This window comes from Eriocheir sinensis, chromosome 33 (genome assembly GCF_024679095.1).
Source record: "Eriocheir sinensis breed Jianghai 21 chromosome 33, ASM2467909v1, whole genome shotgun sequence".
NCBI lineage: Eukaryota > Metazoa > Arthropoda > Malacostraca > Decapoda > Varunidae > Eriocheir > Eriocheir sinensis.
In genome coordinates this window covers 2833011-2973635 of record NC_066541.1, presented here as the reverse complement: position 1 = coordinate 2973635, position 140625 = coordinate 2833011, and the positions used below count along the sequence as shown (strand labels likewise).

The 140625-nt window shown below is 43.5% G+C and overlaps 8 protein-coding genes across 13 annotated transcripts in view; 2 read left to right on the top strand and 6 right to left on the bottom strand.

The window, feature by feature from the left end:
- Positions 1–822, bottom strand: part of LOC127006544 (apolipoprotein D-like) — a 10697-nt gene extending 9875 nt beyond the window's left edge. The window contains exon 1 of the mRNA XM_050876513.1: positions 644–822. Coding sequence (XP_050732470.1) covers positions 644–757 — 114 coding nt within the window. The 5' untranslated portion in view covers positions 758–822. The remainder of the gene's footprint in view (positions 1–643) is intronic.
- A 6398-nt stretch (positions 823–7220) lies between these two features.
- Positions 7221–9185, bottom strand: LOC127006543 (apolipoprotein D-like). The gene is made up of 4 exons (XM_050876512.1): positions 8990–9185; positions 8568–8655; positions 8176–8295; positions 7221–7763 (listed from the first exon to the last, which is right to left on the bottom strand). Exons 1-4 carry the CDS (start codon positions 9101–9103, stop codon positions 7531–7533), a joined length of 555 nt encoding a protein of 184 aa, XP_050732469.1. The 5' UTR covers positions 9104–9185; the 3' UTR covers positions 7221–7530.
- A 9648-nt stretch (positions 9186–18833) lies between these two features.
- LOC127006541 (uncharacterized) lies at positions 18834–21046 on the bottom strand. Its single transcript, XM_050876508.1, has 2 exons — positions 19398–21046; positions 18834–19334 (listed from the first exon to the last, which is right to left on the bottom strand). The coding sequence occupies exons 1-2, from the start codon at positions 20349–20351 to the stop codon at positions 18894–18896; spliced, it is 1395 nt and encodes a 464-aa protein (XP_050732465.1). The 5' UTR covers positions 20352–21046; the 3' UTR covers positions 18834–18893.
- A 131-nt stretch (positions 21047–21177) lies between these two features.
- Positions 21178–64594, bottom strand: LOC127006542 (trafficking protein particle complex subunit 2-like). 2 transcript variants are annotated; one of them, XM_050876510.1, is made up of 5 exons: positions 64433–64594; positions 45361–45469; positions 39141–39259; positions 30869–30983; positions 21178–21968 (listed from the first exon to the last, which is right to left on the bottom strand). In XM_050876510.1, the coding sequence occupies exons 2-5, from the start codon at positions 45454–45456 to the stop codon at positions 21870–21872; spliced, it is 429 nt and encodes a 142-aa protein (XP_050732467.1). In that variant the 5' UTR covers positions 45457–45469; positions 64433–64594; the 3' UTR covers positions 21178–21869. The 2 variants fall into 2 exon arrangements, with proteins under 2 accessions (XP_050732467.1, XP_050732468.1); XM_050876511.1 differs by lacking the exon at positions 64433–64594 and adding an exon at positions 64140–64410.
- LOC127006540 (putative uncharacterized protein DDB_G0277255) lies at positions 48165–64133 on the bottom strand. Its single transcript, XM_050876507.1, has 2 exons — positions 63177–64133; positions 48165–51156 (listed from the first exon to the last, which is right to left on the bottom strand). The coding sequence occupies exons 1-2, from the start codon at positions 63907–63909 to the stop codon at positions 50225–50227; spliced, it is 1665 nt and encodes a 554-aa protein (XP_050732464.1). The 5' UTR covers positions 63910–64133; the 3' UTR covers positions 48165–50224.
- Positions 64595–85039: 20445 nt separating the features above from the next.
- On the bottom strand, positions 85040–107460 carry LOC127006536 (uncharacterized). 4 transcript variants are annotated; one of them, XM_050876502.1, is made up of 10 exons: positions 104879–107460; positions 95429–95561; positions 94725–94880; positions 94438–94559; positions 93936–94063; positions 93719–93840; positions 93353–93460; positions 88118–89026; positions 86658–86758; positions 85040–86455 (listed from the first exon to the last, which is right to left on the bottom strand). In XM_050876502.1, the coding sequence occupies exons 3-10, from the start codon at positions 94861–94863 to the stop codon at positions 86348–86350; spliced, it is 1737 nt and encodes a 578-aa protein (XP_050732459.1). In that variant the 5' UTR covers positions 94864–94880; positions 95429–95561; positions 104879–107460; the 3' UTR covers positions 85040–86347. The 4 variants fall into 4 exon arrangements, with proteins under 4 accessions (XP_050732459.1, XP_050732458.1, XP_050732457.1 ...); XM_050876501.1 differs by lacking the exon at positions 104879–107460 and adding an exon at positions 103305–103442; XM_050876500.1 differs by lacking the exon at positions 104879–107460 and adding an exon at positions 97241–97765.
- Positions 97816–108963, top strand: LOC127006537 (transcription termination factor 3, mitochondrial-like). Its single transcript, XM_050876504.1, has 7 exons — positions 97816–98022; positions 101153–101648; positions 103345–103467; positions 103561–103743; positions 104051–104174; positions 104439–104529; positions 108605–108963. Exons 2-7 carry the CDS (start codon positions 101173–101175, stop codon positions 108880–108882), a joined length of 1275 nt encoding a protein of 424 aa, XP_050732461.1. The 5' UTR covers positions 97816–98022; positions 101153–101172; the 3' UTR covers positions 108883–108963.
- A 6855-nt stretch (positions 108964–115818) lies between these two features.
- Positions 115819–140201, top strand: LOC127006539 (programmed cell death protein 2-like). Of its 2 annotated transcripts, none has more exons than XM_050876505.1 (9): positions 115819–116026; positions 121466–121605; positions 122670–122793; positions 124528–124608; positions 131216–131309; positions 134552–134725; positions 138138–138235; positions 138409–138519; positions 138792–140201. In XM_050876505.1, exons 1-9 carry the CDS (start codon positions 115934–115936, stop codon positions 138969–138971), a joined length of 1095 nt encoding a protein of 364 aa, XP_050732462.1. In that variant the 5' UTR covers positions 115819–115933; the 3' UTR covers positions 138972–140201. The 2 variants fall into 2 exon arrangements, with proteins under 2 accessions (XP_050732462.1, XP_050732463.1); XM_050876506.1 differs by lacking the exon at positions 115819–116026 and adding an exon at positions 121034–121085.
- The last annotated feature ends 424 nt before the right edge of the window (positions 140202–140625 follow it).

Genomic DNA, 140625 nt, shown 5'->3' with positions numbered 1-140625 from the left:
GGTTTGGACAGTATAGGGATGAGCATGAGTAGCAAGTCGTGTGCAGCGGGGCCGCGGGAAGAGGGGAGGCATGCAGTTAGCAAGTTCAAAAGAGCAGTCAGCATGAAAATATAGATAGAAGATAGAAAGAGAGGCAACATGGCTGCGGATTTTAAGAGGTAGAAATTTTCAGTATGAGGAGGAGAGCTGATGAGACGAAGAGCCTTAGACTCCATTCTGTCAAGGAGAGCTGTGTGAGTGTAGCCCCCCCCAACACACGAGATGTATACTCCATACGAGTGCGGATATATATATATATATATATATATATATATATATATATATATATATAGATATAGATATAGATAGATAGATAGATAGATAGATAGATAGATAGATAGATAGATAGATAGATAGATATAGATATAGATATAAATGGTAAATTTGTGTTTCAGGAGGAAGTAGGCAAGAACTGGTTCACTAATAGGGTGTTGGACGAATACAATAAACTGAGCAGATATGTAGTTGAGGCTTACACAACTGAAAGCTTTAAACCGAGGTTATAATATAAATTGGGGAATAATCCAGTTTCAGCAGCTGCTATGTTTGACTTCTTTTAGTCTCTTTGTATCCTAGTCCTAGGGTACCCTTGTGTAGTACTTACTGGCGTCACCTCGAAGTCAGTCTTGGGGGTGAACTCTGGGCAGGCACCGGGTTTGAGCTCTTGGCTGAGGCACAGGCCGAAGCCTGCCATGCAGAGCAGTAGCTTTCGCAGCATCTCTACAAAAGCGTGTGCAGGCACCTTTCAGAGGAGCAGTGATTGATGCAGGGCTGGCTGGTCGAGAATATATAAGGTGCGAGTTGTGGAGTTGTGTAAGGTGGCGCGGCGTTAATACGTAGTAATTCTTAGGGAACTCGACCGTGGGAAACACGATATGTGATATTGTGAATAAGATAGAACGTAACCCATGGTAATACGTAATTCGTGAGATAGACCTGATGTCGATCACAGGTCATACTGAAATCATATCAAATAGGCGAGATTTCATACACTTGCAAGCTATCCATAAAATCGTTAAAAGGGGTCAGTTAAGTCAGTGCTACCTCGCCTGGTTCAGGTCAGTATCTTTTGCTAATATTTCTGTGTCATGACACAATGTAAAGCTCTGTATTGTTCACATACTATGTGTAAGAGAGTTAAGAATAATTAAGCTAGGAATGCAACAATATATATGATTTAGGCTTTGCTTCAAAGAACCATAAAAGATGGGATATGTATTTAGCTGAGGTCATGAATTTTTTCCTCAGTTTCACGATACGCTTGGCATGTACGGCATACAAAATAGAGGACTCTTTGTCCGAAGCCACATCACAGGAATAAAGGAAAACTATAACAACGAAGTTTCCTTGTCCTGCTGGCAGTCCATGCATGTTTGTGTGTCTGTGTAAACCAGCCCCCAAAAGGGTGACTACTCCATGTACGCTTCACATACAGTATTAGTCAGTCAGTATCCGGAAAATATTCCACTGGGAGCTGTGTAAATGGTGGCAAAACATGTCTTTACGTTCGTATTTAATACCATTATGCTAGCTCTCCAGTCACCCCATGCAAGTTACAAATAAAAGAGAATCTTCACCGTAGGAGATACGAATTTCGTATGCACTTAGGGTGTTCATAGCTCCTTATAGTGACGGATTCACAAAGGCACTGAGGAGCAGACTACGATGACTCGGCTGTGTTTTTCGGTATTTCCTAACCTATTTATTGCGCCACTGGAATACCCACCATCATGTCAGGTTCTCATCGCCCTACTAAGAATCATATAACATCAATGAAACAACGTCATGTCTGGCTCGCTGCCTGTTCACATGTCACCCAACGTGTATCATGCTGGCCAAGGAAAGCTGCTATCCTCCCTCCCTCCTCTCCCGAATAATGCACCAACAGGGGGACAAGGAGTGCACGTGGCGGCACCTGCTGGGCCGAAGCAAATGTGGCCACCGTGAATGTGGATGAGAAACATGGCGCTATCTCAGAAGACGTCGTAAAAAAGGTTGTGCCCCGCGAAGTGAATGTCCCCATTTCTTGAGTAACAGCTGTTGGGTACGAAATCGCGAATATGAAAACATAATTATTATTAGTTTTAGCTACATGGCCGAGGGAGCTAGTGGACTCTCACATGACTTCGTCTCCCTGCACATGTACACTGGTGTACGTCTTCCCAGGATTCATTGTTCTTGAAAAAGTATAACAGTAGCTAAGCATCGAATCAAAAGTATACGCATGACTCGTTGTTGTATTAATAGTTTGGTTCAGTTCAGTTCAGTGCAGTTCGGAGGGATTGCCTTTGCAACGGCCCCTCCTCTTGGTTTTCTTAGGGTTGGTTGTTCTGCCTTCTCATGCCTTCAAACGTTTGTCCCAGAATTCTTGAATGTAATATTTAATTTCTTCCTTTCTGTTTATGTTTTCAAATAATAGTTCACTAAGAATATTTTCTTTGTATGGTTGGCTAAATAAATCACATTTGTTTCTATTTTCTTGGTATAAACTGCAATATAATAAGAAATGATGTAGATCTTCTATTTCACCCTCGCATTCCTTGCAAGTTGTGTCACCGTTATGAAATCTGTTTCTATCATTGAGGGCAACTATGTTGGCTCTACACCTAAAAAAATGTCACTGATGGGGGCTGGTTGTCGTAACACTTTTCTTCCTGAATCTCTGGCTTACAATTTCTGTATAGGGCAGCGCTGCTTTTATTTAGAGGTTCTTCTCTCCAATTCTTTGAGTCCCATTCTTTCACCATAGATTTTATTTTTTATTTTCTTAATATTTTCATATTTAATTTTCTTAGACCTGTTTCTCTTGTTGTTTGTTGTAATTCTTGCACCCACTTATCATTTTTTAAAAATTAATTGCCATTTCCTTATAAACTCTCTCCACCAGCAAGCCTTCCGTGTTTAGTAAATAATTTGTAAATGTTTTTTTTTTTTTTTTGGGGGGGGGGGATGGAGGGGTATCTACACCTTTCGGAAAGATGGAGAGAAGCGGCCGTAGAATTTGCGATCCCCTCAAATCGGGTAGAGTATGGGGTAAACCAGTGACATCTCAAGTAATGGACGGCGGTCTTTTGATTTTGCGGCGCCCTTGTCATTAAGCCGCGAATTTTGGAAAATCAACCGCTTTGATGCGAATCGCCATAACTCCCTTATTTCTGGGGCTACAGAAATGTTTTTGGTATCAATCGACGGCAAAATAAAAGGGCTATATTTTTTTTTTATAAGCGACCGGGCTTAAAAACCGACTCGAAAGGGTATAAAATCGAATAAATTCGCAAAAAACAACTCTGAAAAAAACTATTTTTGAGTTCCCAACCTTGAAAGTTGAAACCCACTCATTTTTTAGAATTTAAAAAAACATACTTAACAAATAATTCAGCCCAACCAATGTACTTTCCAATGTGATGCATAACATTTCCCTACTTCCAGTGCTCTTTCGTGTTGTTGCTGTGCTCTTTCTTGTTGTTCTTTGAGTTCTTGCTGTGCTCTTTCTTGTTTCTTCTCCTGTAGTCTCAAGGCTTCCAAGAGTTCAGTCAACACGTCGTCCCTCTGGGCAGCTTGGGAATGAGTCTCCATGGCGAAAAAACAAATGCCTACACTCCTGACGCCAAATGTTATGCCGGACGTGTTACTTGGGTTCCGTGTCGCCGTCAGGAGACTCAGTGGGAGGGAGATTATGTAAAACACCTTGCACAGCTTCTGAAGTTTAATATTCCTCCTTAGTACAATTCACTGACTCGTCACTGACTACTAGCTGACTATGACTTACTATGACTGTGACTAACTCCTCTCGCCCTCTTCTCATATATATATATATATATATATATATATATATATATATATATATATATATATATATATATATATATATATATATATATATATATATATATATATACCGAACAGTACAGTCTACATAGAACGTTGCATTATGTTCGATCATACAAGAATGAACATGTAGCAAAAGCTGGGCGAGTTGGCAACACTTCCCGCCTGGCGCCTGACCGTGCCTCGCTGGGCGCGGGCGGAGCCTTACTCCCCGCACCCTTGCTTGCTCCTTCCGGAGTCATCCAGAGGCCCATAGACCCCGGGGGAAGCTTCCAGCACAACATTAATATTTCCCCGAACTTTAAAATATCAGAAACGATCGAGTAATTATGATGGAAACGGTTACCAGAGTGATGATTAGCAAATACAATCTAAAAATATAATGTGTTAACTTTTAGAGTGAGTTGGGTGTGATTCTAGAGTTTTACCAAGACAGGAATGGCTCACCAAAAGCTAGCTTCTGTTCATCTAAACTCGTGTAACACGTCCAGTCTATTAGACTGTGGCCTTGATGAGACTGTGAAATATCCATTGTGAGTCTGTTATAACAGCTACAGCCCTGTGGGAGAGATCACATCCATTAATTTTGGCTATACTAAGAGCGACAGCTTCCCTCATCAGCTTCGATGTCTGGACATGATGTGAACGATTGTTTCAGTCCTTGTAGCTGTTTCTCTCACAATCATTTCCATAGACAGTACAAACCGATGGTTTCCTCCCAAGACGACTGACTGTTAGCACACCTCTGTCTTCTCAGTGGCCTTGCAGTTGATTTATAAACTTTGTATCTACTCTGTGGCATGTTACTACAGCCGAAGTCTAGGCAGCAAGGCATTGCTACATTAATAAACAGCCGAATCCGCTTCCAAAATAAGTAAAATTAAAGTCGGCGCGGTGCTCGACGGGCCATTAATGGCGCCTAGCAGCCTGATACACAGGGCCGCCTATGTCGGTGCTCTATCAAGGGACTCTAGCTACGAGATGTGAGGTGACGGGGCAAAGGTGGCATGGTGTGGCGCACTGTCGGTACTTCCCATTCCTAAGTTCCCAAGGCCGAGGGGGGACGAATGCTCCAGCAAGTTGTAATAGAATAAGCAGTATGTCACATATAGTTCGTCCTTTCCACATGATGATTCAACGTGTCATCATCCGGTGGGAGGAGTGCCGCACCCTTCTTCTCTTGTTTGTGCCAATGGACCGTATTGGCTATACAGTCAGCGCCACACGTGGCCACTCAACTCCAAGCTGAATTTTCCATAGAGTTCAAGTTATAGACAAGAGTCCGTCGCCCCAAGCCGATGATTGCACACACTTCACTCCTACCCGATTTCAGTTTTTCTCCATGTCAAATAGTAGAGTCAGGAAATCGGGTAGGAGTAAAGTGTGTGCTTGGAGAGGTGGCGGCACCAAGGCCTTGTATCCTGGAGGCAGCCTCAGACGCACTCTAATACATAACTTGAGTTCTATGGAAAGTACTCCTTTGACAGTTCACTGAGTGGCCACGTGTGGCGCTGCCTGTATAGCCAATACGGTTCATTGGAAGCTCTGGCCTGCCCGTAAGTAATATATGAACTCTCACCTTAAACTTTGGAGATGACGAACCGCCAGATCAGCCCCATGTCCACGAGTCTACTGCAGTTCCTTGGTTTCTCAGCAACTGGGTCTAGGTTAAACAACATCAACAATTTGCTCTTAATAGTTTTGCGCATTGACCCATCAACATTGTACATTGATAGGCACTCTTGGGTCACTCGCCCCTCAAGGGCTGGCTCGATCAAGTTGTAGCATACCTGACCCCTCTGCAAGGTCTACCAGGGTCACCAGCCCAGACCTCTTCATCTGGGCCGCCTTCATAGGTGCACCAGATGGGGCAGATATTATTTGCTCACTTGTAAAATTCCCTTTCTTATTATTGTGAATGACAGCAGTAAGAGGTTTGGTCTTGGTGAATACTCGCTCTTGGAGGAATTTTTCAGACTGAGTTTGTCCATCTAGAAGTGCCATCTTGAAGTCGTGGACAAGTTCAGGTGCGGCAACCAAACCAAACTGTAATGGCCTCAGTGTTGATTGGGATTCATCAAATGGCTCAGCTTAAAATTCTGCCATGCATGCCTGTAGGTTTTGAACTGCCTGTTCATCTATTTTCACTCTTGCTGGTTGGCACTCAATGGCTCCCTTTGGTGACGTTGGCACTTTAGACTCCGATTCACAGCAGCTTTTAGCCTTGCGACATTGTTTGCATTCCTGGTCGTTGAAAAGAGTTGCTTTTCATTGTGTAGAAGCTGAAGCCATCCTTGTTTCAATTCATGGTCGTTTCTATCCAAAAATCCAGTGGCTGGCCAGGGTAAGGTAGCCCAGTCATTGATTGTGTAAAGTGATTATTGAAAAAGGTCTTTTGCTCAACTGACAATGAAGACAGCATCACTCAATAATCTTGCGCTATATGAATATACATGTAAATAACAAAGATAATTATGCGAAGTTGATGCGTTATAATAACCACATATCATCAATATTTTCTTGTTTAATTTTTTTTTTTTTTTTGTGACCATGGAGTGGTAATTTTTGCAAGTTTAATCAATAAAATTCTGTAACCTGTTAACTCTTATAATAAAATGTGTGAAGTTTTGTCACCTATGACTCAAGAAAGCATGAAGAGAGCTTTCGTTAGAGTTCATTCGAGAGGAACTGCAACAAGATAAAAAAAAAATTGTGCTGAAAATCAGCTGTTATTGAAGATTTAAAGGTTAAAACTCAGTCATATCATAAAAGTAACTTCAAATATGAATTTCTCAAACTTCAAAAAAAAAAAAAAAAAAACTATATACTCAACAGCAGTGTAGGCCAAACCATTGAGAAAATACTTTTCAAAATGAGAAGCGGCGGCCATTTTGGATTTTAGGCTTTCATGGATTCCCCCCAAACTTTCTCGAGGGACACCCTCGCTTATTCTCTTATTTATTCTTCATAGAAGATAAATCGACCGAGAAACGAACTTTCGCTCTCCACGGTCATGGATCTGTCCAAAATGACCCTACTTCAGGGCCCGTATGACATCTGGGTTACCACAGTTAGCCTATCTGCCCGAGGGTTCCCGGCCCAGGTATACTCATCGATCAGCCCGAATGGGAGAATGAACAGCTGATCCCTCAATGCCTTGAATCATATCACAATATTGAGCGATTCTTTAAAAGTTTGTAAGACCACTCAGTTTAGATGGTCAGGCTATATTGATTGTGTAATGAGTTAACAAATATTAAAAAAAAAATCAAGAGCATTCGAGAGGAACATACGTGTGAAGGATGGATTGCCCCATGCACCTGCATCACCTTGACTGTGTGAAAGGTCTCATATCTACCATCATAGTTCTTTATTTTTTTGTTATACATGTCATTCAAAATAATCGTAAATTTGCCCATCAGTAATGGATTCTTAAAAGTAAGAACTTTCCAACCCTGGCGCATATAACGGGAGGTAGTGGCGATGTATGTTGTTGACATAAAAGATGTTACTTATGACGAGAGAGAGAGAGAGAGAGAGAGAGAGAGAGAGAGAGAGAGAGAGAGAGAGAGAGAAGAGAAGAGAGGAGAGGAGAGGAGAGGAGGTGAAAGGAGGCAATTAAATTAAGGCAGTTCAGGTAGGTGAAATGAGGCAAGGTGATGTTCAAGGTAGGCCGGAGCAGTCGTTTTGTGGCGTGAAGATGAAGCGATCAACCTCGATGCCCCAGCGGCTGAAGGCAGACAGGGCGACTTCGAGCTCCTGGTCAGTGAGGAGGTGACGCGCCAGCACCCACGCCTGGTCCGCGTGGAAGCCGCCGATGACGGTGATGCAGGAGTAGACGGAAGTGTAAGCGACATAGTCTGTCTCCAGCACGTTGTAACTGCCTACCACGGGGACTGCAGAGGAGAGGAAGTCAGTGACTAGGGAACTACGTGAACATAAACTCTATATTTAAAACTTATATTATCAGAGGACTCCTGCCCTTAAACCCAATAAAAAGACTTGCAGAATACACACACACACACACACACACACACACACACACACACACACACACACACACACACACATATATATATATATATATATATATATATATATATATATATATATATATATATATATATATATATATATATATATATATACATAAAAAGCCATCAGCCAAGGTGTAGAGGTGCATGCTGTCCTCAGGAAGCAATCCTCCACAAGCAGACATTGAGGCGAATATCTATATATGAGTGAGAGGCGCGTAGTGTTGTGAAGCCTCCCTCCCCCAAGTCATCCCGAGAGCCTCGCCACACTCACCGCCGTCCAGATGCAGGGCGAGGGCACCGGGCACATCAGTGGTCTCCACATAACCGAAGATCTCTGTGTAGGTCCCGTTTTCCTCCAGCCCCGCGTTGTGCACCCCCACCGTGCCGTCCCCTGCCACGTGGAAACTTATAATTGTAGACGGGAATGTGAAAGTGTGTTTGTCGGTGATATTTATGATGGGCCTTCGGACACCACTGTTTTGAAGTGCGTTCCATAGGTACAGGTTATTATTATTTGATTGTCTGAGTGTGTTGGTGTTCGAATTTACAGAGATTTGAAATATTTGATGATTGGGTACTCTTCTGTGATAATGGATTATTATTGATTCCCATGCTTCCATACTTTCCTGAGTGGGTGATAGATGGTTCACGGTGTAAGCTCACCATTGTCAGAGTACTCGGCGTAGTTGCAGGTCTGGCCCTCTTGGTCTTTGGTGGCGAATCGTGCGATCTCCAGCCATTTGCCGAGATACTGTCGGGGAATGGAATTGCTATTTTTATAGGGGATTTTTTCTGATATAGGTATAATATTATATAATGCATATAGCTGGCTTCACCAAATAGTATTATAAACCATTAGGCATTGATATAGAAAGATGGTCCGCAGTAGATCCAAAGGCATTGATATAAAAAGGTAGTGTCTACGTAAACTATAATTAACCAGAGATGGGTCATGCCTAAAGGATAGAGTATAGTGTGTCTCCTCTGTTCTCTCTAGCTTGATAAGATGAACCCGAGAACTGTATCCTCCCCAATGAAAACAAACAATCTTTTAATTAGGGTAAATAACGTTGGTTGTCACTTACTGGGGGCACCTCGAAGTCAGTCTTGGGAATGAACTCTGGGCAGGCGCCGGGCTTGAGCACCTGGCCGAGGCAGAGGCCGAAACCCGCCACACACAGCAGTAGCATCCGCAACATCTTGAAACGACCGTGTGTAGGCACAGGAGGGTTCAGTGGCACTATTCAGGGTAGGAGTGTTGGATAAGGGGAGAGGTGGGTGAGGGTTTTTAAGGCCGGGCAGTCTCGGAAAGGTCGTGTGTAAGGCAACGTGGCGTCGATACGTAAGCATTATGGAACTCATTGACCCTGGGAAACGCGGCAGGTGGGTGTTGGAATGAGGAAAAAGCAGCAACTTTCAGTACCTGTGCGTAGATTTTGCGTTTTATAGGTCTTTGCAAGCTAAATCGCTTGATCTCAGATCATAATGATTTTTTAGGGTGTATTGCTCTAGGAGTAACTGATCTTGAGCTGAAGGAGAGCAAGCAGCAGCATATGCTGCATATGCTCGCCATGCCCTGTTCAGCAGGTTTAATTTGGCCATCATGACACTTTGGCGTAGCTTACGATGACTCATCGGGTTTTCCGTGGTTTCTTAAGCCTATTATTGCATCATCGGAGTACGCACCTGTCTGTCAGCATCCAATAGACTTTCTAGATTCGTGGCGCCTTGGCTGCTGTCTGCTGACGTAGTACTCGTGGTCGTGTTTTTTCGGTGGAAAAGTAGAAAAAATAATAAAACCACAAATGTTACTTTCTTTAGCAACATTAAATATTTACCTTGCTAAGTCAGTGTTGTATAATAATGCGGTCAAGGTTTTATTTTACTGAATCCCTGCTTGTGTGTCTGTCAGGAGCAATGAAGAAGCAGTGATCGAGTGGATGAGGTGGATAAAAGTAGAATCGTTCCAGCTTCTACTACTACAGGAAGCCAAGTGGGGCGTTGTAGAGGATAATGTGACTAGGGTCCTAACGTTAGATTCATAAAATACATCTTTCAAGGCATAAAATAAGTCAAGTTTGCGATGTATTTCTCTCGCAAAATGTTTCAAACTGATTGATGGAATTGCACACCTCACCAATACCAAACTGAAAGGTTATCTAACCGCTAATCTACAAGCTAAAAGTTAGTTTCGCTAACGCTAAAACCCTAAGAAAATTAACATAAGCTGATGCTAACCGCTATTCCACTACCTTTTATTACATGGCTTTAGCTTCGGTTTGTTTTTTGTTTCAAATCTAAAAACTAAAACAACAGATCAAATGAGTTGATATTTTGATATGTTGTAGCTTACACAAGGAGCTTTCCCAAAAGGCATGGAATACAGAGATTGGATGGTCAAGCCAACACCGGTGTACACAAGCGACTTAATTGAATGAACAAATAAAATAGCACATTAGTTTAAAATACATTTAATTTGCACTTTCCAAAAAAGAGGCAGGTCTACTGGATGAGGAATGCAGCTTCCTCAACCTCCCCGAGCTGTCTTTCTTTTTCTCTCCCTCTTGTTCATGCTTTTTTCTCTGGGTAGCCGCGGGGAATTTATCCTCCCAGGGGTCCTGCCTCCCTGCCCTATAGGGAGCAGTCAGTTTGATCTGGGCTGGTTTGGGGAACGAGTTTGCCCCCCCCCCCCCCCCCTTCAAAACCTTTTTCCCTGCTAAAAGCAAAATAAGATGTAGAGGTTGGGGTCGTGGCGCGAGTCTCGACCCCGCGATCTGGTTTTGCTGGGGGGCCCAACCGCACGGCAGGTTTCCCCGATGCATCCGCATCCCGTAGCCTACGTCCGGAGCCTCTCGGAGGATCATCGACTGCCCTACCTATCATACGAGCTAAAAAGGCTGAGGGTGTACATAGTTGGACTCTTTGAGACGAGAAGGCCTGGCAGAAGCGAGATCAGTAGGAGCCACCCCCCCTCCTACTGATCTCGCTACTGTACACCTACTACTTGTCCAGTATGAGCAATGGTGCCCATCTTAAAGGGGTAGCTATAGGCATTTCCAGCCAATTGCAGCGATTTATGGTTGAGGTTACTCCGTTTGATGAGCGTATAATGCGAGTGAGGCTGCAGCAAACGATGGGGTTCATGTCTTGTTGTAGTGTACGCTCCTACTGAGATATGTGAAACTGAAATGAGGGAGGTGTCCTACGCCAAACTCAACTCCGTATTAGACCAGTGCCTCACTCGGAACACACTCATTGTCTTGGGTGACTTGTATGCTATTAGGTGCACTGACAGAGTTGGCTACGAGTTATGTGTTGGTCCCTATGGTTTTGGTACCAGATACATAACCAGCTCTCTCCTCTTGAATTTTGCAAGATATTAAGAATTGCGGGTTCTTGGTACCAGAGACCGGAGCTGCATCGTTGGAGTTGGTATAGCAGTGCGGGAAGGGTAGCTAAAGAGATTGACCACATCCTCGTAAGTTCTTGTTGGAGGATCCTTCAGAACTGCAATGTTTTCCGGAGGACTGAGTTCTTTGGAACTGATCATAGTCTTCTTGTTGGAACATTCAAGCTTCATGTCAGGTTAAGAAGAATCTCGAGATGCAAAAAATACTGTGTTCCATCTCGAGAAGCTGAAAGACCTGGCATGTGCTCAGGGTCTGGATCTGGATGAGCCATGAGAGCCAACCCTGCACAGCGGCCCTCGGCGGCCCGCATCATCAAGACAGTCAAAGAGTACACGGGACAGACGCCCAGGAAGGCGGCCTTCGTCCGGCGTGTTCGCAAGGTCTCCTGCCTCTTCCCGCGCCGCCGCCATTACTAAGGCGGCAGACAAGCCAGGATTTCTTTTCCCAACGGTTGAAGAGTTTTACCAGTTCAGTTGTTTCTTTTGGAGCAAGTTACTCAACACCCATCAAGGGTTGAGGAATACACTCCCCTGAGTCATTACTAAGGCGGCAGACAAGCCAGGATTTCTTTTCCCAACGGTTGAGGAGTTTTACCAGTCCAGTTGTTCCTTATGGAGCCAGTTACTCAATACCCATCAAGGGTTGAGGAATACACTCCCTAACTGATTTAATTACCTAATATTCTATTATCTACTAATTCATCTATCAATATATTTATATTTCTACCTATTTATTAACCTGTATATCCATCTATATATCTATCTACATATGTATTTAACTATCTATCTATTCAACTCTCTCTCTCTCTCTCTCTCTCTCTCTCTCTCTCTCTCTCTCTCTCTCTCTCTCTCTCATTGCTGGCCAGGCTACATGTACACCATTTCACCGCCTCACTCACCTACATCCGTCATTACCTCACTTCAACAGGCCGTCACCTCGCCTCATTATATTGCAGAGGTATCTCATTTGTCATTCATCCATCTGTCTATCAATCCATCTGTTATTAAATACGTTAAGAGAGACTCATCATTTGCCGCAGCTTTCATTATTTTTTTGTTTTATCCAGAAAATTAGTACGTCTGTGTTGATTGCTGATTACATTACTGACCATTTTATTTCAGTAGCAATCTTTAATACAGGAATTTTTTGTATGGATCAGTGAGGAAGTTGGTAAGGTGATGCAGGTGAGAATTTGTAGATTCATGTCACATCAAATGATTTACACGCCACGTTATTCGACTGCTGGATTATCGCATTAAAACCTCGTTTTTAACACAACAACCAATAAAATTCTTTGTACATGTCGTGCCCGGAAATTCGGGGCACTAAATGATGTTAAAAAAAAGGAAGGAAACTCAACTATGGGTATCTGGGAAAAACAAGGGGGACTCGCCCTGGGGGTAGTTTTGCTGCCACCACCCAGAGATCTACCGATGAACTATGTCACCGGTACTGGAATATTATATATATATATATATATATATATATATATATATATATATATATATATATATATATATATATATATATATATATATATATATATATATATATATATATATATATATATATATATATATATATATATATATATATATATATATATATATATATATATATATATATATATATATATATGTTGTTGTGCTGGAAGCTCTGGCGTCCATAGGCCTCTAGAAGGCTCCAGGAGAAGCGAGCAGGAGGGCGGGGAGCAAGTTGTCGTCCGGGCGCGGCCAGGCGCCAGGCGGGAAGTGTTGCCAACTCGCACATACTTTAGCTACATGTTCTTGTTTGATCTAAAATATACTGTAACATTCTAGACTGTACTGTTCTGGATATATACAGGAGAAGAGGGCGAGAGGAGCCCAGTCCCAGTCATAGTAAGCTAGTGGTCAGTGAAGAGTCAGAGTGAAGTGTATTACTAAGGAAGAATATTAAACTACAGAAGCTGTGCAAAGTGTTTACATATCTCCCTCCCACGGAGTCTCCTGACGGCGACACGGAACCCAAGTAACACGTCCGGCATAACATTGGCGTCAGGAGTGTAGCCATTTGTTTTTCGCCATGGAGACTCGTTCCCAAGCTGCCCAGAGGGACGACATGTTGACTGAACTTTTGGAAGCCTTGAGACTACAGGGGGAGAAACAAGAAAGAGCACAGCAACAACAAGAAAGAGCACTCCAGGAACTCAAAGAACAACAAGAAAAAGCACACCAAGAACTCAAAGAACAACAAGAAAGAGCACAGCAACAACAAGAAAGAACACTCCAAGAACTCAAAGAACAACAAGAAAGAGCACCGCAACAACAAGAAGGAACACTCCAAGAACTCAAAGAACAACAAGAAAGAGCACAGCAACAACAAGAAGGAACGCTCCAAGAACTCAAAGAACAGCTAGAAGATCGCTTCACAGGATTACAGCTACAGCTAAAACCAGTACAAGATGGAAGTGAATCAGTGCGAAGAGAAATGACTGATGTGACCACGAACTTGGGACAACGCCTGATAGAAGGGGAGAAAGAACACACAAATCTTCAACAAGAGATGGAGGTGGTACGAGAGACGACACACAAAGAAATATTAGAAGTGCAGGGAAAGGTGAACCGTACTGAACAGTCAGTTTGTGATGTAAGTGACAGAGTGAAGGCCCTTAAAGACTGCTTGGCTGGAAACGGACAGCCAGTGCCTGCAGGGGCTAGTTGTACCTACCCAAGATGCTTTTCCTACGCAAGTCCGGGGTAGTTTGAGCCCTGTTTCGCCTGAGTTTATCCCCGCAAGAAGTTTCGCCAGCCCCATGAGTCTGCTGGGTTCGCCTGTTAGAAAGAAACCTCAGGAGTTTGATGGCAAGGTCTCCTGGGAGGCTTACCGCGCTCAGTTTGAGCTGTTGGCAGCCCGGAACGAATGGGATGACCAAGAGTGCGCGGTACAGCTGGCCACTAGCCTGAAAGGGGCGGCGCTGGAGGTCCTTGCTCAGCTCGACAATGCGACAAAGGGCAGCTACAGCGGGCTGGCGCAGGCGCTGGAGCAACGATATGGGACCAAGCACCAGAACGAGCTCTTCAGGGTTAGGTTCAGAACCCGCAACAGGAGGCGCGGCGAGTCTCTTCAGGAACTCGCTCAGGACCTTGAGAGCATGGCGCACAAGGCATACCCAGGTGCCACCCCTGACCTGCTAACGGTTTTGCTGCGTGATCAATTCATCGATGCCCTGGACAGCCCTCAGCTGAAGATACAAGTGAAGCAAGCTAAGCCAACATCAATGCAGGAAGCTCTTGCACGTGCCATGGAGTTTGAGTCCTTTGTTAGGTCTAGTTGGTCAAGCTTCAGGGACGACTCGACTTCTGGCTTTAGGGTACGAAAGGGCACTGTCAGCGAGAGAGACAGGTTCCAAGGAATGTGCTGGTACTGCGAGAAGGTTGGGCACAAGGAGAACGAATGCTATAAGAGGAAGAAGGAATATGAAGGTGATGCTATGAAGAAGCCCAGAGAAGGACCCAAGTGCTGGACCTGTGGAGAAAAGGGGCACTTGAAGAATGAGTGTCGGAAAAATGTGCCCCCGGCGAGGGCCACCACTCGGGCGAGGGAAAAAGGAGAACTGGTTCACGGGGGCAACGACCAGTCTGTCCTGTACATGCCCCGAAGATATCAATGTGCAGGAGAAACACCACGACGGGCTGCCAAGTGGAACAGACAGCGGAAGTGCCATGGGAAGACTTGGGAAAACTGCAGCGGGAGGACCGAGATCTGAGACCAATTATGGAGTGCCTGAGTCAATCATCAACGCGACTTGGGTGGGAAGTAATCTCGAGAGAAAGCCCTACCACCAAGAATTACTGGACTCAGTGGGACACTCTTCGGATGGACGACGGGGTGTTGCAGCGACGCTGGGTCTCTCATGATGGTCTTGACCACTACTGGTCCACGGTGCTACCTGTGAAGTCCCGGGAAGGCGTCTTGAAAGAAATGCACGACAGCATCACCAGCGGACACCTTGGGGTAAAGAAGACACTGAGTCGCCTGCGCCAAAGGTTCTACTGGATTGGCATGAGGAAGGACGTGGAAGAATGGTGTCACGCGTGTGAGGTGTGCTGTGCAAAGAAGGGCCCCAAAAAGCGTCACCGTGCCCCATTGCAACTATACCAGGTTGGAGCCCCCATGGAACGGGTGGCAGTGGATATAGCAGGCCTCTGACGACGAACGGAAACAGGTACATCTGCATCACAATGGATTACTTCACCAAGTGGCCGGAAGCCTACGCCATCCCTGACCAGGAAGCCACTACCATCGCCAAGGTTTTGGTGGAGGAGTTCTTCTGTCGCTTCGGTGTGCCTAACGAGCTCCATTCCGACCAGGGAAGGAATTTTGAGTCAACAGTCCTTGCTGCAAGCTTCTGGGTATCAAGAAGATCCGGACCACCCCTCTGCACCCACAGTCAGATGGAATGGTGGAGAGGTTTAATTGGACGTTGGGCCAGGAGTTGGCCAAGCAGTGCAACAATGATCAGTCTTCATGGGATCAGAAGCTGCCTGCGCTTCTCATGGCCTACAGGTCTGCCGCCCACGAGACTACGGGGTATTCGCCGGCAAAGCTGATGTTTGGACGTGAGCTGCGATTGCCGGTGGACCTACTGACAGGAAGGCCTCCTGGGGAAAGCCTTCCAAGGGACGCCTCCAGTTTTGCCCGTCAACTAGAGGAACGGCTGGAAGAGGTGCACCATCAAGTCTGAGGTGCCTTGAAGTTCTCCGGGGAGGCCATGAAGCGCGGTTACAATATGAGGGCAAGCCACGTTGACTTCAAGGAAGGAGACCAAGTCTGGCTTTACAACCCGCAGAGGAAGAAAGGACAGTCTCCGAAGTTACAGAGCCCCCGGGAAGGCCCTTACACTGTGCTAGAACGCCTCTCCGACGTGACTTACCGAATCCGGAGAACGGAAAGGACCAAGCCGAAAGTTGTCCACCTCAACCGCCTATGGAGGTACTACGGTCCGGGAAACTACACCTGGAACAACTACAGACACCCAGCAGCCGACGAAAACGCAAGGGACGTCCAGGACCGAGAGGAGGTCGACGACGACATACGCCTTCTGGACCTTTCAGCCGAGGGAGATAACCTCCCGGCTTCGGCAGATGTTCCAGGGACACCCCAAGAAGCGGACGACGACGAGGCGCACCAGGAGAAAAACGCGCAAGAGGCACCGAGCAGAAGACAGAGACAACGCAGGCGTCCACAGCGATACGACGATTATTATGTTTTTGATTAATTCTCTTATGTTTGTATATAGTTAAGTGTGTGATCGGGACGATCACAATTAAGAGGGGGGGATAGTGTTGTGCTGGAAGCTTCCCCCGGCGTCCATAGGCCTCTAGAAGGCTCCAGGAGAAGCGAGCAGGAGGGCGGGGAGCAAAGCCTCGTCCGCGCCCCGCGGGGCGCGGCCAGGCGCCAGGCGGGAAGTGTTGCCAACTCGCACATACTTTAGCTACATGTTCTTATATGATCTAAAATATACTGTAACATTCTAGACTGTACTGTTCTGGATATATATAGGACAAGAGGGCGAGAGGAGCCCAGTCCCAGTCATAGTAAGCTAGTGGTCAGTGAAGAGTCAGAGTGAAGTGTACTACTAAGGAAGAATATTAAACAACAGAAGCTGTGCAAAGTGTTTACATATCTCCCTCCCACGGAGTCTCCAGACGGCGACACGGAACCCAAGTAACACGTCCGGCATAACAATATATATTGTTACGCCACCCCCCTACACACACCATCCACGGGCAGGCAGGCGGCGTAATCCCCAGAACAGCCACACGGGCGCCGGTCACTCACAGCGGCCCACACCGCACACCGAGGGGAGGAGGGAACGAGGCAGGGCACAAAGGATACACGTTCAACACTAAGTTCTAGTTTAATGACAGGTTCCTCACACAGTACAGCAACTTTCAAGGGCACAGAACAGTTAATCAGGCACAGTACAGGGGCACGGCAGACACGCACACCGGAAGCACACAGCTCGCGAGCGGAGCAGCTCAACACTCTCTAAGCCCAGACATGCGTCTTCTCCACCACCCCTCAGCGCCTTTCGCTCGCCACCCCCACAGCCGACTCAGCACTTCCTGCCCGGCGGCCGGTGGCCCCGGGTTCCCCTCTGTCTCTCCTGTCCCAACAAGTAGAGTTGCACCATGCTGAGCTAACATTGCATCATGCTACAATTTCATCACATTACACATACAATCATTCACATACAGCACATTCATAACACTATCCCCTCCTCCAAAAGGCAGGCGACCCCAACATTCAACAAACAAAACACATGAAATAAATCAAACTAATCAGTCCCCTGGGACATCACTAAAGTCTCTTAACCATCCCGGCCGTCGCCTCTCTCGCCGAGGGCGCCGCTGAGGAGATGCGGGCGGCGGCAGGCAGGCGGTGGCACCCAGAGCGGCGTCGTCGGTCCCAAGTCCTTGCTCAGGGTCGTCACTGACGTCTGCCGCTTCGCTCGCACCGCCCATGTTCTCGTTCGCCCCGTGGTCGACCTCTGACACGTCCTCGATCGTCGCTGCTGCTGGGGCCTACGTCCTCTCCTTCCTCGCCGTGGCCCCAGGAGTAGCGCCCTGGACCGTGGTAACGCCACAGCCGGTCCACGTGGACAACAGACGGGCGCTTTCGTCCCCGTCGAATCCGGTAGGTGACGTCAGAGAGGGCTGCCACCACCGTGTACGGCCCCTCCCAGGGCCTCTGTAGCTTCGGCGAGAGCCCTCGTTTACGGCGGGGGTTATGCAGCCACACTCTGTCACCCACGGAGTACCTCACGTCCCTCATGCGCCGGTCGTATGTCTCCTTCATGGCCTGGCCTGCCACCTTGAGCTTGCCCCGTACGCGTCGGTGCACCTCAGCCAGGCTTTCCTGCAGTGCCGCTGCGAAGCCAGAGGTGACGGTGGGCAAGCTCACGTCGGGGGGCCGCCCCGTGGCCAAATCCACCGGTTGCCTGAGCTCCCGGCCGAACATTGAACACAGAAAAATACATGCAATACACATAAATTAGTCTGTCCTCCACCACGTCCTCCACAGTCTCTTCTCGCGCCCCCAAGGGGCTCCGCCTGTCAGCCACGCCGTCGACCAGCCGCCAGTCCTCAGTGGGCTCTTCCACGCCATGCGCTCCACGAAACGCTCGGGACGGTCGACACCGGCTCCTGGCCTCCACCCTCGGGGCAAGGTGCCCTCGCTCAGCCGTGACTACCTCCCCACGCAGCCATGCTCGAAAACCTCCTGGAAGCAAAGGGCACCACTCCGGTCACCCTCTCCAGCTCCCGTCCGAGGCCACCACGAGCCTTACTGGCCTGCGTCAGGTAGTCGAGGCCCAGCAAGCACGGCTCGTCTCGATCGGCGACGTCCATCGGCCGGCGCTCCACAGCGCTGCCTACGCCGATACGAGCCTCCACTGGCCCCTCCAGCAGCACACACTACCCCGGGTCAGGCCGCGCCGAGCACTCCTCAGCCCCCGGAGTCCACTGCATGTCACGCGTCGTGGCTACAACCGCTAAGCCTCCCACTGGCAACACGCTGGTCGGGCGGCGGCAGCTTACTCAAGGCGGGGCCCGAGGGCGGGAGACGGCTGGAAGTCGGCTCCCTTCTCCAGCCCGTCCGCGCTTCCCGCCCGCGCCGCGTCCCTGGGCCTGGGGCAGGCGCTCGAGCGGTGGCCAGACTGGCCACAGTCCTTGCAGCGAGGCTGGTGGGCATCGGGGCTCGGCCGGTCAAAGGAACGCGTCCTTCGCTCCCCCAGGCACCGACTGCATCTATGCCCCCTCTTGCCACAACCCCCGCACGAACCACGGAGGCCCTCCGGGCTCGTCTTCATCGACGCTGCCTTCATCTTCACCTTCGCCATCCGGCCCCGGAGGTCATGGCAGGGCGGGGCGGCCGCCGCTAGGCCGCTGGTCGTCGTCAATGCCCCGAACTCCAAGGCCCTCGTCAGCGCGTCGTCGGTCCACGGCAGGGGGTGAGAGTCCTCGCCAGTCTCGTCCTTCAGCGCCCGGCAGTCCGCACAGAAGCGCTGCGTGCCGTCCTTCTTCATATCCAGGACGACTGCTGAGGGCCACGGACTGTCTGTCCGCTCCATCACCCCCTGCGCCGCCAGCTCGTTGACGGCGCGCTGCAATTCCTCCCGCCTGGCCGGCACGACACGTCGGGGCGGGCTCCTGGTGGGCGCACCATTTCCCGTGCTGCTGTTGTGCTTCACCAACCCCGTGCAGCCCAGCAGGTCCAATCCACCCCCGCTGAACACGTCCGCGCACCGAGCCAGGGTGTGGCGCACCTTCGTCTGCGCCTCCGTCAGGTGAGCGGCGCTCCGGTGCGCCGAATCCTCCAGGAAGTCGGGCAGCGGCCTCACAGCGGCCGACTCCGCGCTCCCCGACTCCTCCTCTTGTTGCTCCACCTCCTCACAAGTGCCCAGCTTGGCACCAGCGGGTACTTCCCGAGCCTCGTCGGAGGAGTTAGCCACCAGCACCGTGACTGACTCCTCCCCCGCTCCTTCGAGACTCCGTCCGGCTGCCACACCATCAGGCAGCTGCAGGCCCTCCGTGGACTCCACCGTGCCTTCCGCTGGCATCGCGTTCGACCGGCAACACAGGACCCTGGCCTCCGTCCCCGGGGCAAGGTGCAGTCGCTCCGCCGCGACTACCTCTGCACAGCCGACCTTCGGGAGCAAAGGCGCCTGTCCGCGCAGCCACTCCAGCTCCCGTTCAAGGTCGGCACAGGCCTCGCCCTGCGGCAGGTAGTCGAGGCCCAGCACGCACTCCACAGCGCTGCCTACGCCGAAACGAGCCTCCACTGGGCCCTCAGACTGCACGCAGTGCCCCGTGACGCCATACAGCCTCTGTGGCGCGTCCTGGGGTCGTGTAGCGGCCGGCATGTCAGGCCGCCCCAAGGTCCTCTCGGCGTTCCCCACCAAGCGGCCGGGCCCGTCCACTGAGCCCCGTAGCGCTGTTGTCAGCTGCAGCGCCTTCTCATCCTCGCCCCAGCCCTGGGCAGCAGCTGGCATCTTGAACTGGGCCTCCCATACCAACTTCCCGTCGTGCTTCGCTGGCTTAAGCCTCCCTGAGCGCGGGGAGGCCGAGGGGCAGCAGAGAGGAGCGGGCGGACCACGTGGGCTGCAAGCCGGCCGGCATGGCGGAGAGGGAGGCGGTGAGAGAGGCAACAAGGCAGGGTTAATGGGTCCGACTCCAGCAACAGCTTTAGCACTAGCTTTAGAGCTCCTATCAGTGGCAGCCAACTGTAAAGCAGCCGCCTTCAACTGCGGCTTCAAAACAACCCGTTCTCACTTCCCATTTTCTTCCTTTTACCAAGGTACGTATTTTGAGATAACAAGGGAATAAAGTCGAAAAAAAAAGTAATCTTCACGGGTCGGAACAAATAAGTGCTTTTTCAGTGTTTTCAATACCCCGAGTTTCACGATCCTTGAGTTTAGCGCTATACCCTTGGAACGAAGCAAGCACGAAACTTGGGAGAGGACTGTATTATTTTTTTAGCTGTGAAAGTTCCTATTGACAATGAGAGTCCCTGAGTTGCTCATAGTATATGATTTTGCTCTTTTATTGCTTCTAGTACGTTAGGATAGCAGTGATGCTGGCCCAAAGATGCATAATTTTGCATCCTGTGGATTTTTCACAACACTAGTATAGTACATGCATATGTTTACAATCTTATTCCATGTTCCTAGTCACTAGTGCAACTGAAGCTGGGATGAGGTGATACCGGCATGAGTTTCCAAACTTTACATCTAGGGGATGTTCCTGCTGATATAAGGTGAGCTGAAGTGTGTGACAGTATTAGTGGTGGAGGAGGAACTGCATTCAAATCAAAGAACATTTAAATCAAACTGTCTTTATTCTTTGGTTACATGGTTTATGGATCTGTATCAAAAGTAATTAGAAACAATGAGAAAACTAAGAACATTATACAGAGCTAAATCTATTTATTCATTCACTCATTCAAACTTCCCTTATCTATATCACTGTGCCACATGTTTGCATCACCAGTTAGGACAAAACAGAACAGGCAAGAAATTATAGCTTGCCTGATCTCTCTTAAACTCACAGGACTGAGGGAAAACTATGCTCTTAACCCACCAGCATTAGTGTGTCAAAATTAACAACAAATTCATTCATTTTAGTAGTCACCTCTTACAATGGGGAGAAGCAGTGACCTGCAGTACAGCTGCTGTACAGGTAATTCTAATGCAGTAGAAATGTACTGAACTTGATTATTAATATCAATGTGGTCACTAAATCCTCACCCCATTCCTTTATGCAGTTTTCCCATGACATGACTATATACCACAGGAATTATTACTGCATAAATTCTCTTTGCTCACCTGTTCCACACTTCTTGGTGGCATTTTCCCTACATGAGGTAAGTTGAGACTACAGGATTTGTACATTAGCTGAGTCCCTCTTATTCTAACATATCAGATCAATGGAGTCCTTAGACATCACACCATAATCACTTCATCATTTCAACATTCAGAGAATCAATTCACACATAATTCAGTGGCAGTGCATTAGCCAGTCAGATATTTCCTCCCATAAAACAGTGCTTTCTTCTCAAAGGCTGCTGACTTAATGGGGCTGTTTGGCACGTAGAAAGGGTTCATGGAATGCTGAAAAAAAGGGATAATAGTAAGGTTAAATTTCATACTTCAATCATACATCCATTAGCTCTCCAATCGCTACAAGCTGTGCATCACCTGGTAAATCTGTATCACAGTACAGTGGAACCTCAGTTCACAAATTTAATTTGTTCCTAAAGGCCATTCGTCACCCAAAATGTTTGTCAACCGAAGCTATTTTCTCCATAGGAATCAATGTAAAATGATCAATCTGTTCCTGGATCCCAGATGATTGTTTATTTGAACTTTTACAACAGTACTTTGTGCACAAGTTCATAACACAAAACCAATGGAAATCAATAAATCTAACAAATAAAAATAAATACAATACAAAACAGATAAAATAGATGAAAACTTAATTTAATTTTACCATACCTGTATGGAGGAGAGTTGACAGCGCAATAAGTGGTGTCACACTGGTTGTTTTCCTCCAACCCTTGGGGCTACGGGCAACTGCGGTTGCCCGTTCACCCAACTGTTGGTTCTACCCATAGGGATGGAAAACGGTTGTGGGTACGAGCAACCGTGCTGCTGTATGTAAACAGAGAACAGCATTGGCTGAGGAGTGAGGAGCAGTGGAAGATGGCCTACCAAGAGACTCGTAAAGTGGACTGGCAGAGCTGCTTTGTTTACTATTTAATTGACAAGTTAAGAGAACACCCTGTGCTGTGGGACCACCGTTCATAAAAAAAAATTTCTCCATTCTATGAAAATTATAGAAAGACTCCAGGTCTTCACAGCACAGTTCTCTGATGAAGTTTGGATAAACACTCCTGTCCTCCCATCTTTGAAGCCATGATCGTGCCCACAACCACTTCTTCCTTCCATTTAACTACAGCAACAAGTCCATAACTTGGGTAATGGCAGCCAGTACTACAGGAAAACTGCTTTATTTACGTTGTGGATACGGGCAACCGACCTTGGTCATGCGTGTGAGAAAAGTTGGAGTTGCCGGTTGCCCCTACCGCCAACGGGGTTGCAGGAAAAAGGCCCAGTGTGACACCAGTTTTAATAAGTGGACGGTGGTGAGGAAGTAAAAGTGAAGAGATGTCATTGTTTGAAAGGGGAGTCCCCTTCCATATTGTGTATTTAGCAAAAGCAACACAGCAACTGACACACTCCTGGCTTGTCGCCCACAATGTTGCTAACTTGCATATTCTTAGCTTGAGACACCATTTGTCACCCGAGACGTTTTTTGTTCGGAAAATTTGTTCATGAACCGAATTGTTCATGATGAGTGGCGTTCGTGATGTGACCTGAGGTTTCATTGTATTCAGCATAAAAGTCACAGCAATAACTTATATAGAGGTTGCTTAAGACCAAGGAACAAAAAGAGCTGCATTGGGGAGGATAAGGTAGATATATTTTCTGAAGATAATAAACCACAGAAAACAGCTATAAGCCTGTTTTTTATTTGATAGACTACCGTATTTGACGGCTTGTAAGATGCATTCCCCAATTCCGGCAGGCATTTGAAAAAATACAATAAACGGGTTTGTACCACGAGTGTCAGGTGAAGATTTTTCGCCCGACATTGGTATCCCTCCCCACTATCAGGTCATTATTGAAGTTTCACATGTATTCAGATCTTTATCAAATCCCAATACTTTACATTTAAAACCCTTAATATTTGCTGGGACCTACCAGAATTGGTCCTGCGACACTGTCAGAGGGGTAACAGGTATAAAGTTAGTGCATCACATTTCTCTATTATTATTCTACATCATAAGTCTAGTTGTTGTAACATTCTAGTGCATTTTTAAAACATAAGGAAGTGTGAAATTTCAAACTTGAATGTGCTTCAATGTTTGTTGAACATGTATATAAAGTAAGAATGTTAAAAGATAAGCCCAAAATGGAGAAACAGGCACTTATAAATATCGAATAATAACCTATTTTCTCAATATCTCGTCAATATTATCCATATATTGTTTGTGTTTATCAATCAAACAAAGTTAAACAGTTTTATGAAGAAGGTCTGCCTTACCTCAATGATCCCTGTCTACAAAGGAAACGTAGCGTGTCTTGCGCGTGTTGTCAGGTTTGGTGTACAACCGTCCACTAGTTTGTTTAGGTACAAGCATTAAGTCACTTAATTTTCTTCCTGACTGGTGCCATTTTATATGAAGTAGTGGTAAGTACTACTGTTATACATCGTCACTTTAGAAAAGAGTTACCGTTGTTGCTGTAAAAGCGACTGCCACCTTGTCTACATTTGCAGTTTAATTTAAGTGCCATTGCTGCACTAAAACTTCACTAGCCAGTGACCCAAAGCTGAACCTTGACCTTATAAGACAAAGGGTGATTTTCAGGAACATTTTTTTGGAAAAAAAGTATGTCTTATATAAGCCAAATATGGTAATTATTGTATGATGTACGTAAAGATAGATCACTGGATTCAGTCAGTCAATGGGAGCATATGCCAGGGATCGCGTTGCCTCACCCTCCCTACAATGCCAAGCCAAGAACTCTGTGGGCGTCCCCTTGGCCTCCTCCAATCAGGATTGTCTCTTACAGAGACAACCTGATGAGCAGGGTCAGCTTTTGGGTTGTGCGCCACATGCTCCTGTAGCTGGAATTGACACTGACGGACTATGCAGGTAATAAGCCTCGAATCAATTTCACGGAGTAGTCGCCGGTTTTACACAAAGTCATTCCAGTGATATCCCACGATTCTGCGTAGACATTTATTACCAAATGCATTAATCTGCCTCTCCAAGTCCCCATTTAGTGTCCATGTCTCACAGCCATAAAGTAAGACAGGGAGCACAAGGGACTTGAAGATTCAGATCTTTGTCCTTCTACAAAGGTATCAACAACGCCATGTACTTGTGTTGAGCGAGTCCATAACACCATGGGCCAAGCCGATCCATCGTAAGACTTCCTGGTGAGACTCACCGTTATTCTGAACTACGCTACCAAGGTAGGTGAAATTTTCCAAAATCTCAATATCCTCACCACACGCATGTACAGACTGTACTGTTTCATCTAGCAAGACTCCAAACACCTGTACCTTGGTCTTGGCCCAGGAGACCTGAAGTCCCAAGGGCTTCGCCTCCTTGTGCAGTGCCTCGAGAGCCATCACCAGATGGGGCAAGGACACAGCCCTGCCTCACTCCCGCATTCACGGGAAAGAAGCTGGACAAGCTCTCCCCACACTTCACAGTACTCTCAGTCCCAGAATACAGGTCAGTTAGCAAACCAATAGTCATTGCAGGAATCCCACGGAGTCACAGAAGATCCCAGAGTGCCTTGTGATGCACTGCGTCAAGCACTTTCTTGAGATCAACATAGGCTGCAAGCATTCCTTGTCGAAAATCATGTCAGTGCTCCACCAGTAAGTAAAGCACTAGGATACGGTCAGTTGTCAACCTACCAGGCATGAACTGTTCAAATCTCTGTAGCTTCAGCAGCTGGCTGCAAATTTGCATCAGCAATAGATGGGCAAGCACCTTGCCTGGCACACTGAGCAGTGTAATACCACAGTAGTTGTTGCAGTACTGGCAGTCCCCTTACCTTTTCGAGATAGGGATGACCAACCCCCTCTTGCAGTCAGGAGGAATGGTACCAGATTGCCATATGGCAGCCAAGACCGCACGCAACCCGCAGATCATGGCCTCACCTCCAGCTTTGAGCAGCTCCACACTGATACAAAGACACCAGGTGTCTTTCTACCCCTCAACTTTGCCACAGTCTCTCTGATCTCGTCGAGAGGGTGGGCTTTTGTCGATGGGTGGATCAGCATCCACCACCTGCAACCCAGCAACTGGAAGCTGCCCATGTGGAGTGTCTGCTGTGTACAACTGTTTAAAGTACTCAGCCCAACAAGCTCTCTGCCCATCCATGTCCAACACATGGCAGCCATCAGCTGTTGGGATAGTGCTCACCTGAGAGGCTTGGAGCAGAGCTTTTTCAAGGCTCAGTAAGAAGGTTGGAGGTCATTTGCATTTAAATAGCCCTCGTCTTTCTCAGCAAGACCCCTGACATGCCGTATTTTGTGGCGTACACGTGCACCTTTTTCACTTAAAAATGTCAGAAAGTTACCACTGTGCGGTATATGCCGAAGGTATAAATTTTGATTGTTTATTTTTCTTCGGTCTGCCTTTTTCCGCCTTCATTTTGAAGTTTGCATGGGGTTTTATGGGTCAGTGCAACTCCTAGGCTGCCACACAAGTCCTCTGTGCCATTCTCAGAGTTTCCATGACCGTAACAATGGCAGGAGAGTTTTTCATATCTTTCTCTTCTGATTCTGTGCCCGAGTGTCCACAGCCACCTTGACTCTTCATAAGCCTCCCCTTGCTCCCAAAAGAGCTCTCAGTGTGTGTGATCGGTGGAGAGCTGAAACTGACTTTTTCAAACTTCAAAAGTGGTGTTACTGGTGAAGACAGTGACAAGAGCATTGAACTCCAACCCCTCGTCTTATCAGGAAGGCTGAGCCCTGTTATTGTGCAACCTCAGTTTGGTGGCCATCCTGTAGATCAATCTCATTACGGTGATGGTGGAAGTGATACTCAGGTCCCTGAGGATGCATCCCACCACCCTTCAGGGTTATCTTCAAGTTAAGAACATGAGGATAATTAAGGGGGTTTGTAACGGGGTCGAGTGCATGGAGGGGGAGGGTGACTGCCAACCACAACCTACGCAGCGCTGTGTACATAGGCTTACTCCGACCTAATTGTTACCGCGCTTCACCACATCACCACGGAAACACCACGTGACGTAAAGACTTTGGGTTTGAGGCAGACTGAAGAGGAAGGATGGATTAAGCGAATGCTCAAATTTAAAACTACTGGCTTAGATAGAGCTGTGAAATTGATGATGGAAAGTGACCAATTTTCGGGAGAACGTCAGAACATTGCCGTATGGGGAGAACCAATTTCACGGTACACTCCCGCCCTTTAGGGGTTAACAGAAATTTGGGGGAATTGTTCATCATCAGTCTTGCTTAACCCCTTCAATCCGGCGACGCTGACGTCGGCGTCCGAAGGGCATCCGAAACAGAGTCTGAGAGTGCTCCCATGTCTTCTTCAGGTGAGGGAACCTCACACTCACTGTCTATCGCCATATGGTAAAAGGAATGTTCCGCCGCAACATTGTTTACACCTGGTCTTGATCTTGATCTTGATGTCACAGGTGGCTTGAGATTCCTCTCCAGCTTGGGTAGTGTTGCCAATGCTACAAACGCACTCGCACAGTGTTGCCATTGTCTGCAGCAGTATCTGTAGCAAAAATAATCCCACTACATTGACTGTAACAGTGTTTAGCAAGCCTGACATGTATACGCGTCGCTAGTATTTCCTGCAATCATAGGCGCTGGCTGACGCGTATATGCGTCATTAGTACTGTACGGGTTAAGAGGAAGTGGAAGAGGATTAAAAGGAATTTAGAGGAGGATTGAAAGGTTTAAAAGAGGATTAATCCTCTTCCATTTCCTCTTGACCCTTTCCATACTGTGATGCCGACGTCTGCATCACATATGGAAAAGGTTAACCTTAAATATTTCTGAGCATTTTAAGCACTGAATTTTTTTCTTTTTTTTTTACAAAATTGTTGTCTTAAAGTTTAGGGTGCGCGTTATACACCGGAGCGCATTATACGCCGCAAAATACGGTACTTATCCTTGTCTCTCCTCAGGAGAGCTCTAGTCCTCTGCAACAGAGCCCTAAATTGGTCCTGATTCCCAGCAAATCTGGCAGCGGGTAGCACAACTCTCCTCAATATTCTCCATCGTCTCTGCCAAGGCAAAGCCACTCCTAGATCTCGGGCGCTCTGCAATGCACTCCTTGGCAGTTCAAAGAGTCTCACGTTTGAAAGTATCCCACAGTTGTACAGGGTCCTCAAGGGTGCTGAGCACATTGAACCAATTTGAGAATGTCACTGTATACTCCTGTGCACATGCCAGGTCCTTCAGTCTCTTGAGATGAAAATCAGTATTGTTTCATCAAAATTCTTCTTGACCTGATGTGAAGCTTGAGTGTTGCAACAGTTGCAAAGAACTCAGCACTCCAGTAAACCCTACAGTTCCGAAGGATCCTCCAACAAGTACTTGAGAGGATGTGGTCAGTCTCCTTGGCTACTCCTCCGGCATTGCTATACCAAGTCCAGTGGTGTAGCTCTGATCTCTGGTACCAGGAAGCCGCAATTCTCAACCTCATGGATCTTGCAAAATTCAGGAGGAGAGAGCTCATAGCCAACCCCCTATCAGTGCCAGTAGTAGCACTGAAGTAGCCCAAGACAATGTGTGTGTCCTGGGGAGGAGGGGGGAGCATTGGTTTAATACAGAGTCGAGTTTGGCGTAAAACATTTCCTCTTCCGTTTTACACATCTCGGTAGGAGCATACACTATAACAAGAGACATGAAGTCTAGCGTGTGCTTCAGCCTCACTACCATTATATGCTCATCAACCTGAGCAACCTCAACCACAAATGGCTGCAGTTGGCTGGAGATGCCCATAGCTGCCCCCATGAGATGGAAACCACTGCTCATGCCAGACCAGTAGTAGGTGAATCCCCCTCACTGATCTCACCACTCATCATCATCGTCTCAGAGAGTCCCACTATGTCCACCCTCAGCCTTCTGAGCTCATTTGATAGGTAGGGCAGTTGATCATCATCCAAGAGGCTCTGGATGTTCCAGGAGCCCACAGCAGAGCCCTCTGAAGGTTCACCCCAGGCCTGGTTCTGCTGGCGGGTGCAGCCTCTGCACCACTCCAATTGAAGAGTTAATATTTAGCATGGAATTAGGAAATTAATGCATAAATGTCAAAGATTTAATATTGAAAGCAAAAAAGGGTAAATACAGTACCCTCTCGAGTTTCGCGCTATCCGAGTATCGCGATCCTTGAGTTTAGCGCTTAGTCCTAAATTCTTATCATCACGACTTTCGCGCATTACCGCCACAAGTTTCGCGTTCCTTTGCCATGTATGGGTCACATCTACCTACCGTCGGCGTCATGCGTGCTGCCTTAAAAGGCGGTGTCCAACCATTGGGGCTACGGGCAACCACGGTTGCCCGTATGCCCAACCGGGAGTGAGTTGTTGGTTGTCCATATAAATGGAAAATGGTTGTGAGTACAAGCGTGGGTACGTGGGTACCTCATGGTTGTATGTAAACAAACAGATGACAGCAGTGGCTGAAGAGTGAAGAGCAGTGGAAGATGGCCCACCAAGAGACTTGTAAAATGGACTGGCAGAGCTACTTTGCTTACTACTTGATTAACAAGATAAGAGAACACCCCATGCTGGGAAATCAGTCCAAAAAACTTTTTTCTCAAGTCTATGAAAATTGTAGATCTCCCAGTGATGTTTTCCTCCTCCTCTTCTTCTTTTGACCTGTAATGCATGGCAGCGACGGTGAAAAGTAACAGTGAAAAATAGCAAAAGGGCATAGAAAACCAAAATCAGGGAAAGAAAAGAACAGAAAAACATCTAAGTTCAGGGTGAAGTGTATAAGTGCGCACTGTGAAGTAAATAAAGGCCACTTTCACAGTCACTGTTTGTTTTGATCGTTACCAATGGCGGCAATGGATGCCATAGTTTTCCACGTGAAATTGGCCTACGGGGTACTGGTGGCTGCAGAGAAAGCGACAGGTATTGAAAGTGTGTGGTAAGGTGCGGGGCGAGGCTAACCCTGCAGCCGCCACGAGGTGCCGTTGTAAAGACAATACCTCCGACACCATCACATCACATCACTACCCATCGGCCAGTTTCATGCGAAAATACTAGAGCGGCGATCGCCGCCATTGGTAATGATCAATACAAACAAAATGACTGTGAAAGCGGCCCTGAGTGTATGTTGTGAAGTATAAAAGTGTGGAGAAGGAGGACCTAAAAAGCGATAGAAAGCATTACAGGTCAAAAGAAGAAGAAGAAGGTCCACTATACACTGGCCGGTGTTGCAAGAAATATCTTCCCGCTGAAATTAGTCATTCTGCTGTCCACCACACATGCGCGCTGTGGGAATACACAGCATTAAAAGTGTTAATTTGCCTGGATTTGTTCTTTTTTGTCCGCTTGTGGTCTTTGTGAGCGGTAAGGGAAATATGGAAGCAGTAAGCAAGTTGAACCTCTCTGCGAGCTATTTTGCAATTGTGGCGGCAGGTTACGTTCAATAGACATTGAAAAGTCAATCATGATGTTAGTGATTTGATGATATATAACAGAAAGAGTTAGCAGATTATGCCATAACACACAGAAAACTACCAGAAGCTATAGGTTTGTCCAACTGTACCACGGGTGACCGCGAGCAACCACCCTTACATTAGCAGACGACACCACGTGGATCACAAGCGTGTATTCAGAACTGCCAGCCAATTAATTGTAAGGCAGCTGCCTTCAACTGCGGCTTCAAAACGACCTGTTCTTACTTCCCATTTTCTGCCTATTACCAAGGTACATATTTTGAGATAAGAAGAGAGTAAAGTCGAAAAAAATTGTGATAACAGGGAGTGAAGTCGAAAAAAAAGTAATTTTTTTCATGGGCCGGAACCAATAAGCGCTTTTTCATGTATTTCCATACCTCGAGTTTTGCGATCCTCAAGTTTAGCGCTATACCTTCGAAATGAAGCAAGCACAAAACTCGAGAGGGTACTGTATTTTAAAATTTCAAAGAGCAAAATGTTGAGTCACCAACGGTTGAATAATGGGGGTTTCTGTAAATGTATATATGAATAGGAGGCCACTCCTCTGAACTCTTTTTTGGAGGAGCAGTGATTAGTGGCCTTTGCTTTTCATTATTTTTTTTTTTTTTTTTTTTTTTTTTTTTTTTTTTTTGAGCTGTTTCCTTTGCTGTAAAAAAAAAATGGAATCTAAAAATAAACAAATATTAATAATTTTAGTAATGCTTCAGTACAACACAGGTTCAGTCCATGCTGTGGTAGCACAGCTCTCACCTTAATATAAGTCTCATACATCTCCATGAAGAAGTTCTTGATGCCATCATCGTTCTTCACATCATGGAGACAAATTAGGCGTATCCTCCCTGCTGTTACAAAGGCTGACACATACCTGACAAGAAATAAGAATTAGTAGCCATGGTATTTTTTGACTCGTGGTTCATATACAGGTTCAGTTGTTAGTTAATGAGTTGTGTGTTTCCAAACAAGTCAAACCTTTAGTTTTTCATTTCACTTAAACCTTTCATATCTTTAAGCCTATTCACACTCCATTATACTTCACAATAATGATCTTGAGCTTAGACTTTTCTCCAGTGTCATTCTATGGTAAGTAAATAATAATCTATCTATATCTCTGACGTCCTGCTCCCTCATGGGAATTTCCCTCCAGGGGGTGGCCATGGCAGAAGTGTCTCCATCTCTCCCTGTTCTGGCACTCACTCTCAGCACACTCAATCCTGCTACTGCCAACTCTCTTGCTCCAATACTTACTCACCCTATTGATCCACTTCACAGGTGATCTTCCTCTGACACCCCCTCCCTCAATGTTTCCCTCATACATTCTCTTCACAAATTCATTCTCCTTCACATCACGTGCCCAAACCATCTCAGCGTACCACGCTTCACTCATTCAACCGCTCCATAATTCACCCCTGTCACACCCATACCAAATCTCTAATGCACGCTGTCATTACTTTCTCCATCCCATCCTGAAACATCACATGCACATGTAAATAAATTTTGTAAAAGTCCTGCACCATTTTTGATTTTGCTGTAACATTGTTCCCAAATTCCTTTGGATAAAGACCAGTATCATTGACCAGTATAGTTTGTAAAATATGTGAAAAAGTGATAAAGATACAATGGACAAAATTTCTAAAAGAACACAATATAATAGGCATACCTAACAATCACCAAATGGGGGGCAACACACTTGGCAAAGGGACTTTTCTGGCAGCCATAGCCGGTAGCAGGCTAAGCGTAGCCTATCCAGATATTTTGTTTTTATTTATTAATGATCCACGAGACATCCTAAAGTTAAATCAAAGTATGTGCTTATCTTTGTATTCATTCATACAAACACTGGTAATATTTCTGTGGGGTCTGATTCACTTGTTTGAGTGAAATTCTGTTGTGATAAACAGGCACCAATTCGGGTCACTAGTAAAAATGAAACAGGTAATGTAAGTTTTGCCTCCATGAAATATACACAAATATATAAATATGAAAGCTCATGAAGTCACAATAAGTGACATCACCTGCTTTGCGCAGTAAAAATATGTTATTTCAGGTATCTGACACCCGCAAAATGGGGTACGCGCTGCCTAGGGCTTCGGAGCTACAGCCTCAATGTTGCCAGATTGTCATACTCAGCCAATTATATTTCCTGACTTCCTACCCCCAAACTGTCTTCTGGGCTCCAATAAGGAAACTAATTTATAGTTATCGTTAAAAGAGTAAGATTCTGATGTTTCTTGGCAATAGTTAGGCGTCAGAAACAGGTAGCCTAAATACTATGCTCTGAGTACGACAACCTGGTAACGGTGGCAATATGTATTTTCATGTTATTGTTCTGTTGTTTATTCAATGTTGTGTTCAAGAAAAAGAATACTCATAATTTTAGTTAGTTTTTGGTCAAAAGGATTTTTTATGAAATACAATTATAACGCTACCTTCTCTACCTTAGGAAGCGTCCTGAATCCTGGATTGGCTATGGTGATGTTAGGTACGTCAATTACAGAAAAACAGTTTGGCCTTAGACAAGGGCATTCATGTGTAACAAACTTATTGAGCTTTTATTCGAGAGTGACGGACATAACACAGGAGAGGGATGGATGGTTAGATTGTGTGTATTTGGACTTGAAGAAGGCTTTCGACAAAGTTTCACATACAAGACTATTATGGAAGCTGGAAAATAGAGGAGGATTGAAAGGGAAAATGAAAAACTGGATGGAAAGTTACTTAAAGGGAAGAGAAATGAGAACAGTGGTTAAGGACATGAAACTGGAATGGAGAAATGTGGATAGTGGAGTGCCTCAAGGATCACTACTGGCACAAATACTTTTCTCAATACCGGTATATAAAAATGATATGCCGGAGAAAGTAAATAGTTATATGAGCTTGTTTGTGGATGATGCGAAATTGATGAGACACATAAGAAATATTAAAGACTGAAATTCTGCAAGAGGACCTAAATAAGATTTGGGATTGGAGTAAGAAATGGGAGATGGAGTTTAATGTGAAGAAATGTCATGTAATGGAAATGGGAAAGAGTGAAGGGAGACCAAAATGGACATATAGAATGGGAGATGGAGAAATATTAAAAGTTCAAGAAGAGAGAGATCTGGGAGTGATAATACAAGGTAATCAAGTCAGAGTCATGTAAATAAGATTTTTTTTTTTTTTTTTACATCAAAGGAGACGGCTCAAGGGCAACAAAAAGAGCGCAAAAAAAAAAAAAAAGCCCGCTACTCGCCGCTCCCATAATAGACAAAAGTAAAGAGTAGCCAAAAGAGAGGTTAATTTTGGATGGAGAGGTGTCTTGATACACTCTTCTTGAAAGAGGTCAAGTCATAGGCAGGAGGAAATACAGACGAAGGAAGGCTGTTCCAGAGTTTACCAGTGAAGGGGATGAAAGAATGGAGATACTGGTTAACTCTTGCATAAGGGGTTTGGACATCATAGGGATGAGCACGAGTAGAAAGTTGTGTGCAGCGTGGCTGCGGGAAGGGGGGGCATGCAGTTAGCAAGTTCAGAAGAGCAGTCAGCATGAAAATATCGATAGAAGATAGAAAGAGAGGCAACATGGCAGCGAAATTTAAGAGGTAGAAGACTATCAGTAAGAGGAGGAGAGCTGATGAGACGAAGAGCCTTAGACTCCACTCTGTCCAGAAGAGCTGTGTGAGTGGAGCCCCCCCACACATAAGATGCATACTCCATACGAGGGTGGATAAGGCCCTTATAAATGGAAAGCATCTGTGCGTGGGAGAAGAACTGGCGGAGATGATACAGAACGCCCAACCTCGAGGAAGCTGATTTAGTGAGAGAAGAGATGTGAAGTTGCCAGTCGAGATTTTGAGCTAAGGATAGACCGAGAATATTTAGTCTTGAAGAAGGTGACAGCTGAGTGTTATTGAAGAATAGGAGATAGGTGTTTGGAAGACTGTGTCATGTTGATAGGTGGAGAAATTGGGTTTTTGAGGCATTGAAGGACACAAGGTTCCTTTTACCCCAATCGGAAATGACTTCTGCAGCCTCCAGTCTGGAGTCTTGTAATTCCTGTTGAGAAGGTCTTCTGTTGAAAGAAGTTGAATAATGCAGAGTGGAGTCATCAGCATATGAGTGGATAGGACAGTTTGTTATGGAAAGATCATTGATGAATAACAGGAAGAGAGTGGGTGATAGGACAGAACCCTGTGGAACACCACTGTTGATAGGTTTAGAGGAAGAACAGTGACCGTCTACCACCGCAGAGATACAACGGCCGGAAAGGAAACTGGAGATAAAGGAACAGAGAGAGGGATAGAATCTGAAAGAGGGCAGTTTAGAAAGCAAAGACTTGTGCTAGACTATCAAAAGCTTCCGATATGTCTAGCACAACTGCGAAAGTTTCACCGAAACGGCTAAGAGAGGATGACCAAGAGCCAGTTAAGATGGCAAGAAGATCGCCAGTAGAACGCCCCTTGCGGAACCCATACTGGGGATCAGATAGAAGGTCAGAAGTGGAAAGGTGCTTTTGAATCTTCCAGTTAAGGATTGATTCAAAAGCTTTAGATAGACAGGAAAGTAAAACTATAGGGCAGTAGTTTGAGGGATTGGAGCGGTCACCCTTCTAAGGCACAGGCTGTATGAAGGCGTACTTCCAGCAGGAAGGAAAGGAAGATGTTGACAGGCAGAGACGAAAGAGTTTTGACCAGGCAGGGTGTCAGCAAGGAAGCATAGTTTTTAAGGACAATAGGAAGCACTCCATCAGGTCCATAAGCCTTCTGAGAGTTGAGGCCAGAGAGGGCATAGAAAACATCGTCCTTAAGAAACTTAATAACAGGCATAAAGGAGTCAGAGGGGGGATGAGTAGGAGAAATATGCCCAGAATTGTCCAGAGTGGAGTTTTTACAGAAAGTTTGAGCAAAGAGTTCAGCCTTAGAGATAGATGAGACGGCGGTGCTGCCGTCAGGGTTAACCCTTTCATTGCTAAACGCTCGCAGCGAGCATTAGGCGTATTTGCTGGTGGTGCTAAACGCTCGCTGGGAGCTCCACCCGCACTCAAATCTCCCGCGTATGAAAGTGTTCCAACACTAATTCTCACAACACAGGATTGCCAATTGAGTGAGTTCTTCACTAAATTTGGTGGAAAATCATATCAGCCCAGTGCGGCAAATCTATGGACGAGTAACTGGTGGATGTTCTTGCCCAATATAGCGGCATTTTTGCATAGCTTCACCTATCACCTGACTGATTCTTTGACCAAATAATTGCAAATATTGCAGTTGGCAATACTCCCTTGCCAGAACCTGAAGGAGAGATGTCCGCAGTTCCCTCAATATGGCTGATCGTCCCGCATGCACCGACGTAAGTGTTAACATTCAACACTCCCTGAACGTGCATGTTCGTTCGCAAGAGAGGCATTCATAACTGACTCCTATAGATCTGGACCTCCTCTTTCCAATGGTGTTTTTGGTTTTTAGCTGTGATGAATAGCTTTTGAGATACAGAGGTTAAAAGAGACCCCCCAATGGGCTGCCTGACTGCGCCTGAAGGGATAGTCGCGTCCCGTCCCACGCGCAAGGAAAGGGTTAAGGAGAGGAGGGAAAGATGAAGAAGTGAAATTGGAGGAAATGTATTTGGCTAGGTGCCAGAAGTCCTGGGAAGAATTAGAAAAAGCAAGGTTTTGACATTTTCTATTGATGAAAGAGGTTTTGGTAAGTTGAAGAATAGATTTGGCATGATTCTGGGCAGAAATATAAAGATCATGGTTAGCAGGAGTGCGAAGGCTCTGGTACCTTTTGTGAGCTGCCTCTCTATCTTTGATAGCACGAGAACAAGCGTGATTAAACTTAGGCTTTTTAACATGAGAAGTAGAGAAAGTACGTGGAATGTGTGCCTCCATTCCAGATATTCGGAGATATGCATAGAATGGTAAGAAATATAGGAATAGCATTCCACTACATGGATAAAGATATGATGAAAAAGATGATTACCACTATGATTAGACCAAAGATGGAATATGCAGAAACTGTGTGGTTTCCCCATAAGAAGAAACACATGAAAAAACTAGAGAGAATACAAAGGATGGCAACGACAATGGTTCCAGAACTGGAGGGATTGCCATATGAAGAAAGGTTAAAGGAAATGAACCTGCTAACATTGGAACAATGAAGAGAAAGGGGAGACCTAATATTAATTTATAAATTGTGGAATAAAATGGAAGAAGTAGATAACGAGGAGTTGCTACTAAGAGAAGTAAGAAACACCAGCAACACAAGAGGACACAATAAAAAATTGAGAAAAGGAAGATGCTTGAGAGACTAAAAAAAATATAGCTTCCCGCAAAGAAACATTAAGGTTTGGAACAGACTAAGTGAGGATGTAGTATCGGCGAAGAGTGTGCACAACTTTCAGGAACAACTGGACAAATACAGATATGGAAACGGGACCACACGAGCATACCTCAGGCCCTATAAAACTACAATTAGGTAAATACAACTAGGTAAATGCACCTTACATGTAGCCTGACATGATGGAAGCACTTGCTGAGCTAGAGTGCGGTAGAGATAGTGAAGTATTATCATCACTCACTACTGCATCACTGCTCACAATGTATTCACCATTATTATAACTGTACTCAGAATAATCTTCACTCTCTATCCTGTCCTTTCCTCCTAATGCATCACTGTGTTTCTCTGTGTTTTCAGGCTCCATTGCTGCTCAGTGAGGACTAATGACCTTATTTCAAATCCACAAGGGTCAGATATGCTGGCAGACAGCTCAGCAAGTCCTAGAACTGCCAAATTTGAGCTAAACACTCAAATTAGTGGCACGAAAGAGTCTGAATAAATAAATGATGGCCGTCTGTGTGGACCATGCTGGGTTTAAGTAAATAAACGATGGCCGTCGTTTAAGGGTTAATGGAAATGAAATAGTATGCTGAAATCATTTCAGATAAAAATATTTAGTCACCCTTACTAAATTACGTTTTCCCAGTTTACTTTCTCCAAGTCCCATTCATGGCACCACCAATGGCATCCCAGCTTTAACATTCCCCATCCTTATACTCTAGAATCCTTGGTTAGGGTGCAGACACAGTAGAATCCTTGTTTAGGGTGCAGGTACAGTGAAAGAAAACAAAAGTAAACAGCCTTGCAGTGCAGGCACTTCACATCTTACACTGGTTGAGTTTTCATAAGTTTTTATTGTTTTACTTTGATGTTATTATTATTATTATTATTATTATTATTATTATTATTTTTTTTTTTTTTTTGCTGGATACATGAGGTTTCCAGATACTTGGGGTTTCCAGATACCCCAGGGCCAAATAGTTAGGGTTTTACTGTAAAGTACTCATGATTTTTTATATATCATAAAGAGAAGTTTGGTTATCATTCCGCTAAATGACTTCACTTTTTTTTTTTTTTTCCAACAAAGGAGGCAGCAGCTCAAGGGCACACAAAAAAGGAAACAATAATAATAAAAAGCCGGCTACTCGCTGCTCCTAAAAAAGAATCAAAAGAGGTGGCCGAAAGAAAGGTCAGTTTCGGGAGGAGAGGTGTCCTGATACCCTTCTCTTGAAAGAGTTCAAGTCGTAGGCAGGAGGAAATACAAATGAAGGAAGATTGTTCCAGAGCTTACCAGCGTGAGGGATGAAAAAGTGAAGATGCTGGTTAATTCTTGCATAAGGGGTTTGGACAGTATAGGGATGAGCATGAGTAGAAAGTCGTGTGCAGCGGGGCCGTGGGAGGGGGGGGAGGCATGCAGTTAGCAGGTTCAGAAGAGCACTCAGCATGGAAATATCAATAGAAGATAAAAAGAGAGGCAACATCGCAACGGAATTTAAGAGATAGAAGACTATCAGTAGGAGGAGGAGAGCTGATGAGATGAAGAGCCTTAGGCTCCACTCTGTCCAGAAGAGCTGTGTGAGTGGAGCCCCCCCACACGTGAGATGCATACTTCATACGAGGGCGGACAAGGCCCCTGTATATGGATAGCAACTGCGCGGGGGAGAAGAACTGGCGGAGACGATACAGAACGCCCATCCTCAAGGAAGCTGATTTAGCGAGAGAGGAGATGTGAAGTTTCCAGTTGAGATTTTGAGTAAAGGATAGACCGAGGATGTTTAGTGTTGAAGATGGTGATAGCTGAGTGTTGTCAAAGAATAGGGGATAGATGTTTGGAAGATTGTGTCGAGTTGATAGGTGGAGAAATTGAGTTTTTGAGACATTGAAGGACACAAGGTTCCTTCTGCCCCAATCGGAAATGATAGCAAGGTCTGAGGTTAAGCGTTCTGCAGCCTCCAGTCTGGAGTCGTGTACTTCCTGTTGAGAGGGTCTTCTATTGAAAGAAGTTGAATAATGCAGAGTGGGGTCATCGGCATATGAGTGGACAGGACAGTTTGTTATGGAAAGAAGATCATTGATGAATAACAGGAAGAGAGTGGGTGATAGGACAGAGCCCTGTGGAACACCATTGTTGATAGGTTTAGGGGAAGAACAGTGACCATCTACCACAGCAGAGATAAAATGGGCAGAAAGGAAACTGGAGATAAAGGAACAGAGAGAGGGATAGAATCCGAAAGAGGGCAGTTTAGAAAGCAAAGACTTGTGCCAGACTCTACTGAAGGCTTTCGATATGTCTAGCGCAACAGAGAAAGTTTCACCGAAACGGCTAAGAGAGGATGACCAAGAGTCAGTTAAGAGAGCAAGAAGATCACCAGTAGAATGCCCCTTGTGGAACCCATACTGGCGATCAGATAGAAGATTAGAAGTGGAAAGGTGCTTTTGAATCTTCCGGTTAAGGATTGATTCAAAAGCTTTAGATAGACAGGAAAGTAAAGCTATAGGGCAGTAGTTTGAGGGATTGGAATGGTTACCCTTCTTAGGCACAGGCTTTACAAAGGCATACTTCCAGCAGGAAGGCAAAGCCATCACTTTTCATAGTTTTGAAATCTGGCCAAACATTTACCATAATTTTGCAAGGCCTGTCCTGCAAAAAGGCCATAACATACACTAACCTCAAAGACACATTACAAGCAAACCTAAGAATTTGAAGTGCTCACCATTCATTGAACTTGTCAACGAGCCGGAGGTACATGTTGGTGGTGGTCCACATACTTTCATCCACAAGGTCCAGTGCAGCATGGGCGATGAACTGGTTGAGGTGCCGATGGTCCTCTTTCTGTAAAGTGATAAGGTTTAATGTGTGTGTATGGGGGTGGGAGAGTAGGGGGGAAGCTCCAGTCATTCTTGTCCACATTACTACCAGTGGCAAAGTGCAATTGGTTGGATTTTCCCCATGACCCAAATCTGCATACATACATTTCAAGAATATGTATCCAGGCAAGGTCACTCATTGACATGTTCCTGTTCTGCACTTCATTGGGTTTTATTTTGTTTGTGCTTCTGCTATCTAGTTTGCAGGAGCATTGACCTCAAGACAAAAATAGGCCTGATACTGAATGCTTGGTGCAACGTCCATGACTGGTGGATGCTTCCTTGGAAGATTCCTGTCCAATACTGACTACTCTATCCATAACTCCAACTGTCCCATGTCCTTTGATGCAAAAATCCAATCCTTAGCTTTCCCTCATTTATCTCTATTCTCCCCCCCCATCTGTGGCTTCACTGGTCAGTTCTAGAAATTTCTTTTTAGCAATCTTTTTCATATTTTATGCTCACTTCTTATATACTACTGCCTAACCAGCCAGAATGGTGCTTTGAATAGAGATGACTGCCATTCCTTTACCTCCTTTTCTAATCCAACTTTACATCCATCATTCTTGAAAAAATTGTTGGTCTGTTGAGTGCCTATACTCTGGGACTGAATGAGCTATGAAGTGTGGAAGGTGAGACACATCTAGCTCCTTTCTTGTGAACATGGGAGTGAGGCAGGGCTGTGCCCTTGTCCTATCACTTTTCAACACTTGTAAGGACTAGCTATGAAGCAAAGTTGTGAATCAAAATCATTGTGGAGCATCCATTGCCAATGCCATGGTCAGAATGTTGTTGCCAACTATGCAGTAATCCTTGCATAATCACTTGAGGTTCTGGTGATGGCTCTCGAGGCACTGCATGAGGAGGCAAAGCCTTTGGTTCCAGAGCTGGAGGGATTGACATACGAGGAAAGACTAAAGGAAATGGAATTGCCAACACTAGAACAAAGAAGAGAAAGGGGAGACCTAATACAAATCAACAAATTATTGAGCAAAATGGAAGAAGTAGACAACGAGGAGTTACTACTAAAAGAAGAAATTACCACTAGGAACACAAGAGGACATAGTAAAAAATTGAGGAAGGGAAGAAATATAGCTTCCAACAAAGAAATATAGAGGTTTGGAACAGACTAAGTGAGGATGTAGTATCAGCGAGAAGTGTGCAAAGCTTTAAGGAAAAGTTGGATAAATGTAAATACGGAGACGGGACCACACGAGCATAAAGCCCAGGCCCTGTAAAACTACAACTAGGTAAATACAACTAGGTAAATACATGGGCCAGGATAATTTCAAAGCAGCGCGCCAATTCTTTCACGTGGAAATTAAGTGGAAATCGATATGTGGCATCTGCTGCAGTGTTTCCAAACATAAATCATATTTTGTTTGAATTGTAGTCAGTAGCCCTTATAATGTCGAGTAGGGATGTACGACACTTTTGTGCTGAGGCATAGCAGATTTTTTTTTTTTTTTTTCCCATAGAATTACAGAAAATTCAGAATCAAGTGATTGAACATAAATACATAAAGAGAAAACGTTTTGTTAGTGAAAAGATAAGTGCGCTACCTTTTATACCCGAAGTATCTGGCATATCTGTCATCAGCATCTTTAGTCAGACAGCGCAGTACTGCAAAAAGCAGGATGCTGATTACTTAGGTAAGAAATGTTGAAGCCTTGCAATATTTACAGATTTGTGTTCAGGAAGCAGTTTTATTTACTGAGGGACATTTTTATATTCTTTTCTTTTCAAAAATGCTCCATACTGAGGTGTTAATTAATTTTAAATTAGATCGCAGGTAAAGGGTTAAACAAATCTGAATGTGTTTGTACTACTCTTACTATTTCTACTTGATTTTGGAGATATAATTGTAATGAAGAGATTTTCTATTCTCTTTTTCTATTACTCTCTCGGTCTGACACGTCCTCTGCGCGTATGGAAACACAGGAGAAATTAATCACAACAAGGAGAGGGTATTCGCTGGCTGCCTGGGATTGAACCTGCGACCAGCATGACGGGAGAGCCACTCCTTACCGAGTCGGCGAAAGAGGTACCCCATTCGCTGAATGGGTTATGGAGGGCTCGCTCCTCAGGCCGTCGCTGCGCTACATAATGTCATCTGTTGTTGCTTGTGGGGGCAGTGACCTGACAAGTAGGCCAGGTGGTAGCAGAAACAGTGGTATTGGGCGTACACCAGAGAACTTTGGGGTGGAATCAAAGCTAAGGTGTGACTACTGAAAGGGCCTTAATTTAGCCCCTTGGATGCAGACTTCCTACAAGGAGACATCACCAAGCTACAAGAGTGGAGCAACAAGTGGCTGCTCCAGTTCAATGAAGAAAAATGTAAAGTCATGTACCTTGGAAGGGGAAATCCAGCATACCAATACCACAAGGGAAACAGTCCACTATCCACCACAGAGGCAGAGAAAACCTGGGAGTATTTGTTACCTGGCTTCCAGTGAAGGCAAAATCCATGCAAATTGCATCAGAGGGGTTAAGAAGCTCAACTACGACGATGAGGTGAAACTGGAAATTCTTGCTGAAATGTACACAAGTGCTCATACTGCTGTCATCCACCAGCAGTACAATGCACAGATCTACTCGCCCCCACCTCCTCCCCTCCCCTCACCCTTCCCCCCTAGCAGACACAGACACAACTGCTGGACTTCAACACCTAAGAGAATGCAGCCACCACTGCCACCTACCCTGCTAAGTACTGCACCGCCACACTCTCACTGTAGGGTATGAAGAAAGTGCCATAAACAAGACGCAGTGGCCAGCCAGCTGCTACTGCTGCGCTGAGTGTTGAAGCCCATCCTGCTGTACCCCAGGGCAGCCACCACCATCACCACCATGGTGAACCCCTTCCCCTTAGCCCTGGCAGATGGTCTGGCCTGCAGCGGCAGTCCCGCTTCCTATCCCTCAGCTGGCCACGCTGCCACAGGCAGTCAGCACACCACTGCAGCTGCCACCAGCAATTGGCAAACCACCACAGCTGCCACCATGTACTGAGAACTTGTTTCCTCCAGGTAGTTGACCAGCATTTATCACAGTGCTGCTGCTGCCAAGCCAGTGAAGAGTACAAGTCCAGGGCTGGTCGGCAGCTATGTCCACAAGCTTAAGAAGACATGGCCACTGTAGCTGCTGTCCTCCTTGGCTGCCCCAGCCACCTCTAGAATGACAATGCCACCCCCAACCACGGCCACTACCCGCCCCCCTGCCAAAGCCTCCGTGGCTGGTGCCAGTGCTAAGGCCAAGGTCATCAAGTCTAACCAGCACAAGCCAACAAACATCCCCAATGGCCAAACGTAGGAGGCCGCCACTGCTGCCGCCGGCCAGGAAGAGTTCAAGGGCAGCATTGCCCTCAGTCCCGCTGGCCTACAGGCCAAGGAGAGGAGCTCTGGGTACAATTAGCTAATTTCCCATAAAGTCAATGCATGGCACATTTTATTTTCTGATCTGGGCTTCAAGTTTCATGATGAGTTGTGCACCTCATTGTGGAAATCAAGAGTTGCCAACAGGAGAATAACGTCCCTAATGCTCTACACAAGGAATGAAGTATATCTTAAATTTATGGTAGTTACCCTACTGTTGGCAACACTGGTTTCTGCAGTGAGTTTTGCAATACGCTGCACAACTTGGGGCCCAGTGAGGACAGGGCTTTATAATACCTAGCATGCACACCTATATATATATACCTAGCATGCTTAGATATATGGTGTGGGAGGGCATTTGCTGGAGGGAATCAGATCCTTCTATAAAGATGTGAGTGCCTCTGTATGTGAGAATGGTGAGCTGAGTGAGAGTTTTGGTGTGGGTGTGAGACAGGGGTGTGTCACCATGGCTTTTTAATGTATACATGGATGGCTGTATGAGAAAAATGAAAGCCAGAGTGGGGGAGCTAGGTCCAAGGCTGCAAGTGAAAGGTACAGAGGATTCATTGGTGGCATGCCTGTTTGCAGATGATACAGTATTGTTGGCAGAGAATGAGGGGACGCTGCAGAGGATAGTGGATGAGTTTGACAGGGTGTGTAAGAGGAGAAAGCTGAGAGTGGATGCTGGAAAGAGTAGGGTTATGGTATTTGAGAGAGCAAAGGCAGGTCATTGATTTTGCAAACTCATGCAGAGTTAGAGCAGAGAGCACAACAAAGTGTAGGATAAGGCTGGGGGAGGAGAGAATGGAGGAGGTGACTGAGTTTAAATATTTAGGAACAGTTTTATGTAACCATGGATGTATGAAAGGTGAGGTGAGGGAAAGAGTAGTGAAGGGCAGACAGGTAGTAGGTATATTGGAGAGTTATAAAAGGAAGAAATGTGAGCATGGAGGTAAAGAGGGAAATAAGGAACAGTATTATCCCGCCAGCACTGTCGTCTGCACCACAGCAATTGAGAATACGTGCAGTGGAAATGAGCTATATAAGTGCATGTGGTGTGTCAGGATGGGATGGAAAAAGTAATGAAAGCGTGTATGAGACTTGAGAGGTTTGATATGGGTATGACAGTGAAAGGAGTGGATTGTGGAGTGGTCGAGTGGGTGAAGCGTGGTGCACTGAGATGGTTTCGACACGTGATTAAATATTATATTCAAGAATTTTAGAACAAACATTTAGAGGCAGAGAAGAGAAGGCAGCACAACCAACCGTAAGAAAACCAAGAGGAAGGGCCGTTGCAAAGGCAATTCCTCTGAACAGAACTGAACTGAACGTGATGAGAATGGGGGAGGATATATTTGTGAAGAGAGTGCATGAAGGAAAGATTGAGGCCAGGGGTATCGGGGGAAGATCACCTGTGAAGTGGATCAATAGGATGAGCGAGTATTGGAGTGAGAGAGTTGGAAGTAGCAGGACTGAGTGTGCTGAGAGTGAGTGCCAGAACAGGGAGAGATGGAGACACTTCTGCCATGGCCACCCCCTGGAGGGAAGTTCCCGTGAGGGAGCAGGGTGTCGGAGATATAGATAAATAGCATGCACAAACATCAGAACATGCAGTGTGTTACAATTTATGCATATACAGTTGTCCCTCAAATAGTACGGGGGTTAGGGACCCAGGATCCCCGTACTATTTGAAAATCCGTATAAAATTAGTGTCCCTCCGTGAAACACTCCTGGGCTGCGTTTGAGAGGGAATTAGGACTCTCGGAACGTCCCATGTGCTCTCAAACGGGTGACGCAGCAGCACGAGTTGCCAACTCGGTACGTCCACTGGCTCGCGGCTTTGAGAAATTGAGAGGTGGAGCGCCTTCATGCTATGATGACGTCATCAGCAAATATGGCGGTCTAAACAAACACATATAAGTGTTTCCATTGCATTTCACCTCTCTGTGCCACCATAACCACTGCAGCTTCCTTTTCATCTTCTGTTGTAAGGAGTTCGTCAGCCAGGACAGCTAGTAATGCATGTTAAACGTCGCCAGGAAGATCAGCGGATGCCATTTTGCTGTGAATGGGACACCGTTACCATAGCAACGAAAAGGGTTAGTAAAAGGATGGCCTTTATCTTCACTCTTGCAGCACTCTTGGAGCACTGAGTTACTGCGGCAAGAATTTCTTTTACACTATGATAGATACAGCGAACACTGCTCTCATTCACGTGGTATGCTCTCCCTACCGCAATGTAACTCATCCCAAAACGTAACTTCTCCTAAATCTGAATTCTTCTGCAAGGTAAACAGCTTTCTTGAACACTTTAGGGTGCTTTCAGCAGGTCTTTTGGTAGAACAGTGTTGCCACTCACGTCATGACTACTTGGCGCAACGAGCGGGAAATTTAAAAATCCTAAAAAAATTCTTCCATGACAATCCGTATAAAACCGAAACCGTACTATTGGAAACTGTACTATTTGAGGGACGACTGTAAAAACATAAGTGAAGAATCAGTTCATTTACTGGTTTCTATTGTGGGAAAAGTACACAATTGTAGCCAGGAAAAAATAGGATAAATACTAATACTAAAGATAACAACACAAAAGATCTTACTAACATATAGCTAATAAAGAATACAATGACAGGAAAGGGAGCTATTACAAAATCAATCTCAACCCGACTAGTCTAGAGTTGTTTTGTTTACTATTCACCTTGGGCTCCTTGTTGGTTGGGACAAACTCCATCTCAAACATTGGGTTGTCCTGGTGTCCAACAATAGCAAAGTAGTAGTTCCCAGATACTGCCATGTTTGTTCAAGAGCTGCAAGAATAGAACACACTGTGGCATAACGTATGACGGGCAGCTCTGGCTGCTTCAAATAAAGCAAACCTTAGATTTAGAAGCTGCAATTATTAATGCTGGTTTAATTTCATAAGTATATAACAAATTTACTTTTAAAGATTGCCTTTTCACTGCCAGACCAAGCATCAGTTCATGAATCTTTATAAGACCTATAAGGTTTCTAACGTTTATATAAATCAAAATAACATGGTAATCAATGGGGAATGAAAACAAGGTAATGTTTAAGTCATCTTTATTTATGATACTTGTTCAATGTTATTTTGATATTTTGCAGGAACGACTCTTACGAGGTGACAGACAAGGCACCATCAATGCCTTGAGGGACTTGTCTTTCCTTCAACGTAAACAGGAGGGTCTGCCTCGAGCACAGCTTGAGATCTAAAGTGAATTGGAACGATGAAAGACAGAGCCTAATTATCGTAAAAACAAATGGGTCAAATTACACTTGTGAATAATTGTTCCTTCAGCTTTGCAGGGCTGGAATCTTGTATGTTTATAAACTGTCAAACTGACCTGTGCAATAAGAATGTAAACACCACTATGTTATAAAACTATACTTATGAGTGTATCATCTTTCTGGAAATGCTTGGCCACCTCTTGACTTGGACTAATTCCAAGCTGGCAGTATTTTAAAGAGCACCTACTCACTAGGCACAGAGGGTGGAAGTTTCTCCTGCCCACCGTAGTCCACAGGTACCTTCCTTGGGCTGCCTCAAAGTATGACAACTAAAGTAATTCTAATAATCTAAACTGCTTCAAGTGGTGCAGGAAACAGAATGTACATACAGTTCTTATTCATACTTCATAGAAACATTTAAAACACACACACACCTACTGCAAAGATCTTATGCAAGAATAACAAACAAGAATGGTCCGACAAACAAGGATTTAAGTACATGATGCAACATATATTAATTTTGTACTTTTGTAAGATTATCTTTCCTATCAAGCAAAGTCGTGTACTTAAGTGTCCTGTTTCACATGCTTCACTTCGACTTCAGTGTCATTGAAAAGGCAACAGCCAAAAATTTCAGTTACACTTGTGAATCACTGTTGGATAAATTCCCAGTGAATCGCTGGTAAAGCTGTGACATGCCATTAAGCAAGACACTGATGACTGAATAATGAAAGATGTGAAGAGAGCATTGCTACATGATGCAGTAACATCTAGAGCAGCTACAGGTTGTCATGGACCCTGTTATCAAGGCACTGGAGGGTAATGATGCTGGTTATTATTCTATATGCAGCTTTTTTCTATTAGGTTTATCACCACTGACCCATTCCACTGAAGCATTTTTCTGAAATAATCAGTGGTTACTTTTAGTTAAATTGGGGTCACTTCTCTTTCAGCAACAATTATTTCTCTACCAACATATGCACTTGTTAAAAAAAGTCCTGTATTTCTTTAGGAAGTGTGAAGTTTGATAATATTTTGGACACATTGTAATGTGAATTATAACATGCTGGCAGAGACAAAAGACATTTTAAGTATCACAAAAGAGCAAGAGGCAACCCATGGAAAATATGTCTAACACAAGGGTCTCCACAGGGAATGACTACCAGACCCTGGATAACATGAGCACCAAACACTTGGGAGAGGATCACATGTTTGTTCATCAGATATGCCTACAACAGCCATGACCCTAAGACCAACCTGGTAATGTGCACCAATTCATAGGAACTAACTAGTCTCACTCTATTCAAATCTATGATCAAGAAACAAGATTTCCTGACCAAACAGCCAACCAGCTGACTGAGGAGGATGGACTTTCATGACACCTTGCTGGGTAGCACGTTCCCTCTTCAGAGAAAATAAATAACAGAACACTGAATTAAATAAATCTTACCATCTAACCCCAAAATCCCAGACTAGATGACCACCCCTTTCTCCTTCTGTTCTACCCTTAACAGTCACCATTTAACACAGCCCCAGAATCCAAAACAAGAGCTACTGTGGCATATAGAACTATAAATGTAAGTCTTACACTCTGAGGACGAGACAAGAGGCAAAACATAGATACTAGGCAGCAAGTGTTAGTTAAAAAAGACGTGTTCAGCTTTAAAATTAACAAATTTCTTATGCCAAGAAACAGGATCAAGTGTGGTTGAAATATCAATCACACTCAAGTAAAGGAAGTGAGTGAATGTACCAAGAGTGCATGCAAGGGCAGGAAGATTAGCATGGTGGTAGCTTGATCCCCACCACTAGCCTCAGTTATAGACCTAGTGGCTACAAACACCCATACATCCATTAAACTATAGCTTTGTGTAAGAAGCTCATTGACAGCATGGCCCCATGTGGTGCAGAAGCCCAAGGCACCACTATAAATAAAGAACCTGTTGGGCCATAAGCCCATGACATGCAGGCTGCACACATAAATAGTGAAAGTTTAGAAAGATTAACATTATGAAACTAGATCAAACTAGCGATGAGGTCACCAAATCACAAATTACCAAAACATGGTAGCACATGAATATACTATGAAAACACCTTATCAAGGTTTAAAACATTAGCCTCATACTACCACTTCTGTACTTACAAGCCAGTAAATGTAGACATCACAAATCATTACTGCCAGACTGACAGACTTCCTTTGAAAGTCCAGCACTACATTAATTTTGTCTCAATGGAAGTTCAGACCTTTTACTTTGAAGCTCAAAATTAGTAAGGTCCAGAGAGCATTGCCTGGAAACACTATGGTGTAGGAATTTTTTGAAACTCGCTGGCCACTGCTGTGAATGTCTAGCCTGAGTGCCTGGCTGACTGTGAAGGGATCCTGTGTATGATCTTGCCATCCAATCTGACTCCCAATGGTTTTCCATTCTCGCCCTCCAGTAGCTTGCCAAATTATCTCCCATGGATCCTACACCACTTACTGACACAGGATAAGCCCATATTCTGGTCCTGAGGAAGGAAAAAGACACTATTACAAGTACTGTACAGGGTGGGCAAAGTCAACAGTTACGGCACTCCACCTGACCCTTAACAAAATCCCCCAGCAAAAATCTCTTGCCAGACAGAAAAGGAAGACTTTTCCCACTACTGGTCAGTTGCTAATGAAAACAGTGACCATGAATCCACAAGAAGTCTTCCTTTTGTGCCTGGCACAAAGTTTATGCTGGAAAATTTTGTTGGAGGCAGGTGGTGAGCTGCAGCAAGGAGCACCACAACTGTCGACTTTGCCCACCCGGTACATTTGAAAGTCTCTTTATAGTGATTTTTCCTCCCTTAGGGCCAGAATAAAGGCTTATTCTGAGTCAGTAAGGGGCATAGGACCCATCGCAGTTATAATCTTTTAAGCTAGTGGAAGGGATGAAAAACCACTGAGTCAGATCATACTCTCCCATCCTGTCAGCCAGGCACTGAGACTAAACATTCGCAGCAGTGGACAACAAGCTCCCCGAGTTACCAGAAACTGAAAGAAAAAATATCCCAACAGTGCTTGCCATGCAATGATCTTCAGACCCAACTGAATTTGAAGCCTAATGTAGAGGGTCCAGACTTCCATTGTGGTGACTGTAGAGATCATCACTCGGTTTTCAACCATAGACTGACCCTTAAATGTAGGCCTGTCTTTGCTAACTACCAAAGGAATCAAAGGTAATATTTTTTTTTCAATCTTATTTCCCCATTTCATAATGTATAGAATATTTAAACTAAAAACTTTCCAGCAGGAGCAGTAGGTATGCCTGTACACAATCTAATGCAGGGCTACTCAACTGGCGGCCCGCGGTTCGAATCTGGACCTTCTGAGCTGGACCCCAGGCTCCAGGAGAAACATATAATTAAATAACACAAAGGTCCTAGCAATATTCTTGTAAGTATGAAATATTTATCCGGACCTCTGCATACACTGTTTCTTGTCTAACTGGACCTTTGCTCACAATAGTTGAGTAGCCCTTATGAAATACTTATTATATTGACTTTTGGGGTCCACTGGTGTATTAGAAAAGACTATGGTGTGGCAATACCATACATTTATAGAAAATGGGTTGAAGGCAACCTTCAAAAGATGATATTTTATCAGAACTAATCAAAGTAATTTGATTGAAGAGCATGTATCTGTATTCTGGCAATAGTGACACAAGTTAATACTTCTAACCAGCCCAGAAGTCAATTACCAACTTCAATCACGGCTACCACTCACAATCTTATTATGCAATGAAAAAAGTACCGGTAACTTTAAAATAAATTAAAAGCACATATACATACATACATCTTAAATAATACATTTTTAACACAGTCAGCAATGGTCTTTGTCAATGGTGTAAATATAAATAAATTCTTCACGTAGGTATAAGTTAAACTTTTAAAATAGAATGTATCTGACTCCTTATTCAATAATATTATGTATTACCATATATAATATATACATATTACCTTTAAATAGTAACCACAAAATAGCCTCTGTAAAAATAGGTAAACTTGAACACACTAAGCCAAGGAGCCAAGTGGAGGCCAAGACCCACATCAGAACATGAGACACTAAAACATGTTGTACCTGAACACACAACCATCAGGGTCCACGTGACACAACACTGAGAGGGACCAACAACCTTGGTAGTTACACTAAACAACAAGAGCATAGGGGAGGAAGGAAAGGAGGACTGAAGACGAAGGACCAACTGTGCTGCAAGTCCCTGTCAAAAGAAGTAGCCAATCATCACAAACTCACAACCTGTTGTTTTGACCCTGGCCCATCAAAGCACCAGCTAATCAATATCACCGTTAGTAGCACCAGCAAGGTTGAGGGGCCCACCGCTGCCGCTGCTGCCACTCTCCCGACCAGCCCGAAGCAGCTTAAGCCTCAGGGACCAGTACTGGCACTGGAAGGTGTGTGCCTGCAGCTCCTTTTCAAGCACCCGCATCCGCATTTCATGTTCACGTTGCTCCAGACGGTGGCGTTGTGTCACCAAGCGGATGCTAAGCTGCTGCTCCTCACCCATACCCTCAGTTGGAACCAGGGAGAGCGGCTCCTGCTGTACTGGGTAGACAGGGGTACGGTGGCCCCTGCTGGATTTGGAGGACAAACCATTTGACTTTCTGCCTGAGCGCATGCTGGAACCCTTGGTGGTACCATGCTGGTGCTTGGAGGGCACCATCTTCTTGAGGCTGGGCATGGGCTTGAGGGCAACCTGGACGGGTGAGGTGCTTGGCGAGACAGATTCCCGACTGGGGGTTCCTTGTGCTCCTGCTGGGTTTGGGATGTTGGTGATGGAGAGGCAAGAGGCCAAGCCCTTAGGGAGGATAGGAATTTCTTGGGATGGGGCACCAACAAACCCTGTAGTGGCAGTGCCTGAGTGACCTTTCTTCTTGACATGCATCACCTTGGTGCATGATGGGATGCTGTATTGAAAGCTGTTGCTGTTGTTAATGTTACTGCTGTTGTTGATACTGTGGTTGTTACTGCTGCTACTGTTATTGTTGTTACTGCTGTTGCTGCTGTTACTACTGTTCTTGTAGGGTGTACTGTTGCTGCTACCCTTACTGGTTTTCTTGGCAGGGGGTCGCTTGTGAGCTGCTGCGAGCAGTAGACTGGACAGTTTAGGAGATTCCTGCCGAGCCTTTTTGAGGGCAGGTTCCCTTTCCTCCTCCCCACCAGGGTCAGCACACTGCCAGGCGTCCTCTACTGCTGCATCATATTCTGCGAGAAGCACACCAAGGGATGGAAGAGAAGAGGGGTTAATTGTAAAGTGATGAAAGTCAATTACTATAAACCTGGCCAATTTTCATTTTTAATTCATACTTAAAGAAAAGTCAAATGTGTGGCTTATTAAGTTTTGGCAAACCACACTCTAAATGATATAAATCTGTTTATCACAATCAGCAACAACAGCAGTAGCAGCCATTACCAGTTTACCTAAAAAAAAGCCTTTTTCAATGATAACTACTTCTCTGTCTAATATTAATGTAAAGTTGCTGACAGAAATGAACTGACTTCAGAACAGTTCAATCGGCTGGCAAGAACTGACAACTGACAACTGGGACAGCCATACATTTCGTTCAACCCCATAATAGATAGATAGTTAGACAGACATATTTGTTTATTTTTTCTTATTATATATTAAATCAATTTATATATTCACACACACACGAACTATTAGGCTATCGATATAACTCTTGTGAGATCTGTGTGTAGTCTGGCATCGCAAGGTGTTTCCCACAGGGTACCATAATTTCATATGGCATTCGCTGCATTTATCATAAAAGACACACCTTTTTCATTTTGTTCAATCCCACAAATTGTTCATATATACAGTAAACCATCAATATAAGACTAAATGGGGGGAACTTAGTCCGTTAATGCCAAAATTCTGTTATAGGCGACGGAAATTAAAAAGGTACAGTAAACCCTCGATATAACGGACTCGCTTATAACGGATTTCGGATATAACAGACAAGGTCAGAGGGTCATATATACACCGGGGCCAACCAAGAATAGTTTTTGAACCAACGGTACCCGGTAACTACAACAGCGACAGCTAGCCACCTCGCCCTCCTCCTTTTATCTGCTGTCCCATCCTTTGGTTACTGCAGTCTTTTTAACCCACCTGATATAATATTTTTCTCCTTGTGGTTCCCATTCAAATGAAGAATGTATTTACACCACAAGAAAATTTTATGCATCAATCCAGGACGTAAATGTAATGGAAAATAGCTAATTGTTTGTGAATGTCGGTACTGACATTACTTAAGGAGGTAGAGGGGGGGGAAGCTCCCCCGTTAGGTAGGTTAGGTTAGGTTAAGTTAGGTTTGGTTTGTTTAAATTTATTCGGCAGTGCATGACGGGACAGGGCGGTGGTGGGGGTGGTCCACTACGCTTGCCGGTGTTGTGAGAAATACCTCCTAGCAGAAATAAGTTGCTCTGCTGTCCACCACGCATGCGCACCGGGGGAATACACAGCAGGAAAAAAAAAAACATTATTAATTTGCCAGGTTTTGCTCTAGTTTGTCCACTTCTGATCTTGTAAACTGTGAGTAAAATATAGAAACAGTAAGCAAGTTGAACCTCTCTCTGCAAGCTATTTTGAGGTTGCAGAGGTGGGTGTACAACAGGCATTGAAAAGTCAATCATTTAATGATTTGTGACCGAAACAGTTACAAGAATATTTCATAACACATCGAAAACTACCCAAAATAACAGTTTCGTCTGTCAGTGCATGATTGGCACACTTGTAAAATTTTACACATACCCATAACAATACGGCCAATACGGCCTCCCTGCAGGGCCCCACTGCCAACCTGGCACCCTCAGTGCCTAGCAGTCTGTCGCCAAGTGTGCTGTGCGAATATATTCCCTCAGTGCGCATGCGTGGTGGACAGCAGAGCGACTTATTTCTGCAAGGAGGTATTTCTCGCAACACCGGCCCATGTAATAGGCCACCCCGCCGCCACTTTGCCCCATCCTGCGCTTCGTATTTCTGCCACCCCAGACCGTGGGCTGAATAAAATTAAACTAACGAAACCTAACCTACGTAACGGGCAATACCCTAAGCCAGAGGTTCTCAATTATTTTTCAGTGATGGCACCCTGAACTTATATTAACCCTTTTGTGGCACCCCTTTTTCACACACACACCCTCTTCACATGAATTAACTTCTTTTACACAACTGTACCTGTTTAAATTACTTTAATTAATGAATTAAAATTATTTCCCATATTCAAACCAAAATTAACATATGGTACAGTACATGCTCAAACAGAACTCATCAGTCAAATTAGATTAACTTAAGGGTTATAAATGCAGACTAACATAAAAAAGAAAAAAAAGGATGATTAAAAATTCATGATGATCTTGTGGCACCTCTAGGCACTGTCCGTGGCACCCCAGGCATAAGACTTTTTTGAGGTGTATATACATTCTTCATTTGAATGGAAACCACAAGAATCAAGGAAAATATTATCATCAGGTGGGCTGAACAGACTACAGTAACCAAAGGATGGGACAGCAGATAAAGGGAGGAGGGCGAGGTGGCTAGCAGCCGCTGTTGTAGTTACTGGGCGGTTTGTTCAAAAACTTTTCTTGATCGATCCCCATGGATTTCTGACCCTCTGACCTTGTCGGTTATATCTGAAATCCGTTATAAGCGGGTCCATTATATCGGAGGTTTACTGTACTGTGTATGTATATATATATATATATATATATATATATATATATATATATATATATATATATATATATATATATATATATATATATATATATATATATATATATATATATATATATATATATATATATATATATATATATATATATATATATATATATATATATATATCCCAGGAGTAGGTAGGAAGACACCTACCGAAACGGGTGTAAGTCACTCCCGGTGAGGTATATATGGGAAGCAAGAAGGGTGCTGAAGCCCTCCAAAGACCCTTCCCATGTCCTCACTTTCCATTTCCCTATTGTCTCATCAACACTAGAGAGTAGTTCAGCATGCTCTCTAAAGACAGATCCTCTCTCTTACCACACCACACTACATTCACACCATTTCCCCAAATTTTACAAATTCAAAATGGCATATTTTAACATCGCCTCGGAGTCCCCGCCTGGGGGGGGGAACAAAAATTCCCCCGGGGAGGACTCCCCTTCTGGCTGCTGACTTGAGAGGTGTCTTGATAACTCTTTAGACCTCTTTCTTATTAATTTCTGCAATGTTCGCAGTCTTCGTTTCAATTTCCATTCTGTGGAGCACCATCTCTCCTCCTCTAAACCTCACCTTCTTTTCCTCACCGAAACACAGGTCTCGGCAGCAACTGACAGCAATCTCTACTCTGTTCCCTCCTACTATCTCAATCCTAAATTTCAATCCAAAGCTGGATGTTGCGCCTACGTGCGCAACGACATCACTTGCTCTCGTGCCCATGACCTTGACTCTTCAGAATTTTCCACCATCTGGCTAAGACTTCATTGTCATTCTATTACAGGTAACTCTCGATTTATGCGAGTATTGTGTCCTTGAAGAGGTCGCATAAATCAAAAACAATGTAAATCAAACAAGAGGTAGGTTTCTATCGAAAAATAAATATTCACTTCATTCAGTGGAGAGAGAGAGAAAGAGAGAATATCCATATCACCGAGATATCCACTCAGGCACTCAGTCTCAGCCTCACGCGTGTGAGGAAGAAATGAGGGACACCATGAGCGACTGGCTAGCATTGGTACCGGTACCATACCATATAGCTGGTACCGTTAGTACCTGTACTGGTACCGGTACCTGCCCACCCCTATTGTTGAGTAGCGTGGCAGCGTGGGTACTGTATTGTTGTTCAAGTGGCGCGCGGGAAGAACTGAGCTCAGCTGTGTGGCCGCGGCGCTGTGTGAGTCCAGTTGCGTGAGACATCTGGTGGTCACTCCATAAAATATCGCGTATAAGTGAAAAAAACGTGTAAATTAAACATTTATTTGGATTTTGGACCCCACGTTATTTTAAAAATGCGTAAACCAAACTCGCGTAAATCAAGTTACCTGTAATAAATACATCTGCGCTGTTTATCTTTCACCTAACTCTACTAACTATGTAAAATTCTTTGACTACTTGAACTCTGAAGTGGAGCACATCTTGTCCCACTCTCCCTTCGCTGAAATCTCCATCCTAGGAGATGTACGGATGCCAGATGCCTCCACCATTCTTCTGAGTCAAGAACTGGCAGTATATTTGAAACGTAGGGAGTGTAGAGTGTGATGATTATATATATGATCCCCGTACGGGTGGGGCGTGTGGCAGCGCACTTATATAAACGATCGCCATAATGTAAGGGTTAAGAATGATGTTTTCTATGCCCTCTCTGGCCTCAACTCTCAGAAGGCTTATGGACCTAATGGAGTGCCTTGAAAACAGTGCTTCCTGCTGGAAGTACGCCTTCATACAGCCTGTGCCTAAGAAGGGTGACCGTTCCAATCCCTCAAACTACCGCCCTATAGCTTTACTTTCCTGTCTATCTAAAGCAGGGGTTCCCAACCGGTGGGTTGCGACCCCCTGGGGGGTCACGAAGCCTTAGCAAGGGGGTCACAAACCGTGCTATTAGTTGCTTGGGATAATATTGATTTCAACTCCTCAATTAGATTTTTTTTGTGCTCGTACATATATTTTGCTTTTGCTTCAGTGCAAAAAAAAAAGTGTGTTACAGCGGTCCAATGTCATTAGATGACATTGGGGGTGTCTGTATGCGTGGCTGTTAGTGTATGTCCCTGCGTGAATGTGTATGTGTCTGTACTAGCGAGTATATAGTATGTCTAAATGTGAGTTTATACATATGTACCTAAGCTTGAGTGTCTGTTCAGCTATGCTTCAGTATGTGTGTTCAGTCAGTTAGTGCTGTAGCGCGTTCGGGGTGTGTGTGTGTGTGTGTGTGTGTGTGTGTGTGTGTGTGTGTGCACGCTCGCTGTCAACACATGACTCACTGCCCATCACTGATTGGCCGGCGAAGAATCGCGTGACTGGGATGAGGGGCCAGAGGATAATGCGCGGGGCATAAGGCAGCGAGAAGTTGGGGTGATTGTGTCGCGTGTCTCGTCGGTTATTATTGCAGTAGAGGTGAGTTGTGTTTAACAGGCATGTTGTGGTGGTATATGGGGTTTTGTTTGAATGCATATTTTTATTGGTATCTTGTGTCTTTTGTATTCTTATTGTGATTTAGTTTGCCAATAAATAATTACAAAATTATTGAATGATTTTTTTAAAGATACCATTTCTTTCTCTCTCCTTAACAAAAAAATAAAATGAAAATCAAGCTGGTGATAGTAGGGGGTTGCGTGGGTTTCAAGGTTTTGGGTAAGGGGTCGCGAGTGCAAAAACGTTGGGAACCACTGATCTAAAGCTTTTAAATCAATCCTTAACCGGAAGATTCAAAAGCACCTTTCCACTTCTAACCTTCTATCTGATCGCCAGTATGGGGGGGGGGGGGGGGGGGGCATACATACACATGTACATTATAATATACACATTACAAGATTGCTCCCTCGTGCACGAGGGACCACGGGCCTTTGCCAAAGGCGGCCCGTAGCAGGGAGCCGACAGACCGACTCTGTCAGCGATCGAATTCTAGCCAACCAAGTCGGTCCGTCGACGAGGACTGGCGTGTCTCTCGCCAGTATGGGTTCCGCAAGGGGCGTTCTACTGACAATCTTCTTGCTCTTTTAACTGATTCTTGGTCATCCACTCTTAGCCGTTTTGGTGAAACTTTCTCTGCTGCGCTAGACATATCGAAAGCCTTCGATAAAGTCTGGCACAAATCTTTGCTTTCTAAACTGCCCTCTTTTGGATTCTATCCCTCTGTCTGTTCCTTTGACTCCAGTTTCCTTTCTGGCTGTTCTATCTCTGCTGTGGTAGACGGTCACTGTTCTTCCCCTAAACCTATCAACAGTGGTGTTCCACAGGGCTCTGTTCTATCACCCACTCTCTTCCTATTATTCATCATTGATCTTCTTTCCATAACAAACTGTCCTATCCACTCATACGCTGATGACTTCACTCTGCATTATTCAACTTCTTTCAAAAGAAGACTTTCTCAACAGGAATTACATGACTCAAGGCTGGAGGCTGCAGAACGCTTAACCTCAGACCTTACTATCATTTCTGATTGGGGTAAAAGGAACCTTGTGTCCTTTAGTGCCTCAAAAACCCAATTTCTCCACCTATCAACTCGACACAATCTTCCAAACACCTATCCCCTAATCTTCGACAACACTCGAGTGAGACATGTTTCTATATTTTATGCCATAGCTCACCTCATATACGAGATAGCCAGATTTGGTTGACACCATCAGACTCAGCAGTGACTGTAGAATCAAGATGTATTGTAAAAACTCGACAAACAAAAAAGAAAATGGTATTACGATGAGTTGAACTGCGAAGATGTTAAAAAAAGTTTTATAACATATTTTACTTGTGCTTGCTGTCTTCAACAGTTGTTCATTGATTGCTGAAATATATCATTACATTACGTAGGAAAAACTCGTGAACATGAGTGTGATCAGAATGCAGATAAAGCTCCACATATTGAAAACACAGACTTATTTATAGCAACATGTCACTCGCCGCAACCATCACCGCACATGCGAAACGCTGCGTGATGGTTGGTGGTGGGGGAGGGTCATGGATAGGAGGGACGGGGCAGCAGCAACACTGCGGGAACCTTCCAGAAAGATCACATTGCGCTCCCCTTAAATAAATAACTCTGTGTTTCCAATATATTCCAATATGGTAATTTGGGTGAACTGACTAAAGACTCCACATGGGTGACTGAGGCAGTGTTGTCAAATGTGGCCGGCATAAATCAGTTAGAAGACTTCAAGATTACTCAACATACGTCATACATCCGCAGGATTTTTATTGTTGATTCTTAAATGTCATTTGTATTGAATATTATTAATATTATCTTCGTTATTAATCACTTTGGGTGTGAAAGCTCCATTAATGTGACAACACTGTACGAGGAGGCACGTCGCACACTGAGACGAAAACGGTCCGGTTGCGATCCGTCACTCCACTCCTGTGTGAAAGGCCTGACCTGTTTCAAGAGGTTTGTTTTCAAGTGGCATGCCACATACCATGCAACATGCCACTTTGGTGTGAAAGGTGCCTTAGAGGAACTGAGTTAATAATTTGGTAAGGTCTGGTTACTAACTGAGTAAATAAAGGTACAGTAAAGGTGGGTGCATACTGCATACGCTATAGTTGTGCGTGGCTGCGGTGCTAATGTCCGATCCATTGGCCCTTTGAGCCTGTGGTATGTAAGAACCAGTTACCACGGGACACGGGCCAATGTGAAATCTGGGATTGCAACAGTTACCTTCCCCAGGTTTCCCCAGGTACCCATTTATCGATCAGCCCAAGAGGGAAGATGAACAACTGGGTGAGCTGCACGCCGGCTGCCCAGGCCAGGATTCGAATCCAGGCACGCGGAGTAGTAGCCTGGCACGCTGACCACTAGACCACGGAGGCGTTACAAACGAGTAGGGCTAAGTTACTTATTTGGTAGGGTTAGAAGAGGCTGAATGAGGCTAGATTACTTATTTGGCTACAAATTTAAATAGTGTTAGGTTACTTATTTGGTGGAGTTAGATTACAAATTTAAGTGGTGCTTGATTATTTATTTGGTGAGGTTAGAATAGAAACTGAAAGATGCTAGATTATTCGTTTGGTGGGATTAGGTTATAAGTTTAGTAGGACTAATTTACATATTACACAAAACTTCACCTGGAAGAAATACAAAAATTGTGAAGATTGGTGTCACAATAAGGTGGATTTATTATATTATGCACCCTTCCATATTTTGTCTCCTACTTGACCAACTGCTCTGTTGTTGAAATACTGTCTTCTACCAACCTTCAACCCTGCCAGAAAGCCACAGGAAATACAAAGATCAAAATGTTTGAAAAAAGCCATGAAATGTGTGTGGGGACCCACACGGCCACATGCGGTTCAGTAACCCATGACCACATCAAATATTTACTGTCGGTAGACTACAGTACCCTCTCGAGTTTCGCGTTCGCTTCGTTCCGAAGGTATAGCACTAAACTCAAGGATCGCGAAACTCGAAGTATTGAAAACACTGAAAAAGTGCTTATTTGTTCCGACCCGAGGAAATTTTTTTTTCTTCTCTTTTACATGTGGTCTATGGTGTTGGTAGACTATCCATCTGGGCCTGATGGTCAGCCCTGAGCCCGTCATGGCGCAGGCAACTGTTTATAGTGCCGCAATTATAATTGGCTCATGCTGCCCCCCGGAGCTCACTTTTTTCCCTCCTTTACTCCCTTGTTATCTCAAAATACATACCTTGGAAAAAGGAAGAAAACAGGAAGAGAATGGGTCATTCTATAGCCACAGATGAAGCCTTACGATTGGCTGAGCTCTGAAAACACACTTGTGATTCACTGGGAGTTCGATGACGTCATCGCCGGCACTCACCCAATCAGCAGCCTCACTGCCTTCAGGCGGTGTCACACTGGCCATTTTCCTCTAACCGTTGTGACTACTGGCAACGCCTGTACGCCTATCCAGGAGCGAGTTGTCGGTTGTCCATAAGCTGGTGTCACACTGGGCCTTTTTCTTCCCACCTTGTTGGCAGCAGCTTGGGCAACCAGCAAATTTGCAGGTGTGCATCACACACATAAGGGGAAATTAGAAGGGTGTGGGGGGGGCGAGGGGCAGAAGGGAGAGTCAGGTCATGTCATGACACACACACAAAGAAAGGGAAATGAGAAGGGTGGGGGTAGGGAGGGGCAGAAGGGAGAGTCAGGTCATGTCTTGACCTGAGTCAGGTCATATCCTGACCAAAGCCCTGATCTGACTCCTTTCTGACCCTCCCTCCCCACACCTTCTCCTTTCTCCTTGTTTACATCCTCTCTATCTCATCTTTCACGAGAGGGGCTCATAACCAGAGTCAAGCAACACACCTCCTCTCAAGTTGGGGGCTCGCGTGGTATTGAGGCTGCACCGAGTTGAACCAAACGCGACTGGGAGGAGGAGGAGGCGGGAAGTTCAAACGCGGTTAATGTTTTAATAAGTCTCTCTCTCTCTCTCTCTCTTGTCATAGCCACAATGTTCGGAGGAAAACGTCCAGTGTGATACTACCTTTTAAGGTAGAGTGGCTAAGAGTGCATGACACTGATGGTAAGTAGACGTGACCCGTACATGTCAAAGCAGCGCGAAACTCAGGGTGATAATGCACGAAAGTCGGGATGTAAGAATTTAGGACTAACCGCGAAATTCGAGGATCACAAAACTCGGATAGCGCAAAACTCGAGAGGGTACTGTAGGTTAGATACATCAGGTTAACCCCTTAACCCTTTCCATCCGTGACGCAGACATCAGCATCACAGTATGAAAAGGGTCAAGAGGAAATGGAAGAGGATTACAGTAATCCCTCGCCATATCGCAGTTCACTTATCGCAGTCTCGCGGATTTTTAATTTGTAAATATTTAGTTTCGTATCGCATATTTTTCGCTATATCGCGGGATTTTGCAGTATAGAGGTATTCTAAAATATTTATCATTTTACTTATTTTGCATTCAAAGAAGCATTTTGTAGCCTAACAAAATGTAAATATAAAAAAAATTAAGAAAGTATTCATAAGAACATATTAAAGAATATTAATTTGAAATAAAGTGTAGCATACAGCAGATGAGTAGACAAAGACTCGTACATATGTAAAACGCAGCTATGGCCGCTTCCGCTTGAGCTAGTTTGCCCATGTGTGATTGTACACGACCCTTGTTTGACCCCCCCCCCCGTCTTCTTCGTTGTCTGCGTACCGGTAAAACAAGACCACCATCTTGAAGTTCAAGGAATGTACTTCCATATGCTGTTTGGTTTATTGATCTAGGTTACGTATTTTTTTTGGGCAAATATTTTCCCAAGGGCAACTTTTGCCCAATTATTCCAGGCTGCAGCACAAGACCGCTGAAATATGCCAGGGGGTAAGGGGTTAAATAGGTTAGTTTAGATTTTTTTTATGATAAAATGTGAGATTGGCTCTGCAGTGCACCGCTGTTGTTACTGGCAATGGAACAGGCAGGCAGTGATTTATTTATTTATTTATTTATTTTTTTATTTTATTTTTTTTACAGCAAGGGAGGCAGCTCAAGGGCAAAAAGCATAGACTAAAAAAAAAAAAAAAAAAAAAAAAAAAAAAAAAAAGCCAACTAAACACTGCTACAGCAAATAAAAATAAGAGATTTGGATAGAATAGGGATAAGCGAGAGTAGAAAGTCATGTGCAGCAGGACTGTGGGAGGTAGGTAGGCATGCAGTTAGCAGTTAACGCTGCCTATGGTTTTCCAGGAGGTTTGAAGGTTGGCAGGAAACATACAGGGCAATAGAAGAGCAGTTAGTTAAATAGGAAATGAGACAGGCATAAAGTAAATTCTAACCCAGAATTATCATAAGCACTTGTACATTTACTGGAAACATGGTTGAGCCTTCAGTGATATAAAATACAGTGATCCCTCACCATATCACGGTTCACTTATCGCTGTCTCACTGTATCGCGGATTTTTAAATTGTATGTATCGCGGATAATATATTTATTATTTTAAGTATTTTGCAGAAAAAGAAGCATTTTCTAGCCTAAAAAATTAAAAATATAAAAAATATTAATTAGAACATTAAAATATTATATCGAAATACAATACGTAGCGTACAGCAGATGAGTAGACAAAGACTCGCATATAAGGAAAACGCAGCTACGGCCGCTTCCACTTGAACTAGTTTGCCACGTGTGATCGTACACGACACACTATTGGCTGATGTATGTGGGGCGACCAACCAGAGCACAGTGTTCTGTATCCTGGGCGCTGATTGGCTCAGCAACCATAGCATTTATTGGTTCGTGAGTGGTTAGCTTGGAGACAAATGGAGAGTGTGTTACAGCTTGCTACCATTAAATGCTACGAGAACTTGGCAGTGAGGACCCAGACAGTATGAGGCAGTGGCTACACTTGGATAAGACTCAAGTCCTAAACTTGCTCAACATAATTACTCCAAGCTTATCTAGTTTTGTAGAACTCTTTGCGGTAATGGAATAAACACGCAGATAGCTACTGAACCGAACCGCTGATACGCTCTTCTTCTTCTTGTGACCACAACTTACTGACCTCATGAGAAATTATCCGACATGTTGGTGACTGAGCTTCTGACAAGAATTTCGATGAGTTTCCTGTGAAATGCAGCCGACTTTGAATCTCCCTCGAGAAACTAGTGGTTGGGTGACCGTGTTCACACGGGCTGAGGCGAGATTCAGAAATGTGTGTTTATATAAATTATATAAAATATAATATGGTTAAGATTCGTTTTAGGTCCGTGCCAGTATCTCATTACCTACCTTATGAAACATCAGTATCTCTTCATATATCTTTTCTACAAACCTTCAACAGTCATGGAAACGCTTTGAAAATCCAATTCAAGGACTTTTTTTTTACTCTTGAAAATATGGGATAATGTTTACGAAAGCGTGTTGCCTCCTCTAGCGGCGGTGCAGCCGGTGTTGTGAGAAATACCTCCTCGCTGAAAAAGTCACATATACATGTGGGGGGGGGTTCCTGGTTAAAAGGGGGGGGGTCGAGGGGGGCGCAGCCCCCCCCGTTAGTATGTCGTAAAGTTCGGTTGTTGTAGTTTAAATATTATACCCCACCCAAAAACCACAGCGAGCTATTTTACGGCCAAGGGCGGTAGCGTCGTCGCGGCCGCCGCCAGAGGAGGCGACGCGCTTCCGTAAACATTATCCCCTATTTTCAGGAGTAAAAAAAAAAAGTCCTTGAATTGGATTTTCAAAGCGTTTCCATGACTGTTGAAGGTTTGTAGAAAAGATATATGAAGAGATATGTGATGTTTCATAAAGTAGATTAAGCGATACTGGCACGGACCTAATACGAATCTTTACCTATAATATATAAAGTATATAAATGATAAAATAAAAATAAGGTCACTACTTCGTGGATTTTCACCATCGCGGGGGGTTCTGGAACCTAACCTCCACGATAAATGGGGGATCACTGTATCTTTGACTTGGACAATATTCAGCTAAGGTTATAGATATATTTATCTATCTTTAGAAATTGGAATTAGTCAGTCTTTTAGTCAACCATGTTTCATTGTGCCCACATAACCTATCCCAAAGTGCTCACCCTAAGGTATTGATGGGGGTACGCACCTGGTGCAAAGTGGAAGGCGTCATGATCCGGCGGCTCCATCTTGATGTCTACCTCAGCTTCCCCTTCAGCCTTGACCTCTACTTTGAACATCTCCTTCTCGGCCTGCTTGGCACGGTACTTCATGTTGTCCCAACACTTGCGCAGCTCCTTCTCTGTGCGCACCATGATGTTGTCTGTGCTGTTGTACTCCTCCACGATCTGCTGCCACACATTCTGCTTCTCCAGGTAAATCTCACGTGTGCGGCTGCGCGTGTCCACAATGTTACGGTACTTGTTGATGATGCCCACCAGAACTGAGCGCTCCACCTCCGTGAAGATGTTGCGGTGGGTCAGGACACCGTTGGACATGTTCTTGAGCACAGGGTATGCGTAGTTGGTAGGTTCCACAGTAGTGATCACCTCCAGGGGCAGGTCTGCCATAGGATATGCTTCACCCTCTACGGGGTAGCTGCTGCTCCCACCGCCACCACCATCGCCATACTCCTCCCCCTGACTCTCCTCGCCGCCACCACCGCCACTGTCCCTTGCATCCTCCTGGTCAGACTTGGCAGAGTGCTCAGAGTCATCCTCGCCACTGCCATCACTGTCTGAGGAAGAGTCTTCAATCTCCCCCTTGCTGTGCTCCTCCTCAGACTCCCTGCCATTCTCCATAACGTCCCCGTGCTTGCTTTCACCCTCACTGTCCTCACTGCCCGAGGGCGAGGACGACCGTTCGGCCCCGGGCTCCTCCATGCTGGAGACGAGGGGCACCCCACTAGGCAGGCCTCAGACCTCAGGCCTCCACTTCACACACGCCGCACCTCGAGCCACCTCTGGCGCCAGCTGGAGAGGGCCGCGGGCGCTCTTGCCTCATCCTTAGGCAGGACTTTCCTTATCCTTGACCCGAAAGACCTGGCCCTCGAAAGGACCCTAACCAACGCAGGCCAGTCACTGTCCCGCGGCTGGGAGGGATGGCAACTCACTCTAATAGTCACTGAATATCCTTAGTGGTGGGGCAGGAGGGAAAGGGGAAAGAGTGGAGGGCTGCAGGTGTCACTTAATATGGCGCTGGGTGAAAGGAAAGTGTGGCGCCTCGTCCTCATTGGTCGAGGAGCAGCTCGAGGGAGCCGCCAGCCAATCAGCGACAAGGACCTCCCACTCGACCCTCGATCTTACCACCATTTTTTCCGTAGCTATGCTCTAAAATCACCCCTCTTTTCCAAACTGCCAGCTCTATTGGACCATTTCGTCGTCATAAAATGCCTGAACCACCTACCAGGGGCACGAAGGAAGTAATAAGGGCGAAAGATTGGGTCCGTGTCAGCTTTCTCCGATTATTCTTGGCCTTGGCCTGTGACGTCACTGTTGATTACCGAATGTACGGAGTAACAAATGCTGCATCTTCTCAAGGACTTTGATTATTTACATTATTTAACAAAATAATACAACTGAGATGTGTAATTTAGAGCAATCCACAAGAAAATATGATAGATACTGCACTGATTGAGGTGGGGATTATCTTTTCGTATTTACTGCGTTCCAATTTTTTTCCACTTGTTCCCGGTAATTAATGCAGTTTTTTTTTTTTTCTTCTATACAGCCTTCTCCTAATTATGTTCCTTTAATATTGGTGTTTGGTACCAAAGCTGATCAACAGTATTTTCAAACTTTATTGTTTACCTAGTATAGTACCTAGCCTAATTTATGGATCTCTCCAAGAGAATGGGACCACGTACGGCATGATCATCCAGTCCTTTATGCAAATATATTTTGATTGATTGATTGATAGTTTATTGTTGCAGGTAAACAACAAGGGAGAAGGGAGGATTTTTGTCCTTTCACACTCAACATTTGCCTCCCCCTCCTACCTTAATTCTTTCCTCAGTGACTGTAAAACGCTAAGCTCAGTAAAACTCTAAGCCTTATATATACCCATATGCTTTACATACAGTTAATAACACCGCATTTTTGTAACTCATTTTCACATTTTCTGCGTGATAAGACCACCCTGCCCCACTGCATTCAGTCACCACCTTAATTATACCATCCATAATCTGATTGCTTCTATATCATTGATATTGTCCTCACCAGAGACATCCAATTAAATAAATGTCTATTTCATTTGCCCGTTCTCAATCTTTTTTTTTTTTTTTTACTTTTGTGTCCATATCTTATTGCTCCTGTGTGTTGGTGTTGGTACAGTTAGTAAATCATATATAGTATAGGTACTATACTTTCACTTTTTCTCAATGTCCTTTCAGCCTTCATTTGGCCTACGAACTTAATTTCCTCATTGTCACACGAAAAAGGGCAAAACTAATATAATTAATTATCAATTATTTGCTGCCCTAGCCTGATTTCACTGCTTCACAATGTCAAGTCTGCCTTTTTCTTGTCACTGCCACAAGCCCCGTCCGGCCAGTGTGCGGTGTTGTGATATTTGAGATAAGAATGCATATGCCATGGTATCATTATAAAAAGATAGCTGTTCATGGTGAATTCATATTTGATTCTATGTAAAAATAAATGGACTGTATTGGCTATACAGGCAGCGCCACACGTGGCCAGTCGGTGAACTGTCAAAGCAGTACTTTCCGTAGAACTCAAGTTCCTCCAGGATACAGGGCCTTAAATTGGTACCGCCACCGCTCCAAGCCAACGACTGCACACACTTTACTCCAACTCGATTTCCTGACTCTACTATTTGACATGGAGGAAAACTGAAATCGGGTAGGAGTGAAGTGTGTGCAATCATCGGCTTGAAGCGATGGCGGCACCATGGCCTTGTATCCCGGAGACAACCTCACACGCACTCTAGTCTAGAACTTGAACTCTATGGAAAGGACAGCTTGGAGTTTTACATAGAAAATCAGACCACACAGACCCCATGGTCCAGACTTGGTGGTCTGTCCTTAAACCTAAGTGATTTTACATTAATCAGAAGACTCCAAAACGTTGCATTTCTACTCTAGTTGATATTAAGTTGAAGGAAGTGACGGTCGAGCTTATTTTTGAAGGAGTCAATCGTGTTACACTGGATCACTGATGGTGGAAGCTTTCCATTCTCGCACTACAACGTTGGTGAAGAAAAATTTGGTGCAGTCTGAATTTACTTGTCTACATCTGAGTTTTACGCCATTGTTCCTCGTGCGCAAAGTGTCATCGATCATAAACAATGTTGATCTGTCTACATTCGTGAAACCATTAAGTATTTTAAAATATTCGATCAGTTTTCCTCGGAGGCGACGTTTCTCAAGAGAGAACATGTTAAGGGTAGAAAGCCTTTCTTCGTAGGATTTGTTGCGCAAGGAAGGGATCATTTTCGTTGCCCGACGCTGAACACCTTCTAATTTAGCAATATCCTTTGCATGGTGGGGAGACCAAAACTGTACCGCATATTCCAAGTGGGGTCTGACTAAACTGTTGTAGAGCGGGAGTATTACATCTTTATTCTTGAATACAAAGTTTCTTTTAATGAAGCCCAACATTCTGTTCGCTTTATCTGCTGCATCGATGCATTGCTGTGAGAATTTGAGGTTTGACGCGATTTTGACCCTCAAGTCCTTGACGCATTGAACGCTTTTGAGTTTAACGCCGCGCATTTCGTATTCGAACTTCTTATTCCTCGTTCCAACTTGAAGGACCTGGCACTTGTCTACGTTAAAGGGCATCTCCCATCTATCCGACCAGGCTGAAATTTTGTGCAAATCCTCTTGGAGGCTTTGCCTGTCTTCGTCAGTGAGCTGAGTGAGAACCGAGTTACCAATCTTTGTGTCGTCTGCAAATTTACTAATGCGGTTATTGAGTCCAACATCCACGTCGTTGATGTAAATAATGAAGAGCACTGGGCCAAGAACCGAGCCCTGAGGGACGCCACTAGTGACAGGCGCCCACTCTGAGTTAAATCCGTCAATCACTACTCTTTGTTGTCTGTTGCTCAACCAATTCGCGATCCATTGGTTTACTTGACCGTCAATACCTATTTGCTTTAATTTGTAAAGTAATTTATGATGCGGGACTTTATCAAACGCTTTCTGGAAATCAAGATAGACTACGTCCAGTGATTTGGTTACGTCATAAACAGTGAAGAGGTCGTTATGAAAGGTTAATAGGTTTGATAGGCAGGATCTTTTGTTTCGGAAGCCATGTTGTGAGTCCCCAATCAATGAGTGGCTTTCAAGGTAACTCACAATTTTGTCTCTAATTATGCCCTCAAGTAGCTTACCTACAATCGAAGTTAGACTAATGGGCCTGTAATTACCTGGTACTTTTTTGTCTCCTTTCTTAAAAATCGGTGTCACGTTAGCCTTTTTCCAATCTGAAGGGACGATGCCTTGTCGCAAGGACATATTGAATATGGTTGTGAGGGAGGAGAGTATTTCGCTCTTTGTTTCTTTCAGCAGAGTTGGATATACTTTGTCAGGTCCAGGACTTTTATTTGTTTTAAGTGATTTGAGGGCTTTAAGGGGAGCGTCTGCCATGTTCTAAGATATTATCAGAGGATCACCATTTTCTCACAGGTGATGTGTACCTTGAGTAGGAACACCATGTACAGTTTTGGTGAAGATTTGTTGAAAAAAAAAAATTATGAATTTTTTTTCAAAAATTTAAAAATTTTGAAATTGAAAAAAAGCATATTTAGAGTTTAGATAGCTCAAAAATAAAAACACCACTGGAACGGGCATACAAAATAAGTGTATTCCTAGAGATTACTTTTCCATTTTCTTTTTTTTTTTGTTTTTTTTTTGTTTCTTCAAAGTTTAAATTTAGAAAATTTATATAAAAATTTTGATGATGTTTATCCAGATTCTGATCACTAGCATTTATAGCTAATTTTTTTCTCTTTCCAACGCTATCTTTATGTTTGTGCTAGGTCCATAAATAACTTAGAAATATCAAATAAATGCGCGTGTGACCCTGTTTTGAGAAAACGAAGGAAAACTAAATTTATCGATCGCCCATCGATTCTGCTCTCCGATGACAATGTATTGGTAATGAATGTCAATGTAACTCTAACCCTGTGTAAAAAAATATCCTCTATTGCAAAAATTACGGACATAAAAGCACTGATTCATGTATGCATATTTTGGCGCGTAAAGCGCTCTGTATGGCAACACTACCAGATATTTAAAGGGCCGCCAGACCGCGCGAGGATTTAAATTTTAAAAAACTAACCTCGCCACGTGACACCCCATTGTATCCCTGGTATGATGAGCCCATAAAGTGAATTTCGAGGAATTAAAAATATTCATCAAAAATACCCCCCCCAGACGCTCCCCTTAAGGACTTCATCGGGTTTTATTTCAAAGTTAGACAATGCATGCTCGGGATTTACATTAGTACTGGTGTTGGTGGTGGTGGCGGGAGGACTGTTATTATTATACACCGAGGAAAAGTAATTGTTTAATAGGTTTGCAACGTGTTGGCTGTCAGTCACTAGTGCACCGTCGCTGTTTGTTAAAGGTCCAATTCCACTTCTGATCGCCTTTTTGTTGTTTATGTAACTGAAAGAAGCCAAGAAAAATGTTGGAAACAAAAGATTCAAAGAAGGAAAGACAAGGCTAAAAGGATGGTGGGACAAAGAGGTGGAAGAAGCATGGAGCACCAGGAAAAAAGAGAACAGGAAGCAGAGAGACCTGCTGAGCAAAATGATGACGAAGCAAGGGGAACAGTACAGACAAAAATGGCAAGAGGCATGGGACACCTATAAGAAGGAGAAAAAGAAAACACAGATACTGATGAGTAAGAAGATAGCAATATGGGAGGAGGAGCAGGCTCAGAAACTGAACGAGATGCCTCCAAGAGAAAGAGAGAAAGAAGGATGGAAAAGACTGCGGAGAAACCTGAGAGGTAGAGAAACGAACCAGGAAGTGAAGCTGAGGATAGAGGGAAGAGAAACCAGCAACGATGAAGAGATAAGAACGGCAATAGAGGGATACTGGAGGAGCATAGTGCAGACCGACACTGAGGAAGACCAAACGGGAGATCCAACAATATACAGTGACAAAAAAGAAATGGGTGGTGTTACAATTGAACTGAAGGATGTGGAAAAAGCAATAAAAGGTATAAAGAATGGAAAAGCTGGCGGAGCGGATGGAGTACTCGGTGAATTTATAAAATATGGAGGAGAAAGACTCAAACACATCCTGCATGAAATGTTCCATATAATACTGGAGGAGGGTGGTAAATGTCCAGAGAGTTGCCCATCTCACCGCGGTACTTCTCACCCTAACCATGGGTTAGATCTCATAATCGCAAATTGATAGAATCGCTGCTAGCGATTTTTGAAAAGTTAGTGTTTTGGTAATTATTGAAAATCACTCCGCGCCTCCAAAATACGATATTACGCCTCCATATTGTACTTAATTGGACGAAATACATGTCCCTTAATCATAATATTGTTGTGCTGGAAGCTTCCCCCGGCGACCATAGGCCTCTAGAAGGCTCCCGGAGAAACGAGCAAAGGGGCGGGGAGCAAGGCCAGGCGCCAGGCGGGAAGTGTTGCCAACTCGCATATATTTTTGCTACATGTTCTTGTATGATCTGAAATATACTGTAATATTCTAGACTGTACTGTTCTGGATATATATAGGAGAAGAGGGCGAGAGGAGACAGTCCCAGTCATAGTAAGCTAGTGGTAAGTGAAGAGTCAGAGTGAAGTGTACTACTAAGGAAGAATATTAAACTACAGAAGTTGTGCAAAGTGTTTACATATCTCCCTCCCACGGAGTCTCCTGACGGCGACACGGAACCCAAGTAACACGTCCGGCATAACACTGGTGTCAGGAGTGTAGGCATTTGTTTTTCGCCATGGAGACTCGTTCCCAAGCTGCCCAGAGGGACGACATGTTGACTGAACTTTTGGAAGCCTTGAGACTACAGGGGGAGAAACAAGAAAGCACAGCAACAACAAGAAAGAGCACTCCAAGAACTCAAGGAACAACAAGAAAGAGCACACCAAGAACTCAAAGAACAACAAGAAAGAGCACAGCAACAACAAGAAAGAGCACAGCAACAACAAGAAGGAACACTCCAAGAACTCAAAGAACAACAAGAAAGAACACTCCAAGAACTCAAAGAACAACAAGAAAGAGCACAGCAACAACAAGAAGGAACACTCCAAGAACTCAAAGAACAGCTAGAAGATCGCTTCACAGGATTACAGCTACAGCTAAAAGCAGTACAAGATGGAAGTGAATCAGTGCGAAGAGAAATGACTGATGTGACCACGAACTTGGGACAACGCCTGATAGAAGTGGAGAAAGAACACACAAATCTTCAACAAGAGATGGAGGTGGTACGGGAGACGACACACAAAGAAATACTAGAAGTAAGTGACAGAGTGAAGGCCCTTGAAGACTGCTTGGCTGGAAACGGACAGCCAGTGCCTGCAGGGGCTAGTTGTACCCAAGATGCTCCTTCTACGCAAGTCCGGGGTAGTTTGAGCCCTGTTTCGCCTGAGTTTATCCCCGCAAGAAGTTCCGCCAGCCCCATGGGTCTGCTGGGTTCGCCTGTTAGAAAGAAGCCTCAGGAGTTTGATGGAAAGGTCTCCTGGGAGGCTTACCGCGCTCAGTTTGAGCTGTTGGCAGCTCGGAACGGATGGGATGACCAAGAGTGCGCGGTACAGCTGGCCACTAGCCTCAAAGGGGCGGCGCTGGAGGTCCTTGCTCAGCTCGACAATGCGACAAAGGGCAGCTACAGCGGGCTGGCACAGGCGCTGGAGCAACGATATGGGACCAAGCACCAGAACGAGCTCTTCAGGGTTAGGTTCAGAACCCGCAACAGGAGGCGCGGCGAGTCTCTTCAGGAACTCGCTCAGGACCTTGAGAGCATGGCGCACAAGGCATACCCAGGTGCCACCCCTGACCTGCTGACGGTTTTGCTGCGTGATCAATTCATCGATGCCCTGGACAGCCCTCAGCTGAAGATACAAGTGAACCAAGCTAAGCCAACATCAATGCAGGAAGCTCTGGCACGTGCCATGGAGTTTGAGTCCTTTGTTAGGTCTAGCTTGTCAAGCTTCAGGGACGACTCGACTTCTGGCTTTAGGGCACGAAAGGGCGCTGTCAGCGACACAGACAGGTTCCAAGGAACGTGCTGGTACTGCGAGAAGGTTGGGCACAAGGAGAACGAATGCTATAAGAGGAAGAAGGAATATGAAGGTGCCGCTAAGAAGCCCAGGGAAGGACTCAAGTGCTGGACCTGTGGAGAAAAGGGGCACTGGAAGAATGAGTGTCGGAAAAATGTGCCCCCAACGAGGGACCACCACTCGGGAAACTAAGAAGGACTGGTTCACGGGGCAACGACCAGTCTGTCCTGTACATGCCCCGAAGATATCAGTGTGCAGGAGAACCACCATGACAAGCTGCCAAGTGGAGGGCAAGGTTGACGGAGTGTTGTGGCCTGTGGTCGTCGACACAGGCTCGGAACGCACATTGGTGCGACCTGACGTGGTGAGTCATCGTCGGCTTCCTAAGACGCCGCATCGACTGTGCGGAGTCACAGGACACTATGCAGAGCTCAGAGGCCCAGTGGACGTGAAGTTTGAGCTCGGAGGAAAGGAAGAGTTCCTCTCTGTGTACGTGGCCGACATGGATGACCCCTGCATCCTAGGTATGGATTATCTTGTCTCCCACAGGTGCGAGCTGGACTTCCGCGCTAAGCAGCTGACTGTAAGAGGAAGGAGGGTGCAACTGACGACTGTGAACAAGGAAGACCTGCCAGTGACGGTCAAGCGCACCACCATTATTCCTCCGAGGTCGGAGATGCTGTTACCCTGTCAAATTACGGGTGCTCCCCCGGCTAGCCTGTGTGTGGTAGAGTGGAAGTCGATGCCCGGTAGTAAACGGGGTGATTGTAGGCAGTACTTTGGTAGACCCTGCTGCAGCGGAAGTGCCTGTCGTCGTGGCCAATGTCTCCTTCAGCCCAAAGAAAATAAAACAAGGGACCATGGTGGGGTTGTGCCAAGAGATCGACCAGAAACCAAGAACCTGTGTCTGCAGGAGAACCCTGACGAAGCCCCAGGAGGAGCTGCCTGACTACCTGCGCGACCTGTTTGACAGGAGCTCCAAGTGTCTAGAGGAACCCCAAGTGGAACAGCTCAGGAGCTTCTCGTGAGAAATGCAGATGTGTTTTCCACAGGAGACCTGGACTTGGGGTGTACGGACCTGGTAGAGCACCACATCGACACAGGTAGCCACCGCCCAGTGAAGCAAGCTCCTCGAAGGATGGCACCAGCCCGTCGCAAGGAGATGGATGAGGTAATGGATGATCTCCGGCAACAGGGGTTAATCGAGCGGTCCAGCAGCCCGTGGGCGTCTGCTGTAGTGCTCGTCAGGAAACTGGACGGTTCCCTCAGGTGCTGCGTGGACTACCGAGCCCTCAACGATCTCACCATCAAGGATTCATACCCACTCCCACGGATCGACGACACGCTCGACGCCTTGGTGGGCTCAAGTGGTTTTCAACACTGGATATGAAGTCTGGGTATCACCAAGTCAAAATGGCGGAACAGGACAAAGAAAACAGCCTTCTCCTACGGTCAAGGCCTGTGGCAGTTTAAGGTCATGCCCTTTGGCCTGTGCAACGCGCCGGCCACGTTTGAGCGGCTGATGGAGAGGGTGCTGGAGGACTTCACTGGAAGACGGCACTCATCTACCTCGACGACGTGATTGTCTTTGGCCAGACCTTCGAGCAGGAGATGGAAAGGCTATCAGAGGTTTTCGCCCGGTTTAGAGCTGCACACCTTAAGCTCAGCCCGAAGAAATGCTGTCTGTTCCAAAAGGAGGTCCAATACTTGGGACACATCGTGAGCGAGGCTGGAGTACGCACTGATCCTGAGAAGGTGGCTGCGGTAAGGGACTGGCCGACACCCACCAACGTGAAGGAGCTGCGGAGCTTCCTCTGGTTGTTCTCATACTACCGCAGGTTTGTGAAAGCTTCGATTGCTGCACCACTGCACCTCCTGACGAAGAAGGGGCGCAAGTTTGAGTGGACAGCGGAAACTCAGGTTGCCTTTGAGAAGCTCAAGGAGGCCCTCATCAGCTCGCCCGTACTCACCTACCCAGACCCCTCTAAGCCTTTTATACTGGATTGTGATGCCAGTGATGAGGGGATTGGTGGAGTGCTATCTCAGGCATGTGCCGACATGGAACGGGTTGTGGCCTACTTCAGCAAGAAGCTCACCCCAGCCGAGAAAAACTATTGCGTGACCCGGAAAGAACTCCTGGCAGTAGTCAAGAGCCTTGACTGTGTCCATGCTTACCTGTACGGTGCAACTTTCACCATCCGCACGGATCACGCTGCATTGCGGTGGCTGAAGTCACTGAAAAACCCTGAGGGCCAGCTTGCTCGCTGGATAGGTAAACTAGAGCAGCATCACTACACTATTGTGCACCGATCTGGACTAACACACGGTAACGCGGACAGCTTGAGCGCCCATGCCTACCGGAGTGTCAACATTGCCTCCAGAGGGAAAGCGTCCAGAATATGTGCCGCCGCACTACAGTGGAACAGACAGCGGAGGTGCCATGGGAAGACTTGGGAAAACTGCAGCGGGAGGACCGAGATCTGAGACCAATTATGGAGTGGCTGAGTCAGTCGTCAACGCGACCTGGGTGGGAAGTAATCTCGAGAGAAAGCCCTACCACCAAGAATTACTGGACTCAGTGGGACACTCTTCGGATAGACGACGGGGTGTTGCAGCGACGCTGGGTCTCTCATGATGGTCTTGACCACTACTGGTCCACGGTGTTACCTGTGAAGTCCCGGGAAGGCGTCTTGAAAGAAATGCACGACAGCATCACCAGCGGACACCTTGGGGTAAAGAAGACACTGAGTCGCCTGCGCCAAAGGTTCTACTGGGTTGGCATGAGGAAGGACGTGGAAGAATGGTGTCACGCGTGTGAGGTGTGCTGTGCAAAGAAGGGCCCCAAGAAGCGTCACCGTGCCCCACTGCAACTATACCAGGTTGGAGCCCCCATGGAACGGGTGGCAGTGGATATAGCAGGACCATTGCCTCTGACGACGAACGGAAATAGGTACATCTGTGTCACAATGGATTACTTCACCAAGTGGCCGGAAGCCTACGCCATCCCTGACCAGGAAGCCACTACCATCGCCAAGGTTTTGGTGGAGGAGTTCTTCTGTCGCTTTGGTGTGCCTAACGAGCTCCATTCCGACCAGGAAGGAATTTTGAGTCAAGAGTCCTTGCTGAGTGCTGCAAGCTTCTGGGTATCAAGAAGACCCGGACCACACCTCTGCACCCACAGTCAGATGGAATGGTGGAGAGGTTTAATTGGACGTTGGGCCAGGAGTTGGCCAAGCAGTGCAACAATGATCAGTCTTCATGGGATCAGAAGCTGCCTGCGCTTCTCATGGCCTACAGGTCTGCCGCCCACGAGACTACGGGGTATTCACCGGCAAAGCTGATGTTTGGACGTGAGCTGCGATTGCCGGTGGACCTACTGACAGGAAGGCCTCCTGGGGAAAGCCTTCCAAGGACGCCTCCAGTTTTGCCCGTCAACTAGAGGAACGGCTGGAAGAGGTGCACCATCAAGTCCGAGGTGCCTTGAAGTTCTCCGGGGAGGCCATGAAGCGCGGTTACAATATGAGGGCAAGCCACGTTGACTTCAAGGAAGGAGACAGAGTCTGGCTTTACAACCCGCAGAGGAAGAAAGGACAGTCTCCGAAGTTACAGAGCACCTGGGAAGGCCCTTACACTGTGCTCGAACGCCTATCCGACGTGACTTACCGAATCCGGAGAACGGAAAGACCAAGCCGAAAGTTGTCCACGTCAACCGCCTATGGAGGTACCACGGTCCGGGAAACTACACCTGGAACAACTACAGACACCCAGCAGCCGACGAAAACGCAAGGGACGTCCAGGACCGAGAGGAGGTCGACGACGACGTAGGCCTCCTGGCCCTTTCAGCCGAGGGAGATAACCTCCCGGCTTCGGCAGATGTTCCAAGGACACCCCAAGAAGCGGACGACGACGAGGCGCACCAGGAGACAGACGCGCAGGAGGCAACGAACAGAAGACAGAGACAACGCAGGCGTCCACAGCGATACGACGATTATTATGTTTTTGATTAATTCTCTTATGTTTGTACATAGTTAAGTGTGTGATCGGGACGATCACAATTAAGAGGGGGGGATAGTGTTGTGCTGGAAGCTTCCCCCGGCGACCATAGGCCTCTAGAAGGCTCCCGGAGAAACGAGCAAAGGGGCGGGGAGCAAGGCGAGCCGTCCGCGGCCAGGCGCCAGGCGGGAAGTGTTGCCAACTCGCATATATTTTTGCTACATGTTCTTGTATGATCTGAAATATACTGTAATATTCTAGACTGTACTGTTCTGGATATATATAGGAGAAGAGGGCGAGAGGAGACAGTCCCAGTCATAGTAAGCTAGTGGTAAGTGAAGAGTCAGAGTGAAGTGTACTACTAAGGAAGAATATTAAACTACAGAAGTTGTGCAAAGTGTTTACATATCTCCCTCCCACGGAGTCTCCTGACGGCGACACGGAACCCAAGTAACACGTCCGGCATAACAATATGAAGGCGGAAAAACTTAAAAGTAATGGAAAAGTGGTAAAGGTAGTGAAAAGGCATATTATACATACGCGGGGTGTGTTTACATGGTGACACCATTGCGATCTGAGCAGCGTTGCCAACGATCCGGTTAGCGGTGGTACGCTAGGTTAGCGATGGTACGCTTAGTTAGCCATTAGCCCACGCATGTGAGACCAGGTCCACCACGCGTGGTTATTTTTTTTTAGAACACGCACCTTTACCCAAAGGCTTTTGTGAAGGTTTGGGCCTGGTATAGTATTAGGTAAAGGTGCGTGTTCTTAAAAAAAAAAAAAAAAAAAACGCGTGGTGGACCTGTCTCACATGCGTGGGCTAATGGCTAACTAAGCGTACCATCGCTAACCTAGCGTACCATCGCTAACCGGATCGTTGGCAACACCGCTCATTTCCCAATATGGCCGCCATCAAAACACATCGCGCGCATGTATAATATGCTTTTTCACTACCTTTACCACTTTTTGTTTACTTTTAAGTTTTTCCGCCTTCATATTATGGTTAAGGGACATGTATTTCGTCCCTTAAGTACAATATGGAGGCGTAATATCGTATTTTGGAGGCAGGGGAACAAAGTATCCCAGTCTCCCCCCGTGACGCCCCGAGGCGGCCGCAAAAAACTCACTAATTTTTCAAAAATCGCTTGCAGCGATTCTATCAGTTTGCGAGGCATATATATGGGGTTCAAAATGCATAGAATTATGAGATCTAACCCATGGTTAGGGTGAGAAGTACCGTGGTGAGATGGGCAACCCTCTGGACATTTACCGATCCCACAAGACTGGAAAAGAAGCAGAGTAACACTGATTCACAGAGGAGGAGGGAAACCTAAGGAGGAAATAGAAAACTATAGGCCCATTTCAGTCATGAACATCATGGCCAAGATATTTGGAAAAATCTTGAATGAAAAGCTGAAAATGTGGGCAGAGGAATCCAAAGCGTGGGGAGAACAGAGTGGATTCAGAGAAGGAAGAGGAGGGCCGGAAAATGTGTTGGTTCTTAAGGAAATAATAAACAGAAATAAGAAGCAAGGAAAAAGAGCTGTACCTGATTTTTATAGACGTTGAAAAGGCATATGACATAGTGGACAGAAGCAAGCTAATGAAATTGTTAAAGCACATTGGAATAGATAATAAAGTGGCAGAGGTGATAAAGGAGATGTACAATGAAAATATGGTAAAATTCTCACTGGACTGGATGGAGAACAATGTTGGAGTGCGACAGGGATGTGTGATGTCACCAACATTGTTTAACTTTTACTTAGAAGAACTCCTTGTGAAAATCAGAAAATCAGAAAAAGGAGTAGGAGTAGGAGACAGAAAACTTGGGTGCTTAGCTTACGCAGATGACATTGTACCTATGGCAGAAAACAAGGCAGATATGGAGGAACTACTGAGGATTACCAACGACTATGGGAGGGAGTGGAAGATGAAATTCAGTGCCAGGAAATGTAAGGCCATAGAATTAAACAACAATGCCAATAGCCAGTGGGTCCTGGGAAACATCATAATAGAGGGAGTGGAGAAGTATACACATACTTGGGATTGGAAGTCAGCAAAGAAGGAGTAGGAGGAGAGAAACAAAGGAAAATAAATGAAGGAAAAGCCAGGAGGATAGTGGGCATGATCATGAACGCAGGCAGCAGGACTATAAATAAATACGAGGTTGGCAGGAGTATGTGGAAGGGGATAGCGGTGCCATACTGCCTGTACGGGTCAGAAATAACAGAGTACAGGGAAGGAGACATGGCAAGACTAGAAAAGGTGCAGAACACCATGGGCAGATGGGGACTGGGTGCTCCTAGATGCACAGCCGTAGAGGCCTTAAGGGGAGAAATGGGATGGAGTACATTTAAGGAGAGAATTATAAAGGGCAAGATGGAATTCATGAAGAAAATTGAAGGACTAAGTGAAGACAGATGGGAAAAAAGAAATAGCTAGATGGAAGAGGAGAGAAAATCTTGAAAAAGAGTGGAATAGAATGAGGGTTAAGGACATCAAGAAATGCATTGCCACCAATGGCCTGGAAAAATGGCAAGCAGGAACAGCAGAAAAGTCGACGTTAAAATGGTACAAGAGAAAACAAAGGCCTGAAAGAGAAAATTGGTACCGGGTTGATTGGGGGAGTAAGCTGCTGTTCAAGGCAAGGTCTGGAACTCTAGAAGTAAAGGGGAGAAGTAGAGACGAACAGGACCAAAACTGTAGCATATGTATAGAGGAAAAGGAAACCATAGAGCACCTGATAGTGGCCTATGACAGGTATGAAGAGGAGAAGCAAAGGCTATTGGCATCCGTGCTCTTATACATGATGCTCAGAACTCAAGGATCCTGCGCGATACCCATCTGAATGTATTTACTCAGGCTTCTATGAAACAAAAATATTGGCCCTTATATGGTTTTCCTTTCCTCAGAACCTGAGAATTATCAATGCCTGAACTAGAGAATGACAAAGTCCTTATGTAGGTTGTTAGGTCCCTGCAACTCATCACTACAGAACCACACTTCCTGCTGGGCCATTATTTGTAACTGGTCCAACATTCATAGCCAGCTGCTGAAGGTGTAGACTGTAGAGACTTAAACAGTCTGGGTTCATGCCTGATAAGTCGACAAATGACTGAATCTTGACAGGGAATGCTGGCAGCCTATGTTGACCTCACGAAGACATTTGATTTAGTGCATTGCAAGGCACTCTGGGATGCATTCTCTGCAAAAGTTCTGCAAGGACCATTGGTGTTATGGACTTACTCAGAGTATATGGCGTTGTCGATACCTGAGTAGAAAGACAAAGATTCGGATCTTCAAGTTGGACACTAAATATAGTGAAAGTCCTTTAATCCATAGTGAGGAGGGTGCTGAAGCCCTCCAAAGACCCTTCCCATGTCCTCACTAACCGTTTCCCTATTGTCTCATCAACACCAGAGAGTAGTTCAGCATGCTCTCTAAAGACAGATCCTCTCTCTATCCACACCACACTACATTCACACAACATACACACCTTTTCCCAAAATTCAAAATGGCGTACAATACTAGTGCCTCGAAGTCCCCGCCTGAGGGATGGGGGGGGGGGGGACCACAAATTCCCCCAGGGAGGACTCCCCTTCTGGCTGCCAACTTGAAAGGTGTCTTAACTCCTCGAACCTCTTTCTTATCAATTTCTGCAACATTCGTGGTCTTCGTTCTAATTTTCATTCTGTGGAACACCATCTCTCCTCCTCTAAACCTCATCTTCTCTTTCTCACCCAAACACAGGTTTCTGAGGCTACTGACAGCAATCTCTACTCTGTTCCCTCCTACTATCTCTATCCTAAATTTCAATCCAAAGCTGGATGTTGCGCCTACGTGCGCAACGACATCACTTGCTCTCGTGCCCACGACATTGACTCATCAGAATTTTCCACCATCTGGCTAAGATTTCATTGTCATTCTATTACTAAATACATCTGTGCTGTTTATCTCTCACCTAACTCTACTAACTATGTAAAATTCTTTGACTACTCGAACTCTAAAGTGGAGCATATCTTGTCCCATTCTCCCTTCGCTGAAATCTCCATCCTAGATTTCAATGTTCACCACCAGCTTTGGCTTTCATCCTCTTTCACTGACCAGCCTGGTGAACAAGCCTGCAACTTTGCTCTCCCCAATGACCTAGAGCAGTTGGTCCAGCACCCTACATGTATTCCCGACCGTCTTGGAGACAGGCCCAACATACTAGACCTCTTCCTTACCTCTGACCCTTCTGCTTACTCTGTCAAACTGTTCTCTCCATTGGGCTCCTCCGATCACAACCTTATTTCTGTATCCTGTCCTATCGCTCCTATACACCCTCTGGACCCACCGAAGAGGCGATGCTTCTGGCATTTTGCTTCAGCTCGGTGGGACGACCTGAGGATGTACTTTTCCGATTTCCCGTGGAATGATTATTGCTTCCAGGAGCGAGACCCCTCTGTGTGTGCCCAGCGCATCACAGAGGTGATTGTCTCTGGAATGGCAGCACACATTCCATGTACTTTCTCTACTCCTCATGCTAAAAAGCCTTGGTTTAATCACGCTTGTTTTTGTGCTGTCAGAGAAGGAGAGGCAGCTCACAAAAGGCACCAGAGCCTTCGAACTCCCGCTAACCATGATCTTTTCATTTCTTCCCGGAATTGTGCAAAATCTATTCTCCGACTTACCAAAAACTCCTTCATTAATAGAAAATACCAAAACCTTGCTTTTTCTAATTCTTCCCGGGACTTCTGGCATCTAGCCAAAAACATCTCCTCCAACTTAATTTCATCTTTCCCTCCTCTCCTTAGTCCTGACGGCAACACTGCCGTCTCATCTATCTCTAAGGCTGAACTCTTCTCTCAAACTTTCTCTAAAAACTTCACTCTGGACGATTCTGGGCATATTCCTCCTACTCATCCCCCCTCTGACTCCTTTATGCCTGTTATAAAGATTCTTATGAATGATGTTTTTTATGCCCTCTCTGGCCTCAATCCTCAGAAGGCTTATGGACCTGATGGAGTGCCTGCTATTGTCCTTAAAAACTGTGCTTCCGTGCTGACACCCTGCCTGGTCAAACTCTTTCGCCTCTGCCTGTCAACATGTACCCTGGAAGTATGCCTTCCTACAGCCTGTGCCTGAGAAGGGTGACCGTTCCAATCCCACAAACTATCGACCTATAGCTTTACTTTCTTTTCTATCTAAAGCTTTTGAATCAATCCTTAACCGGAAGATTCAAAAGCACTTTTCCACTTCTGACCTTCTATCTGATCGCCAGTATGGGTTCCACAACGGGCGTTCTACTGGTGATCTTGCCTTCCTAACTGACTCTTGGTCATCCTCTCTTAGCCGTTTCGGTGAAACCTTTGGTATTGCGCTGGACATTTTCCTTTCTGAGTGTTCTATTTCTGCTGTGGTAGACGGTCACTGTTCTTCCCCTAAACCTATTAACAGTGGTGTCCTGCAGGGCTCTGTTCTATCTCCCACTCTCTTTCTGTTGTTCATTGATGATCTTTCCAAAACGAACTGTCCTATCCATTCTTACGCCGATGACTCCACTCTGCATTACTCAACTTCTTTTAATAAAAGACCCACCTAACAGGAACTAAATGATTCCAGGCTGGAGGCAGCAGAACGCTTAGCCTCAGACCTTGCTATTATTTCTGATTGGGGCAAGAAGAACCTGGTGTCCTTCAACGCCTCAAAAACACAGTTTCTCCACCTATCCACTCGACGCAATCTTCCAAACAACTATCCCCTATTCTTTGACAACACTCAGCTATCACCTTCTTCAACACTAATTATCCTTGGTCCTTAACTCAAAATCTCAACTGGAAACTTCATATCTCCTCTCTTACTAAATCAGCTTCCTCGAGGCTGAGCGTTCTGTACCGTCTCCGCCAGTTCTTCTCCCCCGCACAGTTGCTATCCATTTACAGAGGCCTTGTCTGCCCTTGTATGGAGTATGCATCTCATGTGTGGGGGGGCTCCACTCACACAGCTCTCCTGGACAGAGCTGAGTCGAAGGCTCTTCGTCTCATCAGCTCTCCTCCTCATACTGAAAGTCTTCTACCTCTTAAAGTCCACTGCCGTGTTGCCTCTCTTCCTATTTTCAATCGATATTTTCATGCCGACTGCTCTTCTGAACTTGCTAACTGCATGCCTCCCCTCCTCCCGCGGCCCCGCTGCACACGACTTTCTACTTATGCTCATCCCAATACTGTCCAAACCCCTTATGCAAGAGTTAACCAGCATCTTCATTCTTTCATCCCTTACACTGGTAAACTCTGAAACAGCCTTCTTTCGTCTATTTCCTCCTGCCTTTGACATGAATTCTTTCAAGAGGAGTGTATCAAGACGCCTCTCCTCCCGAAATTGACCTCTCTTTTGGCCACTCTTTACTTTTGTCTCTGTAGGAACAGCGATTAGTGGGCTTTTTTTTACACCTTTTTTTTGTTGCCCTTGAGCTGTTTTTTTAGTTGTAAAAAAAATAAATAAATAAATAAATAAAGCTGGGAGTCATGGACCTTCTGGGTTAGAAGATTTTCCAATTACCAAGAGGGGACCTAGAAATGTTCAAAACACACCATTCTCAGATATTTACCAAACTTGGTCTGACAATTGCCAGTAATCACTATTCAGTATAGAACAGGAGCCCAGAGGGGTGAGCCGAGCTGAAAAGGTTACCAATTGTTAAGTGTACCATCACGTTGGGCATGGGTCCAAGTCAAAGGATCTGGATGTCTGGCGAGTGCCCCGTGGGGGTGTGGTTACTAGAGGGCTGAAATGGCACCCAAAATATCAGCTAGATCTGTTTAATCAGCACCATCTCCACATCTTTGGAGTGTGGGTGCCAGACATTTTCACTGGTGGGTGGGGTCCGCCAGACACAAAATATCAGAGTAAAAAATTGAGCTAGATCAGCTCATTTAGTAACCCAATGAAACTTGTTGTAAAACGTTCAGTACATCCCCCTATATAATAAATAACCAATGCCAGAAATTTTCGTTGATGGGTTACCCCCGCCAGAAGCCCCAAAGGGGTGAACCCGTTATATTGAGCTAGATCAGCTCACTTAGTAACCCAATGAAACTTGCTGTAAAATGTTCAGCACATCTCCCTGTATGAAAAACAACCAATGCCAGAAATTTTCATTGGTGGGTTAACCCCGCCAGAAGCCCCCAAAGGATGATCCCCCACCCATTACTGAGACTGGTTCAACAGATATTACCCACACAGTGTGGCAACGCCAACTCCGGCTATGTGGCATGCTACCCAGAAGCCGACCCTGTTCAAAGGGTTATTTCTGTAAGAGATAACTCTGAGCAGAGGAGACCAAGGAGGGGATGCTACAGAGTTTGTAGCTTGAGCAAGTTGATAGATCCTGCCAGGAGGTACTTAGGATGGGAAGGGGGCCTGCATGAAGACTTGCCCAGAGGAACCCCCAGATCTGGCATGATAGGGTGGGTAAGGCTACACGGCCCCCAGTGTATGCCCCCACTGACTGATTGATTGATTGTCCAACACGTCTGTGATGTGTGGCCTGCTACTCTTGAGCTCCTGAGATGTAGGTGGCCTTTTCAGGTTTACCTTTCACTTTTGTCAAGGGCCAGGGGCATGGTAGTAATGGGCAGAAAATGTGAAGGTGAGGCAGAACCTTCCACTCACTGGGCTACCAGCAGCACTAGCTGGTGGGAGATAAATGGCTGGCACTCAATTTGAAAATTAATATTTGGAGTGAAATTTAAAAATTAATGTTGAAACTGCAAGGATTTTATGTCAAAACCAAAAAAAGGGGGGGTATTTTTAAATGCACTTAATAAAGAACTGTTTACCCCGTACAATACTGCCGACGCATGTATACGTCAGGGCTTGCTAGACACTGGTACAGTGGGTGTAGCAGGTTTATTTTTGCTACAGAGACTGCTGTAGACAATGGCAACACTGTGCAAGTGTCTGTAGCATTGGCAACACTACGGAAGCTAGGGAGGAAGCCCAAGCCACCTGTGACATCAAGATCAAGATCAAGATCAGCGTAAATAATGTCGCGGCGGCTCATTCCTTTAGCCACAGTCACGGCTATGACGATAGACAGTGAGTTTGAGGTTTCCTCATCTCAAGATGTGGGAGCACTGTCAGACTCCAGTTCGGACAAGAATTATGTGCCAGATGAGGAGGATATAGGCTATAGGAAATACCGTTTGTGTAAGGTATTATATGTGTACGAGTGAGCTAAAATTCCGGAAATCCCACACTTATACCCCATGAAATGATGCTCTCTGGAGTATTCTACACCTGTGAGCAACAAAAAATGGGCTACCTGGCCTCTATCACTTGTCAAATTCTCTATAAACCATAACGGGCCGTTTCCAGCACCGTGGTAACACTCCATGGAGTTCTCCTGTGAAAACTAGGTCCATGACATGTTTTTTTATTTTTTCCACTTTTCCCATCACAAGGAACATTTTTAAGCAAAAAAAAAAAAAAAAAAAATAAAAAAAAAAAAAAAATAAATAAATAAATAAAAAAATAAAATAAAAAAATAAAAAAAAATCGGCCAGTACTGTATGGGTTAATAATGGTTATTTCCTGTACCCCTTTAGTTTACTACATATAAAAATAAAAAGCCAAAACCATAAGAAGGTGGCTAAAAACAATTGTGATATTTCATGTTCATGATTTACCATTATAACTCCACTTTCTCCACAGTTTGGGACTGATGGCCGTAGTATTAGTCTTCCCCTTTCCCTTCCAGTCCCCATCCCCATACGTGGGTCTGGGGTAGGTATAAGCCGCCCTGTCCCCTTCCCGTCCCTGGGGCAGATATGTGGGCCAGACAAGACCAATCTGCACGTCATAAAAATGTTGACAGCAATTTCAAACCAATAATTACAGAAAACGAGATAAATAATGCATTTTTCACACCATTGTATTCATATACATTATATATCATAAAATTTAAAAAAAAATAGCGTAGTTGATCTACAGGTAAATAACAAGTTACACGGATAAGTTAATTTATGAGATAGGTTGGTATCCATGACTGGTCACACACACGAGGGCAGCCACACTGGGGTTGCCAGGTCATGTCATTTATGGCATTTTTTTTACTTAAATCTTGGTGGTCTCAAACAAATGCCCTTTTTATGGTATATGCTAAGTGTTGCCATAACAATGCCATATTTAGTCAGCAATCTGCCATTTTTGGGGACAATTACAAAGGAATCTTCAGGAAAAAATTACTTCTTGTACAATATGAAACTTCATAGAACAAAGTGTAGTAGTATTCTCACCAATGTTGTATATCCTTCATGATAACTTAATCAAAGACATACAGCACACCCCAATTTCTCTAATTATTAGTGAGGCATCTGATGTTTCATTTACTAAACACTTGTGCATGAGTTAAAGATACTTCAAGGAGATATGTCAGGAAACTTTTTAACATTACTTCCATTTACCCCTTGCACAACATCATTACTTTTCTCAGGCATGAAATCCTACTGAGTAATATTATTGGGCTAGTACTGATGGAGCACCCAGTCTGTGCTGCTGTATGTTTACAATCAAATGGGAACACCAGAGTCTTTACAAACCAAAAATATATTAACTTTAGCAAAGTTTGCAATATAATATCAGTCATAAAAATATTCTGATACTTTTAAATATATTTCTTTCTATAATAACAAAAAGAACACTATTTATTTATGAAATATGCGAAGGGGAAGCTGAAGATGATCTGCTTCTCACCCTGTGGAGTCAACACTTTTTCGACCCCGTCCGCTCTCTCTCAAGGTAGTATTAAAAAACTCCGTCCACACTTCTGCCATTCATGATTCGTCCCAAAGACCCTACCACCCTTCTTCCTTGCAATGCCCTTTCTCTTATCTCTCCCTCCGTACCACCATGCTTACACATAACTGATCCAAGGTACTTAAATTCATTGACCTCCTCCATTTCTTCACAATTCAAAATTATTTTGCATTCTTTTTCACATTCAATTCCCACTCAATATGGGCATACAAAATCTACAACCTCACTTCTACTTCGCTCACAAACCATCACTTTACTTTTGTTCACATTTACTTTGAGCTTTCTCCTTTTACAGACACTATCAAAAACACTGACCAAATTTTGTAGGTCACTTTCATTTTCACATCATCTTTCACATATTAACTTCCTACACATTCACCCGGTCACCAGCTCAGCTGCTTCAGTGTTCATTAGTACAGAGCAGCATGAAAGCTGATCAGCTGCCCTTGAATCCTCTACTGGGTAAAAGTAATCAGATGATGGGGTTTCTATTTACTACGCTTCTCTTCTTTACTGCAGGACACACAGTTTGTACAACACATGGATGATAAACCACCAGATTTCAAGAGTCAGCATGGGATAAAAACATTCATTTATAATACAGGTAACTCGATTTACGCGAGTATTGCGTCCTTGAAGAGGTCGTGTAAATCAAGAACAATGTAAATCAAACAAGAGGTAGGTTTCTGTCGAAAAATAAATATTCACTTCATTCAGTGGAGAGAGAGAGAGAGAGAGAGAGAAAGAGAGAATATCCATATCACCGAGATATCCAATCAGGCACTCAGTCTCAGCCTCACTCACCTGAGGAAGAAATGAGGGACACCATGAGCGACTGGCTAGTATTGGTACCGGTACTGAGCAGTCTGGTACCGGTACTGTACCGTATAGCTGGTACTGTTAGTACCGGTACCTGCCCACCCCTATTGTTGAGTAGCGTGGCAGCGTGGATACTGTATTGTTGTTCAAGTGGCTCGCGGGAAGAACTGAGCTCAGCTGTGTGGCCACGGTGCCGTGTGAGTCCAGTTGCGTGAGACATCTGGTGGCCACTCCATAAAATATCGCGTATAAGTGGAAAAAACGTGTGTATATTAAACATTTATTTGGATTTTGGACCCCGCGTTATTTAAAAAACGCGTAAACCAAACTCGCGTAAATCGAGAGTCACCTGTACTGTACATTCATGTGGAAACATTTTTTGGGAAAGTAAATTCAAAGTAAATAAACAAATTACAAAATTGTTGAATTTTCTCCTGTGACCCTACTAAGTTTATATATTTTGCATACAATAAAAAGAGCTGACTGATGGCATCAGTCAAACATAGTCGAGGCACACTGTGTGGCATGTGACTCCAGCGCTGAGGCAGCCACCTGCACGCCACACACAGGACATGACTCTGCCTTTCTGCTGCAACTTGGCTGGGAAGGCAAAACAGTCATTTCATTCTCCACAGAATTAAAGGGAGTAAGAACATTTTAGTACATGACAACAAAGATGCAATATTTTCCATCAACAAATATGGAGGAAAAGGTGCAACATATGCAATAGTTTCTAAGTTTCACCAATGTTACATCATTACTTTGTGATCATGAGTAAGCCTTCATCAGGAAAATCACTCACCTCTGGACTAATCCTAAAGGGACTGCTGCCATCAGAACTGGATAAGGCTGTCACATTACAAGATGCTGCGTGTGTCTCTATTTCCTCGGCAGGGAAGGAATCTGAAAGTTAAAGAAATGCTAATCCATGACAATACAGTAAACCTTCTATAAATCAGACTAATTGGGGAGAGACCTCATCTGAAATAGACGAAAATCTAAAATATACGAAGTTCAAAAACGTGTGCGTACCCGAGCATAGCTGTTCCAGTTTCCCAGGCATTGTGATTAAATCTTGCACTAAAGATCAAGACACCATTGGGGAGCCAGAGTTGAGCAGAGCCATATAAATACAGTCGTCCCTCAAATAGTACGGTTTCCAATAGTACGGTTTCGGTTTTATACAGATTGTCATGGGAGAATTTTTTTTAGGATTTTTAAATTTTCCGCTCGTCGCACCAAGTAGCCATGGCATGAGTAGCAACACTGTTCTACCATGACACCCGCTGAAAGCACCCCAAAGTGTACCTTCCCAGTCAGAGGGTAGCCATATTGCTCCTTTCCCAATACTAAACAAGGGAGCTCTATGCATAGACAGCAAAACGCACCTCGGATAAACCTCATTGGTTACAATACTGCCACTGTGCAAAGCAGCATACAATTTAACAGAATTTATGCTGAGGAGTGAGGAACCTATGTTGTACATGCATACAACATCCTCATACAGTAAAAGTCCTTTAATCTGGACTGCAGATGGTCACCGACCTTACAGATTAGCAGATTTTCAGAATACCGGGAGGGGACCTCATTCCCAGATGTTTATCATACTCAGTCTGGCAATTGGAAATATTCAGTACCTGCCCCAGACTTTTGCCACACTCTGTATGCCACACTTGAGCATCACACCTCAGAGATTAACTACAAGTTATTTGAAGGCTTGAATTACATGTTAAAGAAAGGATGCTCTGTTGGTAGTCACGAAATGTCCGCCATTTACTTTTTCGACTCAAGGAAGTTTAACATATAGAATGCTATTTATTTGCTAATGAATGCTTCTTTCTATAAAAAAAATCAGATAACAAGAATATGAAGCGGGTAATAAAAGCGGTCATAACCACATAAATACAAGCATCAGCAGATGCTGATGATCAAATGATACATGTCAACAGACACCCAAGACGAGTGTCATGGGGGAGGGCACTGGTCAACTAGAGTTAAACTTGGTATAGAACCTCTCTTTCACTTAAAAAATTGGGCGTAAAACACACATGCAGCTTACATTTCAATCTAATAAATATGGTTCTAGGTGCACACTTCATTACATAATAAAAAAATTTAAAATGTCTACAGCAGCTCTTTTTACTTGCACAATTGTCAATGGCTTTCAACTATTCAGGATCCTTCCTCCCAGAGCAAGGTGAAAAATGAAAGACCACAAAGGAGTAACTATGCTATGTTGAGCAAACAGTTTAAACCACTCACTTGAGCACAATGGACACTCCACCCATTGTTGATTGTCTCCTAACACAGACTGCTCTCCCTGTCTCCCAGCTGAGTTATACTTGTTGGTAGGAGCTGCACCAAGATGATTCCCCTTGGGTATACTACCAGTTGTTCTTGAGATGACTGAGGATGACTTGTGGAGGGAGGAGCTGGAAGATTTTTTTCTGGGAGTGGAAAATGAGTTCTCAATACTGCACTCATTATCACTGTTATCACTGTCAGAATAATGATGCCCTCTCACTGAGTACTGAAACTTTTTCTCCTCCAGTTTCTTTTTATTTGTGGGTGTGATCCACTGTCCTACAATTGACTCTTGCTTGAGCTCTTTATTATCAGTTTTCTTGGATTTTCTCTTTCTTGGCACCTTGGGTGTGACATGCGAGTCTAATAAAGATAACGCATTTCTCGAGTAAGAGATTTTTTCTTTTTGTTTATTTGAAATAACAGAATTCTTCGGGAGCTTAGATGGGGCGTGTGATTCATCTGTTTGCTGGTTAACAATATCTAAAGGCTTTTCTGCCTTTCTAGAATGACCAAAAGTAAATTTTCTAGCTGGAGTGACATTTTCTTGATGCGTTTTGTCTGTTCTCCTAAGGAACCCACTTTCCTGTGTTGTAAGTTTACTCTTTGAACTTGATGAACTAACACTAATTACTTCCTTGTTGATTTCATTTTCCATGCTGGTGTGATCATATTTCCTCTTCTGCTGCAGTGCTTTTACAGGTACTTCTGATGTCCTGACTCCTTTTGCTGCCAGCTGAGTTGCTATGTCCTTCTCTAACACTTCCATTCGTCTTTTGGCGTAATCAATTGCTATGTTTCTGAATATCTTCCTTTCAGCAAAGTTCAACTGTTTTTGTCTCTTGTCCTCAAACTTCAGACGTAAATCTGCAAAAGGAGAGGAATGTCAATGAAAGTCTCAAAGTGCTGTCATTTTACTAGCAATATTATTCCTTTCCTTCAGTCCATCAGAAACTGTAAATGTCAGTAAATCTTATTTATAACAATGCTGATCTGACTCTCATGCTCTGTATCCTGTATTTTGACAGTAAGCTACAAGAGTGTGGTACTTAGTCCTCTCTTAAAACCTTTTCTGTCACAGGTTCAATGTAACGTACAATACAAGTCTGTCAATCTAGTTTGCAGGGGACCAGTCTCTTGCTGGATTATCAGATATGCAGTGTGGCCATGAGAGGGGTAGAGGCATGCAGTTAGCAAGTTTAAAAGAGCAGTCAGCATGAATATATTGGTAGAAAATATAGGCAACTTTGAATTGGAATTTAAGAGGTAGAAGACTGTCAGTAAGAGGAGGGGAGGTGATGAGATGAAGAGCCTTTGACTCTACTTTGTTCAAAATGTATGTGTAGGGAGTGCCCCATACATGAAATGAATGCTCCATTGAGGGGTGGATAAGGCCCTTATAAATGAATAGCATCTGGGAGGGGGAAAAAAATGGCAGAGATGTTACAGAATGCCTAACCTCAAGGAAACTGATTTTGCTAGAGATGAGATACAAAGTTTTCAGTTTTGATTCTAAGTTAAAGATAGGCCAAGAATGTTTATGGTGGAAGAAGGGAATAACGGAGTGATATCAATGAACAGGAGATAGATGTTTGAAAAATTGTGTTGACAGGTGGAGAAATTGAGTTTTTGAGGCACTGAAGGACACTATATTCCTTCTGCCCCATTCAAAAATTATATCTAGGTCAAAGTTTAAGCATTTTGTGGCATCGAGCCTTGAGTCCTGTAATTTCTGTTGGGGAGGTCTTTTGTTAAAAGATGTTGAGCATTGCAGAGTGGAGTCATCAGCGTGAGTGAATGGAATAGTTTGTTTTGGAAAGTTAATTAATTTATAATAGGAAGAGAGTGGGGGATAGCACAGAGCCCTGCAGAACACCACTGTTGATAGGTTTAGGGGTAAAACAGTGACTGCTGATAACAACAGAGACATATCAGCTGAAAGGAAATTAGAGTTAAATGTACTGGGAGGGAAAGAATCCATAGGAAAGTAGTTTAGAATGCAAAGATTCATGCCAGACTTTGCCAAAAGCTTTTGATGTTACTATAAGGAATTGAATCGAATCACAAGCGTATTTTCAGAACTATCAGCCAATCGTAAGCAGCCGCCTTCTACTGCAGCTTCAAAACGACCCGTTCTCACTTCCCATTTTCTTCCTTTTTCCTAGGTACGTATTTTGAGAAAACTCAGGAGGGTACTGTATACAGTACCCTCCTGAGTTTCGCGCTTGCTTCGTTCCGTGGGTATAGCGTTTAACTCGTGGATCGTAAAACTCGAGGTATTGAAAACACCGTATATACTGTATTTTGCGGCGTATAACGCGCTCCAGCGTATTTTGGAAAAAAATATTCAGTGCTTAACATGCTCAGAAATATTTACGGTTAAACGGCACTAGGCTTTTCCTGGTTCTCTCCTACATACTTCCTTTCTTTTTTCTCCCTCTCTGTTCCTGTATTTTTTTCCTTCCTTCTCATTTCTTTCTTCTTTTCCTTTCCCCTACCTCCCAGCTTTTCTCTTTTAATCTCTTTCCCTCACACTCGCACCTTTTCTCTCTCCCTCTTTCCTCACCTTTACCTGACCCTCCCTTCCTCTCCCTCTTCTTTTCCCATCCCATTTCCTCCACGCATTTCCCTTATTTCCTCCTTTCTAACACCCTCTTATCTTTAGCCTTATCTCTCACTCTATCACTCTCTTCCTCCCTTTCTCCTTCCCCATTAGATTATATGAACACACACACACACACACACACACACACACACACATACACATCTGGTGAGAAGGAAAGGAAGGAGTGATGATAATGACAAAACAAAACCTGAAAGTGACGGAAGTGAGATATGGAAAGGACACTGCAGAAGTGATGGCTGTGCAGATACTGACAAACAGTGGAGAGAAGACTAACACAATAACAGCCTATGTCCCCCCTAAAACCAAAAGTTGGAATGAAGTAAGATACAACGCTATGCTGGAAGAAACAGTACGGGCACTGACAGACGAAACAAAAAATAGTAGAAAGGTAATATTAACAGATTTCAATTGCAGAGAGGTGAATTGGGAAGACTATGCAACAGAGGGTGGAGTAAATACCTGGGGAAGTAAACTATTGAAGCTGGCAACAGATAACCTGTTGACGCAGTGGGTGCATGGAAAAACAAGGCACGATCACACGTGGGCAAACTAGCTCAAGCGGAAGCAGCCATGGCTGCGTTTTCCATACGTGCGAGTCTTTGTCTACTCATCTGCTGTACGCTACATATTTTATTTTAATTTAATATTCTTTTAATATGTTCTTATTAATACTTTCTTAATCTTTTTATATTGTTTACAATTTTTTGGGCTAAAAAATGCTTCTTTTACTGCAAAGTAGGTAAAATAATAAATATATTAAAATACCTCTATACTGCAAAATCCCGCGATAGGTATAGCGAAAAATCCGCGATACGAAACTAAATATTTACAATTTAAAAATCTGCGATACAGCGAGACCGTGATAAGTGAACCGCGATATGGCAAGGGATTACTGTATATGATCGTAACTCCAAACCCACGTGGTTGGCGCTTACCCCAATATTGCACGCGGCGCCTAACTTGTCAAATCCTCCATAAACCATTGATCACGTACAGGGGCCGCTTCCAGCCACACCGTGGTAACACTTCATAGAGTTCTGCGAAAAGTAGGTCTTTGACATATGTTTTTTTCTTATTTTTCCCCTTTTCCCATCACATGGAACATTTTTAAGCCAACTGGTACTGGGCAAGCCAAAAATATTTAAATTGGCCAGTACTGTACAGGTTAATAAGGGGGATATTAATAAGGTTCTGTTGGTAAGAGAACTGGGTAGGACACATAGTAATGAGTTTAAACTGGATAGATCCAGATTCAACAAGGACATAGGCAAAAATTGTTTTACTAACAGAGTGGTAGATGAGTGGAACAGGCTGAGCAGTCATGTGGTGAGTACCAATACAATTGTTGCATTAAAAAAATAGATTAGGTAAATTCATGGACAGTGATATTAGGTGGGGTTAGATTCACGGGAGCTTAGGTTCAAAGGAGCTGCCTTGTATAGGCCTACCAGCCTCTTGCAGACTCCTACGTTCTTATGTCCTTAATTACCGAATGACCAAGGCTTCATTTGATAAATTGCTGCTAGTTCTAAGGCCTCACATCTCCAAACAAAACACACAGTTCAGGAGGGCACTATCTGCCAAGGAAAGATTGACAATTACACTAATTGAATAAACAAATCAACTTCAAACATGGTGGTCGACCGTGCGGCGGAACCACCCAGTGTGACCACGTGCATTGAACTGTGTGTGTATTGTGTCCTCAATCTCGGTGGGAAGCGGCAGCGCGGCAGGACGGTTCTGCCGCGGCATGCTGCAATGTTGGGTGGCTGCCACGCAGCATCACGTGGCAAAACCGCCCAGTGACACCTCCAATTGGTTTGTGTGTTATCGCAAAACCGGCGAAACCGCGCAGCAAAACCGCCCAGTGTGACACAGGCCTTAAGGAATCGTGTGTGACGCCGACGGTAGGTAGACGTGACCCGTACATGTCAAAGCAGCGCGAAACTCGGGGTTATAATGCGCGAAAGTTGGGATGATAAGAATTTAGGATTGAGTGCGAAACTCGAGGATCATGAAACTCGGGAGGGTACTGTATATATATTATACAATATGATGTTGGTCAAGAGAAATGGGAATTCAGAGGGAGTGGGAAGAGGGAACGAGGTAGAAAGGAACTAGAAAGTGAGAAATTGCATGACAGTAGCCACAGAGATGTTTAGGAGGAAAGTGGAGGAAATACTTGGAAGAGCATGAGCAGGGATAGAGCACAGTGCAGGAGTGAGTGGGGTGTTTAAGATTTCAGTGGTCAGGGCAACTGAGGAAGTAGTCGGGTATAGGCTGTGTGGAAAAGTAAAAATAACAATAACACTGGCCGCAATAAGTGGTCATCCTCACAGAGCACTGCCTATAGGCCTAGATTAGGCATTCTGGTAATTTAACATTCGGCATTGAAGATGAACCCCCAATTTTTTATGGTTTTATTTTGAGAAAAATGTGCGTCTTCAGTGTCAGCAAATACGGTAGATGCTCAAGCCTCATTTGTGAACTCGTTTACTGATAACACACAACGTTAAAAATGTTAAAAGGAAGACTATATAACTGATGGCAGAGAATGTCCAACATACCTTTGATAGGTAGACTGTCCATTTCAGAAACAGACAAGTTCAAGGACATAAGAAACCTCAGACCTTCACGCTCCAGCTCAGACTTGCTGGCTACAGTTTCTTGCTGGGCTGAAAGGTGACCAAGTGGGTCCATTAGCAACCAATACCAAGATTTTGTCAACAGCATAAACATGGAAAGAGAAAACAGTAAAACAGAAAGAATTTGTGAATATCACATCAACTTACGCAATGACATTCTTTTTCGAGAATACAAAATAAAGAAGTATATTTATAGCAAAAAATTCTAGTCCTACAAATTGAAAAAGCTGACTCCTATTAAACCAATAGGTCTAAATTGGCAGAGAAGAGTGTTTGGGAGGGACTGACTTGGTATCTTGGCGGCAAGGGTCACAAGCTGGGCAGCACGTGATAATGGACTGCTGGGGTGGTGGACCTTGACAGGCTCTTTGCCTCCATCATGAAGCCGACTCACCTCAAGTGATTTTATTCTGTATTAGAATGATCAAGATATGAGACAGACGTAAATTAACATGTCCTATTTATTTTAAGTCAATGATCAGAATCCAGTAATAACTTCATATACCTTTCTGACAGTTGTGTCTTTTTTGAGTTGGAAAGATTCATTTTAGTTATGAACTCATTCCTCTTGTCTGGTGCAATCCTCAGGCTATGATCTTTCTGTGGAGTGATCAGTTGGGGTTCCATTCTTGCCTGTGGCAAAAAATGTGTAAACAGTTAAAAACCTAAAAAGCAAACATTCTATTCAGTGTTGTACAATGCATATAGTGTGATGTGTAACTCTGATAAACAAAGAATTGTCTTGTTGATATCATCATCATCAACAATTATCAGAAAAGTGAGTGGATCCATGAGAATGTGAAAAGGTTTGGCTTGCTAAATAACAGGTCTTATAAAGATGAATGAAGGTATCAGATGAAGTAACAATAGAGAAAAGCAAGAGGGAAAGTAGGAGAATAGGAGGCTATGAGTATCCACAGAGGAAGTGTATGGATGAGAGAAGATGGAGTCACTTCAACTCTGGTTATTCCTTCAATATATATGAAACATATACTTGAAAAGATTACCTTGACATCAGTGTACATTTTGAACAAGGAGAGTCCATACTGCTTGGTGCTGGGAAAGGGCTGTGAGCACAGAATCCTCACCCTGTCCCACTCCTCATTTCTGGTTGCCTCTTTCATATCCTCTGAAACACAGATTTGTGCAAAGTGCAGGAGCAAAAACTGCTATTATATGTGCCTACATTCACATTGATGTAAAATCAAAGCAGATGTAACAAGAAATTCACAGAATTACAGTGCCAGGAAAAAGTTCTTTTATACAAGTTCAGTAAATTAAAGCTAAAACTGACCATGCTTGAACATGTGAACTGAGTTCCTGTTCTGGCCACAGTTCAGCTCAGCCAGTGTCATGAAGGTCGTGGTGGGAATGAGTGTCACAAGGGGCCGGTCACTGGGCCAGGCTGACCGCCCCACCTCCACACCAATCATCACACTGCCGCCATTCCCTGACCATCACCAGAAGGAACTATTTATTTTTCTGATAATGTTTGTTGTATATCAATTTCTAAATGAAATTCAGGTAAACACTTTCGCTATATATTCATAAAATACTAGAATTGCATGGTGCCCACACAAACAAAAGAAGTGTACATGATACTTCATTTTATGGTAGTAGTACTATAATAAGAAAGGAACACTAATGTACTGCTTTAGTGTAAACTTTGAGAATAATTATCTAGGATGGAATTATCATCATCTATCTATCTACATACCGTGCAGACCAGGATCCCCAGAAACAAGGGTAACCACGACAAGGCGCACACCATGATCATGATAATATAAAATGTATATAGTTCTTATCAACTTTGTACTCTGTTATTACATGTGAGAAGACTGTCATTAGATAATGTGCTCCAAATGAAGAAATGTTGGCAAGTGAAAATTCAGAAAAGTAATGATTACAAAATTAATAATTCATTTATTATTGAACTGTAGCCCATCAATAATAGTAATAGCCCCACATGAAGCAATCATCATGATAGAAATCCTTTACCAATGTCTATGTAGGTTATTTTTGTTGCCTGTTCAAGTTGAAGGTCAAGTTGAAGTCGCCTGGACTTGTCCCCCTGTTGACAAAGCCAAGGCCCTCGCCCATCCACCAGATCCTTCACAGGGTGCTTGGGGTCCTGTACATGCATATTCAACAAAAAAAGTTACTATGTGACATTCTTCCAGCTGTAAACAATCAAGAATATCATAGTTTTCATACCTACAAATCACTGCATCATCTTCAACCATCCCCACCCGTGGTGATGGTTCGACCGGGGAGGTGGGATGGTACAGACACTTATAATACTCGCCATAATATTAATATAACTGAACTTTGATTGGCTAATAAACAAGATTATATCTACTACAAAATATTTGTATAAGGACAAAAGTATCCTCTCAATATATATAGGGGAAAAAATAAAAGGAGGACTACAAGAAATATCTCAAACATTTTGGTATTATGGCTTCCTTCTCTTCTCACAAGAATAATATCTGAATATAAATCAACCAAATTATCCTTTTTATAACCGTTGCAACACCTGTAATGTGTAAATGGTTAAGATTCGTTTTAGGTCTGTGCCAGTATCTCATTACCTACCTTATGAAACATCAGTATCTCTTCATATATCTTTTCTACAAACCTTCAACAGTCTTGGAAACGCTTTGAAAATCCAATTCAAGGACTTTTTTTTTACTCTTGAAAATATGGGATAACGTTTACGAAAGCACGTCGCCTCCTCTGCTGGCCGCGGCGACACTGCAGCGGGTGTTGCGAGAAATACCTCCTCCCTGAAATAAGTCACATATACATGAAGGGGGGTCCAGGGGGGGGGCATAGTCCCCCCTGGTTAGAAAGGGGGGTCGAGGGGGGTGCAGCCCCCCCATTAGTAGGTCGTAAAGTTCGGTTAGAGTAGTTTAAATATGCTCCCCGACCCTAAGCCCTCTGCGAGCTATTTTGCGGCTGCGGCGGCTGCAGTGTCGCCGCGGCCAGCAGAGGAGGCGATGCGCTTTCGTAAACAATATCCCATATTTTCAAGAATAAAAAAAAAGTCCTTGAATTGGATTTTCAAAGCGTTTCCATGACTGTTGAAGGTTTGTAGAAAAGATTTATGAAGAGATACTGATGTTTCATAAAGTAGATTATGAGATACTGGCACAGACCTAATACGAATCTTTACCTGTATAAATTGATATAAATTTAATAAAAATCATGAAAAAATCAACTGTCTGAATCATCCCGACTCTATAAACAGCAAATGTGTGGTCACACTCCTTTTCCAGCACGAGAGCTGGGCGATTGTGTTATACGGCAATACCTTCGCCGTGCATTGCTGCGTCACCAAAATAATTTGCTTCTCGCTAATTGCCATGTTTTTGAAGTGCGAGCTTACGATACACCCTGAAAATATTACATACGAGACGCAAAAAACATAAGACTTACCAATAAAATCCACGGGATTTATATATGATCTACCTAGATCCTGTTGCCCGCCTCCATATTCATCTGTGCTTTGTGTTTGTCATATTTGTTTTTGAATTATGTTGTGGATGTAGCATTTACTACGGACTTGCATCGAAAAGAACAGCTCTGAGCGCGTGGTTGTCCCTTTGTGGGCCAAGGCAACAAAGTTTTGCACACAAAATCTCGCGACACTCACTCCCATACACTTTACAAAAAGTGCTATGGCCGGACCATCCCACTGTCCGAATCATCACCGCTCTCCCCTATTTTGGAGGCGTGGAGTGACTCACCACAATTACCCATTATGCTGTTAGTTGATGGTTCTCCGTGAGGCTGGCAGCACCAACATACCTGCGATGTGAAGGAAATGACGTGTTTCACAGGCACCGGAGGCATGGCGGAGGCGGCGCACGTCAACCACTCGGTGTTGACATTGTTGTTCCCATTTCCCGCCCCGGGGATTGCCTTTGTAACGGCTCCCACTTACGACTTATTATATCTTGATTCTTGATTGTTGATGGGCGTTGTTGTGTTTTTTAGTTTTGCTCAGTTTTTTTCTTTTCTTCTGTTCCATATTGTTGTGATATAGTTTTTGTGTGGTATATGTTCAGAGTTGCCCATCTCACTGTGGTACTTCTCACCCTAATTAAGTTATAACACACGTAGTGACGTACATTGTTTTTGCTTTTCTTGTAAACTGTAACATTTATGTTGACTGCATTATATTCGTCATTTACACAAAAACTTCAACGTGGCCAACACTGTGATTCTTTCATGCCCGGCCTATGCAGAGGAAAGAATAAAGTGCGTGAGGCTGCAACAGCCTTACGAGGAAGAAGAGGACCACACCATTGGAAATTTTTTATTTGAAAATGAACACACCGAACAAACGAAAACAACAGTACACAAGTTTTGGACTATAAGAGAAAAAGAATGAAAGAAAAAGGAAAACAATAGACCCAGACAGACACATCAGGGAGTGCCGTTACAAAGGCAAAACTCCCGACCGACTACTATTACTACTACTAACATGTTTGTACTTGCAGAACTCAATTAACTCCAGTCACCCAGAAGTTAGCGACACGCGATAATAAGTGAAACTGTGACGGAGGAGAGCATGATATCTTCCTGAGGTAAGACACATTATCAATGGGCCGCAGAGAGAAGGAATGAAATGCCTACCAGCAGTATCGGTGTCTATGTCATCGGGTGATTCCGTTGCTTGAAAAGCCACGGGATGCTAAGTTGTAGGACCCCATCGGACAATTTACAGTTTCACCCAACCAACGATTTTCAGTATTATTCTAGTGTTTGCCCATACTCACCCCTCGCAACCAAAATTGGCTAGGGGGCCATTGAGACTTCGGGGAATGCGGTGGTAAACATGGTTAGGTTTAGTTACAGAATATGACTATCCAGGTACCAGTGTTTTCACCAATGGCTTAATGATAACCACATGTGTCATAAGTTAATGGAAGTTGTTAACCCCAATGTTTTAACTTGAGTCTTGAATTGAAATATAACCCTTCTGCTTATGCCTCAATGATTTGTAAATACATATAGCAAGTGTTAAGAGCAACTCACCTCAATTTTTTATTAATTTTAAGAGTTCTTTCACATCAATACAAGTAAGTGACAGTGGAACATTAAAAAAATGGATATGGTAGAACTTAACCCTTAAAGCGCGGTCATGTTTTGCCGTGCTTGTCCTCCCACACGGGCATATTCAGGCCAAAAAAATTCCTCACTTCAACCTATTATATCTTCGTTTCTACTTCCCTCACGTGACTGAATGAAGTATCATTGTAAAGTACTACATACCCTTAACTGTCCTTTGACGTTAATTTTAAGACTAAATAACCATTGCTAGAGCGAGTACGGAATAATGAAGTAGGATCACTGAAAACACATTATTATAGACAGTTTTCCACCCTTAGTGGACTTCCCTTTTATGATTTAGTAATAAAAAGCATAACTTTTATATAGTTTATGTGAAACACACCCCAAAAAAATTAACTTCCGAGCCTTCCTGATGCCCTTGATGGGTGCTGAGGTCAAAGGGCCCCCATCAAGTGGATGAAATTCACTGGAAGGTGAGAAGAGGTGGGATGTCTAACGGACATCTTCTCAAAGCTAACACAAGGCATACACTGACCAATAATTAGTCAAGGGAGCATGGTTGGGTATTGTTTGAAAGAAAAGGACAGCCTTACTCTACTTCAGCACAAACAAATTAAATTTGACGGCGCGCTAAGTCAAAAACTGCCTTGTTGACTATTATCGACACCGCGGTTGAGCCCAGGCACCAGCTGTCAACTATTGTCGACACCCACGCCTTAAGGGTTAAGGAGAGTCAAATAATTAATAATAATTACCTCACAGGAAGGGTACAATTGCATGTTTTGTACCTGTCTTTTTTAAGGAATATCAGGTGAGATGATGCTTCAGGGCCATGAGAGAGAGATTTACAATATTAGCTAGTTGTTATTGTTCTAATGTTTCTTACTTATGTTTCTATAAAAATAATATGAAAAAATATTGATAATAGAAGCATGCCTGTGTCCTTCATGATCAATCAATGTGTATGAAGTACTAATAGGATGAAATGGACTATGTATCATGTATACATGTAGCTACCTACAGTACCCTCCCGAGTTTTGCGTTTGTTTCATTCCGCAGGTATAGCGCTAAACTTGCAAATCGCGAAACTCGGGGTATTGAAAACACTGAAAAAGCGCTTATTTGTTCCGGCCCGTGAAGAAGCTGACTTTTTTCCCACTTTACTCCCTTATTATCTCAAAATATGTACCGTGTATAAAGGAAGAAAATGTGAAAAGAAAGCTGAAGGCGGCTGGCTGCCTTATGATTGTCTGACAGCTTTGAATTCACACTTGTGATTGGCCGAGTCAGATGACGTCATCGATGGCACTCATCCAATCAGCAGCCTCTAACTATGATGAAACGAAAGCTTTGTGAATCTGAAGTCAACATTGCTAGTTAAGTCATTAGTTCATAGCTTTTACTGTGGGACATTAGCACGTATCTCTGTGAATCTCGCCACAGCAAGTGTGAACACGGTCACCCAACCGCTAGTTTCTCGAGAATTTTGTACACCGATTCAAAGTCGGCTGCATTTCACGGAAAACTCATTGAAATTCTAGTCAGAAACTCAGTCACCAGCATGTCAGTTATTTTCTCGTGAGGTTGGTAAGTTGTGGTCACAAGAAGAAGAAGAGCATATCAACTGATCAGTTTAGCAACTATCCGCATTTTTTCCAATACCACAATGAGTTCCACGAAGCTAGATAAGCTTGGAGTAACCAGGTTGAGCAGGTCTTGGACTTGAGTCTTGTCCAAGCATAGCCACTGCATTATCATGTTTGGGTCCTCACTGCTAAGTTCTCATGGCATTTAATTAAAGGTAGCAAGCTGTAACACACTCCCTTTGTCTCCGAGCTAACCACTCAAGAACCAACAGATGCTTTCTTTTCATTTTTTTTTCTTTTCAGCAAACACCACAAAGCAAACTGCAAGGTCTGGATCCATTGTTTGTTTTGCTTTTCAGTTGATATATCAAGAATGCAACAGTCCTCTGTGTGACCAAACGAGGATAAATTCAAGGCAGAAAATTGTTGGAGGGAAATTCCCGAGAAACTAGCTTGTGTGACCGCACCTTTTTCCTCCAACCATGTTAGCGATAGGGGCGACCGGCAACTTCAACTTTTCCGGGTGTGCGTCACACATGACCAAGGTTGGTTGCCCGTATTCACTACGTAAACAAAGCAGTCGCCCTGTATCGATTAAATAGTGAACAAAGTAGCTCTGCCAGTCTAGTGCTTTATGAATTTCTTGGTTGACCATTTTCCACTGCTCCTCACTCCTCAGCCACTGCTGTTGTTTTTTTGTTTACCTACAACCGCGCGGATGCTCATATGCCCAGCTGTTTTCCATCGTACGGACAACCGACAATTCGCTCCCGGTTGGGCGCACGGGCAACCGTGGTTACCAGGAGCCCTAACGGTTGGAGGAAAACGGCCAGTGTGACACTGCCTTATGGAATTGAGCATGACGCCTACGGTAGGCAGACGTGACTCGTACATGTCAAAGCAACGCGAAACTCGGGGCATTAATGCGCAAAAGTCGGGATGGTAGGAATTTAGGATTGAGTGCGAAACTCGGGAGGGTACTGTACTTTGTAATAATAGCATTTTGCAGGTCTCACATTTCTCTTTTTTTTTTAATTAATTTCACTTTTAACTTCAGACATTGCTTCAAGAGGTACAATGAGCCACACACTGAGCAGCCTTCTGGGACTGGTAAAATCCCCAATTAGATATTCCCCTGCAGTGTGTCGACAAGCCTCCACATCGGTGTTCATTGGGAAGCAAAATCACTTACTGAACTTAACTCCCGAGAATGGTGAATGGTACTGTAAAGGCTCTGTCATAGATTACAGTTTAAGAACAAGCAGTTACACCAAACAGTATGGAAGAAATAAACATACATTAATGCAGCTTAGAAGTCTGAGTTTCCTTGTGTCTAGTGATAATCTGGAGGAGAATGATCAACATGTGTCTGTTGAAGTGGTCAAGGATGCTTCAGTGGTAAGCTATGAAGAAGGGGACTGGACTGATGAAATGAACTTGATAAGGAGTCAAGAAAACAAGTCTGTCCTCATACCACCAAGTGATGCCTCAGAGATTGAAGTATTTGCCCCTGAGCTACGACCATCCTTCAACCTAGCTGCTTATGTCAACAAGTAAGGAACTAAATGCTTCTTTGTCAGTGGGTAAAGTGCTTCAGCACCATCATAGCAAAGTTAGGAATTAAAAACTGCCAAGGGGAGATCATGGAATGGTTAATTTAATGAACTAGCAAGTCATTATAGTTAAACATTTGCAGGTTTGTCTTTTATTATAAGAACTGAAAAATAATAAAAAAATAATGTAGTGAAATAAAAACTTAGATGATTAATGAAAAAAAAACCTAAAGAATTATTCTCTGTAACATAATTGTTCATTGGCTTGCATAATTCATAGAAAGAGGAGGGAACTGGTAACTATGAAGAGTAAATAAATAATAATTTTCCCAAAAATTAGGTGGCTCACTCTTGAGGAAATTATTGCCTTACTCATATCTTTCTGTGAAGCTAGTTTGCTTTAGTTCAGCCTCCTTATTATGAGAGCTCTCTAGTGTCTTTCTCTATGAAAGTAGGACACCACACAAATTTGTTCACTAAGAGTAACATAGAAAAAAAAAAAAAAAAAGATTGTCACATGGTAGGGTCACTGCATAAGAAGTGCATGGTTCACTGGCCAAGTAAGCCAGATGGTACAGTACAGATGGCACTGCCCTCAGTTTTAATTGGGTATATAATATAAACAAATGCCAGATGACCAGTTGAGTGTGCCAAAATAGGTGTAGTTAACCTGTGCACTTCAGTATTGCCAATTTTGTCCAAACGTGTTTAGTGTCACAGTCAGTTCAGCAAGTATTGTCCAACACACGTGACCCTGTATTTGAATAAATTGAAGGCAATGGTAACGTATGGCAATTGTGCATCACTCCTGGGCATCAGGACTGAATACCAGCTGTCACAAATGGGTTTATTATATAACCAAAAATAATCAGTAACAGTGATTTTTTAAGTGAATAAAAAAACTTGTGGCTGCATGGGTATGAGAGGCACACGATAATGCACACTCCATGCTGTTTTTCTTACCCTCATATTCATTCCATACTCATCCTTTCCTTAGCCCCTCATACCTTTAATTTAGCCAAAGTGGATGGGTTAAGAAGAATAGTCATAGGTATAATATTTTTTTTTTATCTTTTCAGTGTAAGAGTATCGGTGATGGAGAGCACTGTAGTCTGTGGAAAAAACAGAGTATTGTGGAGAGCAGAAGGTGATTCAGATTTAAATTGGGAAAGAGAAGTTGTTTCAGTCTTAGCAGCGAGATAATTCTAAGGTTGTATGACATGACAAGAGCAGATATGTTTATAAGGCTCTGTCTTAGAGTAAAGAATGTAAATATTACATCATGTTATGGGACAATTTCAAAAAAGGTCAGATGGTTTGATAGGTGGTAGGTTGTGGCAAATTATATGATAGAGAATCAGGTCACTCCTCAACATTCCCTTCATGGAGAATAGGTTCAGTATAGGAAATATTCTCATATGGCAGGTGGGAGAGACCATTGACTTTTGTCCATTGGCATGTCATACTCTAATAACTTAGCATCACCCAGAAACCCTGCATTCCAAACAGGGGAGACAAATTTAAGCATAGGGGGAAAATCTGAAACTAGAATGGAGGTAAAAAATTGGGGGGGACCAACAGATGGTTGATTTCAGCAATTTTCTGGCAATACCTCCAGCACAAATAGAAAAACAGATGAACAGAAAAGATGCTTACTTGTAATTTCATTCTTGTAAATGTTCCTTATTCTTTTCAGGTCTGAAACACTGCAGCAGCTGCTAAAGCTTGGAGTGAACCTCAGCAGATGGGACAGCCAGAAGGGTGTCAGTGCCTTCATCCTGCCATTAAACTTTGAGGAAAATATGAAGCAGTACATTGTGTGAGTTGTGTGCAAAGTTTTAAATTAAATGAGGTCTAGTTTCTTACTGAAACAAACAGCTAGCCCATACTATTAATTTCCTGCTTCTTTCAGGTTTCTGCATGACTGTGGTGTGCCAGCAGATGACCTTGGGCGATGGCTAACACTTAACCCATACATATTTAAGGAGAAACTAGATGACCTTGATGCCAGAATAAATTATCTGAAATACATGAGGTTCAGCAAGGACCAGATTACACGACTAATCTCAAAGAATCCTTCCTGGCTACTCTTAAGGTGAGGGGCATTGCCTTTGCCAACTCTAAGCTTAAAGATGATAAGTCTGTGGATTTGGAAAGGTCTTAACTGTAGATGGTGTATGGAATTTGTGTACTTAAATATTACTGGCTGAATTCCCTCAAGAAATTTATATATATACAGCCAACTCCATAGGCACTGATGGATATCTATGAAGTGTGGCTGATTAAAGGTGTGAATCTTGGCTTAGACATAATGGTCTTCAGAATGGACCTGATTTGTCCATTCAAATATGACAGTTCAGTGTGTCCATCAATCACTACTCCTTCTCTTTCTTTCTCTCCAGCACTGAAAAAATAGACAGCCGCTTGGGGTTCTTCCAGGAAAGCTTTAAACTCACGGGGGATGAAGTGCGCTACTTAGCAACCAAAAGACCCCAGCTCATAACATGCAGCACTCACAGCATCAAGGTGGGGTGTATTTCATTTGAGGTTATTTTTGACGAGTTATATTGTCAGCAGATGGAAATTTGTGAAGATAAATTTTTGTTTATACTTTATAGTCTTATCTTTACATTTAGTAATTACTCCATAATACTTTATAATAATAGAATACAAAAACAAGGACAAATTTATCTATAAATAGCCACCCATTCCTTGCTTGTATATTTTCAGTTGGTTCATACAGATCACACTTAGCATTCTAGCTTACTAACAGCATAATTTATGTTGCAGAGGATTACTTTTTCTGTGGTAGAGGAGATGGGTTTTGAGAAGAGTGAGGCAAAAAGTCTGCTACTGGCTAAACCCAAAATCTGGATGGCTGGTGAGTACTGTTCTTGATGAAATATTTTCTCATATACTTAGTCTTAAAATTTTCCTCACTCATTCATACACAGCTGAACCTCGGTTCACAAACTTAATTTGTTCCTGAAGGCCGTTCGTGACCCGGAATGTTCGCAAACTGAAGCTATTTTCCCCATAGGAATCAATGTAACATGGATTAATCTGTTCCTGAAGCCCAGATGATTGCTTATTTAAACTTTTACAACAGTACTTTGTGCACAGATCATAACACAAAACCAATAGAAATTAATAAATCTAACACAAAAAAAGATAGATACAATACTAAACAGATAAAATATAGATGAAAACTTAATTCAGTTTTATCCTACTTGTATGGAGGAGAGTTGACGGCACAGTAGGTGGTGTCACACTGGCTGTTTTTCTCCAACCATTTAGACTATGGGCAACTGCAGTTGCCTGTACGCCCAACAGTTGGTTCCATCCATATGGATGGAAAACAGTTGTGGGTACGAGCTACTGTGCAGCTGTATGTAAACAAACAGATGATGGTAGTGGCTGAAGAGGAGCAGTGGAAGTTGGCCTACCAAGAGACTCGTAAAGTGGACTGGCAGAGCTGCTTTGTTTACTATTTAACCCCTAACAGATGTCTGGTGGGAATTCCCACTTGGACGGAGAAAGGCTTGGTGTGGGAATTCCCGTCATCCGATTTCCCGCCATGATTTGTAATTCCTAACATCATATCTCTGCTGTGCTGCAACTGAAGAACTTCTAGTTTCTTTCATCATGTAGATGAAAGATTGGCAGTGTAAAAGCGTTATGAACTACAGTGGTGCCTTGTGATTCAAACTTAATTGGTTCATTTGGGCTGATTGAATTGGGAATGTTCGAATTAGGAAGCAATTTATCGCATTGAAATTAATGTAGAAAAAAAAAAAATCCGTTCCAGGCCCCAAGATCCTCATATTTTTTTAACATTTTTATTGGTTTATGCTGTGTCCTGTGGCCAGATCACTCAAATAAATACATTTAAAACACTTAATATTTGCTGGGACTTACCAGAATTGGTCTGTTTTACAGACTCGACGGCACTGTTGTTGTTGTTGTTGTTTAGGGCCGTGGCAATCTAGTCGCTCACATGAGCCCTGGTGTCGTCTTGTGAGGGCTTCACAGGTGTGTCAGCTGCCCTGTCTTCCTGAGGAAGGCGCAGGTGAGGTGGATGACAGAGTCCTGTCGTGAGGGGTGGTTGCCTGCTGCCGCCAGCAGCGTGGGCAGGTCAAAGGTGGGCATGTCCAGGGCACGGAGTTGGTGTCGGAGCAGCACTCGCTGGGAGTGGAAGCGGGGCAGTGCAGCAGGAGGTGCTCAATGGTCTCCTCGACGGTTCTGCACCAGGGGCAGTGAGGGTTGGGGATCAGGCGCAGGTAGTGGAGGTGAGCATTGAGGCGCGTGTGGCCCAGGCGGAGGCACGTCAGGGCCACGTCTAGGACGCGGGACGTTTTCCTCATCCACGGCTGTGGGGAGGAGTTGGTACGGTACTGGCCCTTAGAGGTGATGCAGAGGGTGTTGTCCCACAAAGAGTGGCAGGTGCAGGAGATGAGGCGTTTGGCCGTGGAGAGTGGCAGGGGGAGCAGCGTTATGTTTCTCATCTATTTGGTCAAAATATCAGTCATGTGATAGGTGAAGCTATGCAAAAATGCTGCTATATTGGACAACAACATCCACCAGTTGCTCATCCATAGATTTTTCGCGCTAGGCTGATATGATTTTCCACCAAATTAACTGGAAAACCCACTGAAGTGGTGTGAGAAATAGTGTTGGAACACTCATACGTGGGAAATTTGAGTGCGACTGGAGCTCGCAGCGAGCGTTTAGCACCACCAGCAAGTTATGCTAGTGCTCACTGCGAGCGTTTAGCAATGAAAGGGTTAAGGCCCACAATAACCACTTTCTATTTTCAGTTAGGCAACTCTCAATTTACGCGAGTTTGGTTTACGCGTTTTTTAAATAACACCGGGTCCAAAATCCAAATAAATGTTTAATTTACACGTTTTTTCACTTATACGCGATATTTTATGGAGTGGCCACCAGATGTCTCACGCAACTGGACTCACGGCGTCGCGGCCACACAGCTGAGCTCAGTTCTTCCCGCGCGCCACTTGAACAGCAATACAGTACCCACGCTGCCACGCTACTCAACAATAGGGGTGGGCAGGTACCGGTACCAGTACCAGTACTAACGCTACCAGCTATATGGTACAGTACCGGTACCAGACTGCTCGGTATCGGTACCAATACTAGCCAGCCGCTCATGGTGTCCCTCATTTCCTCCTCACACGAGTGAGGCTGAGACTGAATGCCTGAGTGGATATCTCGGTGATATGGATATTCTCTCTCTCTCTCTCTCTCTCTCTCTCTCTCTCTCTCTCTCTCTCTCCACTGAATGAAGTGAATAAGCATATTATTCCCACCATCACTCGTAGGTTATGACAGACAACTAGGCAAGACACAATTCGCACGGTTCTGGTGACATGCGGCATGCAGCGGTTTGTTGTACAGGTGTGGTTGTGTGGTTTGTAAACAATGCAAATGGCGGCTGGAATGGTATTGCGCGAAATAACTCCTCGTACAAGACTCATGATGTACAGTTTCTGATATCATATTTACCCCATTATTCTCACTAATATTAATAATTAATAATGAACACATATATATTTTTTTCCAATTGATTTTTTATGTAGCTTGTACTGCTCCTTAGTCATACAATCTTAAGCCACCTGTGACATCAAGCTCAAGATCATACAAATGGCGCCCGACGGAAAAACGGGATAACAGCAGGGCATGGGCGATCCTCCACCAATTTCATTTTTGTATAGTAGTTATTAGATCGCCCTGTATTCTATGGTAACATATTATAAGACAGCCATGGACTATGAAGGATTATAAACAATAATAAAGGTAAGTTTGCCGTTGTTATTGGATAAGACGAAAAACAGACCCTTAAAAACACCCCAAAGAAGAAAAAAAAATCATTAAAAGTTTGTACATTCGGCGTATAATGCGCAGGGCTAAACCTTCAGGCATTTTTTATGTGAAAAAGGTGCGCGCTATACGCCGAAAAATACAGTATTTATTTTTCGACAGAAACCTACCTCTTGTTTGATTTACATTGTTTTTGATTTACGCGACCTCTTCAAGGATGCAATACTCGCGTAAATCGAGAGTTGCCTGTATTTCTTTAACTAAATTTTCCTTGTTTCTCAATACTTGTATAACTTTTCTCTCTTCCTAGCAAACACGCTCCTGTTCCTTTCGTTCACGTTCTTGTTCTTTCAAAATTTCTCCAAAATTATTTTTATCTATCATTTTCCTTCTTCCATTTATCAAGTTCTGCACCCACTGTAGACAACTTTTTTCTCTATGTCTACATCTTCATTTTTTTCCCTTCATTCTTTTAACCATCTCTTCGTTAGATATTGTTCACATCCTCTCTTCCAAAATCCCCTTTACCATTTCTCAAATTCTTCAGTTCCTCATTCTCATCTCTTAACTTTTTGTTTTCCTGATTTTTAACCATAACTTAATTTCTAAGCTCCTCTACCATGGTTATAAACCTTGACAGCTGTTCTCTCATTTCTTTCATTTCATACCTGAATCGTTTCGCCTCTTCCTCCAGCCTTCTCAGTCTCATAAGCGTCTGCGGGACCTCTCTTTCTCCAGGGGTAAAGCCTCCAAAGACATACCCTATGTACTCTTCATCTGTAATGAATTTTGGGGGACACATTTCCCCCACCATGAGCCATGCTAGAAAACTTAAATACCTTGTACTTCTTTTTTCTACTGTCCAATGTTTCCCATTACTCCTCCTGGTCTCCCACCCATGTTTCTATAATCAATTCACCCTTTATTGGAGACAGTACACCATCACTATGGCTCAGGTCCCTGTTAAAACCAAACCAAAATATGCGAAACAATCCTTGATCCTGGTCTGGGCTGGCCTGGACAGTCGGGAGCGTGGGGGCAGTGTGTGTTGTCTGCTTGACAGTGGTGGAGTGTGTGTGGGTGTGCGTGTGTATAAATTGTGGTCATCTTCCTTTCAGATGGTGTAGCACTGTTAAAAAGGTTTGACTTTGCCCACAACCACATGGGGTTGTCACATGCCATGGTGGTTCAGTTCCCTGAGGTGCTCTTGACAAGGGACTTCAAGCTCAAGCAGCGGCACTGCTTTCTGAAGCTCCTTAGCAGGGACCAGTATGACTCTACCAAGCCTAACTATGTGTCCCCAAAAGCTCTGGTGTCAGGCACTGATGCTGAATTTTGCACTAACATTGCCAAAGCTTCTGTGCAAGCCTTCAATGACTTCTTGAAGACACTCTAAACTCAACAAATTGTTACTGGATTATGGGTAAAAATAGTGTAATAATGTGTGTATAATTTTCAAAATGTACATAAGATTTTTGCTTCCTTTTCATTATCCCACCAAATCAGAAAGACTAGCAATTATAGGTGTGCTAAGAGCCATATGAATATAGCTATGCATACACCCTGAGTATATATGTAGCGACTCAACAAGCCATGTGGTAGGCCTTTCTTAAAATATGTGAATCCTGAAGGGTGCATGAATCTAGCCCATACATAATGTAACACCACTGAGTGCCTGGAACTGAACCTGTGCCTTCTGAGTATAAGTCAGGGTAGCTTACCAGCTGAGCCACTAATGAGCTAAAAGGTCACTGCACTAGCAGCTACTGCGGCAGCCTATATAGGGTGAGTTGGGAATAATCTATGAATTTTTTATTTATTTTTTTTTAAATTGTAAAAAAAAAATTTATGCATGACAAAATATAACCTTTTGACTACTGTTGTGAATTGATACTTTAGCAACACACTGGTAAGGCCAAAATCTTACATACACCGACTCACCTGCAATGTGCATAGAGCTTCCTCCCAAGCACCATCTTAAATAACCCTCCCTATGGGCCCAAAGGTACAAAATTTAAGGTATACTTATGTTTGGAGGGGTTTCAGTTAAGGTTGACTGAAGGAGTTGGCATTGTAAGCCAGCCAGTAGTGATGTAGAGTTAATATTTTGACGGCCACATTGCTTGGTCCGTGTTTGACAGCAGACAGTGTAAAACTGAGGTGTTGCTACAACCGCGCCTCATAGGCGACTGAATCACGGGGCAGCTTGCGTGCCCTTGTCCTGCGCATTATTGTCCAACAGATCCAGATCCAGAGATCCAGACCCCTTCCCGCAAGGAAAGCAGGCTTATTGGACCAAACAGTATTATCCAGTCCAGTCCCAGTCGAGTAGTAGGTGTGGGATTGTCTTTGTAACGGCTTCCACTTATGTCTTATTCTTGATTCTTGATTTTTGATTGGCATTGTTGATTGGCAATGTTGTCTTTTAGTTTTGTTCAGTTTTCTTTTTTCTTCTGTTCCATATTGTTGTGATATAGTTTTTTCTGTCTTCAATTTCTTCCGGAGTTAATGGTTGAAACACTAGTATATCGGCTATTAAGTAGTTCTGCTTTGGTTTTCTGTGTTCTGTATAAAGTTTTGGTTTTGTCTTATTTCTGTATATTCTTCACAGTCCAGCAGAAAATGTTCTAAGGTTTCTACTTCTGCTCCACAGCACGGACACTCCTCACTCTTTCTCTGAAACCTGTTCCTCCAGTTTAGAGTTAGGGTGTTAGTTCTTCCTCTTAATATTAATTTTGTACCCAGTGTGTTGTCTGCCCAGGTTTCTTCTTTTAGGTCCTTTTTGTACAATTCATATATTCTTAATGTTGACTTTGTCTGTATTTCGTTTTTCCATTTCTCTAAGTCCCATCTCCTTACTTTTTCTATTATATTATTCTTTGTTAAACTATCAAGTTGTGTCATATTTATATTTAGTTCATTCATATATTTCTTTAAAGTTTTAGTCCACTTTGTGTTAGTGTTTTCTGTTTCTTTATGGAATATGTTTCTGACCAAATTATTTCTGTCTTCTTTCAGTAGATGTTTAACAAATAGTAATTTAATTTTCATGTCTCTGGCATAGCAAGATGAGGCACCAATATCTCCTCTTAGGGCACTGTTGGCGGCATAAGTTGGAACTTGTAATATTGCCCTGTAGACGGAGTTTTCTATTCTCTGTAATTTAGCGATCTCTTCTTCAGTGAATTCCATAATTTCAGCTGAAAAGAGTACTGCTGACAGTGCCATTCCCTTCCAGTAAGTTTTGCCAATTAGTAATCTGTTACAACATCTTGCTATTACACTGTATGTAATGTTAGCTAGCTCACTAGCTTTTGTTAGTCTTTGTTTTTTGAAGTCATTGAAGCAGTTTTTGTTGTTAGTTATTTTGACTCCTAGGTATGTTATACTTTGAGTTAGTAGAATATTTTCAATACTAATTTCTTGTTCTATTTTGTTATATATAAGTATGTTGCTTTTTTCTTTATTTATTATTAATCCATATCTTTCTGCTATTTGCTGTATATTTTTTATACTTTCAGTTGCTTCTTCTATTGAGTGTGATAGTAGTAAGCTGTCATCTGCATAATATAAAACAGATATTTTAAAGTGTTCATTTTTAAAACCTATGTCTATCATTTCTAGTTCTGTAATTATTTCATAAGTTAAGATTGTGAACAGGAATGCCGAGGCATTGCATCCTTGCCTTATACCATTTGTTATATTTATTGTTGTCTGTTTAGTTCCGTTTAGAAATATATTAGTGAGGTCATCTGTATATATGTTTGCTACAAGATTGATGATTTTGGGGTGGACTTTGTAATTCATCAGTGCTGTGATAAGTCTTTTTCTGTCTACTGAATCAAAAGCTTTTTTAAAATCAAGTGAGGTCATAATTAGTTCTTTTTTTCATTTTGTAACTTTGATTAATGCAATATTTTAGTATGTATAAATTGTCTGTGATTCTCCTGTCTTCTGTGAAACCTGATTGCAGTTCACTGATATTGTCCGTGTCTTTTGTGTGTTTTTCCAGCTTTTGTCTGAGGATTCCCATAAAAATTTTGTATGAAGTGTTTGTTAAGGCTATGGGCCTTAGGTCAGCTGCAGTGGGTTTGGGCTTTTTCTGAATTGATACAGTGTTAGATGTTTTCCAGTTATCACTTATCTCTCCTTCTTCTATTATATTATTGAAACAGTTTGTAAGTTGTGTCACATACAGGTCACTGCTTTCTAGAATTTTGTAAAGATCTGTTTTTAGTCCGTCTGGTCCTGGAGCCTTTTTTGATTTAGTTTTACGTAACTGTCGTTTAACTTCTTCTTTTGATATATGGATATCTGTCTCCTTCATTGGCGGTATGTCTATTATTGTGAACTGTACGACCATGTCTAAATGTTCCCTTAACTTGATATCCACTTTCCACTCGGTCCACTCGTCTCCATTTTTAACTTTGATGTAATCATTTATTCTATTTTGTAACACTACCAGCTCGTTTTCATACTGTCATTGTATTTCGTTATTCCATACCTCTTCAATCTTGTTTTCTCTGGCCCTTTATACAGTTTTCCAAAAGTCTTCTAATTGTTGTGGTTGTTCAGATATATCCAGTTTTCTTCTGTCAGGATCATATAGCAATATGTCTTTTCACAATAGTTTCTCGTTTTAGTTTCTTTATGTTATCCCACTATCATGGTAGTTTTGTTTTGTCCATTCCTGATCTTATTTGTAATTTTCTTTTCATTTACTGATATTGCATCCCACACCATATGCTTGACTTTAGTTTTTTTTGTTTGGTATAAGTTGTTGTATCTTTCTTTTTCTTCAGCGTTTTGTGTTTTTCTTGCTTGCTTATTATAGGTCCTCCTTTTACTTATTTCCCTTTTTATTTCTTGTGTTATCCTGACTGGTTCTATATCTTTTGCATTTTGTTTTATTCTTTGTATTTGTCTGTCCAAGAATTTATTGCATGCTTCTTTCATGGTATTTTCTAGTTCTTCCAGAGAGGCTGCGTTTTTTCTTTTTAATACATTCTCTATGTGTATTTTATAACTATTTATTGTTTCTGTTGTTAGTTTTTGGTATGTGATAATTTTCTTTTCGTCACTATATCCATTTTCCTTGTTTTGTGTCCATATATCAAAATACGCAGTTTGTTTTTTTTTTTTTTTTTTTTTTCTCTTGCGCCTTAGCATCTTCCTCATGGGTGGGTACCAGGATGATGGATGGTCCTTTCTTCAGGTGGGGGGGGCCTGATGCGCCCAGCCTGCTCTTCTGGGCAGGCGAGTGTTTATAGTGGCGCCATCTTGCATTGGCTCACTGCCCCGAGAACTCGCTCTTGATTCGCATGGACGGCTTCCTCTAGAGTCCGGTTGATGGGGTGGACAGGGGACAGCATGTGTTATAGTATAAGCCACTCGGCTGAAAAAAAATGAAAAGTGCGTGGGGGGGATTCGAGTCGTTAGTCCCATCACGCGGTGAATGTGAGCCCAGTACGCTACCAGTTCGGCCACCGCCTACCCCAGTTAGTAAGTTGTGGTCTGATAGGTCATATTTTTCTTTCCTTTCATCTATTATCATGTTAATGAATTTGCCATACATGCTTTGGTTCACTAGTATGAAGTCTACTGCACTTTGAAAACCTCTGCCCTCCCATGTAATTTCTCCTTCACATTTTTGGTCACCATTTTTTTTTTTTTTTTTTTTTTTTTTTTTTTTTTTACAACAAAGGAGACAACTCAAGGGCATACAAAAAAAGAAAATAGTAAAAAAAAGCCCGCTACTTGCTGCTCCCAAAAAAGAATCAAAAGAGGTGGCCGAAAGAAAGGTCAATTTCGGGAGGAGAGGTGTCCTGATACCCTCCTTTTGAAAGAGTTCAAGTCGTAGGCAGGAGGAAATACAGATGAAGGAAGATTGTTCCAGAGTTTACCAGCGTGAGGGATGAAAGAGTGAAGATGCTGGTTAACTCTTGCATAAGGGGTTTGGACAGTATAGGGATGAGCATGAGTAGAAAGCTGCGGGAAGTGGGGAGGCATGCAGTTAGCAAGTTCAGAAGAGCAGTCAGTGTGGAAATATCGATAGAAGATAGAAAGAGAGGCAACATCGCGGTGGAATTTAAGAGGTAGAAGACTATCAGTAGGGGGAGGAGAGCTGATGAGACGAAGAGCCTTAGACTCCACTCTGTCCAGAAGAGCTGTGTGAGTGGAGCCTCCCCACACGTGAGAAGCATACTCCATACGAGGGCGGACAAGGCCCCTGTATATGGATAGCAACTGCGCGGGGGAGAAGAACTGGCGGAGACGATACAGAACGCCCAACCTCGAGGAAGGTGATTTAGTGAGAGAGGAGATATGAAGTTTCCAGTTGAGATTTTGAGTTAAGAATAGACCGAGGATGTTTAGTGTTGAAGATGGTGACAGCTGAGTGTTGTCGAAGAATAGGGGATAGGTGTTTGGAAGATTGTGTCGAGTTGATAGGTGGAGAAATTGAGTTTTTGAGGCATTGAAGGACACAAGGTTCCCTCTGCCCCAATCGGAAATGATAGCAAGGTCTGAGGTTAAGCGTTCTGCAGCCTCCAGTCTGGAGTTGTGTACTTCCTGTTGAGAGGGTCTTCTATTGAAAGAAGTTGAATAATGCAGAGTGGGGTCGTCGGCGTATATGAGTGGACAGGACAGTTTGTTATGGAAAGAAGATCATTGATGAATAACAGGAAGAGAGTGGGTGATAGGACAGAGCCCTGTGGAACGCCACTGTTGATAGGTTTAGGGGAAGAGCAGTGACCGTCTACCACCGCAGAGATAGAACGGCCGGAAAGGAAACTGGAGATAAAGGAACAGAGAGAGGGGTAAAATCCAAAAGAGGGCAGTTTAGAAAGCAAAGACTGCTGCCAGACTCTATCAAAGGCTTTCGATATGTCTAGCGCAACGGAGAAGGTTTCACCGAAACGGCTAAGAGAGGATGACCAAGAGTCAGTTAAGAGAGCAAGAAGATCGCCAGTAGAACGCCCCTTGCGGAATCCATACTGGCAACCAGATAGAAGGTTAGAAGTGGAAAGGTGCTTTTGAATCTTCCGGTTAAGGATTGATTCACAAGCTTTAGATAGACAGGAAAGTAAAGCTATAGGGCAGTAGTTTGAGGGATTGGAACAGTCACCCTTCTTAGGCACAGGCTTTACAAGGCATACTTCCAGCTTGAAGGAAAGGTAGATGTTGATAGGCAGAGACGAGAGTTTGACCAGGCAGGGTGTCAGCACAGAAGCACAGTTTTTAAGGACAATAGGAGGCACTCCATCAGGTCCATAAGCCTTCTGAGAGTTGAGGCCAGAGAGGGCATAGAAAACATCATTTGGAAGAATCTTAATAACAGGCATAAAGGAGTCAGAGGGGGGGGATGAGTAGGAGGAATATGCCCAGAATCGTCCAGGGTAGAGTTCTTACAGAGAGTTTGAGCGAAGAGTTTAGCTTTAGAGACAGATGAGGTTAAGGAGAGGAGGGAAAGAGGAAGAAGTGAAATTGGAGGAGATATTTTTGGCTAGATGCCAGAAGTCACGGGAAGAATTAGAAGAAGCAAGGTGTTGACATTTTCTATTAATGAAAGAAAGAGATGTCTCATGGAACAGGTGGAGAATAAAGAAAATATACACATTTTATTATCCAGCGATCTCCTATAAGCTCCGCCCACAGATGATGTCACAAGTTTGAACAGCGATGATTGGCATCGTATATAGTGTGGTATAGTACGTGTCCGCCTTTAATAGCATATCGAAGTCCCTCCGGTGAAGTTTCTTTTTACTGCCAATTAAAGAAACTTTCATGTATGTAACATTAAGTTTTGGGTAACAATTAATATTGTATACTCTTTAATGTTTTGCGTTAAAATTAACCACGATTATGAACAACTGCCTCTTCAAACGTCTGATATTTATTGAATATGAGACTGATGGCAATGACATGGTTGCTGAGTTATATACACTACTATGATTAATCAACGTTTGCTGCACGCGGCACAGCAGAGCTGTACGATCATATAACTGATATAACTGTTATTTTTAAGAAGGTGATATATTATAGACCTGCATGAGTACAATTTCACGGTGGTTGGCGCTTGGCCCCTTGTCGCAGTCAGGCACTCATATACGTTTTGTAATTAAGTGTAGGAAAAGAAGAGGGTACAAATACCCCGCTACTTATAATTATTATAGAAACATGACATTCATTAACGCAACACTGCTGAGGAACTCATTCATGTTGCAACAAACTTAATTGTTGACACAAAAAGTATTCTAGATTCTTTACTCAATCTCCTTGTATTGTACCAAGGAATTTCTCTCTCTCTCTCTCTCTCGGACTCTCGAGAAATCTCTAGTCTAGACGTCTGCACGCGCACAGTACGATACGTTTTCCTCGTGCTAAATAAAAACAAACCCACGTGTTGAGTGTTAAAGGGAGGAAGCCCACGAAGAAGAAGTGCAACGATGGCCACTGAAAACGAAGATTTAGTAGTCGAATTAGGTTTCATAGAGAAAGCTCCGACATGGAAACTGCAGTCCAAATTCTTCCCAAGCAAGGTAAAGCTGTACCCAGCCGGTGAGGGTGGCGGTGAGGGCAGGCCGCGGGGTGTCCAGGGGCTGCTGGGTTCACTGGGAGGGTGGGTTTACCCCGGAACGTTGATTTGGATTTGTATCCTTTCTAACCTCTTGATCGTTATGTTACATCAAAATCACATCCCAGTCGCTTCAGTGGTGGACACCACGGGGGGGGGAACAAAGTATCCCAGTCCCCCCCTTGACGCCCCGAGGCAGCCGCAAAAAAACTCACTAACTTTTCAAAAATCGCTAGCAGCGATTCTATCAATTTGCGAGGCATATATATGGGGTTTAAAATGCATAGAATTATGAGATCTAACCCATGGTTAGGGTGAGAAGTACCACAGTGAGATGGGCAACTCTCTGGACATTTATCAACACTTGCTGCTTCCAATATTTTTCTTTCATATGATGTTTATTTTTGTACATTTGAGTGTGTAGAGTCCTCATATGTTGTGCAAATGAATACAAACCTTGATTAGCTCAATGCCTATTGTGACAAGATATGTAAACAGGTAGGTCAGGAGGGGGGCAGAGCTCCCCGTTTGGTTACATATAGGCCTGTCTATAAGTTACACTGGGGGATTGAGGAAGGCACATTATTATTCTTAATCTCGACCCACTTGTCATACTCATGGTTATTAGGGAAAAATGCAGCAGGAGTAGGCGTATTATTTTCAAGACATAGATTATGTTTCAAGGGCAAAATATGACTACCTTTTTAGTAGAGAAAGTTTTATCTGCACAAACCAGCAAAAAAACTACTTTTGGGGGTTACTTATGTCAGGAATACTAGAGCTCTCCGTGGCACACTCAGCCCCGACCTTCTGTCCACACCCGTTTTCTCCCGTTCTCTCTCTCTCTCAAGTCATGAGTTATTTTTAAAGTAAACCAAACTTGACTTATAACCTAACCTAACTGCTAATGGGGGGGGGGGGGTCTTTGGTCCCCCTTGACCCCCCACCACCCCTAACCTAACCTAACGTAACCCAACCGCTAATGGGGGGGCTTCACCCCCCCCTCGACCCCCCCAACCTTACATAACATAACTGCTAACGGGGGGGGGGCTTTGCCCCCTCTTGACCACCCCCACCCCCCTAATCTAATATAACCTAATGGGGGCACTTTGCCCCCCTCAACCCCCCCCACCCCCTGTAAGTACGACAATAATTATAAACTATTTCAAAAATACACTTACCGATATCAAACCTTATGCTCCTGCTGCCACCCTACCTTCTTTTGACCTGTACTGGTACATACTGGTTTGCTCAGAAATAAATTCTCCACAAAATAAACAATCATATTCTTCCCATGAAAACATAATCTGTGTATACAAAAGAACATGACACTAAATTTAACGCAATATTTACCTACTTCTGTGTAAGTCAGTCAGAAAAAACGTGCTTCACGCTCCATGTCTCGGCACAGACTGAGTTCAAACTTCAAATGCTCCCTGCTTCCCGTAGCAAGTGAAAAAGGAGCTATATGATTGGCTTTGAGTCTAGATATGTATCTCATTGGCCGAAACAATGAGTCAGTGTTTGTGATTGGCGGTGACAACCACTTGGCCACCAATGCTGCCAGATTGTCGTACTCAGCCTCTTATGTTTGCTGATTTCTGACCCACATAACTGGCACAACAGGAATGAGAGCATACTACTCAGTTGAGTCGCCTTCAGTGTGTGATGAGCCGTGATGCGGGGAGGTGTGGCTGATTGCGTTTCGAATTACGTATATTATTATTCCAATTTGAACATATTTTTTAGACCATTTCTGATACTCAATAGATTAACCTGAATATACTGAGGTATAAACAGTATTGAATATATGTCCCTTGTGCTTCACAGACCACACCTACTCCTCCTGCATATTAACTTGTTATTATTTAATTGCACAACAATTTTTTTTTTATTTATTTATTTATTTTTTACGTCGTGGCCTATTGCGCCGTTAAGCTTCTTCCCGGTGGATCCTGATGATCGATCTAAGGCTTCTTCCCGGTGGGGCCTGATGGTTGGCCCAGCCCGTTCTGGTGCAGGCGAGTGTTTATAGTGGCGCCATCTTGCATTGGCTCATACTGCCCTCCCGGAGCTCATCTTTAATCCTAGAATCTAGAGTCCGGGTTGATAGGTGGTCTTCTGGACAGCATGTGGGTAGTTTTAAGCCACTCGGCGGCGGCTGAAAAATCCCAGCTTGGTGGCACCGGGCGGGAATTGAACTCGCGTCGTCCTGAACGCGGCGCCATCACGCTATCCATTCAGCCCCCGCCACGAAACACTAAAATGAACTGAAAAACTACCAAATGGAAGAAGAAAAAAAATTAATGGCAGCATTAAGTAAAATATTTTTTTCTGATAGATTCTAAAGTGCTAATCATGTCTAATAACTGTTCCCATACATAATAGTTTTTTCTGAAATTTTACCAATTAAGTTTTGATTGGTTATTATTTTAGCAAGGATAGGTTTCTGTTCCAAGCAGCGATAGGTTATTATTTTAGGAATAATGAGTTTCAGTCCTTAACGGTGTTAGGTTGCTGTTTTAATCATGATAGGTTTCTATCTTCAGCGGCGATAGGTTACTATCTGTTGGGTCAAGGGAAGGATCTGCCTCTTTTTATAAATAGCCTGAGGGTCTTGATTTCAATATATATTATGAAGAATATTGCCTTGATCGTCTTACCTTAAAATAAAATGAATTGTTCAATTTTTTCTCGTGTGATTTTTTTGTTTTTAAATTTGGAAGTCTATCTCCTCCATCATTTCTGCACTTTTTTTTGTCTTTTGCACACAAAATACTTTATAACCTTCCTAATGAAGTAAAAAAAAATGTTAAAACTTCTTCATTTAGTCACAAAAAAAAAAATTATGAGAAAAATTGCAGTTCGGACTTTATTATTAATGTATTGTGCAAAATTAAATGATATTGGTAATTTTTTTACTAACTTTGTTCCATAACGTGTTTAATTCTTAACCCAAAAGTTTTATGGCAATCATGCAAAAACTAAAGGAGGAGATGTATTTTATGTATTGTTACCCCTAGTTTTGAGAATATGGCAATTAAAGATTTTTTTTCCATTTTTGTATCATAGCACAATCAAATACAGATATAATGTTCCAGACCTGTTATGGTATGATTCCTTAGGGTTCATTGATCACATATCAATGCAATTATCTAATGATATGACTCGTGGATCCCCCTTTCAAAGGTATTAATTGCTCTAAGGCGAGGGTATCATCAAGTCATTCATTGTTGCCAGGTTTCATCTTCTAAACTCACCTGGTTTATACTCATTGCTTACAGTGTCATCTACTCTTCTTCTCTTTTTGCCTTTGGTTGGAGTTATAGTTCTTTGCTCTCTTCGTTTCAACTCTTTTCTATATTGATATTTGTTCTGAACATGTTTGTAAGTAGATGACATTTGTCATGGCCAAAATTGTGTTCTGTCACTGTCACCTGGGTGGTAAATTTCACTCTAAAGTATTCTGCATACTTGACTTTCACACATTTCAACCATACTATCAAATCCAGTGATTGGTTTGGTGGTTGTAGTGGTGGTGAGGGATCTTGTGGTGGCGAGACACTTCATCTTGAACTTGAAAGTGTTGGCGCTTAGCTGTTCTTTGCGTTTTCCCTTGCATAAGCTGCCATATGGTGGTTCTTCTCTACATGCCGTTTCCGCTTTGACATGATGTCAGTGAAAAGCTTCAGGGCGATAGTAAATGTTTTTATGTCTTAGCAAGAGCTCATGAAGGAATATTGCAGTGTGGTATACAAAGTAGTCTTCCCTCAGGCACCAGTTCATTTGAGTGGGAGGCAGGAAAGCCTCAGTGGGTCATGGAGAGGTTGTCAGATCCACGTGAATGCACTGGTATGTCATTATTTTATCATATTCATTGAAAATAACATAACAAAATGATTCCTGCCACCCGCACTGGAACTGGCTCACTACACCCACTTATTTGGCATTTAAACTTTAAACATTGGGACATTTAGATTTGCATAAAAAAAAATAAAGCTGCCATTTGATAGCTTATGCACAGATGCCAAAGCATTTAACTAATTTTTTTATATTTTTCAAATAATTTCTTAAAATAGGGTGGTGGGGGGGTATTTACCTAGTTGTATTTCCCTAGTTTTGATATACTGGAAGCGAGCTACGCTCATGTGGTCCTGTCTCTGAGTCTCAATGGACCGTATTGGCTATACAGGCAGCACCACATGTGGCCACTCAAGTCCAAGCTGAATTTTCCATAGAGTTCAAGTTATAGACTAGAGTGTGTCCGAGGCTGTCTCAGGGATACACGGCCATGATGCCTCTGTTGCCCCAAGCCGATGATTGCACACGCTTCACTCCTACCGGATTTCAGTTTTTCTCTATGTCAAATAGTAGAGTCAGGAAATCGGGTAGGAGTAAAGTGTGTGCAGTCGTTGGCTTGGAGCGGTGGCGGCACCAAGGCCTTGTATCCTGGAGGCAGCCTTGGACGCACTCTAATACATAACTTGAGTTCTATGGAAAGTACTGCTTTGACAGTTCACTGAGTGGCCACGTGTGGCGCTGCCTGTATAGCCAATACGGTCCATTGGTCAAACTTCACTTTAAACTCTTTTTTTTGTTTCTGGATTGAACAACATCTTTGTCTAGAGTCTCTAGACTGTTCCACTGGACAAAGATGTTGTTCAGTCCATATCTGTGGCAGGGTCTGAGCCCAGTGGGGTGCCTTGTTCTGCCATTTTGAAACAGGGAAAATTTTGGAGTTTAACTGAGATTGCTTTATTTTAAGCATTTTAAACTCCTTCACTAGGTTCTACAAATTATTAATGTCTTCAACGATTACAAATCATTAATGTCTTCAACGATTTTTTAAAAATTTCCAGATTTTCAATCACAACTTTATCATTAGTTATTTGTTGCTATGAATATGATGACCACTCTGATACCAATAGTAATAATGGTTCTTGTGACTAAATCGGCAGATTAGAGAGCATTAGTGTGAGACAGAACCTTCCACTTGACTCTGTAGTAGCAGCACTAGCTTGCAGGTAAATGGATGTCTGGTATGAGTTTGTAATTAAATAGCTTGTGCAGAATTTGGGAATAAAATTTCAGAATTGTGGGCATTGGATATTGAAACAACTTGAAGGGGTAGGTAACCTTGTTGCATAATGTTGAATAAAGACTGGTCACACAATGGGGGTTCCCTATGTGCCACTGTAGCTATTCACTTTACAGATCTAGAAATGATCTGCATGAATCTATGGCAAATCTGTGCAGCATTTATGTTTGAGCTGGGATGGTTATAAGAAAAGTATTTCTTAATGAATGATTAGGATTAGAGAAAACATTGATCCAACATAGTGGTTGTGCTCAGAAGTGAGAAGTCCCAAAATTTTATTCTAAATGTACCCTTTCTCTGCAATAGGTTGGAGGGCGCCCATCCTGGCTTGCCCTTAAGGGTCTCCCGAGCCCTGAGGAGCTCTCCTGCCACCACTGTAAGAAGCCACTCATCTTCCTCTGCCAAGTTTATGCTCCATTCCATGACAAAGAAAACTGTTTTCACAGGTTAGTCAAAAAGAAACTGCATTTATTGTTTTCATTTGTTCTTGCACAAGTAATGTAATCTTTTATTATACTCAACCTTTTATGTTGGTATTATTTGCATTAATGGATAATGAGAGGCGGCACTGTCACGCTAACCCCTATATATATTGTGACATCATTGATGTCTTTGGAAAGCCCACTGGTGATGGCGAGGAGGGCCGCTGGTTTGAGGAGGGCCACCTGGCCCTCGCGAGGGTGAAGAGAGGCAGCCACGAGGCACGGTGCCGGCAGCGAATCATACGGCCAACAGTTTGCAGGCCCAGTCTGTTGTGCATCTGGAGATTGGTTGCGAGGAGATAGCTTGAATAGGCTATGGGCTGTGATGTGGTGTGGTTGGTGTTTTGTGTACGTGTGGGGGGTGGTAGCCCAGGGATAAGTCGGGAACTTGAGGGAATCCCTGCGTTGAATTGGCAACTCATCTATGGAGTGGAAGTGAGACAAGGGACGCGCGCTTGCCTTGCCGTGCTGCACACACAGAGACACTCGCCTGACCGCTCAGAGACAGGACCTTTGCTCCGAGAGTTAGCCTTATTTAGTATTGTTGTTCAAGTGGTGTGCGGGAAGAACTGAGCTCAGCTGTGTGGCCGCAGCGCTGTGTGAGTCCAGTTGTGTGAGACATCTGGTGGCCACTCCATAAAATATCGCGAATAAGTGAAAAAACGTGTAAATTAAACATTTATTTGGATTTTGGACCCTGCATTATTTAAAAAACGCGTAAACCAAACTCGCGTAAACCGAGAGTTACCTGTATTGTTGTTCAAGTGGCGCGTGGGAAGAACTGAGTTCAGCTGTGTGGCCGTGGCGCCGTGTGAGTCCAGTTGCATGAGACATCTGGTGGCCACTCCATAAAATATTGCGTATAAGTGAAAAAAACGTGTAAATTAAACATTTATTTGGATTTTGGACCCCGCGTTATTTCAAAAACACGTAAACCAAACTTGCGTAAATCGAGAGTTACCTGTACTAGATAGATAGATTATTAGATAGATAGATAGATAGATATTATATACATTGTATATTTTCAGAACGATGTTTGTGTTCGTGTGCCGTGACCCTGACTGTTGCCGGGACAATGATGCCTCCAACATTCGTGTATTTCGCTCACAGTTGCCAAGGGAAAATGAATTCTACCCCCATGAACCTTCCAAGGTGAGTAAACAAAAGCACAGCATGAAGTCAGAATAGTGGAGACAAAGGTCACATATATACAGTAGACCTTTTTAATGCAAGATAAGCAGTGAAGACATTCATGCTAAATGGAGATGTTATTTCAGTGGGATTTATTGAATTGGGACTGTTGTGAATTTTTTTTATTTTTATTTTTTTTATTTTTTTATTTTTTATTTTTTTAGAAGAGTCATATCAAGGGCAAAATATGCCACTATAGTTCAACTCCTGCAAGCAAGCCAAAAGAGAATGCCAGTCAGTGTCTAGATATTCTTGAAAGTGTTCATGTCAGAATCATAGAATGGAGGTGATACAAACAAAGGTTCCATAGTTTACCAGTGATTATGATTAATTCTCACTTAACCTATTTGTGGTTACTTATGTTACATTGTGTGTACTCCCCCTGGTCACGAAAAATGGAAAACAAAATTTTTGGCCTAATGAACCCAAAAATATCTCCACATAAAGAAAATAACATGGAAATTTCCTCCTTACCTTTAGAAATGTCAAAACCGTAAAATAACAATAAACACATGAAATCCTATTAAAATAAAATTCAAAATAATATTATGTATACTACTACATATATCATAAAAAAAAATAAAAAATTGTTCTGAGCTTAAAGGGAGGCAGGTATAGAGGATGACATAATATGTGTTAACATGGTGCAGTCGCTCCTTGGGGGACAGATTCAGAAAGCACTTACATCGATGTAACTCCGAGATACATCCCTCCACACTTCCATCAGGATTCAGAAAACAGAAAAAGGATGTAACTCAGTTGTAAGATACGCCAGCCTCAGAGGAGGTGTAACTCTTGCATCCTTTCTTTAATTTTCAATGAAATGCTTTATATGTAATGTTTCCCGATAAGGAAATAAGAGTTTATGAGTCAATAAAGCAAAATCCTTCCTTAAAAGCGATATGCTACAGCGGGGATGGAATATATGTTGTAGAGTTCACTATAGCCGTCAGCCGTCAGGTCCACCAATGGCTGAAGAAGAGGAAGACTGGTGTTCTTCTTTTTCTTCTTTTGATCTGTACCGCTTTGAATTGCTTCTTAGGTCCTTCTTGGTTATTTAGACTCAAATACTTAACTCTACACAGATTGCACCATGTTAACACGCCACCCACACCTTAGTCCACGCTTGTCTCTCGAGGAACGTACTATATTGTCCATTGCTGCTTTGATTCTGGTGTTTGTTTTGTTCCAAGATGCCTCCCAAACAAGAAAATCGTAAACGTGTGAATCTACCTGTGATGCAGAAACTTGATTTGATAAAGAAACCAGAACGTGGGTTGAGTGTAGCAAGCTTGTGTGATGAGTACGGTATTAAGAAACAAACAGTTTCCGATATTCGTAAGAGTAAAGAGAAGCTGCAGCAGTATGCAGCGAGTTATTGTGTCGATGCGTCCTCTAGAGAAAATGAAAAAGTAGTCGCAAGAAAACACATGAAAAATAGTAAAGATAATTTTTAAAGTAATTTTTTGTATACTGGTATTTATCGTATGTAAGTATTTTCAAGCAACGGACTTTTTCAAGCATCAGACCACCCTTCCCCCCTTTTAATCCGTTAAATCGAGGGCCGAGTGTAATTAGAAAAATAGAGATAAAGATACCAACTTTCTTACTATAATCAGAAAAATAGAGATAGAGATACCAACTTTCTTACTATAATTAGAAAAACAGAGATAAAGATACCAACTTTCTTTCCAGGAGGTGGAAACTGGAGCAGAGAGTCCTGGCGCAGGGAATTTCAACTATCTATGCCGTGTCTGTGGTGCCCTTGGACCAAAGGTGAGATTTTTTGTCACAATACTGATGATGAGATTGTACAGAATGACTTATAGATCCTCTACCAGAACATTTTGCCAAGGATCTAGCAGAATGGACAGCTGGAAGTGATACAAGGCTAACACATGAAAGCATTCATGAAGCCATGAAAACTAGTATTAGGAAGTAATAAAATTGTGATAAATTTACGAGTCAACCATTGATTTTTTTTGTCAAATCTTTTTTATTGAGCTTCCAGCTTTGATTAATCTGAACTTTCAATTCAAATCAAAGGTGAACAGATGAGTTTTAACAGTAAAGTGAAGAGTACCAATTTAATTTTTAAAGCAGTGGTACTTAACCCTTTCAATATGGTGACGCAGACGTCGGCGTCACAGTATGGAAAGGGTTAAGAGGAAATGGAAGAGGATTAATCTTCTTCTAAAACTCTTAATCCTATTCCATTTCCTCTTCAGAGGTTTAGAATAGGATTACGAGGAAATGGAAGAGGATTAAGAGGTTTAGAAGAGGGTTAACCCTTTCCATGCGGTGACGCCGACGTTGGCGTCACCGTACTGAAAGGGTTAATCTTTTTACTACTATGCCCCTCTAGGAATGAGTCTTTTCCTCTAGGCCCCCCTAACATGTCCCCTATGAAATTCCCTCCTAGATAGAAAAAATGATAAATTTAAGTAGACCATAAAAAAACTTGTTAGTAAAGGCAATACTTTTAAATGTTTTCATAAACTTCTCAATATTTGCCAATGCTTTTGTTAAGAGAATTAAATAGAGTAAACCCTCGATATAACGGACTAATTGGGGAGGACCGTAGTCCGTTAATGCCGAAAGTCTGTCATAAGCAGCGAAAAAAAAAATAATAATAATAATACCGACGAACCTCATAAACGTAGGTATTTATATATATTTTTTTTATTGTGTATGTTGTGTGCACGTTGTCTATATAACCGCACAGCACACTTGGCGTCACTGAGGCTGCGAGGTTGGCAGTGGGGCCATGCGTGAGGGCCATATTGTGACGGGTATGGGTAAAATTTTACAAGTGCGCCAATCCCACACTGGCAGACAAAACTTTTTTTTTTTGGTAGGTTTTGGTGTCATGAAATAATCTGTTAACTGTTTCTGTCACAAATCATTAAATGATTGACTTTTCAATGCCTGATTTACACCTGCTGCAGCCGCGAAATAACTCGCAGAGAGAGAGATGCTCAACTTGCTTACAGTTTCTACATTTCACTCACCACTCACAAGATCACAAGTGGACAAACTTGAACAAAACCAGGCAAATTGATGCTTTTCCTGGTGTGTATTCCCCCAGCGTGTATGCGTGGTGGACAGCAGAGTGACATTACTGCAAGGAGGTATTTCTCGCAACACCGGCCTGCGAATTGGACCATGCACGCCGCCTCATGTCCTGTCCCATGCTGCGTATTTCCGTGCCCCACACTGCGTGTTAAATAAATTTACTAACCAAACCTAACCTAACCTAACCTACCTAACTGGGGGCTTACGGTCGTAGTATTAATCTCCCCATTCCCGTTTTCTTCCCTTCCCTTTCCCTTGGCTGTGAACTGCAGTTTTAAGCATCCCCGGGGGATTGGGATTTGATTAACACTACCTCGAGAGAGAGCGGATGGGGTCGAATAAGTGTTGACTTTGCGGGGTGAGAGGCAGGACATCTTTGGCCTCCCCTTCCTATATTTCATGAATAAATAGTGTTCTATTTGTTATTATAGAAGGAAATATATTGAAAAGTCTCAGAATATTTTTATGACTGATATTAGGGTGATGTGGGGGAATACAGGTAACTCGATTTACACGAGTATTGTGTCCTTGAAGAGGTCGTGTAAATCAAAAACAATGTAGATCAAACAAGAGGTAGGTTTCTATTGAAAAATAAATATTCACTTCATTCAGTGGAGAGAGAGAGAGAGAGAGAGAGAGAGAGAGAGAGAGAGAGAGAGAGAGAGAGAGAGAGAGAGAGAGAGAGAGAGAGAATATCCATATCACCAAGATATCCACTCAGTCTCAGCCTCACTCGTGTGAGGAAGAAATAGGGACACCATGAGCGACTGGCTAGTATTGGTACCGGTTCCGAGCAGTCTGATACCGGTACCGTTCCGTATAGCTGGTACAGGTAACTCGATTTACGCGAGTTTGGTTTACGCATTTTTTAAATAACGCGGGGTCCAAAATCCAAATAAATGTTTAATATACATGTTTTTTCACTTATACGCGATATTTTATGGAGTGGCCACCAGATGTCTCACGCAACTGGACTCACACGGTGCCGCGGCCACACAGCTGAGCTCAGTTCTTCCCGCACGCCACTTGAACAACAATACAGTACCCACACTGCTACGCTACTCAGCAATAGGGGTGGGCAGGTACCGGTACCAGTACAGGTACTAACGGTACCAGCTATATGGTATGGTACCGGTACCAGTACCGGTACTAACAGTACCAGCTATACGGTACGGTACTGGAACCAGACTGCTCGGAACCGGTACCAATACTAGCCAGTCGCTCATGGTGTCCCTCATTTCTTTCTCACACGAGTGAGGCTGAGACTGAGTGCCTGAGTGGATATCTCGGTGATATGGATATTCTCTCTCTCTCTCTCTCTCTCTCTCTCTCTCTCTCCACTGAATGAAGTGAATATTTATTTTTCGATAGAAACCTACCTCTTGTTTGATTTACATTGTTTTTGATTTACGCAACCTCTTCAAGGACACAATACTCGCGTAAATCGAGAGTTACCTGTACCGTTAGTACCGGTACTGTATTATTGTTTAAGTGGCACGTGGGAAGAACTGAGCTCAGCTGTGTGGCCGCGGCGCCGTGTGAGTCCAGTTGCGTGAGACATCTGGTGGCCACTCCATAAAATATCGCATATAAGTGAAAAAAAAAAAGTGAAAATTAAGCATTTATTTGGATTTTGGACCCCACGTTATTTAAAAAACGCGTAAACCAAACTCGCGTAAATCGAGAGTTACCTGTACCGTACAAGGGGGTGGACATTATAATTGCCGTTAAAAAGAGAGAACTTATAGCAGTGCAGCACTAGCAACACTGTGAGTGGACATGATGACGATGAACAAGATGGCTGCTTTTGTTTACCGTGGCACACCGCTTGTGAATAGGAGGGAAGATTTTATTTTTTTGCGACACTCGCTGTAACTTTAGGCATTCATATCACAGTGTTCTGTCATATTGAATGGGGCGTAATCCTGTTGGTTAGGTATTGAATATGAAATATTAGGCACATTTACGTGATACTTGACGATATACTTAACTTTTATCCAACTTGGTTGCTGTGATACTGGTTGGAGGATAACACGTGTACGAGGGGCCTTACTGTACAATGTAGTGAGGGGGGTTAGCATACGCAAATTTCTTACATATTTTATTTTTACGTACAAACAAGATGAAACCCTAGCTGCAAAATAGTTTAGATGTACTTAATAGGAAGAAAAATAAGTATCAGGTGTATAATAATTGGCAAAAATTAGTTACATGGTTGAAATGGTAGGAGAAAACAAATATTTTATGAATGCAATTGAAATGTAATACTATACATGTAATGATATTTAGTGAATATTTGTAGTATTGTACATGTGCTGTGAAGTTTATAAACTTTGCAACATAGTTAAGCTAAGTCATCCTCTGTCCTCATTTAACATGAAATGAGGCAGTGTTAGAAAATAGTTAGAATTAGGTATATTTTTGCACTGTTTGGATAATAGAACAATATAAGATGCATGTTTGCTTTACTTTACACAGCGATTTCTTATATATAGTATGTTTGATTGGTATTGCAGGGGTGAAAATGACATGTAATAAGGATGGCCAAGAAAAGGCAGTCATGCCTCAAAACATATTATTTTACTGTTGTTTTTCATTAATAGAACACTTCATATAATGTGTTCATTTAATTTACGACATAAATATCTCATTTATTATAATTTGAAATTAATTATGGGGGATGAAAGTATCATGTACGAATCACCCCTTATAGCATACACAAATCATCCTCGCTATGGGGGGTGATTCATACAAAATGAAGGTTTTTGTTGAAAGGCCCCAAAAAGGTACTTAGTTGCCTCATTCAAAATTGAGCTGTGTGTCGAAGATAGCCCAGTCCCTGAGGGATGTTTCTGGCCCACAGTCTTACCTTCAAAATTTAAAGTGGATTTTTCAATAATATTTTTCCACTAATAGTACGGTATACCCCTACATCACAAACTTTGCTGAAGTTAATATATTCTTTTTAGTTTGTAAAGACTGGTGTTTCCATTTGATTGTAAACATACAGTTATTCCTGAAGATTCCTTTATAATTGTCCCCAAGAATGGCAAAAGACGGCAGATTGATGACTAAATATGGCATTATTAAGGCAATACTTAACATTCCATAAAAAAGGCCATTTCTTGGCGACCACCTTGATTTAAGATGAAAATGCCATAAATGACATGACCTGGCAACCCCTCTGTGGCTGCCCCAGGTGTGTGACTAGTCATGGATATCAACCTGTCTCATAAATTAACTTACCCGCATTACTTGTTATTTACCTGTAGATCAACTACGCTATTGTTTTGTTTTATGATATATAATGTATATGAATACAATGGTGTGTGAAAAATGCATTATTTATTTCGTTTTCTGTAATTATTGGTTTGAAAGTGCTGCCAACATTATTATGACATGCAGATTGGTCTTGTCTGGACCACATATTTGTCACAGGGACGGGAAGGGGATGGGGCGGCTTATACATACCCCAGACCTGCGTATGGAGATGGGGACAGAAAGGGAATGGGGAAGTCTAATACTACGGCCGTTAGACCCCCTTGACCCCCTTAATTTATGTCAGTATCGACACTCACAAACACTTGGCTATTTTCCATTTTCGTCCTGGATTGATGCTTAAGACTTTCTTGTGGTATAAATACGTTCTTCATTTGAATGGAGACCACGAAGAGGGAAATATTTCATCAGGTGAGCTGAAAAGACTACGGTAATCGAAGGATGGGGCAGCAGATAAAGGGAGGAGGGTCAGGTGGCTAGCAGAAGCTGTTGTAGTTACCGGAGGTGGGTGGTTCAAAACTATTCTTAGTCGGTCCCTGTGGATTTCTGACCCTCTGACCTTGTCTGTTATATCCAAAATCCGTTAAAAGCGGGTCCGTTATATCGAGGGTTTACTGTACTTTAATTAGAAAAATATGCCCTTCAGGTAAGGAACACTGATTTTGGGGAGGCGGTGGCTGAGTGGATAGTGTGACGGCTCCGTGTCCAGGGTGACACGGGTTCGCGCCCTGCCCGGTGCCACAAACTGGGATTTCTCAGTCACCGCCGAGTAGCCTAAGATTACCTACATGCTGTCCAGAAGACCACCCATCAACCCGGACGCTAGATTCTAGGATAAAAAATGAGCTCCGGGGGGCAGCATGAGTCAATGCAAGATGGCGCACTATAAACACTTGCCTGCGTCACAACGGGCTGAGTCCGATCATCAGACCCTACCAGAAAGCCTACTGCGCCATAGGCATAAAAAAAGAACATTTACTTGAATACCTCTCAGATTTAATTTATACAAGAATAATGGGGGGCTGTGTGGTTACGGCTTACGGCTGCCTTTTGATGAAATAGTGCCGCTCTTTTGTAACTAGCAGGGCTGTATGGAGTCAGCTGCCAATCTCTTGGAGGATTCTTTAATCAGCCTTCAATAATAAGGCCTATGACATTACTTGGCTTAGTTGGGGTGTAAGAGCATTGTCTCATCTCTATGATTAACGGGTGACTGCATCATCTTTCTCCTCCTCATGATCAGTTCATGGTGCCTCAAGTTGTATGGGAATGTATCTTAGCAAGCATCAAGGCTCGCTGACACAGATTGGTTCCTTAACCCTTTCATTGCGCGTGGTGCGGGATGCAACTATCTCCACAGGCACAGTCAGGCAGCCCAATGGGGGGTCTCTTTTAACCCCTGTATCTCACAAACTATTCATGACAGCTAAAAACCAAAAACACCATTGGAACAAGGAGGCCCAGATCTATAGGAGTCTGTTATGTATGCCTCTCCTGCGAACGTACATGCACGTTCAGGGAGTGTTGAATGTGAACTCTTACATCAGTGCGTGCACGATGATCAGCCATTTTGAGGCAGCTGCGGACATCTCAGTCATCTCTCCTTAAGGTTCTGGCAAGGTTGTATTGCCAACTGCAATATTTACAACTATTTGGTGAAAGAATCAGTCAGGTGATAGGTGAAACTATGCAAAAATGCCGCTTTATTGGACAAGAACATCCACCAGTTACTTGTCCGTAGATTTTCCACGCTGGGCTGATATGATTTTCCACCAAATTCAGTGGAGAACCCACTCATTGGCAATCCTGTGCTGTGAGAAATAGTGTTGGACACTCTCATACGCGGGAGATTTGAGTTCGGCTGGAGCTCGCAGTGAGCGTTTAGCACCACCAGCAAATGCGCTACCGCCCGCTGCGAGCGTTTAGCAATGAAAGGGTTAAAACTCTTTTCTACTGATACTTGTATTTTTTCCTTCATGTCTGGGTCAAGGATTAATATTGGGTAATTTTGCAGTTATTTTCCTTCCAGACGTGTGGAGGCTGCAAGGCTGCTCGCTATTGTTCAAAGGAACACCAGGCCCTTGATTGGAAGGGGGGACATAAAACAGAGTGTAAAATCCCAGGTAATGTACTGATTATGTGCTAAATTTTCTCAAAATTGGTGGATAATTATGATAATATATAATTATTGTTTGAGTAATACAGTCAAACCTCGGTTTACGAGTGCCATAGTTTACGAGTGTTTTGATTTACGAGCAAAAAGATCCCACAAAAAAAAAATGCCTTAGTTTACGAGCAGTGACTCGGTACACAAGCATCCCGTTTGTTCCTCTCTCTCTCTCTCTCTCTCTCTCTCTCTCTCTCTCTCTCTCTCTCTCTCTCTCTCTCTCTCTCTCTCTCTCTCTCTCTCTCTTTTTTTCCCACCCCCCGGGTGGTTACACTGGCTACATGGAGGCTGTTGGGGTCAAGCGCGTACGTCCCTCCGAGGTGACAGTTCTTAAAGGGGAGGGGAGGATGCTGATAGAACGACTATCGGCTGACATCAGCCTAGCCGACCAAGTTGGTCTTTTGACGAGGAGTGGCGTGTCTCTGAACAAGTGGAAGACGTGAGCATGGGTTCCCTTTGTTCGCCGCAAAACGAGAGTGCTCAAAGCGGAAAACAATTAGAATAGAGTCTCAGTTAGGGTTGCCACCTTGAGCTGAAAAATTAAGGAACGCAACATCCCATTCTTCAATAGAGAACGAATGCATATTTTAAGGAATGGGTGGCAACCCAAAAATTTCTCTAGCTTGCCATGACTGACAGCCACTGCCTTCTGCTGGTGAAGGCAGGAGGAAGGGGGAGGAACGTTAAGACATGTATTTTCACATATATATCAGGACAAACCTTGACAAACATAATTTTATGGACTTGTTTTGTGGTTCACCGAAAAATGAGCTCAGTAGTTTTAAAATACTGAATTATATCTGCTGATCTATTCAGACAGCCAAATATGGAACAAATGGCATTCCTTATTTTAAGAAAAGGGTGGCAAGTGTGCAACCCTAAGGCATCATCTGGCGATATCTTGAATAACCCCCCATTCTTGAGACTTTTTCACCTCCCTCCCGTGATCCGACAGAGTGCTCTTTCTTGTCCATGTGAGTGGATGAACCAACACTATTTCTCATTTTGTCACTCATCAAGAACAATACGCATTAATTTAGTCACAGTTACTAGATCTACAGTTCATTAGGAGTATTTCAGTAGCTACTTAGCATTACTGCATGTGATGGAGTTTCTTAAAACGTCCTTTTTCTCTCCAAAATATTGACAAATGGTATCGTTTCACTTTCTTGTTTCTAACGATGACGACGATATTTTCATACTGGAAGGTTCTTACTAGTGATGCTTTAAAATGGTTTGTGGTGCAGCAGTAACACAACAGTAACCTCATGAACTTTGTATCCACCTCCACCTGGCAGGGTTACCCATAGGAAGCTCAGGAAATAGTCATCACCATAGGCATAGACTGGCTGTACCCAGTCCCGCCGCGGCTTGCACGGGACCCCCGATTCTTGCCAAGAATTGGGGGAAATTCTTGAAAATCTGACACGCCAGAACCAGAAATGCAAAGATTTTGCAAGATTCAGGGAAATTCTTGTTCGGTCTAGGGTGATTCTTGACTGCCAGATGATGACTCAAGTCTCGGTCCGCTTTGTAAACTCATAGATATAGCATGCATCCGCTCGTGTCCGATTGCATTTGTGTTTTGATTTGCGATCTTTGTGTTTTCAGCACTAGCATCGGCGGCTTGCATGCCCTCCTGGACTCTACTGACTCCCGTTCACCTTCCATCTTGGACAATACGTTTGCTTAGCTTCTCGTTGGTGGTCAAACGTAGTTCCAGTGCCTTGATAATAGGGAAACTGCAGCTGCTAAACCCCGGTGCGAAATCTGCACCTCCTGCGTAGTTAGCGGTCACGGGAGTCTCCATAACAACTGTAACACATTGATTTGTGTTTTATATTAGTCACCTCTCAATTAACGCGAGGGTTACGTTCCTGGAAATGTCGCGTTATTTAAATATAATTTCCCAATAGGAAACAATGGTAATGGGGGGGTTACGTTCCTGGACACTGGGAAAGTCTGCCTATTTTTGAGATTTTGTTACTCTAACCTTAAAAAAAAAAACATTATTAATACATCATTAAAACACACATTCTCATTTTATTTAAATTTGTTCACCTGCGTCGGCCACTGTCCCTCCTCGATTTTGATCTTGATCTTGATGTCACAGGTGGCTTGGGATTTCTCCCCAGCCAGGCCTTTGTATTGGCAGTTCCTGTGAAAGAAAACAAAAACATGCGGAAAGTCTATGTTCTACTCGGGGCAGGGTATCATTCCCTGCATCTTGCATGCCACATGCTCTCCAGGAACTTTTTCACTGCCTCAATCACTTGTCCACTCGTCTCTCCACTCAGCCCCAGCAGCAGCACCATCCACTCCCTTCCAGTCCTCCCATTCACCTCACGTCCCATCTCTCAGAAATATCTGCATCATCTTCATTCTCTCTCTGTCATACTTCTTACATTTACCCCGCGCTTCCGTCACCAGCCGCTCCCTTCACCTCCGCCACTCCGCCTCACTTGCCTCCTTCCTCTTCCTTTGACTACCCATGCTATTGGTGACAAAGATAACTCCTTTAAGTTAAAGTTTTCTATAGAAAGAATTGCTACATTACATTTGTAAGTCAGTGACACAACAAAAACACGTCCTCACACTCACCATCACTTTATTGATGCGTCACTGGTCGTCATCGTCGTCTGCCGCATTTTCACCCCGCTCTCCCTCCTCCCTCCTCCCTCCTCACCCCGTCCTTCCACCTCCTGTGAGGAAGTGGACAGGAGGTGGAAGGACACTTGGGTGCCATAGTAGAGGTCAAAATGCAGTGTACATATTCCAGAGAAACGTTCCACTCACAGTGCCGGCTAGCTTCAGACTGAGACAGCGTCTCCGCGTGGTGACGTCATCGATGAAACTCATCTCCTTTAATATCAACTCGTGTTAAATCAAAAACGCGTTATTTAAACTCTGTGTTAATCGATAGGTGACTGTATTTATCATTGCTATTTGTTAGTAAAATTACTTTAATTCTGTATAAAATAATATGTAAAATGATTTTTATTTAAATATTTTTTTGAGATATGGGACACATTAATGGGATTTACATTAATTGCAATGGGGAAATTCGTCTTGGTTTATGAGTGTTTTGGTGTGCAAGCAAATTTCTGGAACAAATTAAACTCATAAACTGAGGTATGACTGTATCTTCATTTAATGGTCTTAACACCTTCGCTTTTGTAAAGATTCCTTTATTTACAGATGGTGTGAGTAAAACCTGTTCTGAGTTAACTGCCAAGGTCCTATTCCCTGAATATGAAATAGAGTTGGAGCCAGAAGAGCTGGAGGCTGGGAGAGAAAAGAGTGAGGTTGAGGTGATGAAGGAGTATGAGGAGCTGCTGAGATCTGGCCAAGTCACTCACCAAAATGATGATGGTAAATATGAAGCTGCAGTACTAACCTATTGTTGCATCCTTTCTTTTACACACACATAAAAGATACCTTTTTTCCCTATCAAAACTGAGACATTGATTCCACAACATATTTAATCACATTCATATTTATCATGCTGCCACTAACTTTTAATCCTTAAATACAGTTTTCAATGTCATATGGAAGCACATTCTCATTTCTTTGTCTTGTGCTAGGGAGGAGTTTGTACCCCCCTCCCAAACCCCCCATCAAGGCCAAAATCAAATCAAGAAGTAGAGGTTGGGGTCGTGGCACGAGCCTCGACCCCAGTCTGGTTTTGCTGGGGGGTCCAACCATCTGTGGCAGACTTTCCTGATGCATCCACATTGGGTGAGCCTGCCGACAGTGACAGGTGCTGGGCAAAGCCTACAAGGCCCCTGTTTCTTGAGGGAGGAAGGGGCCCCTGGCCTCTCTCTTAGTTTTGGGGGTGGCTGGGGAGGTACAGAAGTAATGCCTGTCTGCAGAACCAGGCCCGGGGTGAACCTTTGGAGGGCTCTGCATGTGGGCTCCTGGAATGTCCTGAGCCTCTCAGAGGATCACCAACTGTCCTATCTATCAGATAAGTTCAGAAAACTGAGGGTGGACATGGTGGGACTCTGAGACGAGTAAGCCTGACAGTGGCGAGATCAGTAGTGGGGGGTAAACATACTACTGGTCCGGCATGAGCAATGGTGCTATAGGCATCTCCAGCCAACTGTAGCCATTTGTGATGAAGGTTACTCTGGTTGATGAGTATATACTGACGAGTGGGGCTGAAGCACACACTGGGCTTCATGTCTCTTGTTGCAGTGCACGCTCCTACCAAGATATGTGAGGCTGAAGAGAAGGAGGTGTTTTGCTCCAAACTTGACTATGTATTAGACTAGTGCCCCCCCCCTCCCCCTGGGACACACTCATTAAATTGGGCATCTTCAATGCTGCTACTGGCATTGGCAGGGTTAGGTATGAGCTCTGTGTTGGCCTCCATGGTTCTGGTGCCAGGAACAACAACAGATCTCTCATCCTAAATTTTGCAAGATCCAGGAGGTTGAAAATTGCAGGTTCTTGGTACCAGAGATCAGAGCTGCACCACTGGACTTGGTATAGTAGTGCCGAGGGATAACTCAGGATATTGGCCACATCATCGTAAGTACCTGTTGGAGGATCCTTCAGAACTGCAGGGTTTTCCAGAGTGTTGAGTTTGGAACTGATCATAGGCTTGTTGTTGCAACACTCAAGCATCATGTCAGGTCAAGAACATCAAGTCAGGTCAAGAAGAATCTCGAGAAGCTGAAATACCTGTCATGTGCTCAGGAGTATGCAGTGACAGTCTCCAATTGATTCAATATGCTCACACCCTTGAGGACCCTGTAGAACTGTAGGATACCTAAAAACATGAAACTCTTCAAGCTGCAAAAGGAGTGCATTTGAGAGTACCCAAGATCTAGGAGTGGATTTGCCTCGGCCGAGACGTTAGAGAATATTGAGGAGAGTTGCACTGCCAGACTTGCTGGGGATTGAGGCCAATATAGGGCTCTGTCATGTATGAGAGCTTTCCTGAGGAGAGACAAGGAAAAATATGTCCTGGGTCTCACTGAGGAAATTGAGGGGCAATTAAATGCGATTGAACTCTGGTGTGTTTACTGAGCCCTGAAGAAGCTTCGCTCTGAGCGTCCCTCTCTGGTGAGTTCTGTCCAAACAACAGATGCCTACCTCATGAGAGACATGGATGAGTAGAGGGTATTGTTGGGCTGAGTCTTTGGGCAGTTATACATGGCGAACCCTTTGAATGGGTAGCTCCTAGTTGTTGGGTTGCAGGTGGCAGATGTTGATCCACCATCAACAAAAGCCCACCCTCTCTTGACAAGGTCAGAGAGGCAGTTGCAAAGCATAGAACATTGAGATCTTGGAAAATTTCACATACCTTGGTAGCGTAGTTCAGAACAGAAAGTGGGTCTCGCCGGGAAGTCTTACAGTGGATTGGCCTGGCCCACGGTGTTATGGATTCGCATTAGTATAAGGCATTGTCGATACTTGTGTAGAAGGTCAAAGATCTGGCCCTTAAAGTTGCTTGTTTTCCATATTACTCTATGGTTGTAAGACATGGACACTAAATAGTGACTTGAAGAGGCAGATTGATGCCTTTGGTAATTAGTGTCTAAGCAAATCATGAGACATTGTGGAATGACTTTGTGTTAAACCGGCGACTGCTCCCTGAGACTGATTCGACTTATATTACTTACATAATCAATCAGTGCCAACTTCAGTTATATGGGCATGTGGCATGCTACCCAGAAGCTGACCTTGCTCATTGGGTTGTTTCTGTAAGAGTGGATGAGGCCAAGGGGACGTCTACAGAGTTTGTGGCTTGAGAAAGTTGATAGATCCTGCCAGGAGGTACTCAGGATGAGAAGGGGGCCTGCATTGAGACTTGTCTGGAGGGACTCCCAGGCTTGGCGTTGTAGGATGTGGGAGGCAACATGCCCCCCAGCGTATACCCCCATTGATTAATTGATATTCCAATATCTCTGTACCCATTGCTGTACCATGTCAGAAATTTCTGTATAAAATTACTTCCTGTTTAATACTTTCAATAGGGAGAAAAATTGCACTTGGGTAATTTGCACATGGGCTATTATTTGAATAAGACAATTATGATTCTAATCCAAGACAGTTGAACCAATAAATGAGATAATTAACTTTTATACCAGCGATTCAAAGCTGGTGTATTGGCTGACGTGTCAGATAAGTGACATCATGTGTTGAAGCTTCAAAGCTTTACTGTAACTCACAACACATATACTTGAGACACAAAGCCAACTTTCTCTACTCAGACTTTGTCCCGTCAACACCTTACAGATGGTGTTACGGGCGGTGTTACCGTCTCACCTTCAACCACCACTTCTTGGACTATTATTTTTTCTTTGTACATATGTACATAAAATAGCAATGCTCAGCGTAGCATAAGCAGATATACGCTTTCCATGGCCGCCAGGCCTCCCGGGAAAACATCATCACTCACCACAGCTGGCCTGCCACATCATTCTACCTTGATCCACTCACCCACTTCAGCTAAGTACACTTAAACCGATTTCCTGTGTGTTACTTGGTCTATCAATGTATTGCCAAGTTTCCTGTAAGTGTTGCAGATCCGTGATATAAGAAAATTAGTTTAATGTGTGGCTGTGTCAGCCCAACCATTCGGACCATGTAAGCTTTGACCTTGGTTGGAGTCGGGGGGTGCCGCATTACATTCTAGGGCAAGTCAATTACCTGTATCCAGTATTCTAGCTCTTAGTCTGTCCAGTGATACCCATTTAATTTTTCACACCATGATTATTTTTGTGTTGTACATTTTAAATCCTGTTTATGTTACTGAGAAATATTTATCTTTCAGACTCTGACACAGAAAATGACCTGATTAATATGGCTGCTAAAGAAACAGATCAGCAGTTCCAGAAGTTCAGGACAAGAATTAAGAATTATCCAGACCAGGTATGTTTATTTTGTTCATGTAATTATGGAAAGTACCCATATTTGACATGGTTATTGACTAAAATCATGTTACACAACAAAAACATGATATAATAATGTGGAATACCTGACAAAATACTACTTGCTGAATGCCCAAGAAACCTCAAGGAGTCTTCTGTGTCTTCCTATATTAGGTTTTACGATATGACCGTGGCAACGAGCCCCTCTGGGTATCCTCCAACAACAAGGTGACACAGGTGCCAGACTGTCCAGGCTGTGGAGCGCCTCGGCAATTTGAGTTCCAGGTAGGGATTGGGGATGGGTAACGATTTGGTGCTTGCCTTGCAACCAAGAGGATATGTGTTCACTCCTAGCTTGTGGTGGCTTCTTGGTAAGAAGTAGCACTTTCTGATAACTAGCAGAGCTATATTGTCTTAGCTACCTGGCTTTGGTCATTATGATCGATCATGGAATACAAACCAACAATTTGTAATTGATTTAAATCACTATTTTCTTAGCCTACAACTTAGCCAGTCTCTGCTTCTTCCTGTAACTGTCGTCGTTCTTGTGAGTTCAGGTGATGCCACAGCTGCTAGTGCATCTGAAGGTGGACAGTGCAGGTCAGAGCATTGACTGGGGCACAGTGCTGGTGTACTCCTGCACCCAGAGCTGCCAGCAAGGCAGTCCCTATACAGAGGAGCTGGCCTTCAAGCAAGACTATGCACCCATAGAGCAGGTGATGAAGAACCAGTCATAAGTTGTACTCATTTTGTTTGTATAATCTGTAATAAAGTGATGCTCCCCAAATTAATGTACATTATTTATTTAATGCTATTTAAGTTGGTATTGTCAGGAATAATAAAAATGAGATATAGTAACATAACTGTCCAGCATCTTTATCATGTATATTTAGGCTACAATAATTTACAACCAGTATATGCTAAAATAATGAAAAGCAATGTGATTTTTATGAGGTGATATGGAATGTTTAGCAAAGAAGTGAAAAATGGGTGCGCACCAATATACTTTACCATCACATAATAGTCTTTGGTTAAGTAATTATATAATTACTTATACATCTCAAGTACTTCAAAAATTTAATAAATAGCATTTTTCCAACACAAGCCTGCAACACATGGGCTAAGGCAGAAAGTTCTTGATGCACTCTGCTCGGCTTGGGCAAGTGTAAAAATAATATATACATCTTTGAAAAATGTGAAGATACAATGATGTGTGTACTCACTTGGCATATACTATCATATGTATATATGTACATTTTTATAAATATTTGTCAATGGACCGTATTGGCTATACAGGCAGCGCCACACGTGGCCAGTCGGTGAACTGTCAAAGCAGTACTTTCCATAGAATTCAAGTTCTGTACTAGAGTGCGTCTAAGGCTGCCTCCAGGATACAGGGCCTTGGTACCGCCACCGCTCCAAGCCAACGACTGCAAACACTTTACTCCTACCCGATTTCCCGACTCTACTATCTGACATGGAGAAAAACTGAAATCGGGTAGGAGTGAGGTGTGTGCAATCATCGGCTTGGAGCAATGGCCGCACCATGGCCGTGTATCACGGAGACAGCCTCAGACGCACTCTAGTCTATAACTTGAACTCTATGGAAAGGACAGCTTAGAGTTGAGTGGCCACATGTGGCGCTGCCTGTATAGCCAATATGATCCATTGGAAATCAGTTTTAAAAACTACAAATCACAAAAGTGAACTGAATGTTGAATATACTGTTTTGCTGGTGTTGCACTTTTGTCCATATCCTAATATGGCCTCTAACTGGCAGGTTAAATTAAGTTAAATGTTCCCATGTAAATAATTAAAGTAACTAATTTTATACAAGAATTATAGATAAAATCAATAATGTCAACATTTCCTCCAAAGGAGTTATATGCAAGACAAAATGAAAAAGGGTGATATCTGAACATGTATGGCTTCAAACTCAAACAAACCAAATAAATAAGAATGACCAACTTTGTAAATAACACAACCTTATAATCTTCTTACACTTATAAAGATGACAGGAAAATACTGGCAAGTAACAGTTCTGTTGGCAGGACTGTAAAATTGTCCAATAAGGACTTTTGATGGACTATCCCCTGACAACTTATGTAAACTGTAGTCACACAGCCACAACCCTACAGTTGTTGATTTGCTTTATCCGAGTTCTCTTGAATTTAAAGATATGCAAGTAGAGAACAAAGGAAGTTTTAAAAAAAGCTTACAAAGATATGAATGACAAGGAGGCAGAACAAGTTTTGTAAAGCAAGTGCCTAATTCTTTTTAAAACTAAGTTTTTTTTAAAGGTAACGTGTCCATGTAAGCTTTTTTTACCTAACTTTGGGGATGGAATTGGTTGTGTTAGAGCAGTGGTTCCCAAACAGGGGGGTCAGCCCC

Coding starts and splice junctions, on each gene's coding strand:
- LOC127006540 (XM_050876507.1), bottom strand. CDS start 63,909: ATGGAGGAGCCCGGGGCCGAACGGTCGTCCTCGCCCTCGGGCAGTGAG. Junction 51,157..63,176: donor CGCCTTCCACTTTGCACCAG/GTGCGTACCCCC, acceptor TGCTTCTCGCAG/AATATGATGCAGCAGTAGAG.
- LOC127006541 (XM_050876508.1), bottom strand. CDS start 20,351: ATGCCAGCTGCTGCCCAGGGCTGGGGCGAGGATGAGAAGGCGCTGCAG. Junction 19,335..19,397: donor ACAGTCCGTGGCCCTCAGCA/GTCGTCCTGGAT, acceptor CGGGCGCTGAAG/GACGAGACTGGCGAGGACTC.
- LOC127006543 (XM_050876512.1), bottom strand. CDS start 9,103: ATGTTGCGGATGCTACTGCTGTGTGTGGCGGGTTTCGGCCTCTGCCTC. Junction 8,296..8,567: donor CGCCGAGTACTCTGACAATG/GTGAGCTTACAC, acceptor TCCACGTGGCAG/GGGACGGCACGGTGGGGGTG. Junction 7,764..8,175: donor CGCCCTGCATCTGGACGGCG/GTGAGTGTGGCG, acceptor TCTCCTCTGCAG/TCCCCGTGGTAGGCAGTTAC.
- LOC127006539 (XM_050876505.1), top strand. CDS start 115,934: ATGGCCACTGAAAACGAAGATTTAGTAGTCGAATTAGGTTTCATAGAG. Junction 138,236..138,408: donor TTAAGAATTATCCAGACCAG/GTATGTTTATTT, acceptor TTCCTATATTAG/GTTTTACGATATGACCGTGG. Junction 138,520..138,791: donor CTCGGCAATTTGAGTTCCAG/GTAGGGATTGGG, acceptor TTGTGAGTTCAG/GTGATGCCACAGCTGCTAGT.
- LOC127006536 (XM_050876500.1), bottom strand. CDS start 97,285: ATGCCTCCGGTGCCTGTGAAACACGTCATTTCCTTCACATCGCAG. Junction 94,064..94,437: donor AAATGTACACTGATGTCAAG/GTAATCTTTTCA, acceptor TTTTTGCCACAG/GCAAGAATGGAACCCCAACT. Junction 89,027..93,352: donor GGACAGTCTACCTATCAAAG/GTATGTTGGACA, acceptor CTCCTTTTGCAG/ATTTACGTCTGAAGTTTGAG.
- LOC127006542 (XM_050876510.1), bottom strand. CDS start 45,456: ATGGCAGTATCTGGGAACTACTACTTTGCTATTGTTGGACACCAGGAC. Junction 30,984..39,140: donor GTTGACAAGTTCAATGAATG/GTGAGCACTTCA, acceptor ATTTCTTGTCAG/GTATGTGTCAGCCTTTGTAA. Junction 21,969..30,868: donor TGTATGAGACTTATATTAAG/GTGAGAGCTGTG, acceptor CCTTTTTTTCAG/CATTCCATGAACCCTTTCTA.
- LOC127006537 (XM_050876504.1), top strand. CDS start 101,173: ATGAGCCACACACTGAGCAGCCTTCTGGGACTGGTAAAATCCCCAATT. Junction 101,649..103,344: donor CTAGCTGCTTATGTCAACAA/GTAAGGAACTAA, acceptor TATTCTTTTCAG/GTCTGAAACACTGCAGCAGC. Junction 103,744..104,050: donor CCTTCCTGGCTACTCTTAAG/GTGAGGGGCATT, acceptor CTTTCTCTCCAG/CACTGAAAAAATAGACAGCC.